The sequence below is a fragment of the Syngnathus leptorhynchus genome, chromosome 9 (assembly GCF_054491065.1).
Source record: "Syngnathus leptorhynchus isolate UIUO chromosome 9, UIUO_Slep, whole genome shotgun sequence".
Lineage (NCBI taxonomy): Eukaryota > Metazoa > Chordata > Actinopteri > Syngnathiformes > Syngnathidae > Syngnathus > Syngnathus leptorhynchus.
Genome location: NC_141203.1, coordinates 5,447,221 through 5,576,726, shown reverse-complemented (window position 1 = coordinate 5,576,726; position 129,506 = coordinate 5,447,221). Strand labels below are relative to the sequence as shown.

At 40.6% G+C, this 129,506-nt stretch overlaps 6 protein-coding genes and 1 long non-coding RNA gene across 14 annotated transcripts in view; 5 read left to right on the top strand and 2 right to left on the bottom strand.

The window, feature by feature from the left end:
• The window catches only part of LOC147050778 (uncharacterized), a 22,613-nt gene extending 2,155 nt beyond the window's left edge, over window positions 1-20,458 (top strand). The window contains exons 2-3 of the long non-coding RNA XR_015067279.1: window positions 3,290-3,343; window positions 3,700-20,458. This is a non-coding gene — a long non-coding RNA (uncharacterized LOC147050778). The remainder of the gene's footprint in view (window positions 1-3,289; window positions 3,344-3,699) is intronic.
• An 18,914-nt stretch (window positions 20,459-39,372) lies between these two features.
• Window positions 39,373-61,714, bottom strand: kdm6a (lysine (K)-specific demethylase 6A). 2 transcript variants are annotated; one of them, XM_085919982.1, is made up of 30 exons: window positions 61,159-61,704; window positions 60,930-60,993; window positions 59,341-59,449; window positions 59,186-59,235; window positions 58,920-58,978; window positions 56,885-57,005; window positions 52,775-52,829; window positions 52,341-52,375; window positions 50,626-50,719; window positions 48,810-48,936; window positions 48,563-48,661; window positions 48,172-48,391; window positions 47,795-47,935; window positions 47,045-47,137; window positions 46,863-46,940; window positions 46,415-46,522; window positions 45,959-46,342; window positions 44,972-45,804; window positions 44,558-44,687; window positions 44,342-44,447; window positions 43,293-43,498; window positions 43,114-43,166; window positions 42,968-43,036; window positions 42,438-42,586; window positions 42,249-42,363; window positions 41,976-42,163; window positions 41,753-41,894; window positions 40,980-41,106; window positions 40,729-40,899; window positions 39,373-40,300 (listed from the first exon to the last, which is right to left on the bottom strand). In XM_085919982.1, exons 1-30 carry the CDS (start codon window positions 61,341-61,343, stop codon window positions 40,274-40,276), a joined length of 4,338 nt encoding a protein of 1,445 aa, XP_085776108.1. In that variant the 5' UTR covers window positions 61,344-61,704; the 3' UTR covers window positions 39,373-40,273. The 2 variants fall into 2 exon arrangements, 1 of the variants encoding a protein (XP_085776108.1); XR_015067245.1 differs by lacking the exons at window positions 39,373-40,300; window positions 40,729-40,899 and having other exon boundaries at window positions 41,638-41,894; window positions 61,159-61,714.
• On the top strand, window positions 60,919-65,433 carry fundc1 (FUN14 domain containing 1). 2 transcript variants are annotated; one of them, XM_085919984.1, is made up of 6 exons: window positions 60,919-60,937; window positions 62,383-62,444; window positions 62,884-63,037; window positions 63,800-63,875; window positions 64,010-64,138; window positions 64,750-65,433. In XM_085919984.1, exons 2-6 carry the CDS (start codon window positions 62,426-62,428, stop codon window positions 64,825-64,827), a joined length of 456 nt encoding a protein of 151 aa, XP_085776110.1. In that variant the 5' UTR covers window positions 60,919-60,937; window positions 62,383-62,425; the 3' UTR covers window positions 64,828-65,433. The 2 variants fall into 2 exon arrangements, with proteins under 2 accessions (XP_085776110.1, XP_085776109.1); XM_085919983.1 differs by lacking the exon at window positions 60,919-60,937 and adding an exon at window positions 61,963-62,259.
• Window positions 65,434-65,700: 267 nt separating this feature from the next.
• efhc2 (EF-hand domain (C-terminal) containing 2) lies at window positions 65,701-76,017 on the top strand. 2 transcript variants are annotated; one of them, XM_085920751.1, is made up of 15 exons: window positions 65,701-65,742; window positions 66,811-66,999; window positions 67,078-67,228; window positions 67,401-67,624; window positions 67,736-67,987; window positions 68,860-68,967; window positions 69,073-69,211; window positions 70,394-70,559; window positions 71,012-71,154; window positions 71,244-71,440; window positions 71,519-71,652; window positions 72,293-72,487; window positions 74,542-74,634; window positions 74,738-74,837; window positions 75,267-76,017. In XM_085920751.1, the coding sequence occupies exons 1-15, from the start codon at window positions 65,701-65,703 to the stop codon at window positions 75,387-75,389; spliced, it is 2,256 nt and encodes a 751-aa protein (XP_085776877.1). In that variant the 3' UTR covers window positions 75,390-76,017. The 2 variants fall into 2 exon arrangements, with proteins under 2 accessions (XP_085776877.1, XP_085776876.1); XM_085920750.1 differs by having other exon boundaries at window positions 68,851-68,967.
• A 4,101-nt stretch (window positions 76,018-80,118) lies between these two features.
• Window positions 80,119-94,833, top strand: ndp (norrin cystine knot growth factor NDP). Its single transcript, XM_085920760.1, has 3 exons — window positions 80,119-80,267; window positions 90,461-90,911; window positions 93,982-94,833. Exons 2-3 carry the CDS (start codon window positions 90,702-90,704, stop codon window positions 94,204-94,206), a joined length of 435 nt encoding a protein of 144 aa, XP_085776886.1. The 5' UTR covers window positions 80,119-80,267; window positions 90,461-90,701; the 3' UTR covers window positions 94,207-94,833.
• Window positions 94,834-96,339: 1,506 nt separating this feature from the next.
• Window positions 96,340-112,484, top strand: maoa (monoamine oxidase a). 2 transcript variants are annotated; one of them, XR_015067291.1, is made up of 16 exons: window positions 96,340-96,448; window positions 101,870-101,964; window positions 102,237-102,374; window positions 105,972-106,076; window positions 106,165-106,256; window positions 106,391-106,532; window positions 106,611-106,760; window positions 106,878-107,037; window positions 107,123-107,219; window positions 107,678-107,731; window positions 107,796-107,853; window positions 108,003-108,100; window positions 108,173-108,284; window positions 109,022-109,084; window positions 109,167-110,390; window positions 110,507-112,484. XR_015067291.1 is itself a non-coding variant. In XM_085920896.1 (15 exons), exons 1-15 carry the CDS (start codon window positions 96,340-96,342, stop codon window positions 109,320-109,322), a joined length of 1,629 nt encoding a protein of 542 aa, XP_085777022.1. In that variant the 3' UTR covers window positions 109,323-112,484. The 2 variants fall into 2 exon arrangements, 1 of the variants encoding a protein (XP_085777022.1); XM_085920896.1 differs by having other exon boundaries at window positions 109,167-112,484.
• A 9,366-nt stretch (window positions 112,485-121,850) lies between these two features.
• Window positions 121,851-125,993, bottom strand: LOC147050772 (uncharacterized). Of its 4 annotated transcripts, XM_085921115.1 has the most exons (8): window positions 125,747-125,987; window positions 124,094-124,206; window positions 123,971-124,024; window positions 123,760-123,894; window positions 123,387-123,478; window positions 123,266-123,292; window positions 123,065-123,182; window positions 121,851-122,771 (listed from the first exon to the last, which is right to left on the bottom strand). In XM_085921115.1, the coding sequence occupies exons 1-5, from the start codon at window positions 125,755-125,757 to the stop codon at window positions 123,408-123,410; spliced, it is 384 nt and encodes a 127-aa protein (XP_085777241.1). In that variant the 5' UTR covers window positions 125,758-125,987; the 3' UTR covers window positions 121,851-122,771; window positions 123,065-123,182; window positions 123,266-123,292; window positions 123,387-123,407. The 4 variants fall into 4 exon arrangements, with proteins under 4 accessions (XP_085777241.1, XP_085777240.1, XP_085777237.1 ...); XM_085921114.1 differs by having other exon boundaries at window positions 123,387-123,894; XM_085921111.1 differs by having other exon boundaries at window positions 123,065-123,292; window positions 123,387-123,894; window positions 125,873-125,993.
• Window positions 125,994-129,506: the final 3,513 nt, after the last annotated feature.

The window sequence follows — 129,506 nt, the reverse complement described above, 5'->3', positions numbered from 1 at the left end:
TTACTTGTTTTATATGGTTGCATGTCATCCTGTTTCTCCTGTCATCTATGTTTTCTATCAATGATAATCTTATATGAGCTCTATTGGTATTTTATTTTTATCAAATATCATTTCTTGTGCTTTTATTGTTTTGTACTAATTGAAATATGATTATATCTATGCTTGCATTTGTTTGGATCATGCTATCCCATCTGTCTCTCTATTTCTCGTCACTACGTCTGACATGATCCTTTTTTTGCTAATATTCATATCATCTATGATTTGATTTTGTATTTGAATCCATGCTCCATTTGTTCTTTTAAGTCTTTACGTGTGCAGATCTGCATCCAAATACAGATTTGATTCTTTTTTTTTTAAAAAGGCTCATTCATAACACATGGGTTCTATTTTTCTCCTTTTCTTTTGTGACATCCAATCAATATCTGATTTTGTTCTGATTTCTCAAATCCTCCCGTCTTCTTTATATCTAGTTTGTCACTTATGTCCGTCTTTTACCTAAATGTAATATCTGATTGCCTTTCCATCCTGTCATCCAATGTATGCAATTCCCGTAAGGGTTTTTGGCTTAATCACCATTTCTCTGCTTTGGTTTTTTGTTCCCTATCATCCTCATTGTTTTGTTTTACATCATCATATGTGACTTTCTTTTGTTTGATGTTGAGTTTTTAACTATTATTTGTTCTCCTTTACCACTCCATCTACTGTATCTCTTTTCAGATAGTCTATTCTTTGCTGTAAAACTTAAATGACATCTTCTTTTCTGTGCATTCATTTCCTTTTCTCTTACTATTTCATTTGATTTATTAATGTGAAACTTTGATGGGGTCTGAATGACGCCTTTTTTCAGCTTGATGAGATGTCAAATGTGTTTTCCAGCAAATTAGATTCAATCTTCTTTGAGTGACGGGAAACAAAGCAGCTATGTGGTTTTCTTATAAAAAGAAAATCATCACATTGATGAGCTGACAAAGGATTTCAATTAGTCAGTGTAAGACTGAGAATAGTACATTGAGAATATGTTGCTGGGGCTGTTGAGAAAAATACCCTAAACCTTCCCTGCACTAATTTCCAGACAAGTGTGAGCTACTTGAAAATGAATTCAGAGAATTCCACATCCTGTAGCGATAGCGTCGTCGGCTTTCTCCGCCGCTTTTTGTCTTGTACCAGGCGCCCGACGATATGCGTGCAAACGTTGGCGATTCAGAGTGAGAATGACAAGGGGCTTGAAAGGGAAAAGTCACGACTTTTTGGTGAGGCATGACGGTAAAGCCCCACAGCAAGTGTATTTCCCCTTTGACGCCATCACTGCAGGCGACTATGATTTTTCACTTTCACTTTGAATGAATTACATACACAGATGATGGTGTAACTTGCGCCAAGCATCATCGATAAACAGTTAGTGAGCCAAAATATTTTAAATGTAGACATTTGCGACCTTTTTGGGGGAAAAAAATCAACTTAGTGTTAACGAAAATATCAGCTCATGTGATAGTAAGCATTTTGTCTGTATCTGATGACAATCTGCACTAACTGCCAATTTGACCTTTTACAAACAAATTAAATTCTGTGTTCTCATTTATGTACAAGCAAGTCACAGCTTTGCATAGCGCTACATTTATGCCACGCATTTCTCGTCGCCGCTAGAAATGACAGTCAAACAAACCGCTTCGGAACAAGGCATTGTATATTGTCTGAAAATGAAAAAAAAAAAACACATCAAAATAAATATATTGAAGGAGCCTTTCATAGGAGTCCAATGAAAAGTTTTGAGTTTTGAATGGCTTGTTTTGTCAAAACAACCAGTAAATGCATTTTTCATCTGCCCTTGAAAACACATTGCGCTTCAGACCACACATTGCCCAGTTCGCCTGTTTTAAGATATCACTTTGAATGTTTGATTGATCATTTATGATATAATAAGCGATCCTCAGAATAATAAAATCATATCTCTGTTTCTAAGTCCACCTCTTGAGGAATTGTGAAATACGGAGACAGTTAAACAATTTCGACCCAATATTGCAAATTACTGCTGCAGGATGGAAAACAATTTTGCAAGTTCAAATGTTCCGAGCAGAGATCTGGAGATTTTTTTTTTTTTTCCCTTCTTGCATGTCTTCACCCAGATGTCATAAAGTGTGCGTTAATGTGTGAGGAATGAGATTCACCTGCTATGCCGACAGAGCGATGACGAAAGGAATTTTGCAAATGTCTCATGGACTTTGGAATGCTACCGGACCGACCAGACACTTTGACAACTTATTTATATACAGGGAAAGGTGTGGGACAAAGTTGTTCTAATGTGACGTATCGTCAGAGCTCCGGATGCAATATTCCAGCATCAAATATAACATTTTCCACAAAACACGAAACTACACCTTGTTACATTTTGATAAAGAAACAAAAGGAAGTTAGTTTTCTCTTATTTTTGTAGAGATTTTGTTTTAATGTATCGATTATTGGGCAATTGCTCTATTGTGATTTCAATTTCTGCTGATAGTTATATATAAATATATATATACGTATGTATATATATATATATATATATATATATATATATATATATATATATATATATATATATATATATATATATATATATATATATATATAGTGTTTTGGGAGTGCACCAAATCTAGCTGTGTTACAATATAATACGTTGTTTATGTTTTGTTTTGGAAGCGCGGCAAGGGGGTGCACCAAATTTGTCGCTGAAGGAGGTGCGCGGCTCACAGGAAAATGTTTTGGGAAGGGCTGTGATATACAGTATGGCTGGCTTTGTGACTTTTTTTTCTTTTTTTCATTTTGATGGAGAGGGCTGCACCTGCTCTGTTATGATGTAAAATGAGGTGCATGGCTTAATCATGGGCTTTGTTCTGATGGGTTTTTTTTTTATGTTTTTTTTTTCAAAGCTTGGGTGAGTGCTCGAGTGCCCCTCTTTAACACTGTTCAGATATTTCTTTGGATTAAAAAGAAAACGCTGTGATCAAGTACATATTATCGGCGCACCCGTAGGGGCTTTGTCTGGTTGTAGCATGTTTTATTACTTTTTTTGAGAAAGGAGAGGTGTATTCCAAATGGAATTAAACATTTAGGAAAGGTTGCAATAAATTGAGCGATCATGTAATGCGACCATCTTCAGCTTTGCTTTTGCGGGCAAGAATGGTGGTGCGCCAACGCTGTCGGGATCTTGCATGTGTGTGCGTTGAAAAAGCCTGCAGTATGTAATGACCCTTATAAGCTTTGTTGTGACTTTTTCTTGTATGTGTGTGTATGTTTTTGCGCTTCACAGATCCTGCAGTGCTGCATTTGCTGAAGGTGTCTGAGCAAAGGCCAAAGACCACAGGTACCCCCACCTTTTTATCACATCAGGGGTGCACAGCTTAGCCATTTTAACATAGATATAAATCATATAGATTTGACTTGCTTCAATTCTCAGTCCAAATGGAAAGTGTTCTTTTTTTAGTTGTTTTCATGTTTCAGCTGATTTATGTTGAAAAGGAGTGTACAAAATTAATTAATTTCCAACCCGTGTAACTTGGACTGGCTTAGTAGCGGACAGACTCGGCGGGTCAGGACCTCGCACGGCGTTGGATGGAGAACGAGTGTTCCTGGAGCCCGCAGAGTGGGAGCGGGCTCGCTAAACGCTCGCCCACGCGCAAATGTGAGATATTCTAATGAGCAATCTGGCCCCTTTCACAGTGCTGCCATCCCACAACGTGTGACAACCAGCCAATCATAAGGATCTCACCGCCTCAGTGTCAGGACAGGGTGGGAATGACGTGCTCCTCCTCCACCTGTTCTTTGCGAATGACCCTCACAGCCTCCCGTCCTGCTGGTAAGTGCCACACAAATTATATGAATTTATTATTCTGTGATTTTGAAAGTTTGTGAGAGTTAATTTAAAAGCATGGTTGAAGTTGTATTCACTGGTTGTTCTGTGTTATTATATGGTTGTGTTGGTTGGTATTTGCAAAAATCAGTGAAACCGATGATCAGTTTGACAATGTCAGATTGTGTAATATTTCCCATACATAAAATAGACCATATAGGAAGTAAATATAGAAGCTAATTAATCCTGATTTGTAATACTAAAATACAAAAATTTCATTGACTACAGCCCTTCTGAAAATATTTGCCCATTTCTTTTTGCTTGACTGCTTTGACTCTATTCTAACATGTTGGGCTGCTCAACCTAAATATGGCAAGAACATTCACAAGCATTTTGTTCAATGCTTCATCAGAATTGGACATTATGATTGTTATGAATAGAATTTTGGATGTGGCTCACCAAATTGTATGCTTAATGTAGTGCTCCATAAGCATAGGACAGTATTTCCTTCTCGTGTGTGTGAGCCAAATGTAACAGTAGCCAGAGTACACATGCAGTCAGTGTAGCGCCCACACACTCCCACGTTTCCCCTCCATGATCCCTTCACATGTGCGCACATGACATCATTAAAGAGGTGCTTTAAAAATCAGCATGGGTACCGCATGTGGGCTGGAAGTGTGTGTTAATGTGTGCGTGGGTGCATGAAAAAAAAAAAAAAGGCTCCAGAGTTGCGGGTCCGTGCTGGCTGTGTGTGCATGTGTGCGCGCCTCGCCCCAGGCTCTCTTCTGGTCCCGGGCCGGGCTGCCTCCCACGCTGGGGTACGGCCGGGGTTGAGCAGAGGAGGAGGAAGAGGAGGAGGCGCGCGGTTGTAGAGGTGGTGCTGGTGTTGTTGTTGTTGAGTGGGCCGGCGCTTGTGAGTCAGCCCCCCCCCAAAATGAGAGAATGCCGCTGGATAGCTATTTGATGCAAGTGCTGTAAGCATTGGTGGAGAGGAAAATAACTCTTTTCTCTGTCTGTCTGACCATCAAACTATCAACATTCTTGAGCAAGATTGTAGAAAGTGCCTTAATTCGGGCGTATCATGAATTTATTAACATTAAAATCTTGGAAATGGCCTTCGATGTAGTGGGGTGCTATTTTTTTCTGTGTAGTTCTTTATGTATTGTGTGAGCAGACATTTGCAGTCCATTCACAGCTTGTTTTTTAGACAGATGAGCCTTCTGGTGGAACCACTCGTTCTTTTTCTCACCATTAATTACTCCTCGTTGGGGACAGTCTAATCTGGCGTGAACAGCATGCTCACATGCTGCATTTGAGCACATATTTCTATGCAAAGTCGTAAGCAATCAGGAATGACATCATGGGGACGAACTGTGCCGGGTCGATGAGACGATTTCACACGCGGTTCCTCGTCCTGCTCTCCCTCAGATGTGACTTTCATGTGAGTTGGAAACAACTATTTCAACAACTGTTGAAACGGGGGGGCTTGTTTTTTTATTGAACAGCAGTGATTTGAAAGTTATTGTGATGAGGATGAATTTGTGGGTGGCCATGATAGGAATTGCAGAATTTACGCTTTGATGCCAACGTATTCAGTAGCCTTCTTTAGCAAGCTACTTCTGAGGGTCGCAGACAAGTAATGCATAGCTCATTTGTTTCAAGAAGCCATTAATTCCGTCATTCAACTGATCACTTCACTTATCTATGAAATTTGATTCAAATCCTAGGCTATCATTCAGCACATAAAAGTATGGTGTTGCAAAATAAAAATACAGGCATATTGTATTGCCCAATCACATCTTATTTTGTTCAAAAACTAAATTCAAATTTACTCTGCTATAAATTTAGTTAATCCAGTGTTTTAAATTTAACAAGGCAAATCTGAGGTTCGAATTAGTAGAAAGGAGGACATCCAGGAGTCAAAAAAATCATTTTTATTGTTTCATGCGTGGCTACAAAGTCAGATTGTGAGGAGCACCCAAAAGAAAGAACACTTTCATCGAAAACATGTGTGTAATTGCTCTTTGTTTTGTTTTTTCTCGACACAAGGGTTTTACATTTCTGTGTATTTCAATCAAGTGTTCTCAGAAATGGAAGTCGGGCACAGGGCCAGGGCAACCCTGTGAGCTCAGCGGCGGGCGTCCGTGGCAGCTTCCTGGGTTGCGCCAGTCGTGAAGATAATGGAAGGTGGTTCTCGGGAAAGTCGCAGGGAGTCCACCAGTCTGGGGTGTGGATGTCGGCGCCGAGGGGAGCGGTTCGAGAGGGAGTACTGAGGAAGTGGTGGATGACAGCATGAGCGTGCAGGGGTAGGGTCAGGTGGAAGTGAGCGCAGGAAACGCCCTTAGAAGCGCTCACGCCTAGCGTCATGACATCCGCTCTCCACCAGGGGAGCCGGAGAGCGACGCAGCGGTCCTCGGAGACCACACATTCCTGGCGGCGTGACCCCTCACCGCCTTGGCAGCGCTCGCCGCTCTCGTGTCCTGCGAGGCAGCACAGTCGCTCATTCACTCACTGGAGATGTTTTCCCTCTCGCACCTCTGAAGGGAAGAGGAAGAGGAAAGGGGGAGGACGGAGGAGGCGGGGGTTGTGCCGCGATGACGAAGTGGAGCGTCCTCGCTTTAGACGAGTCACATTGCCATCATACCGCAACTGACAGTGTGAACATTGTGTATTGCATTAAAAGCCTTTGTAGTTTTCAGACTCAATACAGACTGACTTAGCTAAATGGTCTCATATCAAATCTTATTTCCTTCAAAGTTTTTTTTTTCTTTTCCAGAAATTAATTGGTTATTAATAGTTGTTGTTGATTTTGAAGCAGATGGAGGAATTTTTGTTCTTAATGACCTTCTGGCACTTGAGCATATCATTAGCATTCTCCTGGTAGACTACTTTTGTTGAACACAGCAGTGTCCAAACTCTTTCCTCTGATGGCCCCGTACAGAAAAATTGAAGGATTCAATTACGACTTTATTTTTTTTTTTTGTTAACTTTTTTGCATTTTTTTTTTTTTTTTACTACCTTAAAACCAAATCCATCAATCAATTACATATTATTTGGACAGTATTATATTTTGAAAAACTAAACCTGGGGGGGTCCACCCGGATAGATGCAGCCCTGCACAGAGCTGATCTTCACATTCCGGGTGTGGCAACCCCTCGACTTTTTTGTCACCTTCTGCTTTCATACTGCCCCAACATAAGTTTTTTTAATAGACTGCAGGCTGTCAAAAGTTATTTTTGGTACATGTCAAGGCCTCTGAAAGGCCATAGTTGAAACACCCACCTCTGGTTTGCCCTAATAACATCAACTAATGATGCGGAACTGTGAATTTGGCATGAACAAAATATGCCTGTAATAAACCCAGTAATATCAAGTAATGGTACAGTTCCATGATTTTTCTATTGTCAATAGTATCATATGAGTATTGCAATATTATGAGTAATCCTCCCAGGTCTTGGTGCAGCTTGTCAGATTTTCTCTGAAAATGATATTGATGTTCCAAAAAAGACGCCTGCGGAAAGTAACAAATATTTTGTTAAGTTTTGATTACTTTAACAATAAGAATTTCATTCAATGTGGTTTGATGATGTGATGCTGCTTCAGGGGGTGTTCACATGTTCCTAGTCCAACAATTTATCCAACATGACTCACACTAAAGAAATGTAACCTTTTCACCCCGTTTATCACCTGTCCTAAAAATGTGAGGGTGGGAACCATTCAAACATGCCTGTGAAGTGATGGAATGAGATGTCAATAGAATTTACGGGTTCAAATATCATACTAATTAACCATGCGCAAAGATGTATGAGGACCGCAGTCTGCAAACATAACTGAACAAAACTGGTGTGTGTGTGTGTTAACAAAGATCTCAACAACAAAAAAAACTAAATAATTATAGAAATCGTTACCTTTAGTCAGATTTGAGATTAGATTTACAGGCTAGAATATCTGAGAAAAAGACTATAATTGCAACACGTAGCAAACTAGCATTTGAAATCAGAACGCATCACATGCTTCCATTTTCAATCAGTTCGTCATATTAAAAATAAAAGTTTTTTTTTTAACTGGAGTACTGGAATGGGGGTTCTTGAACGTTTGATGTTTTCATAATTTTCTGAAGGCTTCGTATGCGGGTATTGGTGACAGATTGGCAGGTGATTGGTGGAGAACCGGGAAAAATGAATGCTCTTCATTAACGTGACAAGTTTGCGGGTTGCTGGGCAGAGGCAGGTTAGGTGAGAGCCAGATTTAAAAAAATAGACCCGTGCAGGAAACTTTGTTGGCCAATAATATCTGGGCCCCAAATGATCCCTGGACCAGACGTTTGATACTGCTAGTTTTGTGTGGCATAAAATACAAGTGTGTGTATGTGGTAACATTATTCCTGAAATCATGGAAAATTCTTATGTCACCAAAGCACATCACGGATGAAAGTGCAGTGTTTTACAGTACCTGCTTCTGCAGGGTTATTAGCGGCCCCCCCACAAACGCACACACACACACACAAGCCTGATGGGGGAGTCAGGGTCAGACAGACAGCAATGGAGCTAGCGCAAGTCCAGTGGGCACAGATAAGACATGCAGTCATGCCTCGCCAGCGTGACCATGACATCACAGTTGGATTGAGTGCTTGCGACAAACATACTGGCCTAATATAGTCAGTGTGGTTCCTTCGGGCATGATGCCACTTATGAAGTTAACACCACAGTAACCTGAATAGCACTCAGCAGAATACTGACCACCACCAAGGTGGGACAATATATTTAAAAAAAAATTAATGGAGATAGCCCTGCAAATATAGGTGGCAATAATGTGCAAACTGGTTTCTAGCTGCCAAACAAATAAAGACTCTGTGGGATAGATGGATATTCCATAGTGATCAATAAAAAGCTATTTCTATACCTCAAAATTTGCAGCAAAATAATGATTCAAAAAGAAAAGTTTTGTTGTTGATAATAGGGATCTACGTTTGGCATTTTCTGTGAAATATTTGAATGATCAATTTTAAAACTATCGCAGAATAAGTCATGGCTTTCTCAAATGCAGTTGATCAGCTTTGTGTTCACGGAAACAAGCCCATGGTTCACACTAAGTGCGTGTAATATAATAATTCAGATTGGAAGTCAGGCATGAGAAAAGGACAAGACAGCAAGACTGAGCTCGAAAATAATTTCTTAACAGCTCGCTTCCCAAACATCCCAAATATTTTTACGTCGTCTTTGTTATCTGTTGCATCCCACCCACCCCTCCTTTACTTTTCCTCTGTTGTTTGAATTCTTTGACCTTATCTGCGTAAGTCTTGTTTATCTGCGGCCGTGTCACCAGCACCTCTGTCGGCCATTAAACTGCTACCCGAGCACACCGCGACAGATTTCCCAGGCTGCTCGGCTGCCCGGGTTCACACCTTTTTGTCCACAGGAATCTCAGGAATCCCCAGCTTCCTTTCCATTGTGTGTGTGTGTGTGTGTGTGTGTGTGTGTGTGTGTGTGTGTGTGTGTGTGTGTGTGTGTGTGTGTGTGTGTGTGTGTGTGTGTGTTTGCGCATGTGCCTATGTGCATGTCTGTGTGTGGCAACATGAAGGAGGGGCCCCCGCCTGTTGAAATGCACATCTCCGCCATTGTATCCACCCTGAGAAAGCGAGCAGGGAGCTCTCACAATAGGCTGAGTCACAATCTAAAATGGCAAAACTGCTCATTTATGCTAGCACAATCAAAAACGTTTCTTGCAACCAACCGTAGCGTGAACGTAAGCGTCACTTTTAATGGTGAAGTCCAAAGAATTCCAGGTGATTCATATTTCCCAGCTTTCCACACTGAGAGTGGCTTGTACCACAAATATTATTTCCGCGTTATTAGATGTAAATTATATAGATGTAAATAACAAAAAATTGACGAGCATTTCCTTCATAATTAGTCCTTAATATGTGATACCAGCAGTGATGTGAAAAATGACAGGCAAATTTAAAACAGACCATTTTTTCCCTTGAGATATTGTTTGGGTGGTTAATAATATAATTTCTAATATTTATTCTATTTAGAATAATTTAAAATAATATCATTTATCTACCTTTTAAATATGGCATTCTGGAAAAAAAAACTACTAAAAAGGTCTACAGTTTTTGAGTGAGGTACTGCAATAGTATTTTACTCCTTGTGCCCATAATCATACATAAATCAGGTATCCTTGAAATTAGATGAGAATCCGTTAAGTTCATTTGCATCCTACATCACGGAACATGCAATGTGACTATTGCGTAGATTGTGATGGAAGTGGTGGGAATTGTTCAATTTGCTGAAACAAAGTTAAGCAAGTCTAAAAACACGTGACTTTACACTGTGAATTAGAGGGTGGTGACATTTGGTGCCGAACCAGCAAAATTCTCTTGAGAAAATCAATTAGAAAATCAATTGAGGAAAATCAATTCACATTTGTACATTTCAATACATACAGGATTATTGGCATCATTTTTGCCTGCATATTTGAAAAGGAACGATGCCGCAACAGAAGCTACAAGGATAGCAGACCTGTTGATGTTTCACAAACACAGATGCTATGCTGACAACAGCAAATTTAGCACCACAAAAATACTTGCTCTTTGCATAATAAATAAAAAGCAGGTGTGCTTTAAAAGAAATAGTCTAACTGCTGTTTTGTGCAAAATCCTTCGAACTACTGGTGACAGAATGCTGAATAATAAGGGACCGAAGAGGGCGTTTATGTGACTCCTGATGTTTTTTGGCAGCTCCGGAGTCATTTGAGCCACTGCGGCGGTCCTGACTCATCTCCCGTTCGAGCGCTGCCTGCTGCCACAGCTCAACAGCGCCTGTCGGCTCCGACGCCGAGCAACATGCAAACACAAACCCGTTCATTCATCGGATCGACACGCGACAGGCCGTGATTCACGCACACCCACTCGCTCCATCGTCACATCGAGCCACACCGCGCCGGAGGCTTTTTGCCAAAAATCCGATCACTGTCGAGTCCCGGCCACAGAGTCTTTGAAGTCCACACGGCACCCCGCATTGTCACCCTTTGTGCTTACCTCTCATAACTCGAAACCAAAACAGCCTATCTGTATATAAAATCCTCTGCATAACGTCCATTATCATTTAAAATACTTTTTATCTCTCTCTATCCCACATTTCTTGCTAGATGGAGGTATTGAAGGCAATATTATACTGAATTCATGACAACTGCACTAAATTATGTCAATTTAGAGAGGAAATTTTAAACATGTACAACCTTTTCTTTGCTGCTCTGGTTTTACCTCCTCCTCCCAAAAAAAGAATATATTCTAATTTAAAAGGGAAAAATGTATACAACATTTCAATGAATTGATACCGTCTTTAAAAAGTACTAAATGGAGGTTTACACTCCCAAAAACTTTATTTCACACCTCCAGTGCCATAGCAATGAAGACATCTAGACCAAAATAAAAACCTTTCTGAAAATAATCAAACCTAGACTACATTCTGGACACTCTATTGCGCAGGTGTCAAACACAAGGCCCGGAAGCCAGATACGGCCCGCCACATCATTTTATGTGGCCTGCGAAGACAAATTGTGCATCAAATTCGTGTCATTACTAGAATTGCAAATTGTCTTCACTTTTAATAATATCTTTTTTTTTAATATTTGACCAGTTTTTACTCATCTGATTTGAAAACGAGTTATTTGTCACTTTGTTTTGTAGCTTTTACTGTATATAATATGAGGTGCTCTTACATTTATTTGGGTTGACAGTCATAATGGCACTCCGAAAAAAAGCTATGACTACAATGCGGCCCGTAAAAAAATTGAGTTTGACACCCCTGCTCTAATGGTACATTAAATGGGACCTGTTAAAAAAAAAATCTTCTCATTCAGAAAACTCCACCCTTGCACATAGTTAGACCACAATTCACACGATGGGTTGAGCTGGGAATGAAAATAGTCCTCTAGGTCTAGACCAACCCATGACTTTCTTCAGACCAAGCCAAAACAAGGTTTATCCCAACCCGAGTCTAAATTGCACCAAATTTCTTCTGTTCTTTGTAGTGTGGTCATCACATAGCTGAAGATGACATTCGTCCGTGCACTCAAAAGACTGAGTGTTAGTCAGGCGAGTGTTATTGTGAGATAGTGGTTCTTGTGAGAATGGGCTGAGAACATTACATCACAGAGTTGTTGTGGGTGCCAATTGTGATTAAAAATTAATGGTGCTACAAATTAGGTCGGGACCTCCACAGCCACATGACCTCAATGTAGCCAGGGTGGGAAACAAGTATAATTTGACTTTAATGACTCTGTCACTCGGAAGAGGTGTAAACATTCAGATGGAACTCATAGCTCAGGACCTGTTCTTAAGGCGGGAAAATAACTCTGGCTATTTGGGTCACATGTCCTGGGAAGTGAGTCAGGGAGTGTATTTAAGAGTTATGAATGAAACCGACAAAGGCCATGTGTGTGTGTGTGTGTGGCAATGTGTGTGTAACATGGGTGCAGCAGCGCAGCCTTTGATGAGTCAGTCACACGGCCTCCTGTGAGTAAGCGACCAGCTATGTCATTCCTGGAGGTTTGAAACTCCCACCCTCCGCCCTCAACCCCCAAGAGCCAGCGAGTGGGTGGAGAAGGGCGGGTAAGGGTGTGGTGAGGGGTCTGCACTGTTCGATAGGTGTGGTTGGCAACGATGGCGTGTGTGGGGTTAGAATGGCAGGAAGTAGGCAAAGGCTGGCAGAGGATGGGGGTGGGGGACACACACCAGAGGCGAGGACCAGGGTTGTCCTCGGGTCAACACATGGCAGGGACCTCCACCCGTGCCGTTGGCTACTTCCTATTCTTTTAATGATGTAATCACTACTTTTATCTCGTATCAAGTAAGAAGAATGGCTTGGAGAGCAGCTGGTCAGCACGATCTGTTTGTTTGGGAACATGATATGAAACAAATTAAACACCCAACACAATTGTATCTTTGTGGAGGCATACGGCATTAACCCAAGAAGAATGTACTAAATTTGAGCCAATTCTAGTTTTACATCAGAAGAGTGGACAGAAGTCAGTGTAGGTTTATTTAACATCTGGCAGTGAGACGATATGCTGTATACGATATTATATTGTATATTGGTGAGTTTCAACAACAGCACCAATATTTTGTAGCATTTTTTGAAGCAAAATTGTTTGAATAAATACTTCATATACAAGCATCACATTGTATTCATGCGCTGGATCGTAAACATTTGGACTGTGGAAAACATTGTGGTCCTGCACATCCATGCATTTGTGATATTTTATTAATCCACGTGACAAAATTCAGCATCAGTGAAGGTGTATAATTCGGTGCCGCTCAAAATGGATCATTTGGCCTTTCAACTAAAGGTTGTTGTAGTGACTGAAGACCCCAGCCTCTTATATAGCCCTCCACCCTTCAGGTCCATTTCCACAGGCGTCCCAACTCTTTTGCCGGGGGTTTCCTGACAATATACACACACACACACAATCCCCCCCTCCCTTCTCCTTCCTTCGTCTTCCCTCCTCTCTTTTTTTTCTCAATGGATGTCCTCTCTCTAACCTCAATTGAGAGCCGTGTAACAGGACACTCCCCTTGGCCTGCCCCCCTCCTTTTTTTCTTTTTTTCATTTGAAGAGCCATGCTATAAAGAGAGTGCCGGAGCACTGATCCAGAGTGTGTGTGTGTGTGTGTGTGTGTGTGTGTGTGTGTGTTTGTGTCTGCATGTGTGTGCATGTGCGAGAGAGTGTGTGTTGGGGGGCCGAGTGAGGGAGATAGAGAGGAAACATGTGATAGCGCGACTTTGGCTCATGGAGTTTTAACGGCTGCGATGTCTCCAGAGCGCTGGGAAAGCACCTTTAGCCCAGAGGGACACACACACACACACACACACAGCATACACACACACTCACACACAAACACAATATCTGCGTGTATATATGTATGTATATATGTATATATATATATATATATATATATATACATATATACATACATATATACACGCAGATATTATGTATATATATATTTACACACACACACACACAAACACACACATATACACACCCATGTGTGTATGTGTTTATGTGTGTGTCACTGTGAGCCTGTTACTGATTACACTTAGAAGAATGCAACTGCGGGAATAAAAGGCAGACAAGTGAGGTTTTTTTTTTTTTTTGGAAAGCGAGAGTGTGTGATTTGTCCATGCGAGGATGTGGGTGAGAACTTGTTACCCAATCGCGTCTTTCCTCTCTCTCTCTTTTTCTCTCTCCTCCTCCTCCTCCTCCTCCTCCTCCTCTCTCGGCCATTGATGGACCAGGCAAAAGTTTAAAGAGTGACGCCGGAATCCCACTCGGAGGCAGAGGAGCACGGGACAGCGCCGGGACAGTATAAAACGGAGGACACATGGAGGAGATGACTGGGAGAGTAGGAGTGACTGAGGGTCCCCCCTTCATTCCAAAAGTACCCAAGAAGAAGAAGCTCGGGTAAGTAAAAAAAAAAAAAAAAGAGAGAGGAGGGGGTTAAGAACTTCCCAGGGAGGAGAGTGCATGCTGCTGTTGATGGCTATCATATGTTCTAAGTTAAGCTTTACCAATGAGAGCCGGTTTTTTCCAAACTGAGGGTTGGGTGGTCAGAAATGGTTCGCTTTTTGATTCTTGTCAGTCATATGACCTGTCATGGCTGACATTGAGCGTGAGAGCTGATTCTGACTTTCACAGATGGAGGTGCCGCTTCCTCTCTTGGTCATGCTGAACAGCCCCCACCCCGCACCCTCCCCTCTCTCATTCTTCTCTTCATTTGACACACATAGCGTTCATTCTGCTTGGCGGCAGTGGCGGTATGAATGAAGCGGCTGAAGTAGGAGGCGGGAGGGAGGAGGGGTTGTCATATCGCGCAGCTCCCACTCTTATGAATGGACTCCGCACATGATTGGCTGTACCAAGTTTTGACGTGTTTGTGTTTGGGCTTTTATGTGAGGGGCAGCGGGGGGCTTAGTCACCATCTGACCACCACTGTGTCTATTTATGTGAGCGCGTGCTCTCTGATGTTGTTCTTGCAAGAGTCTCACTCGCCGTGACTTTGACAACTGCGATTAATCATGTATTTTTGAGCTCCCTCTAACTTTCAACTTTTAAATATCTGAGTCGGGATGTTGATATGCCATTAATTCCGGTTGTCAGTGGAATTACTACCTACTGAATTGCACAAATTGGATTGTTATGTGCGATGTGTTTTCGATAGGGTTGAACGTCAATGGAAATTAGCGGTGAGATGTTTCACAGGAATCTCGATGAGATTAGCGTGGAATCTGTCCCCCATTCCCTCCACCAACAACTCCGCTCCCTCCTTCCGTGCCTTATCAACACTGCCTTATGGAATGAACCCTGCCCTGTCCCACTTGGCAGGAAGCAGGCCCGACGCCTTCCTGTAACCACACATTCAGGGAGGAGGGGAGAGGAAAATATCAATTAATACATTTGGATTATTTGGTACATACAAAAATGATTTTACAGTAGGAAAATGAGAAGGGTGACAAGTGGTGCGGGATTTTATTTATACATTTTAAAGAAGTCAACCCCAACATTTTCTTTTTAATATGTTTTTATCCATCTCAAGGTGTGACGATTTTGTTACTTGATGTCGGCCGAAAATGACATCACAGTTGCCAGATCTAAGGTCTCAATCACTAAACCTTTATTGATTGTGACCTGACATTTGTGATGTTATTTTCATTCGACATCAAGTAACAAAATGGTCACCCCCTGAAATGGATAAAAAAATAAAGGTGGATTTTTCCTGTATGTAATTCATAATCCACAAACGAAACATTGTTTTGATTAGTTGGGTTGCACAGAAAATATTTTTACAAAGAAATTTTGGGAGTTGACTTCCCCTTTAGCAAAACGCTTCAAATTCAGTGGTACATCTGTTCTAGATCAGGAGTTGTAATATATGGGCCATATACGGCATGCCACAAAATTCTTTCAACAAATAAAACCACAAAAATTCCCAAAACATGCATGAATATATGGTTACATCATATTGTATTTTATACTTTTTTTATGGTCCACTGAGGACTTCAGTGCAGAACATTTCCTAAAAATAAATGATAAAATATTCATGAAAAAAAAACCTAAATAACAAATACTGATCACTTTGCGTTTTGACTATTTATTAATATAGATAATAGTATAGTATACAATAATGTTTATTTCATATTATGTCCCTTTTTTTCTTGAACATAATGCATTTGGGGAAATAGTAAAGGCATACTGGTGGAACAAATAGGTGGCACACAACATCGCGGAGTGACCAAACATGAGTCTATTTAAAATCTAATCTCATATTTATTACTTTAATGCTGTGCGGGAAACTCACGAGTATCCACTCTTTAATTTATCCGGGATACGGTTTACACACCTCTGTAGGTGCTGATGTTTTGGTTAGCAACCGTGTTTAAATGCAAATATAAGACTTAAGGGCAAATATTTGATGCCTAGCACATTTGAGATCATCCACAAATAATAGGGCTAAATTGAAAAGTTTTTAGTTGATTTTTTTTTGCCCCCCCCCCAAAAACATCTTTGTTTATGTTTTAATGGCTTCTTTGTTTTAACTACAGCGTTGTTAAACATACGCGCTTTACTATGTTGACTTTGTTGAGTCATTGCATTTCAACAATCAAGCCATAATTTACCTGTGGCAACCTTTCATTTGACCCACATTTATGCTCTCATTGACAAATGCACACACACACACACACACACACAACGTGCTCATTGAAGGCTGTCACGAAGGTCATGTCTTCCTGACATGCCAAAAATGTTTTTTTTTCCGAAGTGGAGTTATGCAAGTAAAAGTGTGCTCAGCAGCAGAACAATGTCAACTATATGAGCGCTCATTCCTTCCTTCGTTACTTTCCCTCACTTCGCTGGCCGCGTGACGCCTCGCTTGTTTATACAGCAACAAAGCAGCGCCACTGTTCTCAGGCTGGAGTTAAGAGCTCAGAGGCAACGTCACATTACACTTTGTGTGTGTGTGTGTGTGTGTGTGTGTGTGTGTGTGTGTGTGTGTGTACGTGCATGTGTGTGTGTGAGTGAGCGTGCGTGTATACATACAAGCACACACACCTGGCCCGGTTCCTCCTATGCTCATATATGGGCATAGCTTCCCCTACCTGGGCCCCACTCTGAATTCCAATAAGTGGTGCGTTCAAGTGTGTGTGTGTGTGTCCATGGCGGATGCACGTCATGGAAAAGTAGGATGAATGGGCGGACTGTTCTTAAGGTGTTCCTTTTGTTTTCTGAAGGTAATCAGTGAACAGCGTGACTCAGCCAGGTTGATTATTCAAAGTGGAAGCACGTCAGCCGGGATAGTGCACTCACCTTGATAGCATACAAGCTGACCGGAGCGTCGCAACAAAACTGTGATGCCTGCTGATCAGGTTCACATTGGAATCAGAAAATGCAATCAGACAATTCCATTTCACTAGCAGTAGTGGGATTGTATACCCCAATGGAATCACATGACAAAAAAAACATTGTCTCGTTTGACCTAAGTAGCGTAAAATGCAGCTTGAGATGCAAATGAAAATCGACGAATCTGAATCTGACAAAATTTTCGGTACAGACAAACACTTCGATTATTTTATCGCAACATATAATCCAATTTAATACGGTTAACCGGAAAAAGCTCATGACAAGAGAGCAATAATTATATATAGGTTCCTATCGCACCTATGTTTTGAATTTACCACCATCCCGTACCTATGTGCTGGGGATGACATGAGTGCCATTGGTCAATCAAAACTACACAACAAGCTCATGAGGCCCGTGCTGTACTTTGGTTGAACAAAAGACACAATATGAAAAATGATGATGCAGGGTTATTCTCCTTTCTCCCAAACAGTTAACCAGGGATGAGCGAGCATAATTCAATGCTGGTATTGGGTAATGTCATGGTAATGATTTTCTCTAGTCCCATTAATATTCTAAAAGATTGCTTCCTGAGATTATTTTTTACATTTTATATCAAAGTTGTAGACTTTTCGGATGACAGGAAATTAAAATTTTCGTCCCTCAGATTTGAACATGATCTTTATGTTGTGTTTTAAACGGATTCATGAGTATCATTATCGCCATTTCATAAAGATCATTTATGGAAAAAAAAGGCAGTGACTGTTGTGTCACAATTTGTTGAATTAAAGTTACTGATGTGCACATTGATTTTTGTATTGTGGTACTCGCACAATTCTTCCATTTTTTTCTGTTTTAGTTGAGACGGCCACCTGCAAAAGACTAACCAGCGGTAAAAGATAATAACCAATAATGGCTCAGCTTCAGATAACTGCTGAGCTGTGATTGGTTGTGACCTGAGACCTGGTACCTGTGATGACATTTTTATGTTAAGGACAGCTCAAATAAGATGATCAAGCTGTCTTGGCTCATCGAACACGTTTATGTTGACATAGCTGACCAAAGGTTCACATGCTCGACTGAGACTTTCACGTTGTGTTTGTGTCGAACGAGACCTCAACAAAAGTCTCCATGTAAACTTACTGACTGTCCATGGTGCATTTATCAGTGTGGTGTTAGCATTCCGGGTGGAGGCAGGTCAGGCATTGGCAGCCAGGTAATGGCGCTTCAAACAGAGCGTGCATTATGGCATTATAGCCTCCACGCTGCCCTGTGTTGGGCCTAATGAAGCAGATTTATGGCTGCCACTGCCCACTGCTGGTCTGAGCGTAAAATACTGTGACCCCCCCAAAAGGTGATGAGGGACACAGGACTTTCTTGTGACTGCAGATCGGTCCATCGCTCGTCTCAGCTCCGGCCTTCCCTTGACTTCTTTTCACATTTGCCAGGCCTTAGGAAGCATAAAGCAGCTTAAGGAAGACGTTTGCTTTTCTTTGCTCAATGTGCCAGCTCCTTCCCATCAATCCAGCCCCCTGGAAGGGCACGGAGAGGGGTGTCTGTACGCCGGGGTACGAGGAAGGGGCTCCCTCTGGAGACTCCTCTTGGCTCTGGGCTGATGTGAGACTCTCAAGACCTCACTCGGACCATTTCGGGTTCAGTTTTACAGCGAGGCATTTCAAGCGAGAAAGAAGGAAAACAGACTTCACCAGCCTGTGTGGCACGACCATCTGCTTGATCCACTATTTTAGGATAGCGAAAACCTTTGGACGGGGAACAGAAAAGGACTCTGTAATCCTTCTTCCACCAGTCGGCTTCTCATAAACCTGAATATCGAATTGCTGATATATCTGATTGGCTGCTGGCCTAGGGGCAATCCTTGAGAGCACTTTGTAGAATTGACTCTCAGTTGAACCAACATTAACGCTGACATGTCATTGTGGCACACAAGGATACTTTTTCATTTTGAAGTAGCACCTGTTCTGTTGAGTGTCTTGGCGTATATCCTATGGCTTTGCAAATTGTGAGTGCATCATGTGTAGAAAATATTATCCAGCATTATGAACACACATATTTTGTCGTGACTATCTCATCCGGATTCCACGCTTAAAACTCATGTTTTACAGTCAGCCACTTTAGGTTTCGACAAAAACATCAATCCTGCTTTGATGAGGTAAAAATGTCTTCTAAGACAACCAGAACAGTCCAGTTGCAGCCAATCCAGTGCCCTGGGAATAAAACAACCTGGATGAATGGGAATTTTTCATATTAATAGTTGGACACATTTTGTTAACCTGCAGATTTATGTCTACTACTTCACCTTTGATGATCCAAACAATTTGGTGGATACCCACAGTTTTTCATTGTCAGTGCATACCTCCAATTTTGTCTACAGCAAGGATCTAAGTATATATTATTTGCAAATTTGGTATGAAATTGCTTGTTATTTGATAGGATCAGGAAAACAGTTCAGGAAAACATTTCAGTCATGCGTTTAGCATTTAATAGTATAAATAGTAGTACACATAGTATTATTGTAATGCAACCATAGTGTCTCCCAATTGTCAGTACCTCCCATTAGATTAAACAGTGACATGGTTTGGAGATGAAGTGTACCACATGCAGTAGAGAGAAAGGGAATGCATCCACACCCAGCTCACACATCCTACACACCCACCCACGTACACTTGCCTACACACACACAGACACAAACACACACACAAACTAATACCAACCAATGTCGCTTGCAACAAAAATGCAACGTACGTTTGCACACACACATTCTTGTCCAGTGGTCACCCCCTACTTTGAGGCTGAGGCAGGGTAATGATTCACTTCCTCTTTGCTTCCCCCACAATGTGCTCTCGCGTGTCTTTTTGTACGTGCTCGTGTGTGTGTGTGTGTGTGTGTGTGTGTGTGTGTGTGTGTGTGTGTGTGTGTGTGTGTGTGTGTGTGTGTGTGTGTGTGTGTGTGTGTGTGTATTTGCAGCAGTTGCAGTTGTCACTTTGTGAATATGTGTGTCTGCGTGTGTGCAAATGTGGATGTGGTCCGGCCCAGTCATCTTCCAGGCAGCTCAGAGGAAACCCACATCAACTGCCATTCACCACACTCTAGGAATAGATTTGCCCAGTGCAGGCAGGAATGGAATGGCACGCCTGGCCCGCCCCTCTCCAGTGTGCAACTTGCAGTGCATCTTTTTTTTTTTTTTTGACCATCTCTGTATCTTATTGATGTTGCCAAATTAATATATATTTTATTATAATTATATTGTATTTAAATTTTATATATATTACATATATATATATATATATATATATATATATATATATATATATATATACACAAACACACACACACAGTTATGTGTATTTGCATTTCAGCTAAAAAGAAAAAAAAACAATATTATATAAGTATTTGGAAATACGTTTGTATTAGTTTCCCTCCGGCGAACCTCGACCTTAGGTCGCTATCACTACTCCACTCGGCACTTCCTTTGGAAAAAAACGGAACTGTTTCATGTGCCGGCATGGCAGTGGTGTCAGCATCACCAAAGCATGGAAAGAAAAGTCCAAGATAAGACGTAGCGAAGAGATTAGAACCTTTATCTCTCTCATTCCTGAGAGCAAACTCAGCCTTGACGATCTGGTTGAGTTAATATCACACCTGAACCTGCAATGTTGACAATATCTTTAACACAACAACTTTGTAAAGCATTCCACATTTTTTGTTGTTGTTGAAAAAAATGACTAAAGGGGCCCGGGGGGGGGGTGTATAACTGTATTTGTTAATATAATGGGAGGAAAAGCAAACACTTTATAGTCTTTATAACCCTGAAATGGGAGAATGGTTTTACAGCAGCGATTATTACTATTATTAAACCTTTATTTAAGCAGGTAAATGACCATTTGAGACAAAACATCTCCTTTACGACTTGGCCAAGAAGGAAAGTGAATAGAGAAGTAAATAGCAATAGCACAACCACAGAAGCATAATATCAAATATTTATATCAACTGTCAGCAAGAATAGATACACTTGTGCAGATAAAGGAAAATTGAGATTCATGCTTTTCATTTGACATTGATGACTTTTGATGTTAATAAAAGAAACAGACAAGCACTAAGCCCAGTTGTATCCAATTCAGTATTCTTGTCCCACTCCAGTTCTTTGAGGCCGCCGATGCTCATTATAATGCCACAAACTACTGATGGACATGTGGTCGTGTTGGTCATGTTGGAAATAATGGAATTGTCGTCAGGTTTTTGTCATTTCGTCTTTCAGTAGAAATAGTTTTGGCGCAATGCTGCTCATAAATGCCTATTGATGTTGCTTGGCCAATCCTGATTTGCGTATGAGCACGAGGCTAGCTGCCCATTTCCCAATTGGGCGATTGGCAATAATTGAATTCGTCCGTAAACACTCCCACAGCGATGCCACCCTCCCTCTCGTAGACCCGCTGACCTGTGCTTGCTTGTCTGCAAAATTAACAACTTCGGCTCTTACCCATTTTCATGTCGTTATGTTGGTCACAAAAATGAAACCCATTGTGGCTAGACGTTTTGCCTCTAAAATATCAGGTGCTAACTGTTTTTCTTTTTTTTTGTCTTTTGTTTCAGGTCAACACGGTCAAGCTTTTCCCAGACGTTAAGAGAAACGTTTGTTGAACACAAAAAGTCTTTAAGAGAGGTGAGTATTCACCTGCGTCGTCCTCATGTCTGTGGAGAAAATTTTTTTTGTTGCTTTTGGAGTGCAAATAAAACTATTTATTATCCATTTCATATAATAATTAAAACTACATTATTATTATTATTTATCATTATTATTTCTAGTCTATTCTTTTATTATCCTGTATGTTTTGGACTAGTTCTCAGTGCTGCCCAGCACTTTGTGGCACAAAGTGCTTCACTGATCTCTAAATTCATCCTCACTTTAGAATTATCCTAATTATTCAAAAAGTAACTAAAGAAACAGCGATATCCAAGTGGCCACTGTTAAATGCGTTAGCTTGGCGTCTTATGACATTCAATTGTAAGCTTTGAAAGCTTCTTCGGATATTCCTACACTTGTGTGGCGCAAAAAGTGCAGCGTGACAATGACAACGTGACTGAGAGAGAGCCTCAATGGCTGGAATGTGTCATTTGGGGAAAAGCCCGGCACATTTCTACTTAATAAAAGCAACATTGGAATCAAGTGACTGTCAGCTATTTGATCAACGTGGCGGTCACAAGCTCTCAGGTATGCGACGTCGGGCTCCTCACCTACGTGTACGTGGGCTATTTTATTAAGAGCGGCTCAGTGCTTCCATTATGTGTCGTAGCTGGAGCCGGCATGGCCTCGGGGCTAATGGGAAAGAATGACAGGAATCTGCGACTGATAATGCCATGCTTGGAGATGTTCGTCAGCGGATAATCTCCCATATCCTTCCCCGCCCTCGGGCTGCGCTCCATGACTTGTATTAAAGGGATGTTCCGTGCTCTTCCCCTGCAGATGGACTCGGACCCGGATCCCCTGGCGCACGGCGGCCGTCATTTGCTCAGTAGGCAGTGTAGATCCTGTGTAGCAATCAGCAGCTACATCTGGCTACTGGGTCTCTGGCGGACCAGCCTACTTCCCGCTACATTCCACGCCCATTGGTCGATCTGCGCCTTCCGAGCCTCCCCATTGGATAGCTGGTGGTAAGGGTGGGGGGGGGGGGGGGGTGCTCCATCCTGTGACCCCCGCAGACAGGATGTTCTCTGTCACAACTCCACAAGGGGCCCTTGTCAAGGCTTTTGTCCGTTTGCACCGTCCTTCTTTAAAGGCTTCCTGTTTGGCCTCCAGAAGCTCATCGATTTGCTTTGTCCTGAACCTGGCATACAATGTAGATTTCTGTGTGCTACTATTCTACAGCTACATTGTCTGCTGGGTTTCTGGCTAGCATTATAATCGGCAACCCCATTCGTCAACGCCAATAAGATCGCAAATGTGCAGAAGGTAAGCTAGTTATGATGTTACAAAATAGAAACATTCTTCCAATAAAAAGAAACCATTGAAAATGATTTGTGGCTGTGAGTTTCATTTGTTCAAGTGAATGTTTTTCTTAGGCATGAGCCTCATGTGATTCATTGAGCATTAATTCTTTTGTTTGTGTGGACTTCATAAATTGGACTGCAGCTTGATTTATGCTTGATCCATCCGCGTGGCTCCACCGAATTACATCATTTCAGCAACCAGTTCTCTCCATGTGGCGTCCACATTACCCACATTTTGCACGACGGTGCACCTTCATAAATTTAACAAACACGGATGATCCGCGTGGAAAAACATGGCAGAAGTTTAAAAGCTGTTTCCTGCTTCATTGTTTTCAATTATTTTGTTAAATCTCCCGTACTTTCCAGACTATAAGACACATCTAAATATAAGATGCACCAGATAAAACTAGGGGAAAATCCTGTTTAGTTCATATATAAACTGCATCGGGCTATAAACCACAAATGCTTTGAATGAAATCTCATTTCCAATACCTGTATTACCAAAAGAATCCCGTTACATTATAAAAATGACAAGAAATCCATGGATAAGCCGCACGGGACTGTAAACCGCATGGTTCAAAGTGTCTGCTTATGGTCCGGAAATTACGGTACATGGACTGGTCATCCCAAACTGTTGATAGTTTATTGAAATAACAGAAATGTTGTCGACTTCAATTTTGGTAAAATGTTCGTATGCCGAAGATGCTCTTCACTGCCTTTTATAGTCTAAAAAAAAACGAGTAAACGTCTGGCGATTGGTATAATAATAATAATAATAATAATATAATATCCATCCATTCTCTGTACCGTTATTCCCCATGAGGGTCGCGAGCGTGCTGGAGCCTATGCCAGCAATCATCGGGCAGTATGCGGGGGACACCCTGAACTGGTTGACAGCCAATCGCAGGCCACACAGAGACAAACAACGATCTGCACTCGCACTAACGGGCAATTTGGAGTGCTCAATTTTATGTGGCCCACAAAGACAAATTGTGCATCAAATTTGTGTGTCATTACTAGAATTCCAAATTGTCTTCACTTTTAATAATATATTTTTTTTATATATATATTTGACCAGTTTTTACTCATCTGATTTGAAAACGAGTTATTTGTCAGTTTGTTTTGTAGCTTTTACTGTATATAATATGAGGTGTTCATACATTTATTTGGGTTGACAGTCATAATGGCCCTCAAAGTCCCTCCGCTATGACTACAATGCGGCCCGCAAAAAAAAAGAGTTTGACACCTCTGCTCTAAAGTCTTCTGAGGGTCAAGTCAAGTAGCGTATGACAATAGGTGATGCATGGACCAAATGTTTCTTCTTCTTCTTCTTCTTCTTCTTCTTCTTCTTCTTCTTATTATTATTATTATTATTATTATTATTATTATTATTATTATTGTTGTTGTTGTTGTTATTATTGTTGTTGTTGTACAGTGTTATTAAACTACTCTCATAAAAACAAGAAGAGACTATTCAGTATCTTGAAGTAGTTTCATGCATACGCTTTCAGTCTCAGTGAGTTCTCTGCATTTTTCCATTTTGAGCAGGAATGAGGGATTTCAAATTGCGTGTATTTTTCTATTCAGGAAAGTTTCAAACAAATGCATCCCCAAAACATTAATAATACTGTAATGATATTTTAGCACTGACATAGCATTGATAAATCTGTTTAACGAGTGTCTACATACGACATAGTGATTTATTAACCTTTAGCGAAGCAAACAATTCCAATTTAGGATAGCTGTAACACAAATCATACCAAACCATTGGGCTCTTTGAGGTTTCATGTAGATTTTCTGAAATGAATGGTTGATGCACGTATGACCGTCACGCCACAGGGTGCTCAGCCCTGATCGTAAAATGGATTCACATGCCAGACAAAGATGACAGAGGGAATAGAAAAAAGTGTGGCAAGGAAGGAGCACAAAGGCGGGTGGTTGTCTGTCTGGAGGTTGCCAAAATGCTCTCACGTTGACTCCTTAATAGCACCGCAGCAATGTCTTTCCTGCACACGCATATGCACTCACATATTAAAAATCACTGGTATTTATTGGATAGATGTATTTACAGTATATACTTCCTGACATAAAACTCATGGAAGTTGTCCTTTTCTCCTTAAAAACACAAATACTTCACTTCCATTCCAATATAAACTGGTGTTTGCTTCATTATATTACACTGATGCTTTCAGACGACTGTGGGTGTAACTCTAAACCCGCACCGACAACAAAATAAACACAAAACAACAAGCTGACAACGTGTGCCGTTGGTCACAAAGCAATAAAATCCAGCGAAAGAAGAACAGGATGAAAATGAGTCAATTCAGAGGGGAGTAGTGTTAGTGATGTGCCACGAACAAAATATAGATTTTTGCGAAAAAGACAAGGAAACAAAATAAGGATAACAATTTTGAGACATAGACGCTTGGAGGGCTGCTTTTTACAAAATGGAGAAATAAATTATTAGGAGGAAAAAAAAGGTTAGAGAGCTTTATAAACCCTTCATATCCCAAAAGAGAGCCAACCTGTAAAATGCTGTTTCAAAAAGACGTTCAGATCATTGAAAAAAAAACATTTTATTTGAATATTGGTGCGGGAATCAGATGTTTATCACGATGCAGTGACTAAGAAAGAACGAATCAAGAGCTGCTGGGTTCGAATCTTGGTACGGGCCCTTGTTTTTAGACTTAATGTGTTCTCTCTGGCTTCTTCTCACATTCCAAAAAATATGCATGTTAGGTTCCACAAATGTGTAATTTTCCATTGTGAATTAATGGTTGTCAAAATGAGCCTGGATGTCCACCACCTCGCTCGGGAAGTCAGCTGGCTTCGGCTCCAGCTCACCCACCGACCTGATCAGAGGTTTGTTTTGGAAAGAAACTTCTACTGATGGGAAGGCTTGTGAAAATGATCTTCTTGCATAATAAACATGTGTGCTGTATATACAACTAAACATGCTCGGATTTAAGACATGCGCAAATGAGGTAACGCTGTCTTTGGTCCAATTTTGGTATAACTAGTCTGCATGCAGAAAATTACGATAGCTGTAATGATGAGGTGATATCATTTCTCAGCGGACCTTTGTGTAGAATTTCTTAATTCTCATGAACAGCTTGAAAAACTGTTACAGTAACAGCAAATTGGTTGCCTGCCCTGAGATTGAAACACATTGTGTGACTTCATTGGTTGAGATTCATTTCTCCACAAATTGTTGTTCAACCTACAAATGGGTACAGCTTTTGGGGTGTGTGGCTGCAGATTCCTTTGTCCAGTCAACCTTGTGAGCCCTCAAAGCGTCCGCAAGAATGTCAAAAATGTTGACATTTTTGCGAAACGTCCTGAGAGAGGAGCGTTGAGAGGAGCTGATTTTGTTATTGTTGCAATCAGCCGCGACCAATGCGGGAGTACCGCCGAGAACGTTAAATAAAAGTGACAAGAAAACTAGGCAATGATGTGACAAAAATAACATTAACCTCTCACATGCGGTAATAAACTCTCACACACAAAACTCTCACAACCAATAAAACTCGCACCCAAAAAAATTGAACAAAAAACTCTCACACCAAAACTTTTCCTAGAACCCTCGCACTCACCACAAACTCTCACCAGAAATACATACCCCAAAAAATCATCAAAAGCCTCTCACATTTGCACAAAAAAATTATTCAAAAATCCTCTCACACACAACCGAAAAATAATCACACACACAAATAATGATGCATATGTTCCTCTCACATACCTATCACACTGACACACAAAAAATTAGACTCACACTTCAAGTAAACATTTAATCTTAGTGTTCTATCTTTTAGTCAGGTTTTGCACATACCAAAAACAGCCACCATATACACCATATCAAAAATATCCCACACTGACCAAACAAAAAACTAAAACTAAAACTTTTCTCACAAATGTGTCAATCATCTCTAATTTTTACAAAAAAATCTAACAAGAAAATAAATCACACATATTCACATAAAACCAGGCAAAAATCACAGGCACCAAAAATGTCTCACTCTCACAACAAGAATTTTCTCCCAATATACAATCTAATATACGAAAAACTTCTCATCCGCATCAAAAACTCTTACACACCCAAAAACCTCTCACACAAACCCCCAAAACGTTCACGAAAACCTACCCACGTCTTTCACTTGCCCCACTATTGTCTTTTAATATGATAATGTTGCTGATGATGATGATGATTAAAATGGTCGGTAAAGGCTTTAAGGTGGGTCGTTTGTCTTTGTGACTCACTTGTGACGTGTGGTTCTGTTTGGAGGCCATTTTGTTTCAGATGTACGCTGCCGTCAAGGCCACGCGCTAAAGCAACACAAGCATGTTGCCGCTGATGTTTGTACATTCAAGGTCTTTTGACAAAAGGTCACTTTTGCATTGAAGTTGTTGCTATGGTTACGTGGAGTTTGTTTTCTATCAAAGGACACTTACTGAAATTGTTGCTATGGTTACGTGGCGTTTGTTTTCTATCATCTACCATTTTATATCCATGATGGATTATTTCTAAACAAATAATAATATATGGAGACTGTATTATTCTGTATAAAATGGATACAAAAGTAGACCTGACATTTGTAATATGAAGAAAACCAAAAATATAATCAGTGTGATTTCCTAAATCTAAACTATTAAATATATTTACAGATTTTTTTTTTGAATAAATTTTCCTTGTTTATGGAGTGCCAATTCATGGTTTAGAAGTCAAGCCACTTCCTCCCCCTATTCTTAAAATTATTCAAAGGGAGAAAAAAAGGTGTGTGTGATAGAAATAATAAACATGGATGACCACATCCCTATCGAAACAATCGACCCGTTCACTTAGTGAGTGTGCTACGTTGATGACGCACAAACGTTGCGGTGATTATTTAAACATCACTTGGCGTGCTAAATTCCAGATCATGGGTTTGTGCGTGCGCGTGGGCGTTTATCTGCTCTACTTCCACCCAATCTCACCAGCGTGGGCAAATGCGTGGCAAGGAAGGCAGGTCACGGCACACCTCATACCTAACACGCTGATTCACCATACAGGTGTCCGATGACTTCGAGCCAAGACAACAAAAGTGTAGCCTGAAAATGAAGCCATATTTCAGCCTGATTAGGACTTTAAACTCTTGGTTGGTTGCATTCCTCGTTCTTTCTCGGCAATTGGCAGTGGTGGTGTGTAGGAATTATTTATATTGATCAGGGATGTGTACAATATTGGTGCCATGCTGATTTAGTGGTTAGCACATCTGCCTCACAGTTCTGAGGTTGTGTTTTGAATCCAGGCTCCAGTCTTCTTGTGTGAAGTGTGCACGTTCTCTCTGTCAATTAAACCAGCTTGACATAATTATATCGGCTAAGATTTGAATGTTTTTCTCGACTAATGCTAAAAGTAGCAATGTCATGTCGTCATGTGTGCTACGATTAAACATCAGCACCGTGTGAGACCGCCCAGGTGATCTGTGGGTATTTCTGTGGAGGTTAAGCGTCACTGCTTTATGTCAGCCCCCTCAAAGCTTCCCTGCGGGAATGCGACCCCCCGACCGTTGAGGTCGACGCAGCGCTCCTCGGATTGCGGGAAAGTGCTGATGCCGCAGTGAGAGAGAGCGAAAGAAAGAGAATCAGGCTGCACGTCAGCTGTCAATGTTAGACAGATGGACAGACAGCCATGACCTCATGTCATGGGACATGTGACACCATCAGGTCGTCATGGGGACGCATTGCATTGAATGCACAATGGAAATGGAAAGCACATGATATTTTACAGTGTGTGTGGGGGAGGCTTCTGTGCAATTGCATGTAACATTGTCTTCATAAACACCTGTGAGCTGCTATGACAAAACAAATCACTGGATGATAGCAATGATAAAACTCAATTTAAATTTAGCTGAATTTAAGTCATTTAATGGGGTGAAGTGACATTTATTGAGTTATATTATATTATATTATATTATATTATATTATATTATATTATATTATATCATATATCATATATCATATATCATATATCATATATCATATATCATATATCATATAATATATCATATATTATATCATATCATAGTATATCATATCATATCATATATCATATTTGTAAAATATTTTGTCAACATTAGAACATTTCTAATAAATATTATATCGACCCAACAGTGCACTTTCACGAGCTGCTCCGCTCTCTGTTTTCCCGTAGATTTTCGCCCACAAACATCCCCCACTGTTAGACAAGTTGAACTTTCAACAAACTGTCAATTACTGTCATGAATATCTTGACTAATTTTGGCAATTGAACTGACTATTGTGCATATGACTTACAAAATGAATGCTTTGGAGAGATCAATGTCTGGACTTAGAATCTCATACTAATACGTTTATATCAGGAAGATCTATTTATTTGGAAAATGTGCTAAATGTTGGCTCATTGTGCTAAGTGTAGGTTGCTTCTACATAACCGTTTGCAAAGATGGACTGAGACACTTGAGATATATACGAAGAGATTTGCAGTTTAATGAAATCAATGAGAAATACCTTTTTGTTGGGAACAATTGCAGAGTGGTTTGGGGATTGCCCATGTTATTTGAGAATGTCATTTCTGTTACACAAAATGACACAAATCAATGGAGAAAACTGTAGTTCAATAAAATTGTGAAAAAGGAGAGTTGGGATTTTGTGAAAAGTAAACACAGGGACTTTTTTCTCAGGGCCAAAGGGAGACTTGACAATACATAGGTGACCTGAGAAAATTGAAATATATATTAAATACTATTTATGAGTACATTTTGGAATATCTAATAAAATGTTAGAGGGGCTTAACTGGGACTGCACAGATTTCTAAACGGGCTAAATAATAGTCATAAGTTCAAGAAAATCTGTCATAAGTATGAGAAAGATTTCCTATTGGAATAAATTGTGATTTGGCAAAACGTTTATTGGGCGGGGGGGTTATTTTATATTCAGAATTTTTTTGCTGTGTTGCCTTACTTTCAGAGCATATTGCTAGCATACAAATCACATATTAGTTTTTTCTTTGAAAGAATACAATTTTATTTGCACTCTGAGACTTTTTGGGAGAGTTGGAAACTTTATGACTTTCATTTACAATTTTATTCCTTTTTTCCTTTTATGTGTGCCGCAAATATTGCATAGCGTTGGGCAACTAAATATTAATCAGTCAGCAAAAGTATGGACCATTACAAGGTGGCTTCTTAGAAAGCTAATTATCAAACATGTCCAATAAGACAAAGAAGAAAACATTTCAATTCAAGAGTGTTTTGGAGAACGTGTGAGACTTCCTCTTTCATTTCCTGTACATAATGTTTGGTTGTGGTCATTCGGTCATTCACGCTTTGAGGGCTAAAGCATTCACTTTCATGATGCCGCCATTACATCAATTCAACCAAATGCTTTTCTTTGGTGGATCCTCGGCTTCCAAACGAGGAGTGTGACCTCGTCTTTGTATGTGTGTGTGTGTGTGAGAGTGTGTCTTTGGTTTGGAATTTGTTGCTTAGCAACAGTGTGCGTGTTACAACACACACAGAGCCCAAAAACAGTGATCTGCACCAAAACTAAAACAGTGATCTGTTTGTGTGTGCGTGAGTGCGTGTGCGTGCGTGTCAACTAATAAGCTGAGCACAGTTTTTCCACTGTTGTACATTTGCTTTACTTACATGGGGAAACCTGTCACACATACGCACATATACACATCGGTACAGAAAAACACACAAATATACACACAGTGTAAATTCTTCATTCATAGAGGACAGCACTTCCTGATGTTGCATAAGCGCTAAAAAGATGAAGAAGCTGAATGGAAAGTGGTGATAAGCAGTTGGCTGTTGTGTCACAGGTACACAGCCAGCGACCATGAAAGTTCCACAAGTGTTAAAACGGGCAAAACACATCCTGTTAGCACACCAGCCCCCATTCTGTGGGTTGCGTCATCATTGGTGAGCGGTCGGGTCGGGTCCAGAATGGATTTCGATCAGAAGGATGCACATTTACAACCTCGTCATAAATTTGAAATATTTATTCTCAACAGTCAATTTTCAACATTTCACAATTGGCTATATTGTTTCATATTGCATATATGCATTTTCAAAAAAAAAAAACTTGCATGTACGAAACTCTCCAAACAACTGTGGTGCACCTTTTGCATTTATGAATTGGGATGCATTTGGAGATTCAAGCATCAGCATCTCCAACAGGACTGTTTTGTAACAATGGTGCAGATTGATGCTTGTGAGTGTATCGATATTATGGAATCGATACTCCCATCACAACTTGCACATTGAAGTCCCAGTTAGCAAATGCACGCCAGCCCAAGCGTTTGCCCAAGACTGATTTTACGGTTACACCGCTACCGCTACAGACGAGCGAGCTTCTTTCCCCTCCGCTGTTAAAGCCCAGGAGTAAGCGTTTCCCACTTCCTGTACTGCGCTGAATCAGCCACCAAGAATGTACGAGCACTGACTCACACTTCCTCCTGGACGTGACAGCGCTTCCTCTCGCCTGCCAACTGATTTAGCCCCTCTCTCTCATTCTCTCTTGCCTTCTCTCTCTCCCGTCTCCCTTTCACTCCCCCGCCTGACTTCCTTCCTCAAACAGTTCACGAGGCGACCCAAAGTGGAACAAGTGACTCCCGCTTGTTTGCTGACGGGCCGAAGACCGACGATGCGGAGCGCCGTGGTTAACGGGGGGAATCAGTCACCCGTCGCGGTCATCGAGCGACTGAGTCATTTGAATTTAATTTGTGCCGACTATATTTAGCTTCCGTCTGACCTGATGATCATTCATAGGGCGGCAACAGATGGCTCTCTGTTGCATCGCACGGGCAAACAACTGACACGCCGTGGACGTCCACCGGTTGAACTTGAGTGCGGCCTTCATTGGAAAGCACACAAACAGAACACTTGAATAGTTCATGTACAATGAGGGCATTGATACATAAATTGCGATGCCATAAGGTTCATTTACCTGGAAACATGGGCTGAATTCTAAATTGAAAGCCTTTAAAACTGTTTTTAATGTTCACGAAAACTGGTTCAGCGGAAACTGACGTGTCATACGTTGGATTCACAGAAAATATGAAATAGTCTTTTTATGCTTACTAAAACATTGATGTCTGTTAGGTACACTGAACTCTAAATTATTTTCATAAACAAATTGTCTTCATTGTTCAAGCGCCTTCAATGAATTTAATATACTTGACCGGCCGCTGTCAAATGATGGCAAAATGTACTGACCTCTGTGCTAGCCATACTTTATATTGATGTTGACAAAAACATGTATGGTGGATTCATTGAAGATACAAATTTATTTGTGATGTTAAAAACATATCAGGGTCAATGAATAAGCTTCATTGTCCGACGGCTGAAAATGTACTTTAGTTTCCTTGAAAATTATAAATGGTATTTTTTTTTTTTCAAACAAAAACATAACGGTTATTGAAAACGTTGTATTTCATGCTTATGAAAACACGGTTCATCACCCTTACAATTGTCATTTATGAAATGTGTTGAGTACTAGATCACACAAACCTGTATGATCGGTTCATTGACGACTCATTTGAAGTTCACAAAAAACCATTAGGTCACGGAAGACTTCTTGATTATGTAACACATATACTGATAAAAACCCCCCAAAAAATCTCCCGTCTCAAATGAAAAGTGGACCATGTTCCGGACAAGCTTTTTTTTGTGTGAGGTCAGTGGAAAGTTTACTTTGTGACAAAGGTGTGCTGGTGTGCTGATTATGCAAACAGAGGACACACACACGCACGCACACACAGACTTACACTTGATACACGCATGCACCTGACTCCTATGTGACGTCACATGTGTCAGGTGCCTTTGTAAATATGAGCTCAACAGGATTCATGCCGTTGTATATGAGTATGTGTAATATTTACACAAAACAGTGTAGTTGTTAGAGAGTGCATCACGGGTAGCTCCTGATGATGTCACGCCACTGTGAGCGAGGAAAATGTTGTGCAACACGTGCGTCAGAGAGGACAACAACAGGTCAGCGGCGAGGGTCTGGCTGAATTGACCAAACAACATCTGTCAGAGGTAGATGACAGACCACGCAGGCAGGGAAGGGAGGGGGGGTATTTGTTTTCATTACTCTACAGACAGTATTTTGCTCCATATTTTGATGATCTTATACTGTATTCGCAAAGCACTAACATGCATAGTAGTCTTGAGTGGCCCACTGTGCAAAACCATCTGACAAGTCTTAGACAATATTTTAAGTACATATACCGTATTTCTGCACTATAAGGCGCACCTAAAAACCTCCAATTTTTTCAAAAGCCAACAGTGTGGCTTAAAATCTGGTGCGCCTTATATATGGACCAATATTGAGCCGCTACAGCAGGCGTGTCCAAAGTCCGGCCCGTGGGCCAAATGTATATATCTTATATATGGACAAAGTTTTGAAATGGGCCATTCATTGAAGGTGCGTCTTATAATCCGGTGCGCCTTACATATGGACAAAGTTTTAAAATGGGCCAGTCATTGAAGGTGCACCTTATAATCCGGTGCGCCTCATAGTGCGGAAAATACGGTACATGGATGGGTGTGGAGAATGTACACATTTCCAGCAATGCCAGTTCAGATAGTTTATTAATCAGTTTTAGAGTTATTTGCTTAGTTGTTGATTAAAGGTTTTAAACTTTTGGAGTGTTTTTCCAGCGCAAGACACTAAGGTTGACGAGACACATTGAAAGATGTCTTAGGTCTGAGTTTGGATATCTAAAAAGGGGTGATTGATGAAAACATGAAAGTGAAATACAAATGTGAAAATGTAACTGTTATGGTTGGTTGAGGAGCATCCTGTATTGTGACCTCCACCACGCCCATGATTAGGTTATGTTCAGTGAGTCGTTGGAGTCCCGGAGTTTCCCTGGCAGTCCAGCCACTGTGGCACCTGCCCGACACGTTTCCGTTACTAACTCTTGTCAACAATATTTTTTTTCCCCAATTTAAATATATTTGTGAGTCACGTCCTAGTCATCATCTTCATATCCCTCACAATGACCTTTCCCCTACTTTCGTGCTGCTACTGCCGGTGCCACGTGTTCTCAACTACATAGACATGTTGGCAAAAAAAAAAAAAAAAGCCGCAATGGGCTCATTTCACCACTGGTTCAAATGAGCAACATGAGGCTGATGAATGAGTGAATGAGTCATAAACACTTTTCGGACATGCAACATGGTGGCCATTTGGAAACGTATATTTGTTAGTCGTGAGTGCACAGTATGTCACTGCCACCATGTGGCTCACCTCCAGGAAGCTGTCACCTCCTCATGCATTCATGTCAACGAGCTGTACTGTGTTTGGAGTGTGACATGAATGTACAGCAAAACCACATTCAATTGTATACACATCCACCAATCTATCCAATCCATTCATCAATTAATTTTCAGTTCAGGATTGTTGGGAGCTGAATCTCATCCTAGCTGACTTGGAACAAAAGGCAGACTATTCCATGGCACATATTGTGATAGACATCTATTCATACTTTTATTCACATGTTGGAAGTCAGACAAGAGAAGCGCTACGCCATCTGTGCGACCTGCACACAATCTAATGATATCTGTTCGAGTAGAAGGTATGTGTGAAGAAATATACATTTATGATCTTCCAAACGCATACCAAAACACACACATGTATAAATGTAAGCAGATGATGCATTAATTTTCACCCCATCATAAAATTAAAATGCACAAGAAGCTGGCAAAATCCTTAGAACAGCTGAGTTCAATTGACCAGACATTTTCTTTACATTTCTATCTCATGCACTGATTCACTCGCTAAGAGCCAAGCCGAGCGATCAATAATCACCAGCACCATTTTGCATAATGCCAATCTATAGCTCTATCGTTCATATTCAAGAAGTACAATGACGACCTACGTGCTCACAAAAGGTTGCTTTTTACGTTGATTTGTTCTCGCATGTATTCAGAGTGTTTTGAGCAAGGTTGATGTATGTGTGCTGTTTTTTTTTATAAAACCTTGACTGGTATCATAAACAAGAACTGCTCGGCCATGTAGACTGTGTGGTAAAATGTAAAAGTAATAAGCAACAATAATAAGTGTGAGTAATCTTTTTAGATATTTAGGGGAATACTTAGAGAGGATGGGTTTATTTTTGAATTATTGACTAAACGACTGTTTACAGATTTGTCTTCCCATATAAAAGCAGCTTGCTCTTATGCAAAGGACGCGGATGTAATTGCTATGCAGCGTTGTGTTTTTAGAGGTGCTGTGGAGGTGGAAGATGCAAAATCAGTCAAAATACCAAATCAAATTAAAAACTGTGTGAAAAGCAGGGGAAAAAAGATCAATGATAAACGTGACAAAAAACTGAATGCATCTCGAGGCAGACAACCTGATTGGCTTTGCCTGCGGGACGAGCAGGTATTTTAATGATTAACACAGGTGAAAGAACATAAAGCAATAGAAGTAGAAAAAAAATAACAACAAGGGAGCTCGATTGCAAACAGACACTCACAAATACCACACTCTATGAAAACATTTCCTTCTGCACATTTTCATCACATGACTCACGTTTCCTCAACTAAAGAATGCATCAATTTAACTTTTGTTGAGATAGATATAAAAATATTTTCCCGACATGTGCATATAAGGCTTAAAAAAAATGTCAGAAATCCAAGTGATGGGTTCAGTCAATGATGTGCTAATCAATTCTTACACATGCAAATTAACCATACAATAAAAAAAAAAAAAATTCTTTTGACATTTTTTTAACATTAGTAATAACTTGAGTTTTATTGTCGCTCTCTTCAGAGCAATTATTTTCTGGACATATTGATACTGACAAACTCGAGCGTGTGTTTGTGCGTGTCCTGCCATACGTGTGTGCATGCAAGAAGATCACAAGATATTCATCAAGTTAACTCCATGCTTCCTGTGACTCACAGCTCCAACAGCTCTTGGACTCATCCGTAAGGAATTTGGGGGACTTTTACCAATGTCCGTGCTTTATTGGCACGCACACACACACACACACACACACATACACACACAACGGGGGTGACTGAGAGGGACACTTTGAAGACATGTTGGCAGTCAGGACAGTGACACATGCTGCTGCTTGGCTTCATCAAATCCCCTCAGACAGCTCAGTGAACAACTAAAAGACTCCAGACGTGTCTTTTTTTTTTTTTTTGTATTCTGTGGTACCAACGTTAGTTGAAAACAAGAGAAGTGTGCCGATATTCATAGAATTGAGTGTAGTGCAGGAAAGGGGCCCAGTTGCTCGTGACAACATGACCAATACAGTGAAGCCTTGTTAATTGTGGGGGATACATTTGGTACAATGTTACAAAGCTGCTCCCGATTTGGTTCCGATTTAGAACATATGCGGCATTGGCATATTTATTTGTGTTCTCCATCCATCCTTTTTCTATATCGCGGTTCAACAAACGCCTTAATTGCCACTTCTGAAATATATGAAATATGTGCCCGACTATGTTTGCCTTTCAAGGACAAAAATGATTTGGTGTGTTAAAGTTGAACTTGTAATGAGTTGGACAATAACAGTATCAGTAAGATGATCAGCAAAATCAGCAAAAAGTCAAATATTGAGTAGGTGCTATATGATTAAAAAGATAAAACCTGAGGGCTGAGTTCAAAAATTCAACTAAATTATGGAGTGACCACGCAGTCCTAATAATGATCACAAGTATGCCCTTTCAAAGAATGAGTCAGTAAATGTAACAAGTGGTGGATCCAGATGCACATACCTCTGCGCTCCATCACTTCCACTACTGCGACTGCGGTTTATTTGACAGAAAAAAAATAAAATGAGAATCAGTTGGCGGCGTTTGACTGAAAGAAAATGAGAGCTTTGTATTTCCTTTTCCAAAATCAAACTGCCTATGTTTTTTTTGGGTGAGGGTCAGATCCTGCCTGACTCATACACGTGGAGAGTGAAAAGAAATAGAAAAAACAGCACATGAGTCAAATGAGTGACTAAGACGAGTGGAATACTCACACACCTTTGGATGGATGTGTGTACATCTCCTTAATAACTACAGTGACATCTACTGGTTCCACAGTACACCATGTGGCCTCTGTGTTATCATTTGTGGCATGTTTACATTGGTGGTCATGACTTCGTGCTTCCTGTGGTACACACATGGTCATCACCTGTCCTGGCATACCTTTCTAATCTGTTCCGTTTCCTGTTAGAAAACATTTGACTGAATGTTTATTGTTATTGTAATCATGTGAGTGGGTGAGCATCTTTCCCCAAAAGACGTATTTTACAGTTTCACATGTTGCAATTGGTTTTGTTCGGGGTTTGAGTTCACAATATTTACCTTACAAGATTTTAAAAAAAGAGGATATTTGACTTCAAAGCTTTTTTTAGGGTCTGCATTTCTTTTGTTTCCTTCAGAAATGAAGTAAAACACGGCCCTTCAACATATATGTGTGATTCCAGATATATTTATTAATATATTTGTAAGCATATATGAGTTAAATTTTATTCGCATTTGCTTACAGGCTGCATACGGACCTGGCTGCTCATCCTTGGTCTAAATCCTCAAGCTTCTAGACTTGATCTCATTCTTCTCTCTAGTCTCATGTTAATGGAGGGAAAGTGCTGAAAAGAAAAATTTGGAACATTCAAAAGGGATCATATATTAATGTCAAGGTGGTTGTCAGTCTGTCAGCTCACCTGTTAGCAGGCGTGCTAATAAATTAACTGTCAAGTGGGGGGTAGACGGCTGCCTGGCATCCCACGCTTTCTACGCCCCAGCACAATGAACGCAGGAACAATGCACGTCCACAAAAATCACACTTCAAGTTTCGAGAGAAAGGAAAGAAAGTGTGGGATTTAGCGCTCAATACTCCAGTGAAGAAATTATAATAAATCAGTCAATCATTCAAAAAATTATGCATGCATATTTGCACTCAGGTGCTTGCTCGTACAAATGGCTTGTCGAACATAAAACAAGTGAAACCTCATTTGCACTTTTCTTCTTGGATGAAAATGGTGTCGTGATTACAACAATGTAAAACTGTCTTACGTATTAAGTCATTGTTCATTTGCTTCAGCGCAAGTCTAAACTATGGGATCAAAACATTTATGTACCGTATTTTCCGCACTATAAGGAGCACCTAAAAACCTCCAAATTTCTCAAAAGCCGACAGTGCGCCTTATAATCAGGTGCGGCTTATATATGGACCAATATTGAGATGGTGTTTTGTATAGGTGATTTTGTGAATACACTCTAGACAGATGCTCAACCAATCAGTGTCAAAGAAGAATTAAAATTGGAATCCCAAGTTTCTTAATGTTTTAGTTTTCTTTTGTCTCATTCATGTAATTTATATTGCATGATATATATGTAGAAAATATTCTCTATGTTCCCCTTTTCCAAACCGTCACTTGTATGACTTCCCCATTTCATCTCCTGGAAATTAGGACGTTATAAATTTTATATTGCCCTTTGGAGCAATGAAAACACACTGCCCGGACAGTCCCTTTTTACAAGGCCAAGATTAATACAAACAAAATAAAATTAAAATCAAACAAGACATGAGAAAATTGCAATCTTTTCCCTCCCGTTTTATTATTTTCACAGCATGCTCGTGTGGTCCCGATGGAATCGGGGCAACTACATGCACCTCCAGAAGTATTTCTTCATCCTTTCATATGGAGGGTATGACTGTGCCAAATTCTGAAGAATTTCAAGAATGACGTACTACACGTGCTCAATGAGATGCTCTTAGAGAACAAATTTCACTGTTTGCATCAACCAGAGTAATTGTGACTTAGGGTTACATTTTGCAGCCAATTTTGTCCTGCTGGGCTTTGCTTTCATTTCATTGTTGGTTCTGATAACATGATAGAGACCAACCTTTTGAGTAGCACTCAGAGATATATCTTATAATAGAAAATTTGTAATTGCATTCTTTTTGATGAAACAGTCGGCCACACGCTGTGGTATTTTTGCAGAGGAGACCAAATAATAGCATGAAAACACTAAAGAGAAATTTAATATATTGAAGTTGGGCACGCTTAAGAGTTGCAGTGTAAATATCCAGTTGGCTTCATTTCTTGCTACGGTAAGCGGCTTTATTAGTGGATTCTGGAAGTCAATTGTATAGGAAATAAATAGACAACTATTCACACTCACATTCAAACCAATATAGAAAATTGCAAGCACATCTGTCAAACTCATTCAAACCCAGAACATCCACTATTTAATAGACAATTCATTTATTGACGCATAAAACATCCTTCAAACAACAAAGCCAATTGAAGATCAGGTCTCTGCACGATGCTTAGTAAGCATTTTTATTTCTATACAAAACATAGGAGGTCTGCTCAAAAATCACAAAGCTCCTTTAAATGTAATGGCAGGTATTCTGGAGAGCAAATTGAAAAAGGGAAAAAATAAAACAGCATTCCATCAACAAATATTTCCAAGCAATAAATATGCATTTATAAATAGTGTACATTTACATAAAAAACAAAAAAACCCTATGTGCAACCCTTTTTCTCTGTGACGTGGCCTTGTGTCTACAAATGATTTATCAACATTGTTCCAGCAAAATTATATATAAAAAAAGGGAAATGTCGCCAAGACTTCATCACTCAACTGTTCACATTACAAACATGTTCATTTATTTATACTAACATATAAAAAAAAAACAGCTAGGTGATGGCCACCGGAACACAAAAAAAACACAAAAAAAAGAATTGAGAACAAAAGAGTCAGTAGTCGGGTGATTTGAAACCATATAATATGTACAACTCTTAGATTTCATGTTGGGAGTCCAGCAGTGGAACAGTCTTTAGGAGGAGCTGCCTTCCCCCCTCCAGTCCACTGGGGGGGAGGCGAGTTGCATAGACGCGCAGCTTACGCACAGCTAGCTGCCTTGGGAAAACGCTACAGAGCGAGCTTTAAGAGGACTGACGGCTTACTTCCTAAATGAGATTGACGACGACAATGAAAAGATGCATGGAGAGTCCGTTGTGGATAGAAAAAAACGTCCATCAGCGTCAAGACGAGGAAGGCAATGGACTCGCCTGTGAGGAGAAAATGACAAATTATTATCAGTTAAATGCTTGATGGCGTGTACAGAGGGAAAAAAAAAGAACAAAACAAAATGGTGGCTTTGTAAATGATGTAGTTTAGGGGCTTTGAAACCTTTAAAGGGGAGAAGTACATGCGTTATGCGGCATTCAAGAACACATGGAAGCGTTAGCGTCAACTGATCGATAAAACGATTTCAGACTTGAAATATGATTCCAGCCCCAAATAAATAAATACATGGGTGTGTTGCGGTCAAGTTCCTTGCCGCATTACTTCATAAAAAACGCCAATTAGATGACAAGTGATGTCCTGACCCTCCTGGGCTTGCGTTCTAGACGAGGTTGGAGGTCCTGAGGAATGGTCCACTGTAACTGCACGACCCCCAAAAAGTGTCATGTATTGCTCTGTCAGACGCACTTACCAGAGTGAAGTTGTCATAGACCTGCATGAGCTCTTCAACCTTGTACTGCTCCAGCACCACAAAGTTGTCCAGGTTGGGGCTCCCCCTGCGGGCACAGTCCTGACAGTGCACCACATAGGTCTTCCTGCTGTTGCTCTCACTGGTCACAAAGAGCAGGTCGTACACCTCCACCTGGACGAGGATACGCCGGAATGAGCGAAGCAGACCTCACAGGTGGAGGATGAGATACAAACATGGCCCATGTCGTTTACCTCACAAATACTGCAGTAGTGCGCAGGCTCATTCTGGGTGCGGCCGTGCCACACTAACTCCTTCCCACCAGCCAACAAAAGCTCTCGCTGCATCTGACACTGCTTCAGAGTCCGCAGCAAGCAATACCTACAATGGACACATTGGCTCAGATTACAAAAATCTAAATTATTGTGTAAAGTGTGTGCATCCATGCACGTGCATCATCGGAGGAAAGATTGTGAAGCTATCAAAATGTCCTACATGTCTGCAAAATTGGTCAGACATAGTCTAATCATCGAAATCAGGCATGGGGTCCAAAAACTACCACCTTCAGATTTGGTCCAGCCCCCTGAACAATACCAGTGAATTATGAGAATATTACAAACATAGAACGTGTCGGTCTGTTCCAACCATCTGTAGGTTTTTTTTTTTTCTGTGAAGAACCCACAGAAGGTTATTATATATGTCCCTATTTTCCTTTTTTCCAGTAAAGAGCTATTTATTTATTCCATAAATACGTCTGGCACGGATACATCGATGGCAAACAAAGGTTTGATGATTCAAAGTGTTCCACCTGTCTGCAGGTAAACCTCCCTTGCATGACTGTGCTGATACGAGACAGCACAATAGCTCAAACAACAAAATTGAAGCACCTGAGAATTTAAGCACTATTCAAACCTTGTAACGACTGAAAGATTTCCAAGCACCATAGGAGACCGCAGGCAGTCATGTAAATATCACCTTGGGCTATAAGGCAAAGGAAAGGTTTTTGAAAAGAGAGGCAAGATCTCACTTGATCATCTCAAAGAGCTTGTGGTCGGACACTTTGATGTTGCGGGCCAGGTTCCAGGAGAGGTGGATCATGGGAACAATGGACTTGACACTCTGCAGTTTATTCCACTCGTAGCGCTCTACGGCCAGCTTGTACTGATGGGCTGGAAATGTCAACAGATCAAACACCTCATGATCATATCATAATTGGCAATGAGCAAGCAGTCTTCTGAGCATGTTCCCACCTGTGAGGGGTCCCACGTTCCACGCAATGTTGTTGCACCAGCCAATAGCCTGAACCCAGTGGATGGTGCCCGTGTTGAGCCACACCAGGTCCCCGGGGCGTTGAATAAAGCGGTACACGGGCACGTTGGTGGCATATAGGTCTTCCAGGTTTGGCCACCAGGAGCCCATCAGAAAGTTGATGTTGTTCCTGTCAGAGAAGCCCCCCAAAAGTCAGCATCAAGACTGTAAATCAAACATCATGCATGCAGTAAGTTACATAGCCTCCAACGCACTTTTCACAGAAGCTATTGATGACGCCCCAGTAGGGTTCCGGCACAGCAAACCACTCGCAGTCACCAGGGCCGATGTTGATGTTTACCGAACAGAAGTTATTGTTCTCTTGGTGACCTAAACAATTACACAAGTGGTTATTACTCGTGAACGTGACCAGAGATTACAAGTGAGGATAGGGCTGTGTTTACCTGGTGTCCTGCTCCCAGGAACCTTCATGTAGAGCTGCACCGTGTTCATGCCCAGGATGGTGTGTCCCACATGGCTGAGCAGATTGCCCGCTGATACCACCCGTGAGAAGGCTGGCAGCTTTGTCAGCTCCTGGAGTTGCTGCTTCCATCTGGAAGGGAGGGGAACATTACAGAGAGCATGAAACATCTTGAAATAACCACCATGTATCACATTGGACATCTTTGGGATCTTCGCACTGATGAACACTCCCAACACGCAAGTGAAAGAAAGCCCACTATTAATGTTGAATAGATGTCAACAGATTTTGTTGTTGTTGTGTATATGGACAACTTAGGTCTTCAATAATGGACTGGAGTTACTTATACCCACAATCTGAATGTGATCCTCAAGTCAAATTCATTTATAGAACGGCAAATAAAATTGTTAGCTGTTCTTACATAGATTTAAAATAGATTCTATGTATTCCAGAGGCAATAAATGACATTTAACATCTTCATTTTCTTGGTGTAATGTATGCAATGGTACACACTTTTTTTCATCCGAGAGGTCTATGTTGGTGCCAAACTTGATGTGCTTGAAAGGACATTTCCTCCGCCGACTGAAACAAGAGCATCAAAATTAGGAAGAGGAACGTAAAAATTGTTAATTCCATTCATGCAGACAAGGAAAAGTCACCTGTCAGATGAGGCTGCCTCTACTTCCATCTCCTTTTTCTTCTCATTCTCCTCCTATTTCAGAAATACTGTGAATATCAGCTTAAATTTTATGATAAGTATGTGTATCTCAACAAATGGCCATTCCACATTCAGGAAGTGAAAATGGAAGACAATTTGGATATCCCAGTTACTACTGACCCGTAGCGACTCCTGGAAAGACGAGGCCTGGTACTGGGCGTACTTGATGATTGTGGTGTGTGAGCGGCTGCTCTCACAGCGCCACATCTTGCGGCTGCCGCTGGGGTCCCAGTTCTCGTCGGTAGGCTGAGCCAGTTGGGTACGCACTTCCACCAGATGGTCGGGATTGGCCTCCACTAGCGTCTTGGTGGAGAAAAGGCCCAAGTCTGCGCAGAGCAGGAACATGGCGATGCAATCAAGCATGGATATCTATCTGCATTTTTGAGTCTTTAAACATGGAGTTTGGCATACGACTGATGCTGCTTTTGTACATTGTACTATTTTTTTGTGCGCGTGTCATACACTGATTTGAGCATATTAATGAAGAGGTGGGATGTGTCAATCATACTGACAGTCTGATAAATTAAAAGAGGGGTGCATAACCTAGTTTGTCAAGCCAACAAAGACAACAACTAGCCTTAGAAACAAACCAGAGCTGCCAAAATAGAGATATTCCCTTTCTGAACAATTTAATTTCAAATTCTGTACTAAAATCAAGGCATTGCATTTGCACAAATTAATATGAATGCTTCAAAGATTAAATCAATCACAAAAGTAATTAAGATATTTACACAGCACGATATACACAGACTCAAATGCACTGTTAATTTTTAACAGGGTGAGTAAAATGTAAGCTGTTTCCTGATCACTGAGCTGAGACAATTATTTTTGGAGCAAAAGGTTTCCATCACAACTTCAGTATTCATCATCATTGGATTACGTAAAGTATTTTTTCAGAGTTGAGACAGTACATTACTTGTGTGTATTATATAGTACCAAGTTTGGGTCCTGTGGAGGAGTTTATAAGAATTTGATTTAAAAAAAAATACATCAAGGGCAGCATGATTACATTTTTCTCTCGATTATCTGTCGTGCAGTAATATTTGATTCCTGCAGGTGGCACAGTTGTGTCAAATAACCAACAGACCATTTGAGGCAGCAGTGTCCATGGAATACGATAAATGTTTTAATTTCAATCAATCAAAGAGGGACATTAAGTGGTTTCTTACCTAGTTTAAGGGCTCCTGCCAAGCCCCTGATGACTGTCACAGGGTTAGAAGCGTTGGTGCAGAACTGATGGAGAGGAGGGTAGAAAGCGTCCCTCTTGTTTTCCAACTGTCAGGAAAGAAGCACAAGGATTAGCCACCGCTTAAGACGGCTTCCAGGGAGGTTCATGAGGAACCGTTTTGCATCATGCATGCTGTATGTGAGGGACCTCGACTCACATAAATACTGGGCGTCGGTGGGTTGAGCTTGTCCTTTGGCAGGGTAGGGGAGGGGGTGCTTGGGGGGCGTGGCGGCGGGCACTTGTCCAGGATGATGCTGCTTGTCGACAGACCGTTCTTGCCCAGGTTTCTGAGGCATGGTAAGTCAAATGATTAGCTCAAATAAGAAGTTGGCATGTGAAAGCAACTACAAACAGCCCGAATGTAAGAGATATTATTTGGTCATCTTGGTAAAGCCACTGCTATAGACATCTAAGCTCCATTTTAACCTGAGCTGGCAATGAATGAGTTGATTATGCATTTACTGAAGTCATTTTGGCAGTCAAGAAATGATAAGCAGAAAAGTAGGCTGACCACTTATTAACGCTCACGTCTAATTTTGTAACCAGAGTGGGAAAATAGGAACCATCGTACCTGCACGCTTTGAGCACCTCACTGGAGCTCGGGTAGATGGACACAGAAGACCAGGGAGCCAGGGCAACAGGGGCCAAGTGTCTGTGCGGAACCCTTTCTGGAGTCTCCACCTTTTGTGGGCTGTGAGAGTCCTCCTTCCCATTCACTGTGGGCCCCTGACTGTCGGTCTGGTTGTTAAGGCAGGAGAGGCTATCGGGGGATTGCACAGCGGTCGTAGTGGTGGTGGACATTGGCGAGGATGCTAAGGAGTTCTCCGACGCAGCATTGGCAGCATCCGCGTGGACATTGTTGATTTTCGCTGAGAAAGGCCCTCCGTGGTTATTACAGTTATTATTATCATCATTCGTGGTGGTGGTGGCGGCGGTGGTGGCTTTTCCCTTTTGCAAGCCTGAGAGTGAAGGATTGTCTATAATGGGCGCACTGGGGGCTGGAGAGCCAGGTCTGTCTGTTACCCGCAGCTGGATGTGATTAGTCAATCCCTGCGTAGGAGTGGCGCCGGGACTCGGGGTGATCCCTGCAGCAGTGGTGGTTTCTGGACCTAACGTCAGAGAGGTGACTGCTCCCGTGTTACCCCCAGAAGGCGCATTGTCTTTGGTGTGGAGCCCTGAGGTAGTGGTGGAGTGGGAAGGCGAGGACAAGTGGTTGGGGGTGGACCTGGGAGAGGTGGGGGATAAGGAGGAGGCAGAGGATGAGGCAGTGCAGGGCCCAGAAGAATGTCCCACCTGATTGAGAATAGCCGAGGAAGAGAATGAGGTCTGAGGGGAGGAGGAGGAAGAGAAAGGGGGTTCTCCATTGGGACCTGCCGAATGTGAACCTGGACCTTTGTGAAGCCCCTAGACAAAGAAGAAAAACAATGAATCAAGAGAAAATTCTCTCTCTTTTGAGTTCTAAAAATATGAAGTGGGTTGCACAACTTTTTATGAAGTTTATCTTTTTGAATTTCTGAATTGTCGCTGCATTGAGAACATATTGGTGGTTTGTCAGTACCTGAGTGTTAGCGCTGCGATTTGGGCTCCTCCATGTCTCGTCTGAATGAGCGGGACTAGCGCTGCTGGTGCTGGGGTGACTGACGGCTGTGCAGTTGTGAGGTAGAGAGTTCTGCTGCGCGTAAGGCACGTTTCCGTTGCTTGTGCTGCCACCTCCCGACACCATCGCGTGGTCCCCGCCAGGAGACTGGGTGTCGAGTGGCCCAGATGATGGACTTGAGCATGACCCGTTGGCCGTAGGCTGGACGACACACGGTGGTCTGATGGCTGCCTGATTCAGGGGGGAGGAGCAGGGGGGGCCTTCGCGGCAGTTGGGGGACTTGGCCTGAGGACCGTTGGAAAGGCTGGGCTGCAGTTGGGCACCCGCCATTGACTGCTGCCTCACCTGACATGGCAAGAAAGACTGAGAAATTCGGTCTACTTTTTTGTAGACTATTGTAAAGGTCAAAATGTGTACCTGCTGTTGATGCTGCTGCATGAGTGAAAACTGGTTCTCCAGCTGATCCAGCATCTGCACCTGGAGGGGCTTGAGGATGGCTCTGTTGGTTCGCAAGTGTTCCAGAAGCTGCAAAGAAAACCGGAAGATGAAATCAAATATAATTTGTTGTAAACGTGCAATGTGCTTGGTCTGACACTAGGGGGCCCTTCATCAACATTTAAGGAGAGAATAGAGGTCCGGGTCAGGAAATTGTCTTGCAGTCAAACAAAATGTATAGTCTGCATTATCTTCCAGTCTTAAACAGTTTGCCGTCACAAATGATTCAACAAAACAACATTTACAGCATAGCAATCAATCCATCCATGCATTTTCACAGTACAACGAAGGTAACGACTGGAAAAGCCTAATGCCACCAGGCTACTGAACACCATTGCGAGTCATTGTACAATGACTTCACATTTCCCACCTGAAGCTTCTGCGGCGTAAGGTACCAGCTATGAACCGGCTGTTGATTGGCGCTGTTTGGACACAAGTCCGCAACACTCTGCACACAACCAAGAAAGAAGAAAAAAAGGGTGGGAGATCAGTATTTTCACTCAAATTGCAATGTGTGTGGGCTGGGCACAAATATACAGCTCTTGGCATTACTTTGGCTGGGCTGGCAGTGCGTTTCTTTTTGGCAGGACTGGCCTGTAGGTCGCTGTGATTGCTGGTGCTTTGGGCTAGCTCCCCCTTACAAGCCTACAAAATCCAGCAGAGAAACAGCTTGTGATGACAACCATCTGCGTTTTGGCAGGCAAAAACAAACAAAACAAAAACCAAACGATGCAAAAAGACCACTGAAGTCATTTTCGAAAGAGAATGGGAGAGAAAATAGACATGGGTCCTCTGCATACACCCACTACATTTACATGCTTCCAAATAAAGAATGTATGACAACACTCTGATTAAAATACCGCTTGGTTTCACGCCTTAAATCTTAATCAGAGTCTTCATGGTGTGATTGTGGAATAATGCAACAATCATATTGCATCAATGTGCAAGCATGCAGGCTGGGTTGCAAGGTATATTACTTCAAATTATGCAAAGAAATGTTTCTTAATAATACGATGAGATTCCATGAGCAATATCATGCCTTGCATAGTATTTTCAATGCAAGATTGGTACATCTTTACATGAAGTGCAGTGGACCATAATATGACGCTTGTCACGCTCCGTATCATTTTGTACCTGAAAAACCCCATTAAAGATCAACACCTCACTGTCCCCTCTGCATCTGCACCTCTGCATTTATATATAGGTTTTTATGTCCATGCCAAGATTCAAAGTAGCCTATTAGAGCCACTCATTTTGATTCTCTCTGTGGCTGAAGTCTCTAGTAGGAGCTGGTTCTCTCACCTGCTGTGCCTGTGCAGCGTTCAAGGCCCCCTGCCTGGACGTGAGCTCAGCAGGGATGGGCAGGCTCCACGCCTCCTCAATACTAGGGAGCATTTTACTCTTATTCTGCAGACTACCTGGCTGTAGGTTACACAACTGAGCCTAGGAGAAATTGTGCCAAGACACGTTTTAGTACGGAACCAACAAGACAACACAAATTGGGGGAGAACGCATCACAAATGTTTCATGTCATGAAGGTGTTTGATCATTACCATAGCACCAAATTATGAAATAATTCATATCTCAGTGATCAGATATGAAAATGATTTCAACAGGCAATGAGTCAACAACATCTAACAGGATTGACAGCGTACATTTACTAAAGGAATACAGTCTACCTGCAGCAGCTTGATGCGTTGAGCAAGCGCGGCAGTGTTGACACAGGCCTTGCTTCGCGTGGCATTGACGTAGCACTTGATGGCGTCGTGCGGCTGTCCGCAGCTCTCATAAAGTGTGCCCAAGTCCATCCAGGCAGCAGCGTGGTTGTGGTCCAGTTGTACGGCGCAGATGTAGGCCTGCAGCGCGTCCATAGGCTGGTTTTGCTGCTGGTAGAGCACCCTGAAGCAAACACCAAAATGGTGACTCCTTTGCCATGCTTTTATTCATGTTTGATTCACCCCATCAATAATTGTGCAAGGTTTAAAAAGAGGGAAATGGAACTTCTTAATTTTCTGTCACCCGTGCGATAATTCTGCATCAAGGATTGAGCGTTTCTTTTTCTATCCTTACCCTATGGAGCACCAAGTGTCAGCGCTGGCCTCTGACTTATCGATGGATTGACGATAGGAGATGAATGCATCCTGCACTTTGCCAATACTAGAGTAGCACCTGAAAGATGAAATGCAGGAAGAAAGATGAGTGACAATCAATCAATCTTTTTATTTGCCAAGTTTGATAAATACGTTGAATAAGCTGAATAAAATGAAAGCGCACATAAAAGGTTGGGTCATTTTTAAGCTTTTTTTCTTATCCTCACCTGCCAAGATAGTACCAGGACTGGCCAGAGTTTGGGTCTGCTTCTAAAGATTTCTGCAGACACTGGATGGCATAGCTGTCCTTGGTGCCTTTATCCCCAAGCTGCTCCACCGTGTGATGCATCCAGCCTACGGGAGACAAAACAATACACCTCTAAACCTCTTTTTTAGCAAACATTGTTCAGGTTGAGCACCAGCAAATCCCAAGCAGGTTGCATCGGTTATTAAAAATGCAGCATATTCCTCACAGTGCTATAAAAAAAAAAAAAAAAACAGCATTGACAAGAAAAAGTGATCCTTTCATCTTTTAACTACACTACAGGTACCAGAGTGCTCTTCTTGTAAACAGACCATTGCCCCCTCATAATTGCTAGTTGACACACCTGTGGCACGCTACACTTATCGTCATGACAACCCAAGCTGGCTAGACTGGTTAATGTGTTTTACTACTGGGGGTGGAGAGTCTGTTGCCCGTCTATGGTACAACTGGGAGAAGATCTTAGTATGCTACGTATGGCCATCAATATGAAAGACTAGGGCCAGGCTTTAACGGCTACATAAAGCTTTTTCAGTTGCTATGACATTCCTTATTATTTCCTGTGGGTGTACTCGGCTTTAGTGCTGTCAAATTACTGTTACTGTTCCATGTAGGAAAATAAAAATTATACATCATAAAATGATGGAAACATCACTTAAGCAGCCTTTTGGAAAGGTTTGATTAAAATACATTGTTATTTTAATTGACAATATTTTGTGAAATACCCACATCAGAGACAAATGATTTATCTGAGCATCTTAACAGAACCTAGCAAAAAAGGACTGCTGTGACTGTTCTTTCAAATGTCAACAAGGCATCGCTGAATCACATAATTAAATGATAGCAGTGCCAGCGTCTGATGTGTCTAATAAAATCGTGAAATGCTTTCAACAACAAGACAGGACTGGAAGCGTGAAAGACACAAACGTTAACGGCAATGAGGAATTCCATAACACAAGCTTTGCTTCTCAGTGATACTTCTGCAGTTGGATTTAGTGCAATGTATTGGATGTATTATTTTAATAATCGATTAATCTGTTAATTATTTTGTCAATTGATTTATGAATCGGATTAAGAGAGGTCAATTGATTTTTGGGGAATTTACAATCAACTAAAGAGAGAAGCGGCAATTAGTTTACCTGATACTACCATGAGAATTATATAATTTTGGCGGTGGTTTTCCAGCTCAATGATGCAACTGTCCACATAGAATATTACTATTACGTATGTTTACACTTGATTTGTCTCCAGAGCTGTCGAATTTATTCTTCTTACTTTTTGTTGTGCAAGATAACACATGGAGAACACTATTGACGCAAAGGGGCAGTGAGATGCAGCCGGGACCGGCAGGTAAGGCAACGAGAGCGTGTGTGTGTGTGTGTGTGTGTGTGTGTGTGTGTGTGTGTGTGTCCTTGACATGCATGGAAAACTATTTGACATACTCAGTTTCAGTCACATATTCTGTCTTTTCAGTCAGTGATTAGGTTTGTTGTTTATAAAGAAAACATTTTTTTTAATAATATTCTCCCGTTAGGTCAATCAGACAATTTCAAAATATATGATTGTGTTTTTGAAAATATCTAAAACTGTACATTTAAAAGAAAAGTAAAATGTTGCAAGTCACATAAGTGCCGGAGATTTAAGCCATGTTAGAAATGTTTGTGTTTTGTTTTGGACCAATATTCATCAAAATAAAATACAGATAAAAAAAAACTACCAAAGTGTCACTTTGAGTGCCATCCACATGAATGAAGTAGTTCCGAAGATCCAGTGACACTCACCAAGCTGTTGCAGTGTGGTCGCCTTCACCTGAGCAGGAAGATTGTCCGTCTGCAATAGACTTTCATAAGCTTCTTTCGCTGCTCGATATTTCTTCTGCAGGAAAACAGACAAGAGACAAGACGTCGATCCAGTCAAGACAGGATGGTGTGTTTTATGACATGAGGCGCGCAGACAAAAGAGCTCCTCACACTTGTAATGACTGTCTGGACAAACACAAACTTGGGAGGGGGAGGGTCATAGAGTAAGAGGAAAGGCCAGACTCAACACGTCTGGACCATTAAAGTGTGTGATTCTGTCGGGTGGCCACTAAATCACCACTGCAGTTATGTGTCTATATGAAATGTGAGAAGCTGTTTGTTTTGACTCTGTGACCTGATTAACCTGCTGGCGTCTGAAATAAAATCAAAAAAATACCACGGAGACGGTGCATCGGCTTATTAACCCAAGTAGGCTAAAGACAAAGATGATCCATCTGACATTCACCCCTCTGAAGTGAGCAAAGGTCATCTTATATGAGCACAGGTGTCAAAACTCAAGGCCTACTGGCCACATCCAGCAAACCACATCAGAAGAAATGAGTTTTGGCTGAGGTCTTTTTGCACCCTTTCTTTCTTGAACAAAGTGCGTGTCGCTCGAACTCTAAGATTCCATCGTGCTGAAAATAAATACAAATTTAAGGAATACTAAACTATGAAAATCATGCAATGTGTTTGAATTGTGGTTCAAAAACTCATGAAACAGGCCAGGGCAAAACTGACAGTACCCCTAGATTGATTGAAACTAATTTGATATTAAATAATTGGCGGCCCTATTCACTCACGTGGTGGCCATGGGGCCACCGCTAACACAGGCACACACAGTAATATAAACTACGTAGAGGGCACTAATTGTTGTGGTCTGTGTCATGAGCTATACAAGTATAAACCTGTCAACCTATCAATAATCACTTTCAGAACAATTTGTAACCTTTTGTCAAGAACATTACATGTCATGAGCTATACAAGTATAAACCTGTCAACCTATCAATAATCACTTTCAGAACAATTTGTAACCTTTTGTCAAGAACATTATTGCTGGACCCTATTACAGCAATTTATTTTGTAACTTTCACTCCCAAAGACAGAAGGACAAGGAATTCACAAATAGCTAATCGGGATTTAAAAGGTGATTGAGCGATCTCGTGCACAGTATAATAGCTAATATGATGCTAATCTACAGCCAATTACCCATTCCACATTATCTCAATGCCAAGAAGAGCAAAGGCAGAAAGCCAAGAACACATCTTAATTTCAATTGCAATTTTCTGAACCAGAATACAACTAATTATAGTCAATTAACTATTTAATTAACTAGTGATATACTGTACAATAAAGACTTAAAAAATGTTGGTAGAGTCAACCCTCACCATCACTAGAACGCCAGCAGAAGCTGTGAAAAAAGATACCAGCTGACTCTGGGAGCAGTGAGGACTGCTTTTGGGGGAGGAGGGAGCCTGAGTCTTATAAAATATGCATTCACATGTTGTGTGGGACAGTCCGAGTATGTAGTTGTGTTGCAAATGCAAAACCAAACATTTTTTGACATTTCTGACGCAGCCTTAATTAGAGAACATAGGCTAATTTAAAAAAACATTCATTTCCCAGTGACCTGACACTAATAGCATGCAGAGATAATTTACGTATATTTAAAAAAATGAAGAGTTTGTGCCATTTACCTGGATCTCATACAAATGAGCAATGTGGAACTGAACTGTGGGGGGGAGGGGGGGGGGAAGAAGCAGAAGAAATGAATTAATATTTTCTTGTTAAAAATCAATATTACATGTTCAGCCCATAGTCATCGCAGTGGGTACAAAATGCATCCAGCATGGAGGACAGATGGGAGGAGGGCAGCGGGACAGTGGTGTGTGTGTGTGTCTCTGTGTGTGTGTGTGTGCGTGCATGTGATGTGAAAAGGCAGTCAGCATGTGCAGTGTGCATTCTAGATCTCGCAGCTCTCTTCTGCTCGTCTCCAAGGCAACGCCATTTTTAGGGAGGAAACGGCAGCAGAGTACAGAATAAATTCCCTACTTCCTCGTGTTTTCTACATGCTATGTAGGTAGAGGGACAAGACATTTCAATAAATAGTGGTGAGCAGTCGGCGACTTACTTTCAGCCTTGGACAAAGTGCAGAGGTTTGAGTCGATCAAAGCCAGCTGAAAATGCTGCAGAAAGGGGGAGGGGGGAGAGAACATTTCAATTTCAGTTAACCTCTTGTAAGGATATAAACTGCAGTGTGACAATACCATGTTAAAACTGGACAAGTATCAAAATAAAGAATTGAATCCACACCACTTTTTGGCACCATGGAGCTAGATTACCAGCCATGGCAGAACGATATATTGGGTGTCTCACTGCAAATATTCGAATGCACTGACAGTATGTTTTGAAGAATACCACAACAGCACACGTGAACCACACCAACCTTTAATTGGCGGATCAACTGCAGCAGTATGATATCTTAACGGCTACTGAAATGTGTTGCTTGGTGACTGGACAATTGCATTCCTTCATTTCCATATAAACAGTTTAAGGGCACCAAAATAACTGACCTAAGCTGAACCAAGTTTTTGGCAGACTACTTTTGGGTTACCAACCACAGACGTTTTCTGATTGGTTGATACTGATCGACAACATTATCTGGACAAGTGGATAAATGACCCCAACATTTGGCACTGTCCTTTTAGGGTACCGACTACTTGACATTTTCATGTTACCAAAATTAAAACTCCAGTGATGCCATACTGAAATACTGCTAAACAAAATTCCCCCATTTTCAGCTTTGGATTTACCGTAAATTTCGGACTATAAGCCGTGACTTTTTTCTCAAATTTTGAACCCTGCGGCTTATAGTCCGGTGCGGCTTATCTATGGATTTTTTTCTGTGATTTTTGTGATGACTTGATCACTTTTATAGACTCGTAAAATGGCTGTGTACCGGACCGCTGTTGTGCGGCACCGCTTTGCTGGGCGGAGGGATATGTGACACGGTCACTGGGGAGAAAAGTGGTGTGTTGATTGCATGTCCATCCGCCAGGCAAATAGTGCCATATAATTCACACAAGGAAGAGACAGAACGAGATCAAGACGGACATTACTGAAAGGAAGCGTTTAGAAAGACATGTTAAAGTACGTTATTAAAACTTTAAAAAGGCTTTCTGTGTACTGTCTTTCTTTGTAAATAACGTGCGCACGTGGGGCCAATAGTCCGGTGCGTCTTATAGTCCGAAAATTACGGTAAATAAAAAATTCTGCTACAATGATGCAGTACATAACAACTCAGCCTCCTTCCGGGTGACATCAACAAATGCCATTCTGGTTGAACGGACCTAACGTCTCATGCCATGAACATCAACGAACATCCAATTCTATTAAAATGTACACCTGCTAGTCTCTTTACATACGGATCTCTTCTTCATTGTATCTTGCTGCACACCAGCAGCCAGGAGCAATCAACTGCACACTGGGTGTGTGATATCTTGTAATTTCAGTCATGTCTCACGCGGCCATGAGCACGCATGAATGCAATCAAAGTAGAGGTGGACGAGGAAGTCAAAACCTTCCCTTGTATGTTCTATGCACCCCCACTAGTCTAAACACGGTAGTTTCATGAAAATTGTGTTTGTGGAATATGAATTCAGCAGCAAAATGTTAGACTAGTGAGGGAGCATAAAACATATTGCTCTGATGATTGGGCCAGACTTCCTATTTAATGTAAAAATATATGAAAAAGATAATGCAACAAATCCAATTATATTTTTTTCTGACCAGGCACCTGGGAACACCTGTTTAAAACTAACAGAAAATCAGCCAGTTTGGTTCCAGTGGCTGTTCTCAAACGCCTCCTTGAGTGTCCACCCCGCCATAATCTATTAAAATCAAGTATACAGGAGAGAGGGGCGAATTTTGCCCATAAAGTGGGTAGGTGGAAAATGGTGCAGATGTACATAGCCATGAAAAATCCACCCGGCCACAGGGTACAAGAACCCCTTCATCACTGCTCACAGCTTTCATCGTTTTTGGAATTGCATGACGGCCTGTGTGAAACGCTCTCGGGGGCCATATATGACCCACATGCCGTAGGCTGCCCACCTACGTTCAAGCATGGTGCTGTATCTGGGTCAGCTGGAGACATGAGAATAGCTCACAGTGGGCTTGGTGTCGACATTCAAGGTTCACATTTACACTCGGAATGGAAGTCGTTGAAATACCAAGCGGTATCTTCACAGTAAGGCCCTACGATGTTTCAAGAGGCAGTGACAGCCACATAGACAATCGACTGTCGGAATGAATGAGGGCCGGCGGCGCCAAGCACATGCGCACACAGATGCATGCACACGCCAGCTTGAAATAAATGGTCTCCTAAGAGACTCGGAATATCATTTGTCACAAATCAGACATGCACAAAAGTGTTACCTATGTTACGGCGGCTCGTCAGCCTCTACCTGGAAGCCCTCACGCATCGTCCTGCGGCTCCCTCCCGTCCTCACCTTCCCCCTTCTTCACACTTAGGCTGATAATGCGGCACTGACTGTTAGCTTGACATTCCACCTCCCTCCTCATATCTGTTGCCTTCCTCTCTCTCACTCTCTCGTTTGCTCACTGCTGCCTTACTTCTCTCTGCCCCCTCCGGCTCCTCCTCTTCTCGTCTACTCTGGTGTCAGTGATTACTATTCAGATGGCTGCAGTGGTCCGTGCAGCAAGAGAAAGAGATGGCACAATATTACCTCAAAGGAGCTACACCAGCTCCAAGTGTTTCCTCTTTTTTTTTTGGTTTAAAAAAAATTACTCTTTAAACAGCATTGGTTTTCAAAGAATAAATGAAGGAACTCATGCATCCCATTCTTTACATTAACTGTCACAACTACAAATGTAAACCCAACACATACTGCACAAAAGACAAAGCTGTGAGATCAAAATCTGAATTACATTATCCTTCCAAAAAAATTATAATCTTGCACAATTTGGAGGTAGCTGCTCCAGTCGAAATGTTCCTTTTATGGTTCATTATTGGCAGAATCCATCATAGAACTGCGACCCAAGGCAAAACCCGTGAAAGCTTTTATCTCTTTTGGTTTGGTTAACTCCTGCTTGCTGGGACCTCTGGCATGTTTTTGAACAGCGAGCTGCCTTCGTTAGATAGCTAGCTCCAGTGGAAATTAGATCTGGTGATGTTCCCCGAGTTCACTATTGAAAGCGTTAACGTCCCCCCCAACTTTGGAGGTTCTGGGGAAGTGGACCAGTCGCACAGTCTGTGTATGTGCGTGCGCGTGATGTGAAGCTGTGTGATGGCAATGAGCCATCATTCAAGCGGAAGGGCTGCATCCAAAGCTGAGCGACGATACGTAGCACGTGCCAACATGCTTCGTTCGATAAAGTGCTGCCAAGGCGTTTGCACAGAAACATTGTTATGCACCATTTCACCATCTTAATATATTGATTAGGTTTAGACAGCAAAAAGGCAACAGTTCTGTGCCTGTGTGTGTTCCCTCTAATTTTCATTTACAGAAACAGGTCATATGCATCTATCAGACCTAGATGTCATCATGCGCTCAGCGGGCTGTTTGGGTGAGAGATTGACTGTTTGATTTGGCCGTGAATCTCAACTAACAGCATCGACTTTATTTTTGACATTAATTTAATGTCGTGTGAAACATGAAGCATAAACGTCCATTTGCGGTGATAGTAATAGCCACGTAGACGGTTCATTTAATGACGTGACGTCCTTTTTATTGACGTCTCCATGAAACGAGACTGAAAATTCTTGCCTCATTTCTCCCAAAATACTCTATTTCTACCTCCTTCCAAATTGCTCCTGTGGATATGAGATAAGAAAAAGATCTGTCCGTGTCGGTTACAAGCTGGACCACATTTACAGTAGTTCCGTAAACACTACATTGCGAATGACTGTTACTTTTCTTCTGCATATGCAATTACTTTAAGAACATATTAAGTTCACACACTAGATGGACTTAGCGTGTTTTAAACACGTAAACGCTTACCCACAAACAGAAAAGGGCTGCCGGGATTAGTCCGATGGTCTTTGTTTATTTGACAGGTGTAACGATATTGGACAAAGGCCATCATTTCATCATATAACCAGATATGTAGATTGTTTAAAGACAACAAAAACATTCAAGTGCAAATATTCTCAATTATTGCAAGTTATTTGAAGCAAGGATCGCAGAAAGTATGTATACATTTAAGAGCGCAGCCGTACCTTTAAGCTGGACTCGTGGTCTGTGTTGACTTTAAACATGAGTCCAAGTCGCAGGTGAATCTCTTTAGCTCGAGAGAAACCGGGATCAATGTAGAGCACCTCCTGAAACGCCTTGATTGCCCTGCAAAAGATGATGCATGTTGATTATGAACATTGAAAAATCTATCATGATCACATTTAGGGCTGTCACCATTAAATACATTTAGAATTTCACTTTGAATATTTCTTTTACTATCTATTCAATTGATTATTCAAATAAAATTGTATTTGCATTACAATGTATTTCAGAAAAAATCCCCAATTTAGTTTATTTGGTATTACTTCGTGATTAAAAAAACAACAGCTAAGCAATATCACACAGGAAGTATTGATGGTTGTTGTTTTCCAAAGTAAAAGTATATATTTGCAAATGTCTTATTTTGATGAAAGACAAGATAAATCTCATGCGGAAAAGATGACCCAAGACAGGTCCGCCGAAAAACAGCTTGAGATTTTGGCATGGCCGATCAACTTGATTGATTTCAAGGTCATTGAAAGCCTTTGGGCCATCATCAAGCAGAAATTTTGCGGCAGAAAGCCAACTATGCTGGCCCAACTCAAGCCAAATCACTTCTGAGTTTTTCAGTGGGGTGAATTTTAGAGCTGATGTAATTTTTATTAGCAGGCCTATTACATAAGTGCCAATGTTTAGCCCAATCAAGGGCCTCTTCAAAATGATCCAATGCAACTTGTCATACCAAGCGTCATTATGTAGAAAAAAAAGCTTCCAAATAAACCTCTTCCCTTTTGTGGCTGGAATAACAACGGCACGTTAGCTTGAAACCCCTTCTCAGTGAGCTCTCATACACACACATACATACACGAACACACACACACACTTCGAACTCATTGCTCCCATTCCCTCTACCGGACCCCTCCCACTCCTCCATCGCTATGCTTCGCTATCGCCCTCTCCTCCCACACTGGCAGAGCCTGAAGAGAATGCTGGGAAAGCTCAGTGGTGTCACCAAGTGTGAGACAAGACTGCAGCTAAAAGAAGAACCTGGGTTACGATCACATTGGAAGCTATTAAGCTATACAGCTTTCTGAGATTGGACAATCAGTGCAAATGGTATGAATTTCCTAATTCCAAAATGTGACAGTTTACCTCTAAAACTGTGACATAACCCACTCACATTCACACAAACCAAGCATGCAAATAGCAACGTTGCTGCTTTCACCGTCAGCAATTATTGCGTTAACATGCTGTTCATAAACATTCATTCCTCACCACATGATAAGTAAAGATGCCCTGATGGTTTTTTGCTGTTGTTTTTTTGCATGTGAGCATGAGTCCAAGTCACTTGGCTTTGAGTATCTGCCAATATAGAATCCCTAATCGTTACCCCTCTTCTATTCAACAAAGCCCAATATATCAAAACCCTCTGCAATATTTTAAATGTGCATTTATTCTTTACTTAGTCTTTTTAATTAAATCCATTAAATATGTATTCTAAATAAAAATAAACATTTTACCTAAAAATTATTTTCTTTGTTTTTTTGGGGTTTTTTTTGCCATGGGCATCTGAATTTTGTAATACTTATGTACTTATATGTTCCCTTGAATATGTAAAATCATTTTTTTCTTTTCCTGGTGAAAGGAGGGGGTATTATTTTATTTTGGCCTATTTGTACAGTGAAAAGCAGAAAGATAACATTTTCTTCCAATAGATGTCAAAAGGCAAAATCAGCATTTTTTTAACCAACTGTAGCCATTCATCCAAGAGAATAAGTGATGGTTCCATGCAAATACAGAACATCGGCCTTGTGCGCAATTGTACACACAGATTTCACATTTAAAAAGGACATTGCTAATCTGAAAAAAAATAAAATAAATCATTGCAGTAATTTTGTGCTAGTCTTTCAGGCCTTTCAGACAAAATTTTCAGGGCCATCAGGCCACCGTTAATGTCAGACCCTGCCAATGTGTTGCCCACTAGGATGCAAGGTTAGTTCACATTCTCATAGACAAAAAGAAATAAAAAATAGTACTCACCACTGAAATGCATTGTAATGGAAGTAGACCAAGCCGAGCCCGTATAAAAAGGCAGCATTCTGGGGGAAATGCAAGAAAAACGTTATTTCACATCTGCAGTGTCGTTGATGATTAAACTCCTCAGCCGATAGATACAGTGCTCTAGACTAACTTGCACTGGTTGCACTGCTACACCAAGCTCTGTAGTTGAACTAAAATGGCCATCAGGAGAGAGAAAAAATAACTCACACATTGTCGTCAACTACTTAGTTGTTCTGTAAACTCACCTTCCAGTAGTCCGGCTGTAAAGTGAAGTACCGCTGGTATGCAGATAATGCTGAGAATAAGGAGATGGAATTAAGTTCAGAACGGTCAATGGAAATACAAGCAGGTTGTCCAAAATACAGACAATATTTGAAAATATTATACAAACAACTTCAACCTTTTGGATAGTCCTCCAACAAGAGGTGGAAATGGCCGAGTTGACAGAAAATGTCAGAATCTACTTTCCCTTCTGCTTTCAGGATGAGGTTGTTATAGCAGCTAAGAGCCTGGATAGGAGAAAAAAGCAATATTTGTGTTAGTGAACCGAACAATGATTCATAACTCTGACAAAGTGTGATCAAGAAATTAAAAAATAACTCAGAAATAAACACATTTAAAAAGGAATGTTAGCGTACATTGAACACGAAACGTGAATTTATTTCTGTTCATAGCTCCTGTCTTTCCTCCCTAACGCAGTTCTAACCAGACTTTTATGAAAGGTCTACTGAATAACAAAGCTCTTATTTGGGGTCGTTTCTGATACAATTACAGACGATTTCCTTGTTAGAAACACACAAATAAAAAAAATTATTGTGGTGGAACAGATTAATGGCATTTGCATACATTTTAATGAGTAAAATAATTCGAGCAGAGCACAAACATAACAATCGAGAGGCAATATCAGCACGCCATATCACTCGTCACTCACCAACGAGAAGCCCACAAACCACATGTTGAAAGCCATACTCAAGGCAAAAGGAAGCTCTGCCTGCATGCATATTTTGGTTTTATGGCTACATTAAATTGCCCACATGTCGTTCAAACTCTATGCTGATATTTTGTGCAGCCATCTATCATTTTTGTTACAAAAGTATCATCATGATCTCATTTTCAAGCTAACGTGATTAGCCCGGCTAGCGAAGCGAGTTAGCCTGGAACGTTCGCCAAGTATTTTCATCCCATCGCCGCCATTTTGCGTGCAATCATACCACCGTTATTTTTTGAAATATGCAGAATATTGCATTAGTTATGTTTCTAAGTTTGTGTTAAGGAGGCAGAAATGCGCTACACTGTACACGGCGGACCGGTAGCGGCTACACGCTAGCATTAGTGGGCTGACGCACCTAGACGAGCGTTATTGTATGAACTCAGAACTGTCAACTTGTCGCGTAGCTATTATTTGATTTATTATTTGACTTTGTAATTTCCAGGCACACTTATTTACATTTGATGGCTTTTTCTTGCACGCTTTCTGGGCTTTGCAGTCAAGTAGCAAGCGTTGGTTGACTTCTAATCTACAACGAACAAGATTTGGGCTGTGGATCTTGCGTTTAACTAGCATGTGTTTGTCTCTTTTTATTGAAATATATGTTGCGAGATAAACACGTATTGCTTTGGATGCCACGTTCAATGAAACTTAAGTATTTCTGAAGGTTGATATTGTGCATCGTTTGCTAGCTTGGGACTGTGGCGCGATTAAACGTGGCGTTAACGAAGCACACGGCTTTTTAAGGAGATTGCGTTGTGTTAAAGTTGTGTAGGACCACTCATAATTACGAAAACGTGAATATGGTGTTCTAAATGGTGACTTATAGGTCAAATCGGGCAGATTCACGTCTATGGACGTCGCTGCTAACAACATTAGCCGCATTAGCAACGAGTGGCGTTGAGAGGTCGCTGCCACTTTATCTCGGGAGGGGATGTGCACTAGTAACGAGAGGAAATAATGGAAAGAGGCGACTGTGATGTTACACTGAGGTGGCATACCTTTAACAGTAAGGCCTTCGTTCTGGCGCCATCTTCTTGAAGCCTATGAAATCCAAACAGTGAACTGCAAGTAGAGGACACAACACAGGCGGTTCCGTGTTACTAGAGGGGGGCATTCGTGTTGTGTTGTTACAAACTGCGTAAAGCAACACGCTTTAGGAACGAAGCGGAATTTCCCCCAACAAAAAAAACAAAAAAAGACGTTAACACCACACTTGGTCTATCTAACCTGTCCATTCCGAGTAGGCGCTCTTTTTCTTGCGTCGTAAGCGTCGGAAAGTCCTCCTCGGTTTCACTCGCTTTTGCCGACGCCATTTTCTCCTCGTCATTAGCAGTGGCGCTCAGGCTCCGCGCAGCAGCCGAAGAGGAGGCGGTGGTGGCGGCAGGGACGAGCGACACTCCGCACGATTTCATGGTGGACAAGTTGAATAAACAACGGGGAGCCGAGCCCGGCTGGCGAGACGACACGAGCAACGGAGGAGTTGCACACCTTGTTCGCTGCAACTCGCGTGGGGCGTAGCGTATTTTTCTTTCCAAATCCTCAAGGAAACGAGCCCTTCAAGTTAGCTTCCACCCGCTTCATTTTAACAGCGTGATTCCCGGCGCCGATGTGTGCATGGTGTGGATGCAACGTTGGCTTTTTTACGACTGGGTGTAATTTGATAATATCATAAACTTCCCCAACCATCGGCTCAAAGTTGTTGTAATTGTGTCACACTGGCAAACGCACGCCGCCGCTGTCGACACGCCTTCCGCGCGCCTCGTCCAATCAGCTGCGGGCCTGTACCAACACGTGACTGTCCCCGCTTGACGTTTGGCGAGCACGCGTACGAACGCGCGCGTGTTGGCAAGAAAAGGTTCGGCCTTCGGGCCCCTCAAATTCTTGCGATTGGTTCCACCCACAGTATTGTCATTACGTAATCCTAAATTTTAGTGTCTAATTGGTCAGAATAGCTGCCGTTCAAAAGGGGCGAAAAAAGGGGAAGTTGGGTTCCGACGTAGCAACCATTTTGTAGTTTTTGCGATTGGCGGACAGATAAGCGGTGACGTAATTAACAGCGTTATTAGAATGGTCTGAAACGCCAATCGCCAAACGCCATTTTATGTGAAAGTCATATGATATGATCAATTAAATATTGCATGACACATGCAATAATTGTTGCATGAACTGAATCACTCAAATCTGTCGCAAAATAACCCCAAATCCTACATTAACCACAATTCACCTGGATGTGATGTGACGTCAAATTTGACTGCTTCACTCAAACTGGGACTTGTGGTCGTGGCTTTTTGGAATTTGAGCTGTTTTTTCTTTTGTGATATGGCAGTTGTAAGTAATGGTTAAACCAACAGCAGAAGTGCACTTCTATTTTTGGAAGCTTAGTGATATTGTGTTCAAAGTTAATATAGTTTGGACATAAGCAGCCCCCTTTCTCCCTTTGAATGTCAAAAGTACTCCAAGTGACAACGGACGTGAAGGCAACTGAGGATCCAAAATGGCGAAGTACAACAAGGGTAAGCAAGTCGTTAAGCTATTTTCTCGTCTTTTGACACATGTACATGCACATAAAATGCTTCGGGTGCAAAGTTTATAACTGTGTGAGTGGTGGTTATCTGATTATCTTGCATCCTGTAAAAAGCAACAGTCTTTGGAGTACGATTACCTAATGTTGGCTAACTTTTTAGCCGTATATCATGAGGATGCTATGCAATGGTTTTTACTCCAGGACTTTTCGTTTAACGTTAACAATGTTGTGAGGGGAAAAAACAACATATTAGGTTATTTTTTATTGTCTTAATGTTTGACAATTAAGTGGAAACGTCAGTGCGTGCTGTTAAGTCACGCCACAAAGATTCAAGGTAAAATAACAACCCTTGACTATTGTGTCGTGCGAGTGAACGCCAGTTTCTGTGGTGCTGACTCATGTTTTGTACACCTTCTTCATGTTTGTAGATCTGGAAGAGCAGCTCGCCGATAAGGTCGTCGATCTGACCGAGTACGCCAAACGTCAGCGATGGTGGAACCGTCTGTTTGGCAACACGTCCGGACCGGTAGCAGAGAAATACTCAGTGGCCACACAGATAGCTATAGGAGGAGTCAGTGGATGGTAATTAATACATTTGATTTATTTTATATGTATTATTGCTACACGTGCTTTAGTAGATCAACCCTGCATATTTGATAGGCTGTACATGTACAAATTTAAAGGGACTTTATCTACATCCATCCATTTTCTATACCGCCTCTCCTCATTTGGGTTGCGGGTGAGCAGGAGCCTGTCCCATCGGTCTGACTTTTGGGTGAGAGGCACACCCTAGTCTAATCGCTTGGACTTCAAGATGGTTATTGTTGACAAAAAAGATCAAGGCAAAGAGGTCAACCACATATTTTGCCTTAGACACATAAGCACTCTTATTCAACACTAACGGTACAGCCGAAGAATTATGAAACAATACGTTCTCTAATATACTATAGTGTTCTGTACTGTACTTTACATTGTTTAATGGTTTGGTCCCTGTAGTTAATATAACAACACTGACCCCCAAATGAGGTGAATTGTTTTGGGAGATACATAGTACTCCCCACAACCAGTTGCCAGTTCTAATTGTGTCCAAGTCATTCGTAATTGGCTAGCATTCAATTTCATGTCAGTCACAAAGTCCTTGGGTTGATCATAGGTAGATTTAGTGATGATCTTAAATCTTGACTAACGAGGAAATTGGTGATAAAACATCATAGGATAATTGCTCAGGATAAGGTTTTATCAGATAATCTGGCCTTCACTGACATTGATCAGACTCAAACTAGCCCCGATTGATATGCATGGAACCCCACTCAACCTTAAGAAATCCCCTGTGCTTCCTGTCAGGTGTGCAGGCTATCTTTTCCAGAAGGTTGGCAAGGTTGCTGCCACCGCTGTGGGCGGAGGACTTTTGTTGTTACAGGTATTCATGTTTTTTTTGTCCATATACCAAGCGCACCAATATGAAACAACTGAATAGACCACGTTATTCACACTACTTGAAGCATACTTTCTGAGAACCACCCATACGTGTTTTCTTCCTTGTCTGCCCTCTAGATAGCTAACAATAGTGGCTACATCCAAGTGGATTGGAAGAGAGTTGAAAAGGATGTCAATAAAGCAAAGAAGCAGATCAAGAAGAACACTGACACAGCAGGTCCCGAGCTGAATACGTTAGTTGAGAAGGTGAGGAGAAAAACATCGACTTTTTATCACATCTTAGTCATTAATGTGGTTCACTTGCTAAACTGATGGAGCAATCTTTCAACCAATCATATTCAAGCTCAGTTTGAGGTTTGTATTACATAACAGTGTTACAGCAGGACACGTCAACAGTAATTTTTCAACACACGTCAAATTACTGTCTACATTTCCTATTCAGGGAGAAAATGGTTGTCACTGTTAGGATCACATTGCTTAAAGGGGAACAAAGTCTCACTTCACCTCTCCACGTATACCACCAGGCTTTTAATGAGATGTAATTACACATTTTCATTTTGATATGTATTGTTTTTGGGGATCATTATTTATGGAAAATTTAATTTAAACAATTTGGCAAAAGTACAGTTATGCCTATGTATGTACTTGTATAAAAATGTACAAATAAAGGCCGCCTCTGTGCCTGATAATTTCCCTCCTCTGTTATATGAGGCGATTGCAAGGTTAATCTAGGCTAAGATAGATGTTATTTGAGATTGACAATCAAGCTTGGTCAATATAATTCATGATGGGTTAGTGTGGTGCCTAGGCTCGTATTCAATATAAAATACTCAAAACTCAAGACAACTGTCTCTTAGTCCACAGCGTTTGTGAAGAAGAACATTGTGGTCACAAGCGGCTTCGTCGGAGGCTTCCTGCTCGGTCTGGCGTCCTAGGCTAACCGGACGAATGACTCCGAAATGTTTCCATCCATTCGGGAAAGGGATAAGTTGTTGCTCGGTAGATGGTCAATGCCATGACGCCATGCTTCCAGTAATCCTGTAGCTGTCTTTTCTGTATAGAGTGCACGCCTTTTCCTCTCTATGTAAAGACACTGTACCTCCACTTCAAGAAGCATTATCGTTAGGGGTGAATACACTCCGATCTCATACCAGGCCAAATGTTTGCACTTCTATTACAGCAGGGTTGTCCAAACTTCATGTGAGCCATTAAAAAAAAAAAAAAAATCCCTGTGGCCTCACTTTGGACACTCCTGTAATACATATATTAAAGGGGGAAACCTATAATAATGTTGCCACATTTTATTTATTGTTACCACCAGCGAAAAGTATCACATTGTGACAGTGCTTTGTGGCAATCAAAAGTCATATTTCAAGAGAATTTTCATGCTGATTGGTTTGGAATTATTTTGGCCCTGCATTTTCTGTTTTGGTTTGGAAATATTTTTTAAATGCTATTTAAATGAGCAATAAGTTAATGCTAAATGTATCTCAGAGTGCTCATAAATGTATGTTTGAACAAATAAATACATTTGAACATTAGTTTATGGTCTGTTTGTGAGTTATTATAGTTCAGCTGAAACTTTGGATACAAGCGTAAGTATATTTTGACATGATTTGAACTAATGTTTCTTTTGATGCCCTATGAATTATTGTAATTTTGATTAAAATTGACAAACGCAGACAAGTCCTCCTTGTCTGTGCTTGCTATTGGAAACCCATATGGGTAACCATGGTTACCGTCAACACTGGCTAATTTGGCTGCGGACTGCTGGAAGCACGTTTTGTTACATTACGCGTTTTTCCGCAATGGCGTTACCTTTCCTTCCTGGAAATTCTCCAAATATACACGTAAGTACCGTGACGATTATGTACTACGTATATTTTATGTTGTCAAACTTGTTTACGTAATTTACATGCCTTCGGGGACGGGGGTGAAAGAAACGCGGTCAAAACTACGTCGAATCCTGCCTAACTTGGAAGGGGGGCGGAAAGCAGGATTGTTATAAATTAACTTTCCTATGTCTAAAGAGTCTTAACTCCAACAACCTGAATGATTCTCAATCTTTTTAAAGAATGTTCAGCTCAAAAGAAAATAATTGACCTCCCCAACAGGCCTTTAATGAGCGCGGTAGATTGGCTTTTTATTCCTAAAGTAAAAGAGCCAATTAACATTATAAACCAATATTTGAATATTAACACAACTTCGAAATTTTTTTAGGAGTCCTACATTCCTAAATGAATGTTGGAAAACGAATAAAAAATTGTAAATGTACTGTTCTGAATTAAAATAAAAGTTTGTAATGCAGTTTGAATATTTAATTCAGTGATTCTTTCATGTACCACTTTTCTAACCGATGTGCAGTATAATGAATTAGAAAATTCATTGTAACTTTCTAGGTTGTAAAACAGGGTCAAAAGCTTTTGACAAACTTTCCCTTTCATTTGCGACAAAATGTTTCACTCGAAAAAAAAAACATTCAAAACTTCATATGTCTGAACTATTTGCTCAAATTGCTGACTTAATGAAATGATAGTGATATTCACAAGTGGTGTTTAATCCATGTATTGACCAATACATTTCTGAATTTAAAACATTCACATTTTGACATCATGAGACCAAGATGACATTACCTGATCAAGTTTACTTCATTGCGAGACTTTAAACATGATGTTCTCATGTTCTCAACGGTGAGCGGGCACCAAACTTAGAGTATCGCAGAATGTCATCAGGAGATTGCAACAGAGGTACGGATTGACTGGGGGAGTTACAGAAAGGTGTGGAATGTGATGTCCTTGGAAATATATTGATCAATAAAATAAGACTGTCCACAAATCTTTCTGCTCGGTATCTACTTTATCCCAATATGGTATAATTCATCCGTTGTCATACCTTGCATTCTTTTCTTTGCATTCCAGTTGCTGAAGGAGAAATTCCACAAATCCCAACATTTTGACTACTCCAGTGGGGAGCCTTTGCTGGCCGGAATAGAGAAGCCAGGCATAGGAGGCGAGTTGTTGCCGGGACAGCGGATCAAACCAAAATCTTCTGTCTATCCCACAGCGGCGACCGGTGGTTTGCCGTCATGGGTTGCCTTTGACAAACAGGTATGGGCACCTTCATTTACATCACAAATTCAATGTAAAGTACGTATTGATAAAATTCCAATCATCCCTACTGTGCAGGTGCTGTGTTTTGAGGCGTACTTCCAGGAAGCGGTACCAGAGGCTCCCGATGAGGGGGAACGAATCCGGAGGTGTAAAATCTACTTCTACCTGGAAGATGATACAATACAAGTGGTTGAGCCAGAGTACAAAAACAGCGGAATTCCTCAAGGTGAACAAATTCTGCTTACATGTCAAAGGGAACATTGGAGCATAGTTTGGTCTTCAGTTATTTGTTTTACTTCCACGCTCCCCAAAAAAACGTACAAGTTTTTTTATTTTTTTTATTTACAGTGTGTCTCTAATGATACGTATTTGACTCATGAGTGCTTTCATGTTGGAAGGGACTCTGATTCGTCGCCAACGCATCCCACTGCCACCACCCAGGCAGGAGCAGTTCTACAACGTTTTCCACTTTAACCTCAACCAGCAAGTGGTGCTGTTTGCTCACACGTTCACCGTCACCAACTGTGACCAGTTCACAAGGAACTTTCTCACTAAATGTGGGGTGATACTCAATGACCCCGTTGCTGTGCCCGAAGACCCATACCGTAACCACCGGGAAAAGGTTACACCCTTTACAATTATTATACTTATCATTATTGTTATTTTTGGGGGGGAATTGTGGTTGATTCAGTACAATGCAGGATGTATGTAAAAGTTGAAACTGTTTCCCCAGATGGAGAAAAGCATGAGTCCATTGCGGCCGTACGAGAGGCGAGACACTCTTAAACAGTTCTTGGACCACGACCGCAAAGTCCTGCGCTTCTTCTGCTTCTGGGACGACACTCGTGCCATGTACGGAGATCTCCGAGAGCTTGTGTTGCACTACTTCCTGGCCGATGACACAATAGAGATTAGGGAAGTCATCCCGCCGAATTCCGGTAGGGTCACGGCGTCAAAATTCCTCCGTCGCAGCAAGCTTCCAAAGGTGAGGTGCTTGATATAATGATTAACACACACGCACGTACGTATATGTATATTTTATTTAGCAATTAGAACTGCATCATTTTTGTTGCATAATGTTCCATTTCATTTTCTATGGTCATCACAATTTTCAAGGTGGGTAAGATTATGTCTGGTGTAAATTCTGTTCCTCTTTTATTATTTTTAATCATTATATTATTTATATTCAGCAGCCAGGCCATAGATACATGTGCTCCTTCCCTATTTCATAAACATTGACCTGTAGCTGGTTTAGTATAGTCTACCACTACTATTGAAATCTCTCCATGGATGCAGCCACCACTAGGCTTGAAATCACTTAGTTGTTGTTGTAACTTTGATTGAAATCACTTAATTGGATAAACGGTAACAAAATAAACATGAGCGCATTCATAGAAGAGCAATAACCGCAAAGGAAACCACTCACAACATTCATCCTTGTGGTTGGCTGACCTCATCCCATCATTCTAGACCTCATTTGCTCTGACAGCCCCATTCCCTTCCGGCATTTTGTTTCCACCAGCCGAGTGCCTAATTCAACTTGAAAGACAGCCAGGCCTCTGTCATGCGTGTGCGCGTTCACTCTGCTAACTTTGTTTGCACCGGCGCCTGTTATTAAATGTCAACAATCCAAAGGTTGATTAGAATCTGCCATCCAAATTCACCCAGATCACCTCTAATTGGAAGAAAGTATGCAAAACCAGCCAATACACATATTTTACATTGGGAAAAAATTCACAGCCATCTCGCGAAAAAAAGCGTTTCATTCTTCTGCCTCTCAATATTGTACTGTATATGTCGCTGGCGGAGGTGTCATGGTGTCAAAAGTTTGATTATTATCATCTCCAGTCTTCACAGCATGCTTCGAATCAGTTGAATCTACCCGGAGAGGTGACCAATCGTACTGTGCTGAATGTGTTGGCCTCTACCAGAGAAGGAGACCGCTTCATATTGGACAGCCTCAAAGTACGGTACATCATCATCATTCCGATTGGTTTTATGCTTATAGACAAAGTAAATCACATGAGCAATAATAATATATGCTCAGCTAATGTTTACATACTCCTACAGACAGGAGCCATCCAGGAGGAGTTTTATAAAGAATGTGATTTGACTGTGGGTGGCGAGTTGAACGTGTGGGGCAGGAAAGTGATTATCGCCGACTGTGATCACTTCACTAAACAATACTACCGCAGCAAGTATGCTATAGGTAACTGAAAGCAGCACTCTTAATTTTTTTATTTTTTTTTATTCTTGACTCTTTTTTTTTTTTGCTCCTTCCTTTTTGTAATGTACATGTTTAACCACTCGAGGTCAGTAAGCTTTCACATATGCATGTCACTCGTTCTACACTCAACCCTTTTCATTAATGAGCGTTGCACATATTGTTATAAAAGTTTTATATTGTGGCTACCTTGAGTTATTCTGGTACTATTTCTACATACTGATCAATGGCAGACTAGAGACAGAAATGTTATGTTCTATATTTTTACACCATGGGATCCTACTTGAGTATTTAAAAAATATTATATATTATTATGTCTCGTTTTTCCCCTTTTTTTTTTTTTTAAATGGTTTTTTTTTCTTTAAGGAGTAATTTAACTGATGAATGACTTCATTAGAGGAGACATTAACTAGTTTTGAGCAATTTCTTTTCAACCAAAGAATAAGTGATTTTATTTGCTCATGTTTTTGCATCGATGTTGTTCATGTTGGTGATGTGCAAGGTTTTAATGATGCATTTATTTTTTTGAATTATTTTTTTTACTGTATGAGATTTTTTTTGTGGTGTGTGTATCTATAAAGTAAATGGACTATTAAGGCATGTTATGCAGTTGTAGCAAATTCCTGCTTCATTGAGTTCTGTGTAAAAGACAGACAAATGCCTCATCTTCTGTTAGGGCTACGATGTGGCAGTATTTTGGGATCTTTGTATAAAAGAGACTTCATACTGTCTTGGAAGGAGGGTGTAGCAAGAAAAGTGGTAAAAGAAAAGGGCCACTGTCAGACAGAGACACTAGCTAGTACCTCCTTTTCTGTGTTTTTCTCGGCTGCTATCATTGAGGGCATTGGGAGGGGCACAACAGGCAAGCTGCCCTCCAGCATGAGTAACCCAAGCCGGGTTAGGATGAGTCTGCTACCCTGGGCAGAATGTTGGGGCTCTGCTGCATTAGTCACAGTCATAAAGCAGGCAGAGTGATGCATGGTGATGGAAGTTGCTGTCTGACTCTTAGAAGTCAAAGGTCGTTGCGGGGTTAACGTCCGCCCGAGATGCCGTGCACCCTCACGGATGGATTACCTCGGACCCTCTGATCATTTGGCGCTTCTCCCAGGGTTTGTCTTCTTTTAAGTGTTTTCTCCTTCTCCACCCCCTCCCCATTCCACCTCCCAGAGGACTTCAACCCAGTGCTGTACAAAGCTCCTGTAGCCCCCAAGCCCCCCAGGCTTGTACCTCCTTATAATGGCTTTGGCTCCGAAGAGGACTCACTAAGCTCCTGCCAGCGCCTGCTGCCCAAACCCCCACAGAAAGATCTCAGAAAATTCTTGGAATATGACAGGTTGGGTCACATTACACATCATAATATTTGTTTTTTCCAACACAGCACACTTTGACAACCATATATCAGCCATTTTTAGTTGTCTGTGATTTGGTGGACCTCTCTGGACACATATTTTGCCAGTGTTGACACAGACTAATGTTCAAGTGTCACATTTGTTTTTGTTGTTGTTTTTACACAAATTATATATTGATAACCTATTAATGTTTGAGCAGATGGTTGGTTCGGTTGAAGCGGTTCCTGCTCACTAGCAATGTGTTGTTATTTATTTGTCTCATTTACTGTTTTTTGCCCAGTCAACTGGAATAGACTACAACTACCTTCAATCCTGAACAAGATGGGCACTATTGAAAACATTTACAAAACATATGCATGTTAGCTTAATTGCAAACTCTAAATTGTCTGGGTAGTTAAATATGAGTGCAATGATGGGTCTTCTTATTTGTTTACAGATGTGGCCTTGAAAGTAATGTGCTCAAGTACTATGCCAAGATGGTAACCACCAGTCAGGTGGATATCGACAGGGAGTTCATCATCTCCTTCTACCTGAGTAACGACTCAATCAGCGTGTTTGAGCGCTCCCAGAAGAACTCAGGTTCGAATCGTGAGCCCGAACATGAACTACAAACTGACAACGGTTTGAGACTGTAGCTTCAGAACGCTCTCTCTTTTCTGGATCTTCAGGTCTGCTGGGCGGCATGTTTCTGGCACGGGGTCGCGTCAAAAAGCCAGGCCAGGAGGTGTTTAAAAGCGAGCCCTCTGAATACTTCACCGCCCAAGATTTGTACATAGGGGCGAGCCTCTGCCTTAACAACAGGCTATTCCAGCTCCTGGATGCGGACGAGTACACCCTCAACTACTTGGAGCAACATGCTGAGCAGGTTTCGAAGAAAGTATTATGTTGAATAATGGACGTACGGTCAATTTATTAATGCCATATTGTGTGTAATTGTCTTAAGTTTCCCAAAGCCAATATTGGCAACATCCTGGCTAAACTACGGTCAATTCCGGAGGAGAAGCAGCGTGAAATCAAGAACTTTCTGAACCTTAACGATCCTACCAACAGTGGATTTGTCAACTTTGAGTCATTCAGGTATTATCTTAAAAAGATCTCTTTTACGCTGTTTGCAAAAGCTGCCATTTTTCTGTCTTTTGTCTGGGTACTGCATCAAGTGGGCTAAATGATGTTTTGAAAGGATGAATCAGTAATTATCATGTGCAGTGCTCAAACCACCGTCACTAAAATAAGACCTGGCACCAAATTTCTGTTCCAGGTAATTGCAAAAAAAAACGTTTGATGGGCCTTTCAAAAAACAAAAATTATAAATAAATTTACATGGACAAGAATGAAGAACAATGTTCATGTTAAGTAGCATTAGATGCTAAAAAGTGTCTAATTGTAAATAAAGTGATATACATTAAAAAAGAGAATATCACATTATTTTAGGTGAATAATGTATTTTTAGAAAAGTAATTAATCAAGGCCAGAGAATTTTTTTTTTGTAAAATCACAAGAATAAATGGTCTTTTTTTTTTATTAAAAAGAAAATTCTGACACATTTCAAACATTTGGACTGTAGTGTATTTCATTGTCACGTTTAAACAGTAAAAGTTTAAACACAAATGGGTCATCCTGTTCTTAACTGTTAATATTAAGATAATGTCTCATTACATTTTCCATACAGTGAAAAAATTAGAAGTTGACTATTTTTCTGTGTTTGACTAAATCACAGGGGCCTGCTGATGGCAACGGAGTGCGGGCTGAGCGAGCATGAGGTTTTAGTGCTTGCTCGATCTTTCTCGGAGCACCAGCAACCTGAAGTTGACATTGGCCTGATGCTGGCTGTGGCCCAGGACGTCCTCAAGAAGAAAGACTTTGATCAAATCCCTGACATGACCCAAGCGTTTGAACTCCAGGACCTCAGCAAGTAGGGTGATACTCATATTTTGAGAATATTAAACCATATCATATTATTCTAATAGCACAGCAAAAATATTTGAACTAATTACATTTATATAAAATACATCATACTCACCGAAGATGCTGATATATTCAAATAATTCCACATACATCTCAAAATTGGCCAGAACAAGTTTTGCCTAAACCAACCAATCAGAAGACAGGAAAATGCAGATGTCAGTCGGTCCCTGGCTGTTCAATCCGATTGATTAAATTGTCATGGCAACACAGGTTGTAGCCTAAATGTAGGTCAATGTTTCTAATGGTGTTGACAGTCCACCGCTGGTATGTTGAAGATAAGCAAAACATGCCATTTTGCCTCAATTACTTCAAGACACGATGAAGCAACAATCCATTCCGCAAAATTCGTAACCATTAATTGACGTGGAGCTCTCCTTTCAACTACTGCATCATCGTTAAGATGTTTTCGTGCTGTCACACATGCCAATTCGTACACTCCCCTCGATTCTCATGGCTGTATCTCATCGCAGACTCACCCAGGTATTTAAAAGCCTGGGATGCGTCGGTAACGCGTCAGCTTCTTGGCTGGCGTCTGAGAACAGAGCACGCAGGCGCTGATTTGCGAGTCCTCGGTGAGCACCCAAGCATCTCAGTCTGAAATCGCCTAGTGTGAATGAGGCATAAAATACACAGATAACGGATTAACGAGCAAAAACGAACACATGCGTACACACACGTAGGCGTCACACCAGGCATCCATCGTGCAGTGGCCCCCAGATCTCCGAGCAAGCATTAGTTCCAGCTTTGGGAGTGGAGCATTGGAACCAGATGGACCCTAAAGACAAGAAATGGCATGTAGTGTGGAAGAACACACACGCACACACATGCAATCTCTATGTCACCTTCCTCATTTTCTTTCCTCCCTTTTAGCGCACTAAATCACTAGATGTAAAAAAAAGTGAACATTTGAAATTACATGAACAAAACTGTAAACTTACGAAATAACATTTAAAATGTTTTTGATAAACATTGTAAACTACAAGACAAAAAGTTGTCAGGAAATTTTTTAATATTACTAGAAGTTATATTTTCAGGGGAATTATTTTATATTTAGAATAGATTTATTATCCAAGAACTATTTTTAATATTACTTTTCTAGGAAATTGTCCAAACGATAAAATTCTTTCAAATACATTCTTAAGTTATAAAAATAAAGTTGGATTTTTTTTTCGATTTAAAAAAAAATCACAGTTTACAAAGAAAATGTTTAACTACAACCAAAACAAAAGGAACAAGAACAATGCCAAGGTCAAGCAGCCGTGTTTGTTCATACTGTGTGTGTGTTGAGACCCTGGCGGGTGTTGATTGTTCTTCATGGCTCTAATGAAATGGCACGACAGGAATGGGAATCCGGATTTTGTGGCATCACAGAGTGTGAAACAACTGGCAATCCAGGACAATCCCCTCTACGCCACATCCACCATGTTATACAAGTTACTGTAGGCATTTTTTCGAAGGTCACGATTTTTTGCTTCTATATCAATAGTGAGATCCTCCGAGTGCCCACCCACTATGAAAGTTAATCTTTTGTTTATTGCCTCATTCTTATACGTATGTCTGAAAGCGACCCATTCTGAATTTGACTTCATCTTCATGGGAACTTACTTTTCACTTGAGACTCGAGGCTGCTTGAGAACAAGTACGTTCCAGCCTCATTGAAGCACTTTGGATTTGCCCCCAGTCGTCATGGTAACAAAGGCCGTGCTCAGTAGTGGCCCAACAGGAGAGGGGGACAGAGTGAGCGGAGCAGTGTCTTATATTCATGAGACAGAACCATCCACTCTGCTCAATATATCGGAATCTCGGCGAAGTGAAAATAGTCTTGCTCTAATCTTAATCCTTGGGGTATTCTGACAAAACAAAAGATCACAGTCATATTGTTAGAACACTAGGGAACTATTTTGAATTTCAAGAAAAACGTCTCATTTGAGTTACTTGAAGTTGTTACGAAACATAAAATTATATACGTAGATATTGATTCCTCTGTAAATCTATCTTCAGAACAGGACGCGCGTCCATCAAAGAGGCAATGACCATCTGCAGAACCTTCCAGCTCCCCGTCTCCGACAACCTGCTTACATGTCTACTCCACAAGTATGACCTGTTTATATTAAGGCGGGATCGATTTCATACAGTTCTCGAATCTCCTTTGTACTTTATGATTCGGATGCTCGTGTGTGTGCGTGTTCGTGTCAAGGTTTGCAGACGGGGACCAGATAGACTACCACGCCTTCCTGGCTGGCATCAACTGGCTGGAGCATCCTGCCGCCCCGGTGATGCCTGACGACATCCTGAAAGTAAGGCAAAACTTAGGATGAGACATTCTCGATCTAATACAATCAGTGTAGTAATGAGATTTGTTCTCATTCATTTATTCATATTTGTTTTGATGCACGTCATAGGTGAAGATTTGTGGTCGTAAATATTGAACAGATTCAATGTTTAAGCTTGTTGGGCTTAACTTGTTTTGGATCCTACTATTGTTGAAACAAACCCATTGTTCAAATCCAATCGCCTCAGACAAAAGGATAATCTGATAAGACATGAAATAGTCAGGCATTTGGTGTCCTTCCTTGGTGGGGAATGAGAAAATTGTCTTTTATGTGTCTTGTCGACCTGTCCAAAGAAGAAACAGCTCAATGGACGATAAAAAAAATACAGACAGTTGTTTTTTTGTGTAACTTTTCTTCTTTTACTACACACGTTTTTTTCCCTGTCTTCCCCAGTTTGACGTCAATCTGCGGCGTGATGCCAGCAGAGTGAGAAACATCAATTACTCCTCCCTGGTGCAAAATGTGTTCCCCGGCGTCTTCAATACGGTCGACCCGGAAAGTGCGGCATCGGCGTAGACGAGTGCACTAAATAACACAGGCACCCAAACGTGACGTGGGACTGTGGGGAATTAACATCCGATCTGTGCGCTTTTGACATCACACTTATGCTTTTGAAAAGTGTGTTGACTTTAAGACAGAAGCACATTTTAGGTCAAGAAAATTGGCTACCACGGAGGATCCCAGCTGTCAGATCACAGCTGTGGAAACAGCTACAGGTACATCATGAGATGCTAAGGTTTAGTCCAATTGTCATGAGACAGATTTTATGTGATTTTTGTAATGTCTCTAGTGGTTCTCAAACTCTGTGAACAATAGCATTGAGAGTCTACAATGGCCTATTGGCCAAGAAAATATACTGTATTTTTTTTAGAATACTTATAAGTTGAATTTGTGACCAAGCTTGTAACTCAATTTATACATAACAAAATTCCATTTTAACCCTACATTTTCCTCAAGAATGGGTAACTTCCCGTGGCATTTAAAAGTACAGAATACACAAGAATGTTTAAAAGGAAAGTCGACCCCAGAATTTTCTTTGTAATAATGTGTGCCGTGCAACTCGAAACACAGTGTTCTGATTAATGTTTCATTTGTGGAATATGAATTATAAACAGGAAAAATCCACCTGTTTCTTTATTCATATCAAGGGGCAGCCATTTTTCCACTTCCTGTCAATTAAAAATGACATCATAGTTGCCAGGTCTCAAGTCATAACTAATTATTGCTCAACAGTTTTTTTAAGCTGAGCCATGATTGGTTGTGACCTGGAAACTTTGATAACATTGTCAGTCAACAGCAAGTGGCAAAATGGTCAATTTTGCTTCTTAACTCATATTTCACAAACGCAATATTAATCAGAATGAGATGTTTAGACTAGTGGGGGGCACATACAACATATTGCTGTAAAGAACATTTTTGGTTCGACTTAATAAGCTTTAGAAAAGTGTATGTTTTTGCGGGGATTCTTGGAAATATCTCTCCACTGTCAGAGGTCCGTGGACCCAAAATATTTGAGATCGCCATCTTTTAACATTGGAGTGGAAACTGAAGGTGATCATTTTTGATCCACTTTATCATTCATTATGGATTATAGTTGGTTTGGCAATCACATTAGTAGTCGCCTAGTATTTTTTGCTTGAATTGTTAATCCATTTTTGCAAATGTGTATGAAAATTCTAAATGGGAATAGAAATCATCATTAATAAAGTTCAAATGATTACCAAGGCAACTCATGAGTGTTATGACTTGTTTAGCTGTTAAACAAAGTGTTAGCTGTTAACCAAATTTGTTCTTCCCAGCAAAAACAGAGGGGGAACCAAGATCTTGATGTGACCATGCCAACAGCAAAACCTTGCAAGAAATCACCACTCCCCACCCTAAAAAATGTTGTGTAATTCCAGTAAATCATCTTGAAGGACATTTTGATTGCAGGAGGATCACAGTTTGAAAACCTCTGTGGACAAACGTAAAAATAGCAAGTCACGAGAACATGACAAAATGCAACATTGCAATGTAACAACGCGTTCTACTGAATCATTTTTACAATTATTACACCAGATCAGCGATATGTTTTTAATCCCTAAAATGGCACTCTCGCACGCATCGCAGTTTGGGAAATTTTGAGATTAAGTGTGTCCCTTGAAGGTGGTTTGACTTCTGGCTGCAGGCTTCTTCCTGCGGGCCCACCTTCTTCCCGCTACATATGGGATTCACATTTGGCTGACTTGAGCGTTTCGTTAATGTGATATTATGATGCATTGTCTTGATCCATTTACTTGCCGACCGTGTGTTTGCTTGTGTGTCAGTGAGTTATGATGTTTTCATGTGATAATGTCAGCAGCAGCTAGGTCTGATGACGCCTGGAAGTGTCATTAGAACCCAAACTCTACAGGAGGCTATTGCTGCTTTTGGTGGTGGGGGCGCTGGGGCTATCTTCTCATAGCTGTAAATTGCCTCCCACTACCATCCAGCTTATGTGGAAGGCATGAGAAGGTGAGAAATTTGAGGGTCACTCGAGGTCATTCAGGTAATTGTGCATCTTAAACTTTTGACCTGCTAAGCCGCTCTTATTTGGCCCTGAGAATTTGAAGCTTGCATACCAGAAGATGCTCACGTGTGTGTGTGCACTTCCATCTCAACAAACAATTTTGTAGACGATTTTAATTACCTGCACGGATCGTAGTTTCTTTTGTGTGAGTGTGTGTGTCATCACTTTTGTTTTCAGGATTCTTGAAAGCATTCCTTTTTATAATTTAAGTCACCAACACCCCACATTCAACAATGGTACAGTCCCATCGATTTGCATTTGTCGCAAACTAACATATGGACGCTATCACAACTTTCAGCGTGTGTGAAAAATTCACCTTCACTACATTTGTTTCATGATGATGTGACTTAGGAGTCTGGCTGTGCCTTCTTCCGCCTTCTCTCATCTTCTGGATTCCCTCCGACGCACCGACAGGATGCCAAACATTGTCAGCACAAGTCTAATTTTGGAAGGCAAAATGCAGACAGAAGATATAATAGTTGAGTTGGCCTACAGCGCAGTTAAGTATCATTCATTATGAACATTTATCATCTTTTGTCTCGTTTTTAATTCTTCTTCTTGAGGGCGTCTCTCATCAGATGGAGCCTTTTGAGGATAACTGATGAGGTCATTACATCTGGCTGTCCTGTGGGCATCATTCTGTTATGCACAATTTCATATACACTCAGCGTACACCTCATTAGGTAGTAGACAGTAACCCCTTGCTATTTCACGGTTTAGGCTTTGCAGGAAAGGTTACTTGCTAATTTTAATACATATTTTTTTGGATTTGTTAATTACCTCCACTGTACCGAGGCATCTATCGAAATGTATTCTTCCAAAGTGCTTTTTTTTTTTGTTATTTACCGCACAGCGTCATGGAATTCTGTTCACTGGAGTTTTGTATCTTTACTGGTGCACAAGTAAACTGACGATGAAATGAGTTACAGTCTTTCTATTTACGCAGGTGTTTGTGTGTAGAACGCTTTAAAAGCATGTGGGAGTGTAATTTTGGGAATAGAAGAACGCATTTTGGGGGGACATGCGGGATAGGTTCATCTGCCGGATGTACGGATTTTTTCTTCATACTGCAGATATTACCCAACTCAAAAGACTGGAAATTACCTGCACCGACCAATGAGGTCCAATTCGAGGTCAAAAACAAATTATAGTTGTAGGAGCAGTAGTAGTAGTTGGAGTAGTAGTAGTAGATAAGAAATAATTCAACGTAAATATAAATAAATACAAAGTATTTGTTATAAATGAAAAAGAGGCGAAACACACAATACCTTTTTCATAAAACTACAAGAAACTCTTACCCAAGCAAGACTTGGGACTTAAAGGTCCCCCGACCTTTAAGAAAATTGAGGCACCGTTTCTGTTGGTCATTTTTTATGGGTTACAACTGTTATATGAATTGCATTGGACTGTACTAGTGCATGTGCAATGGTAATAAATTTGGTTTTGAAATCCATTCCATAAATTTGATTCCATCCATCCATCCATCCATCTATCCGTCCATCCGTCCATCCGTCCATCCATCCATCCATCCATCCATCCATCCATCCATCCATCCATCCATCCATCCATCCATCCACTAGGGGGCGTATGTACATGATAGCTACAGATTGCCCCTTTAAGTAGCATTAACCATCCAGCATCCATCCATGTTTTGGAATTTTATGACTCAATCTCCCTAATAATAGATTTATTTCAATGGATATATATATTGCTACAATTGAGCTTTATTGTCTTAGCTATTTATACTCAGTTTTTACATTCACCACTCTAGTAGTCAGCCACTGCTAGTTAACCACTCTGCTCACCTAGGCACAGACATTTCACTGTCTTTGTGATTGTCCCATTGTTATATAGTATGTAGCACTTTCTTACAGCTGCAGCTGTTGTACAATGCGCCATATATATAAGTTGGATTGTATCGTATCGTATTGTATCGTATTTAAATCAATCAATTCATTTTAAATTGTGAGAGGTTTTGCAGATAAATCTGCAGTCAGTAAAATGCAAATGAGTTTTAGTTATTTAATATTCATAGTAGATTTTTACATACATTTTACAGTACATGCAGAGAATGCCCGGAGAGATACAATATAATCTAGGAGCATTTTATATGAAAATCTAATTTTGGAATACAGATACTGATCTCATTAGATTTTGCAGGTGGACTCAGTGTTTTGTCTGGTGAGCATAATTGTTCACACATGCTCCTAAAATGAAATATCCAAGAGAAGTTGACCGCCCCCAGGATGTAGTTTTACGACTAGTTTCCAAGTTTTCGTATAAACCCCCAGGTGGAGATCTTAGAAATACTAACTGGAGTTACAAGTCCAGGAGATCCCATCAATGAGGCATTGAAATTCCCGCTTCTCCTGCAACGCTTCACCCATCCCAGCTGCTGGAGTTGACAACTACGAAGGAGCAGTTGTTTCTAAATAAACAAAACATTTTTTATAACGCTGACCAAGCAAAAGGTGACTTTTGGTCTATCTTTCCCCTGATGGTTACCATTTGCCACCACAGGACGCTTGTCACAATGCATCAGCTGCTGTGTTAGAGGAGAGAGAGTGAGATTGAAAGAGAGAGAGAATGAGAGAGACATGTGATTGGCGGTGTCATGATGCACATGTGGCGAGCCAGGCTGTCAGGCAGGAGCAGCATCCTCCTCGACTGACGCTGTTGCCTTCTTTCGGGAATGACCCGTGAGAGGCGGAGAGAGGGAACGAGGAGGTGAGAGAGTGTGGGAGAGGGAGACAAGCAGAGGCACACGAGTCGAGAGGAGCTGAGAGGGGGAACAGAGTTCGACAATTCCGCTCTTGCATGGTCGGGATACTCGGATTCCTCTGAAGGTAAGATTGTCATCCGTAAGACTTCTGAGGAAAAAGTACATCTTTTTATCGGATAGAATGCAAAAAATGGTTTGCATGACAAGCATGTATATCTTCAGAGGTTTTTATTTCAGCTAAAATGTGAAGAAAATAATAATAATATGGGTTATTTGGGGTGGTGGGATGGGTTGGGGAAGTGTAGGGTGGTTGGATGTTTTTCCAGTTTTAACAACTGTAGCTCAAATAAAGATTGGTTTTATTGGCAGATTTTCTCGAACCTTAGAGAGCCTTGTATAAAGGCATTTTTTGCCAAAAGCAAAAGCATGAATTGTTTTAATATCAAATTTGTATTCAGATCTTGCTTTTTATTACACAGATCAACAAATCTTATGATTTGTAATCATGTTTTAAATTTGTTTTTGTTTCACAACAATTATATATGTAATGTAATAATATATTTATTAATATTCATGAATTAAGGTTAGGTTCATCAACCAGTGGAAAACAGTGTTTCTCTAAAGCCATAGCTATAAATTATGGCTATAAAATCCATATTCCACAAGTTTAATAGGTCAAACAAAAAGAAAAAAAAGATAGTATATAAAAAATCTGATATGCTAGTAAAGAAATAAAGATTTGTTTTGAAATATGGATCATAAATATGTTTAGGAACACGTACTGTAAAGTCATCTCTGATTTGCATTTGATGAGTGTCACTGTCTGGCAATGAAGTAGAATACGTAGATGGTTTGCCTGAACAAAATTTTGGAGAGTGCTCAGATAGTGGATGGATGGATATTTTTCATTGGACAGTAACACGATAGATGGTTTGCATGAACCAATCAACAACAACAAAAAAAAAGGAAGGTACAAACTTCTATAGCTATTGTCACTATCAAAATATGTATCTGACAAGTTTTCTTTTGGGTCTATATCAAAACCACAAAATGAACATCATGTTCTGTTTGTTTTGTGGGGGAGTGCCTTGGTTTTAAGGGTCTACAATTTTTTTCTTCATAAAAAAAAAAAAAAAATGGAGATACATGGTTTTCATTAAACAACACTGGCACGTATTGCCTAAACCTAACAACAATCCGTCGCTCAAGGTAAAGTATATATTCCCACATTTGTTTTTTTTTTCCCTCATCAAAATCAGTAACATGAAAAAAAACCTAATTTGTAATGTTTAAAAAGATTGAGTTACATGTTTATGAAAGTCTTTGGTTTTGTGTAGTGTGTGCAAACCTGGCAGCCAACCAGCATGCTACGATGCAAGCAAGTATTGTGCCGAGCAAGAACTTGAGATTTGCTTATCACTTGCACATAAATGAGACTTATTCCCTCCTCTGACCCTTTTACAAGAACTTTGGAGATACCGATAAGCATGTGGTGGTAGCAAAGTGCGAGTGGTTGCAATTTGGTGGAAGTGGCGTTAGGGTTAGGGTTAGGGTTTTGATCATGATGAATGTGTTTACCTTGGCCAAGCTGAACCGTCTTAATCAAGCATTAAGAAGATGTAAGTAAAAGTGCAGGTTGCGGAGTTGGCTTGGAATGTGAAGTTAAGAGCGACGGGAATGACCTTGGGGGTGCAAGTCTTGCAGGTGTGTGAGTTTACGTGCCTCACGTCGTTCTTTGACTTTTGCTAACGGACCACCGACAATGCAGAAGGAGATGAAAAAGTGAATTGGCAAGCTTGTCTCTGAGAAAAATGATTGTAGATCAAATCTGGAGATGGTTTCGCCTTGCTTTACCTCTCTGAGCTGCTTTAAACCTACACTCCTGCCCGGTGCCTCAGGTCAGCTGAGCAGCTGCTTCTGGAGGTACCAAAGTGTAAATAGAAGCTCAGAGATGAAAGGACTCTTTCTGCCGCTGGTCCCAAACGATGGAATGACCTCACTCACACTACACATGAGACAAGCCCCTTCATTGCCCATTTTTAAAACTTGCCTCAAAACCGACTTTTATTCTTTGGCATTAAACATAGTATCTGACTTGATCCCTTGGTTTAGAGTTATTTATTTGAACTGTTTTTGACTTTTGTTAATATTTCTACCATATTGCTTTTGAATTATGTTATGTTCAATTGTCTTCTGTTTAATTTTTCATTTTTATTGCCAAGTCAAATGCTGGATTATTTACACCCAGCGCTTTGGGTTGAGTATTTTAACCATCATTTTGGGTGTCAATTTTGATCCAACAAGGGGTAAAAACTATATAAAACATCTATACTGATGAATTAAAACTACCCATAAATGGGTTACCAGGTTAACAGTCCAGCTGTGGTTAATAATAATACTCCTTTTACTACCAACGGTTTGGCACAGTTAATAAATACCTTTCCTCAAGCAGCCCACCCTTTTGAACCCTGTGTCCAGAATGGGCAGCATTGGCCACTGAGCGATCCAGCCACCGCCAACAAGAATGTTACAAAACTTCAACATTCATCAGTATACAACAAAAGTATCAAAAATCAAAACCGGCTCCAAACTTTCAGCCTTAATCCAATCAATAAAAAATAATAAACTCAACCTTCGATTAAAGTAACTCAATCTGCTAAAAATCCACATCTACCCATTGAGTGGGTTAGGAAAACAAAACCGGCATTTTTTTAAGACTAAATAATATACTGCAAATATTTTTTTTAAACCTCCACCCTCCCTAGCCTAGCTAATCAGAGGGAGAAAATAAGGAATTGTTGGAAAAGGTACAATAGCAACAAGCAATCAATTGTAAAGTTGAGCTACTAAAAATAAAATCAACCCACAAAAGGAGAACAGACAATCAAAACTTGTATTTTTTGTCTGTGTACCATTTTTTTGTCTGTGGACGATGAAGTGAGCCCTGATCTGGTTTCATGCCCTGAATTTAGCCTGCAGCTTGGTATGTGCTATTAGTTGTCTTTTTCTAAATACTTCTTTGTGATCTGGATGAGAAAAACTGAGATGTCTTTAGAATTCAAGATTAAAAGACGACATCTCATGAGGCACACTTGGATAGTGGTACAATTTGATGGACACCTGAAGAGAATCTATTCATTTTTAATGGTAGGAACCTAGAAATACAATTCTCAAGGCAGCATCTTGTTTTGAATTTTTTACAAATGACACCTTTGAAACTGCTGGGTTAAAAATTGGACCGATCCAGGAAGTTTGGGTTGGGCAACTTTATGTAAATAAATAAATAAATAAATAAATAAATAAATAAGTTTCACAGTCCTCTGTGAATTTTTATTTGATTACCTTTTGAGGTTTTTGATATGGGCAAACCCTCAAAATGCCGACTTATTTGGCCTGTATAGAACGAAAGCAGTTCATCGACAAATAATGACATACAGTGGATATGTGTCAGGTTTGGAGCTGGCATCGATTCAGGGGGAAAAAAAAAAGTGTAATGTTAACAGACGCTCTACTCGCAGGGATGCCTGTTGTTTGTCTTAACAGGACTTGGGGGGGTTATATTTAGTGAGGAGCTTAGCTTTTAGGAGGTTAGCATGTGGGGAGGGCCACTGTGTGGAGGTGTGTGTGTGTGTGTGTGTGCATACGTAGGTGTGTGTGCATGTGCGTGTTGGGAGCTGGCGTCAGCGGACAGTTGAAGAGCTTGGCACTCCACATGCCAAACCATGTGCGCGTGTGTGTTTGTGTGTGTGTGTGTAGGACAGGTCTATGGGTTTGGACAACCCCCTTCTCCCTCCATCCCCCTTGCCTCATTCCAGTCAGGAATCTGCCCTTTAGTTTATTAAAAGCTGGTGAAACAATAGAGGGAGGTGAGGTCGGGAGGAGGAGGGGGGCGAACAAGAACATCATGACGTAAATGGAGGCATGGGGAACGATTCATATGGTCGGGTGATGGTGTCCTTGGGGAAGACGAGGAGAGAGAGAAAGGTAGTCTTTAAGTGGATAAAATGGGAATGATTAGCTGTTGACACTCCTATCTTCAGTCATTTTGTGTTGGAAGCAATTCTTCGACAAGTATTAATCCGAGGCACCAGGCACTTACTGATATCTAATTATGATGATGGAGGGATGGACGCCGTGTTGTATTTAAAAAAAAAAAAATTCTGCCTGGACTGCTTTACTGCTTCAGTCATGGCTTTGACAATAATTTGGAAAGGACCTTTATGCTAAAGAAGCTTTATGTTTTAGTATTGTGAGATGATATATTTGGGAACGTTTTGCACAAAACGTGTTAGGGAGATCTGAATCCTTGACTGAACTATTTAGGAACAGTGCAGTGCAAATATATTGGATCAAAATCTGATGTAGTAAATCACAAGTGCCCAAAGGTAAAAGCACTGTAATTGCCAACATCATTTCTGTGTGTCTGTAAGGTTTATAAACCAGTATCAGAATCTGGAATTGCATATTAACGTTCACTGCTATTTGGAACAGTTCATTAATGCTTTCATCGAGAAATCATTATGATGCTTCGCTGTAGGTATGTATACCTTTGTTTTATCGAACTATAATATTTTTCCTCACATTTTGTCATGATACCAATTCTCCGTGGAAAAAGATGTCTCACAAAATTTATTCATATGGGTTGTAGGTCACATTACTGGAAAATAAGTGATTTACTATAGTGGTATGATTTTTTTTAACTTGCATTCCTCAACATTGAAGTTTTAGTCGTTAAAGGTTGATGCTTTTATACTCTGAGACAGCTCCAGTGAGCCTCCAACAATTTGCCCATAATGTCAAAAATAAAATGAAAAGAATCCGCCTTTAAGTACTTCATAATGTGTACTCTTCTTTATGACAGGTGGTCTAATACATTTGTTTCACACTGACTGTGCGGTCAATTTGGAGTCTCAGTTCTTGATCTGTGTGATGTTGCGACAGACGAGACTATTAATAGTGCAGATGATTGATAGGACACAAGATGAATTAGTTGTCTCTGCTCCGTCCAAAGGCTAAAAAAAGTCTTAATAAAGAGGCGCAAGTGAAACACTGACATTATGTGTCTAAATGGGACACCATGACGTCCCACTCTATACACACACACACACACATACACCACACTGTTGAGGCCATATGTCGTGTGCAAAGGAAGTTTGCAGTGAGCGCATGGATTCGTTCCACACAGCAGGGCGCACGTATAAATATCCACAGCCCACTTAACTTATGGCTTTTGTGTTGTCACATTTGCAAAGCTGCACATGTCAAAAAGTAAGTTGTGTTTGCTCCGGGGGCCTCCACATTGCTGGGATGCTGACTGGATGGCATGTGGGGTGGGCGTGGTAAGTCGGACCTTCGAGGGGATCCGCAGTTTATCGCGCGTGTCGACCGGCCGGCAGCTGAGTACACTGAGTGCTCGACCGAGGATAGTATTCATGCTCGGATTTTTATTATTATATTATGGACTTTCATGGTACATGGAGAATCATCAAAGAGACTATTCATCCATCTGTCTCGTATGCTAAATTCCAACTCAAACTCCCTGGCTTGCATTTTTAAAATTACAAGGCCTGGTGTTTGCCAAAAATGGCAAACTTACTATTCACTTTCGGCCATTGGTTTTTGTGCATCCTTTTATGATAGACACTCGCCAAATGGTGCAACTTGGGTAGGGCTACTCTCTTTGCATCGCCTGGTGCTCTGGCCCTAAAAATATACATACAAAATGATTGATATTAAGCTTTTGGGAATAATCATCACAACCAATCACGGCTCACTAGTTTTCTGAAGCTGAGTCTTGACTGGTTGTGTGTGACCTAAGACCTGGCAACTGTGATGTCATTTTCAGGTGATAGCAAGTGGCAAAATAGCCGGCATCTGAGATGGTTAGTAAGTGAATTTTGCTTCTTAAGTCATGTTCCACAAACACAATATTAATCAGAATCCTTGTTTAGACTAGTGGGGGCACATACAAGGTATATTTAAATTGAATTGACATTAATATTGTAAATTTTACAATATATTTATGCAAGAGAGAAAAGCTTGTGTATAGAAATAAAAACAGAAAGGCAAATGCATAAAGGCAAAAGCAAATCAAGTTACATTCCAGTAGTTGTTATTAGCACCCGTCTGTGTCGGTGTGTGGCGTCTTTCCCACCGCAGCCTTCCCGTAGAGACGTCATCATATCTGCTTGCTTTTGGTTTGAAACAACTTCTCATAACTCGGTAAGCCCTAAAGCTTCCCAAGCGCAGGGATACAAGAACGGATCGTCTTGCGGCTTTGTGGTCTGGCTCTCCTGCTTCTTCTTAATATTGCAGAGACAGGAGACCACCCTTTGGCCAAGTTTTATTGAAAAGAAAATGAAGCAGGATTGGAAAATGCAAATTTTCAGTTTGACTTACGATCAGGATGTGACAGTTACATATGTTTCATGTTGTCTAACGAGGCCATTCGCCTACGGCCCTCTGGCTTTTGGTTGCAAATTAGTTCTGGAGTACCAGGAATTTCACGCAAGTAACTTTAAAAAGCAAACAGAGAATGTCTTCAATGGTCGGCTCGTTTCACGGAATCATTCATGTTGTATTTTGTTTCAAAGAAAAGTCGCAAAAAATGCAGAATGCTTGGAGAGCTGAGAAATAAAAATCAGCCTGGTACACTTTGAAAAATGTGGACCTCCCCAACCAAATAAAACCATGTCGTGAGTTACACTGAATTCCTGACAGTTCACTCAGAAATCTTGTGGTCCAACATCTAAATGCTCCAGTCACTGGTAAACAAACATAACTGACCATGCAGATGTATTTATTTATTTATTTATTTATTTATTATGGTACTAGAAGAACCGTGAAATCCAATAGTTAGCTTAGCGAGATGTCATATTCCCTGCAACGTGTGCTTATGTGTGTAAGTACATATTATGACTCAAAAGAAATAAACGTTCACTAGTCTACTAATCGTGAAAACAATTGCTGACTTGACGACTACTATTATTTGCTATTACTATTATTACTTTATGTACTGCGGAAGGAACTAACCCTAACCCTATTGATGAAACAAAAATATCAGATTTCACAGGCAGAGTAAAGAGGCAATGATTGAGACAATTATTGAGATGGTTTGAATGTACAGTATTACAGCCATGATAAAACACTTTGATTAGCGACTACGGTTTGTAAATTTCACATTATTTTGTTTTATTTTTTTAATTGATTAAACACTTGTTGATTAAAACTCCACTCAGATTAAATACAACAGTCAACAAACAAGAAGTGGTCAGCGGGTGTTCGTCCAGCACCAGAGTACCGTTTGGTTTCCAGTTCTCTCTGCTCGTAATGAAGCTGTCATCTTAATGAGAACTTAAAGGCCATAGGGCAGAACTGCTATGTACACAGGGTCGGCAGTAGGGGTTAATTGAAGCTCAGTAGGAAATGTCCATACCTTCCCTCCTGTGGCTAAAGGCTCATTTACGTTTCAAAAATAGAAGCATATGTTTTAAATATTGTTGTTTTGAACAAAGTCAGTTTAGCCTTAATAAAATGCTTTTTTTCATTTTCTTTGGTGGCTGGTTGTGGTAAGAGAATAGGTTACTGAAAAGTAACTCATGGTAAATTGAGTTTTTAGGGTTCTGACCACTATAGATCATAAGATCATGTTTCACTTCCGAGTTTGTTCTCGTTCCTGTTACTTAATGAGACTGTACTGACCAAATTTGGACAACATGCCTCTCGCACGAACAAACTAGCCGCTATATCGGCAAGGCTCTGGAGCATAAATGAGACTTTGGCCTTTGTTCGACAATAGAAGTAGTTAACAAAATATTTTTCTTAAATCAACAGAAGCTTCATTATTTAAATTTTTCTTATATATTTCTATTTATATATTATTTTTTTATTTTTTATTAGCTAATGTCCTATGTTTCTTTATGGCCGTAACTAGTACATGGAAAACTTCACATAAAACAATGATTACTGACAATAAAGCTACCTGAATGACCCTTGAGTTCGATACAAAAAAAAAAACGCTTGCAAAGCTAACGACGAGAGCAGAGTTTTCACGTAGGGTTTCATGTAGAGGTGACAGCGCTGATGGTGCTGATTGGTGTTGGCTGTAATCTATCGTGGAGCTCATGTTCAAATATCTCAGCAAGCGCTCATATGAACAGACCGCACACCTATTCTGTTTTCCCCTCAAGCGGATGGCGTTTGAATTGAAAGATTTGGGCAACGAGGTGTTATTGTGGTTTTATGAGAACCCGCTCGAAGGGGAAAATCAATGAATTAACAGCAGGGAGCGTTCATTAAAAAAAAAAAAGGGGAATGATATGCTTTGCCATTCAGGTGCCAAACACTAAAATTCTTCCACTCCGGATAACATGATACGTTAAGTACATTTGCACAGGCAAACGAAGCACACATAAACTTGATTATTTACCACTAGCGTTTTTTTAAAAAGTCCCTTAAGAGCAACAACCTCTGTGAGTTGGACTGTGGAGAACAACATGATGACAAGCAAATGCCCTGATATGGAAATGATTACGACATAGGAAGGTACATTATCCGATCATACCAAGGGCTGTTAGGGTGAAAGAAGAGGAGGCCAGGGGGAGCATATACTACAAGAAATAAGAACTATATTTTTAAAGGAAAAAAAATATCCTATTTGGGAGGTGCATTTTTAATCAAGGATAGTCTCCTATCTGTATATCAGTTCATTATTTTTTAAAAAGCATTCTCGTAGGTTTAATTCATCTTTCCTGGAAAGATGACGCCTATAAGACCTGCAAAGTGGATTCCTTTTAGAAAACAGCAAAACACCATTTAGGAAGTGCTTTTTGGAAATTTACAGAAGACACACCTCCTCATTAAAATACGTATTTGACATACATGAAATACAGTATATGTCAGTGGTAGTAAACTACGGGATTCAGATTGACCTTGCCACAGACTAATTCCATTTCTATTTCTCTCCTATGCAAAACATAAATTCAAACTAATCACATGTATCAACATATAGCTTACAAACCTAAACCTTAAACCTCAGTCATTATATGCTCCCCTTTAAGACCCATGACCCGAGACATACATGAAGCCCACGTCTTAATTCACAACACATTGCCTATTAGCACAGCGGCCTCAGCTGAACTAACTGCAGCTCTTAACGCTATTGTCTAGAGGACAGTAAAACTTTGATTTTGGAAAAAGACCCTTCATAAATACATGTGAAAATATGTTGCCTGACTTGGTGGAGGTTTGTTGCGGTCGTGAGAGGTCTTGTTGGGAGAGCCATTTGTTTTAATGAAAAACTCTTTCCCGCGGAGAGGAAAGGGCCTGGCTCTAGGCTGTTTGCGCATGGCTTAGGTTTCTCCGCCATAATAAAAAAAGCACGGACGTCAACGTCAAGGGGGGGCGTCCGCCGATGGAGACAACAGGTTTCACGATGCGTCGCAAAGTTCATGCATAGTGCGGTGGTCACCAAAGAAACTAAAAACGTATTGTTGAGTAGCTGTTTGGTAATCTTGGCTGTCATGTACAAAGTCAATGTTGTCATTGAACATGACTGCTCCAAGTTAAAAGTACCTTTAAGTCCAACACTGAATGGGGAGTTGAAATGGACCCACAAATCTACAAGCATGACTGGTACAATCAAAGATGTAACAGAGGTGGGACAGTGGCTATGTGAAAAGGGGAAGTGGGTGTGAAGTGTCACTGTCACTGTCTGACAACTATTTTATGTCACACAAGACACTGACATTGGAGTCATTGAATTATGTGTGGGCTGCTCTCTCACTGTGTTACTATAACAGTTCACTGGGTTCTGTGTAAATAGGTCGGGTAGATATACATGCTTGACCTATCGTTAGTTGTTCTTTTTTGGTTACTAGTTCCTTTTTTGTCCTCTTTAACATGCGGATCCCACAAAATTGATCGGGCACTTTCACACGGCAACACAGCTTCCTGCAATCAGATAAATAGAGGATGTAAGTGTGTCTGGTGTGATCAAGTATATACTAGTAGTTGTCAGGAAAAAAATCAAGGGGGCAGTAGAAGTGAATGCAATCGCACTATTCTGGTATTCACCATTTATAGAGAAGGCGACATATTTTCACAATGATTTGGTTCACTCTATCCAAATCGGTGCAGTTAGAGAATAGTGATCCAGAAAAAAGATCGAGAAAAAAAATCACGGATTGATCAAGGGGCTACTGACAATAATACCTTTCAGTTGTCATTCCGTCTGGCAAAGTTTTCATTGAGCCATACTTCAATTTTTAGGTGATTAATGGTGTACTTTAACTAATTTGTGTCTTTTTTTCCAAACAGACTGTGTTGGATCGGCACGATTGAGGATGGATAGACCCAACAAAGCCAACCCTCTTCCAAGTTTGGCTCTACGGTGCACTGGATTGGAAGATCCATTGTTCAAGTAGTAAGCAGCGAGTTAGATCGAGACATCATCATTTATGACGCCCTGAAGTCCTACTTGCGCAGAAAACTTGCCAGGGACAAACAGAACAGTGTCGGAACACCTTGTACGGACCTCGAGCCTGAGGGTGGTCTGACCATGAAACCTTCAATCCCTGTGGTCCCGCCCTCTGGCCTTCTGCTGGTCCTTATGTGCTGCCCCCTGCTGGGCTTAGTGCAATCCGCCAGCAGCAACAAGGTCAGCGACAATGGACGCACCTCGCTCTTGAGCGAGTCGGACCCGCAGCGCTGCATGAGGCATCACTTTGTTGAGACAATCAGCCACCCCATTTATAAGTGCAACTCAAAGGTAAGACTGAAAGAATGAAGTTAAGAACTCCACTTGTAAGTTGAGATCCTTCACGGTGGTCACTTGCGGAGATCATGTTTTCTAGGATTTTGTTTTTATGCTTAATCAGGGGTTGAACACAGGGGTAGATCCGATCAAAACTCATTGGCAAGGATTTGTCTTGCGCCTTCCCACATACAACTCCAAATGCAATAAAAAGGCTGAAACACAACCTTCACGTAGACAGAGCAACACCTAGACAGTCTGGAAAGTAGATTGCAGCTGACAACCAAGGGTATAATAAGCGGTTACTTACTCACCTCACAGCACAAAGGTCTCAAGTTTGATCCCATGCTTGCGTAAGTTCTTTTTTGGGGTACTCTGGCTTCCTCCCACAGTCCAGGGATACACATTGAAGACTCTAAAGCTCCGTTTACCGCCTTTGAATTGAAACACAAATTGTGTCATATTTTGTGTAAAAAACTATAAATTGATTTCAAAGCTCTTGAAGACACCAATGTTACTAATTGTTCAATGTTTTCACTTTTCGGAATCAGACAACATATGTTAGTATGACATACCCTTGATAATTAAATGTAGATTTCTCATGAATTTGAGTTCCATACAGTATTATTCCTGTAAGTAGATTTCCAACCAAGTACACACAGCATAAATACTTTGTTAAATATGCTGTATTTGTGTTGTGTGTCATAATTGATGAAATCAAATAACTGATGATGATCACCTTAATTTGAATACATGGGAGGGAAGAGTCAGCACAACATCTTCTCCAGTTTAACAGGTGAAAAATTGGGTGCAGCAAAAACAATTGAGGCCCAATAACAAATCAGACTGAGGACCTTTTGTCGTCCATAAGTCGTCATTTTTCTTCTCTTTTATTTAAATGCCAGCGCAGTTGTTGGTCATGCGTGAGCGATCAGGCGTCGGGTCTTTTTTTAAGATTGTTGTCTCTGAGTGTGTTGAGCAGGTGGCCCAAAACAGAGCTCAGCTGAGGCCCGGCAGCACACTCACAGCAGGAGTCGGCCATTTTCTATAATGGAAGTCTAATAATTGGCTAGGAGGCGAATCTTTTGCACAATCCACCTGCACGCTCACTGCTCATTTTTTTTTGTTTGTCCATGTGTGTATTTGGCCATGTATGTGTCATCTGTGGCTAGTTTTGTTGTATAAACTATATCAAATAATCACCATAAATAAATGTACTCATATAGTTTGCTATCAGCATAATTATCTTGAAATGAAAGGTCAATTCAAATCAATACATACATTGTGCAATGACATTACTTGTTAGTTTGCTCACAGTATTGTTTCATGATCATATATGCAGCAGGTTGTATGGTTGGACAGACAAATATAATACATGACCAAAGTCACCTTTTTTTTTTCTGTTCTCCATATACTTTCTCTGTTTTATGTCGCAGTATAGCAGGTTAATTAAGGCTAGGCAGCTTTACTTTTGTAGCAAAGTAACTCAATGTGTTTCACATAATTAAAAGTCAAACATTTATTATTCACAAACAAAAGAACAAAGGACATTTAAAAGCAAAGGAAAGAAATAAAGTAGCTTTTGAAAATTACTAAAAGAATGTGCAGTACACAAACAAGATTTTGGAAAATTTTGTTTTAATGCTTTATGCTAAGGGGATTTCTTTTTATTTTAATCTGGGTCTGAAGGTTTTTACACGACGGACTGACTTCACTTCTGCTTGCAATTGATTCCATTTACATGCAGTAAAGCAGCTAAATGCTTGCCTTGAACTAGGGTTAGGGTTAGGGTTAGGGTTAGGGTTAGGGTTAGGGTTAGGGTTAGGGTTAGGGTTAGGGTTAGGGCTAGGGTTAGGGCTAGGGTTAACTCCATTAATTGAGTACAGACCTCAGAACCTGACAAGGTTTAGATTCATTCTATAAGCACTTCTTTTATATACTCAGGACTCAAACCAAAATTAGAATTCATAACTATCAAGTATGAATCCCAAAGACAATTGATGAACTTTTACTGAATGAAGTTTAGTTTTCCTGCTGTTTTAGTAGTGGAATGACACACACGGCAGTGTCACACAAGACAAATATTGTTGCCATTTGAAAGCCCGAGCCTCAGTCCGGAAAAGACAAACGGTCTTAAAGTGGCGACAACACGCCTGCACCGTGTCTGTGTGTCCATGCGTGTGTGTCCCAGACAGGCTTGTGGCAAAGTGGGGACACGAGTGGCGACACAGCAGCTGACAGACAAACATGACACAGGAGTCTGTTTAGAGAGGCGACAGGAATGCAGCAAGCCACAAAGCACAATGTCGGTCTGATGGACAAGGCAGTTTCAGTAATGGGCCGTGTGCGCTGCTTTGCATCACATGACTTGACAGAGTCGCACACGACACAGAGACAACGCCATCGTATATTAGCCGCGCACACGTGTCCGAGTGTGACCCCGAGCTCCCCGGGTCAACTTGTCACTATTTGAGTTTGGAGGTGCAAAACCACAGCTAGGAGATTCTTATTTGTTATTCCAAGAAGCCTCTTCTTTTTCTCATGCTCGTGAGCTGCATTCGAATTGGCTGGGAAATGTTGAAATCAGCTCGAAATTACAGCAAAACAAAAAAAACATAGCTGACAAGCATGATAAGAAAGTATTTGTTTTGACTTTGAGCAACCTTGAAAAAAGTACAGTCAAAATATGTTCTTTCTAAGGATTGAGCAGCGTAAGTAAGCTCCTTAACTTGAAAGAAGCCAAATTTTACAGAACCTAAAATAAAGCAAAACCAAAATGTTAATATTGATAACAATAGTAACAGTATACCAGAAATCATGATTTGGTGCGTACTAGATTAAAAAAAAAAAAAAAAAAAAAAAAAAAAGAATTACAGCATGCTGTGAATTTTCCATTTAATATATATTTTTTTTAAATCCAATGCTGTGGTATACTCAGCATTTGAAACTCAAACATTGTTCTAAATATTGTAGAACATTTTATCCCTATTAAACGCTGCCATTAATATTTCCCATTATTGATCAAATTTCCCACTTTCAATTTTTCTGAACAGCACAATTAACATCTTTTCTTCTCTGCTCCCAGATGGTGCTCCTGGCACGCTGCGAGGGCCACTGCGGCCCAACGACCCGCTCCGACCCGCTCATCTCCTTCAGCTCGGTGCTCAAGCAGCCCTTCAAAAGCACTTGCTCCTGCTGCCGCCCGCATACATCCAAACTCAAGGCTGTGCGTCTGCGCTGCGCCGGTGGAACTCGCATCACCGCCACGTATCGGTACATTCTGGCCTGCAACTGTGAGGAGTGCAGCTGAGCTGAGCCAAACTGGTTGAGGGGAGGATTGTACCCTCTCTCTCTCCCGGACTCTAAATGACTCCCGTATCAACCGACTTTTTGAGGCCACCTAGAACTTGAACTGAATCCAATGTTCTCCATTACTCTGCATGACAACAAAACAACTTTGCTTAAAAAAGAAACTCAACAAAAATAAATCGTTGCACCATTCGAGGCTCGAGCCTTCATGGAGCACCGCAATTGTTCCACCAACCCTTACTCCCGTACATTTTGACCCATTCCCCTCACAGGCTTTCATCTTATGGTATAAACCACAACAGGCACTGGCAGGCAAAGACGTCAGGTGAACTATAAAAAGAAGTAATAAAAAGTGCGAAAGAAAAAAAAGGTCATGTCTGTATCACGGTGGCAGTTTTGGACTCTTCAAGGACTGTTTGAGGTGCTTGTTAAATGTCGTCTATTTGAATCTAATGTTCCTATAATATCATGCTGGATTTATGCAAGCGTTCTGTATTCTGTCACTTGGTAGAAACTTGACACTTTCCTCGTGGAGTTCCTGCTAATCTGTTTCAAAGAATATGGAATATCTATCCTTGTCCCATTTGTGGTTTTCTCCTTCCATAAAACATTAAAACAACATTTTGGCAATGACAGAATTGTGGTCATTATTAATTTCATGCAAACTTCAATTTCTTTAACTACTAAAGTGTTTTTAAAACAAATTAGACGTTCAAATTCAAAAGTAATACATTGAGTTGGCTGACCTGAACCACTGAATGAATTAAAATCAAGGTACAAGGTATAATAAAATATAGCACTTTTACATAATTATTTTATGTCTGCCAAAATTATTTACACCATCTGTTATTTCTAAGTGAATAGATCTCATCAAAATATTCATATCTAAAATGAAAAAATAGATACATAATATAATAATAAATAGATTGTTGAATATGTTTGGGATGCTATCAAACCGTTGGACCAGTGAAATATTTTGTATTATAACAGAATTTTAATTTTCTATTTAATTGCCTATCAATTATGACACAATGTTTTTTTATAAAATGAAATGGTTGTTACATAGTTCTGTGAGGTCATTTCAGGCTTCTTGCTGCCCTCTGCTGGATGTATATTGCAGACATGCGCGCGCAGTCACGCACACACACAGGCACACACACATAAACACACACTTTTTTTGTAGCCCCCAAGAACCCTGAACAACATGGATGGATGGATGGATGGATGGATGGATGGATGGATGGATGGATGGATGGATGGATGACTGGATGACTGGATGACTGGATGACTGGATGACTGGATGCAGGATGGGTGCATGCTTCTTTACAAGCTTGGGAAACCTAACTTGTCAAGGTAGCTATAACTAACTAACTAACTAACTAACTAACTAACTAACTAACTAACTAACTAACTAACTAACTAACTAACTAACTAACTGAATTCACAGACATCAATGCAGTTAGCACTTATAAACATTCATTGAATGTTATGACACTTCATGTGCACATTTTGTTAGTTTTCTTGTTAGCTTGACAATTGTAAGAATACACAGTTTTAGTTGTTTGGTATGTGTGTTATACTCACATATGAAAGCATGTGACGGCATTACAATTAATCCGTAAACTACTAACTTACAAGTAAATCCCTTTAGCCTTCAAACGCTGACGTCAATTGGAAGTTATAATCATCTTTAAACTGTAGTAGTGAGGATTGTGATTTCATCATTTAATATCACTTTAATGTGTGACTTTGCACATTGAAGTGTGTGGAAACAGCCACACCTTGCGCTCGATTGCTAAGTACATCCCTGGTTGAAAATAAAACTTTATTCAGTCTTTTCTCAATTGTATTATTTTGTTCTAAATAAAATATTCTTTTATATCAAATGATTTGGCAGAAATGTAAAGTTTAAAGGCTATATATTATTATTATTATTATTATTATTAATATTATTATGGGATTATAATGGCATTTTTTAATGTTTGATATTATTTACTGGTTAATTATAAGGCATATTTTGTATTGATTTATTTGGAGTGAGGGGGTCAAAAGCATTTTACAACCATGCTGGGCGGAGTCTTTCCAGGGGTGGTGCACGCCCAGCTCCCGCCCACCGTGTCTGTTTATAATACAGATGCGCCCCTGCCATCAGCGAGGCAGCAGAAGGCAGGACGACGCATCGAGCAGAATGACGGCTCCCGGCAACACCTACGACGTGGTGGTGGTCGGCGGAGGAATATCTGGTGAGGAACGCGTCACTTTGACAGTTGTTTCTGTTTCAGATACAAATTGTTTTCCAAAGTCAATTGGCTTGTGCTGTGGAAGGGGACAACTGTTGCACCGATGCTTTGCAGACTGTGCCTCTTATCAAAACGCATGCAAATGTCATTTTATGCACCATAAGGTTAGATTATGTATTTGATGAGCCGCAGTAGTTGCAGAAGAACGGCGCCTATTGAGTAAGAGCTAATCATCCACACACAGCAGACTTTGCATTACATAAGAGCAAGAGAAAAAGGGGTGGATGGGTGTTGGGGTCTCGATCCTTTGGCTTGCTTGCCTGCCCGCCCGCCTGCCTGCCTGCCTGCATGCTTGCTTGCTTGCTTAATTAGACAGACTTGTCATTGTTTTGCTGGAGGACATTTTGCAGAAAAAAAATGGCAGCAGTGTGCAAAATCTTTCGTTTGTGACAGCAGTGTGAAGTGCTGACTAGTTCATGTGACAAGATAATATGAAAATGTTAATAACATCAACTCTTTTTAGTTGTATTTATATTTATTTATGATACCGATTTATATTACCGTAGCATGTTTCATTATTTTATTATTTTCTATTTATTATTTCATACCACTGTACTATTTTAAGTATTTTTTCATTTGTATTAAATTCATTATTATTTTATTGTTTTACTTTTAGTATTTTATATAACTGGACAGCACGAAAAGTAAGGATTTTTTGGTAGATTGTTTCTTTCGAATAGTAGGCTTATTATCTTATTATTTTCTATACTTTGTAATTGTAATTATTTCATATCACTGTGATATTTTTAGGAATTTTAAAAAGTACATTATGTTTTTTTATATTACACTTAGTATTCTTTTGTCGAAATGGATACATCTCTGCGAATGCCTTATAGCCTATTTTACTTTTTACAGTTTATTCCTTAAATTTATCAGTGGCCTCAGTAACGTGGAAGAACCATACACTTGCTTTAAATGATAACAAAATAATACTTGGTTTTATTGGACGCTGTAAAGGTTTTAATTTAAAAAAATCTATATTATTATTTAGAAGTAGTGCTATGAGAATGATTATAGTTGTTGAAATTTACTATACAATGTCTAGAACCCAAAACCCAACTTTATAAGCCAAGACCAGTATCATAAATACTGAAAGATGATGATAAAGTCTAAAGGTTGTAATTTTGGCTCTTTTATTGGTAGATTGTATGCAATATGGTTTGATGAACTGTAAACGGTGAAACGAATGCAACCTGCTTTTGGAGTCATGCAGGCTATTTAGTGATTCTCCAGACGATTCTTCATAATGACAGGATGACAAAACAGCAGTCTGCTCAATTTATTAAACGGGGCTAGACATTGCTCAGTGCAGCAGAAGACTATTGATCCATACTTCTATTGTCCCCTGTATGCCAATTGACACCTGTGCCTCATTCCTTCTGATTCAAAGTAAAGACAGAGCCTGTATTTCCAATATTATGATGATGAATTGCAACATCTGAAGGAATTTCCATGAATGGTTCCTTTAGATTTTTATGAATTGGTGAGTTAGAATCAGATTAAACAGTAATGAACCATATTTCCCCAATTTTGTCATGTCTCAAATTCAGATTCCACATTAGCATGCGTGCTGTTGTGTCTCCGTTTTTAGTCATCATTATTTGTAGTACAAAGTGGTACAAATACAAAATACTTCATCATAATGAACGCTAGCAAAATCTTTCCTATATAATACATATTTGATCACAATTAATTGCTAGTATTGCTTGATCAGTATCAATAATACTGGTATTGATATTTTATTTAGTCCGCCCATCACTAGTCTTCAACACAGATGAAGCAAAGCTTTGTTTCATGGGTTGTTTTCAACATTGCCATTCTGCGTGCACAGATGCCGGAAACGTGTTCTACAGAACTTCTTGATTGCTTTTGACAATGGGCAGCAATTGGAAAGCATAGGTTGAAAGCACTCAAACTGTTCTGCTTGGTTTTGTCTTTTTTTTTTAGCACAGCGTTTGGAGAGACTGATGATTTGTGCCTTCAGTTTGCGATTATGGGAGATGCATTCTTTGTGTTGTCAGTTCCTCTTGGCCGACGCCCTCTTTGGGAGTCAGACGGAGACATTTAGGTCAGCGTCGCTTCAAATTCCAGTCAAGTGTACATACACAACAAACAGAGGAGAAACAAGGCAATTCAATAAGGCGAGCGTCAACCTCCTTGTGTGCCAGATTAGGCCCTTGTAACAACCTCATTTGTTTACACGTATAAAACCCATCATTGTCAGCTCAATGCCCATTTCCCTTCACACTTGAAATGCAATTGTCCTTTTGCTGCTGTGCGCCTATGGCCAGAGGTCCCTCGGGGGTTGGGATGACTTTTACGAGGCGACGTTAAAGACCAGTGACAGCTACTTATCACAGTCAGAAGGAGGGGAAGGAAGAAGCAGAGGGAAGGAACTTCATGTTCCTGCTTTGTGTCAGAAGGAAATCAAAGCTAAGAATGTAGGCCGGAAGCAGAGTGTCTGGAGGGATATGCAATTGCAAAGAGGGTGTAGGCAGGGGCCTTTCTATAGACAAGGTTCTGTAGTGCCGGGCAGGAAGATGAATAAGACAGATCTCACAATAAAAGAACAGATTCAAGTGGGGAGTTAACCAAGGATAGCCTTATAGATGAGAGGATATCAATAATGGAAAACTATTCCAAATCCAACTGAACCACAAAGAATCACAATGCAGGTCATTGTTCTCATCTTTTATTGGTTTGAAGAATGTAAAATGGGAAGAAGGTTTGGCAAATGGATTATAGTTAAATGGATAAACAGGAAGCATAAACGTTGGGATCAAAACGTCAATTATCAAAATGATTCTGCGAATATTTGTGATTTTTTTTTACCTTGAATCAATACAATGTTGGAGGCACTCACTAAAGCTTAATATATCTAAATAAGGAAAATGATTACATCCATAAAGTCCAAAATATTGAGGCTGTCAGTTTGATACTTTGAGAGCATTTGTTGATATGTGCATGTGAATTCTGATGATGATCGATAACGGTTTCCTGACAATCAAATTTGCACCTCCTCAGTGTAGAACCCAAACTCACTTTCTGATTGTTTCATCTTTCTCTTCATAACTGCCACCTTTGTGTGCCCCGTGCATGAGTGTACTCAAACTACACAGCCAATCCGAAAGATGAAAGCTTTTAATATCATTTCTGCCTTTCGTCTTGATGCACTTATTTTGTGCCGTTTGAGGCTTGGCATCCTAGTTGCTCTCAGTGTTTTCTTTTGTGTGTATCAGAAAAGGATAATACGAGGTTTGTAATCTAATCAAACAAGCTTTCTTATCAAAGGAAAATCCAAATAAGAGGCTACTTTTTCTTTGTTCGCCTGATGGCTGCGGGCATAAACAAGTGATGCACAGATGCTCTTTGTTACCCAAGACAGACAATGACCTTTCCCAGCCTGGCACAGGTAATAGCATCACTTTAATAGCCTTGTGAATTTGCGAGGGCTACTGAGACCATCCGTGACTAAAGCACAGACAGTCTGAGTGTTTGTTTAAAAAGGGGCCGCTAGTTGCTTTAATGCAACCTAAACTATGTTTAAAGTCATATAAGTCTTTCCAGACTCAGTGTAGCTTTATGGGATTTGGAGACAAAAGGATGGATGAAAGTGAATTCAGGCTTAAAGAAGGATTTTCTCACTGAAGAACAAAGTAATCAGAATGCATTTTTGTTCCTTAAGTTTTTATCTGAATGCTCTCAAAGGTAATGATTTATGTACGTTTCCAGGACCAAATTGTCGAGAAAAAGTAGCAAGGCTGGTGAGAACCAAAGTTTTCCAGCGAGATATAGGGCCGCACATAGTACGGCAGGTTAGCACATCACTATTAATATTAATAAATATAAAACACGAATACATACATCATTTGTTTTCATTCTCACACAAGTTTAAAAAGAAGTCAATTAATGGAAAACCAAACCAATAAATCAGTCTAAAGTTAAATGACCAAGCTGAATTGTGTGTGTCGTACAGTACAAAAATCGATAATAAAACTGTTTAGCTGAACTTAGCTAGTGATGGCACATAAATGTGGATGCTGCAGTTTTATTTTATGAGTGAAGAGTTATGTGAGTCTGCTCACTTCAGGTAACGTCTGATCTCGCTTTCTTATAACAGCACTTTTTGGGGTTACATTTACAAAATACTTTTTCCTCAACTGTATTTGAGTTTATGAACGCTGATGTTTAATTTAGTAAATTAGTGGTTTATTCCTACAAATTCTCATTAATTCCTATTCAAGTTTCCATGTTTGAAAATATTTGTAAATCCTGCACACGGGTACAGACTCACGATATGGTTTTTGTACATTTGTATTTGTGAGTTTTCTGTTTTAAGAAACACAATTCCAAGTTCACATGAACTAGCAACAACACTGATGTTGGTATGCACTCAAAATCAAAACAAATAATGTCCTCATCTGACATTCTCCAGTACCACCCAACCAGACACTGTGTGTGTGCGTGTGTCTGTGTGTGTGTTTTCCCACGCCAAAGTTCTTTATGACTGAGGTCAGAGTGAGAAAGGCTGCCACAGAGTGTGAAAACCACATGATGGCTTGCTGTCTGACTTGTGATATGTTTTCCAAGTAGTTGTCGCTATGGTTACCACAGGTCCACACATTTGAAGTTGGAATATAAGTCAGTTAATCCTACTCCTTTTAATCATATTGTGAGAGAAACGACAGAGATGAATGGTCAGAACAAGAAAGGACCGGAAGGGCAAAAGTACAGGAAATGAGCCGACTGGTTGGACATAAGGGCAAAAGGGTGAGGACAACAAGCCTGGAGAAGCTTGTAAGAGGAAACAAGAGTCTAAAACAACAGAAAATATTATAACGAAATGACAAATTTTCACAAAGTTTGAATACGTAGATCCATGTAGCTACTCAAGATTGAACAGGGATCGAGTTTGTATACACTCATTCAAACGTTTGTAGACCGTTTCCTGATTGCTGGGGACAATCAATCACTAGCCATTTGAAATTGTGGTTTAACAGAAATTAAATAAATTAATTCACTCTTAACAATCGCGAATACAATTTTAGAACACCACATTTGTGTTAATTTGCTCTCATCCATAGAAGGGATGAATTTAGACAATAGAAAATTCTGTTCACCAACACCAACAACTAAAACAATTAAAAAATTAGAATCAAAACATACACTAGTTAGGGGTTGTCTAGAATGACAGAAGACAATGGGACCATGGGTACCATTTTTTTATTATGGGGCAAGACTGACAACTTCATTGTGAGTCAAATAAACCCAATTTGTCTAGATAATCTCCTCCTTCACGCTTTGCTCTTGGTTGGGGTAAAAGCAGACCTTGTTGTTGCTGATTACGTCTTGTCCCTTTCCCAGGGTTGAGTGCAGCCAAGCTGTTGCTGGAGAGCGGACTGAGCCCTGTGGTCCTGGAGGCCCGTGACAGAGTTGGTGGTCGAACGTTCACTGCGCGGGTAAGAACCACAGCTCCTGAGATTATATCAGCCTATAGACTTTGTTGCTAACATGAAACACGGGTTACTGCTACCAAAAACCATAACGTTGTTAACGAAACTTAATAAATCAATTTAGAATCTTCTTATTTGGAATTTGCTTAAATTTTCAGCATAACATTTCCCAAGTATATGCTGACTATGAAAGGGCTAGTTAGCCCAAAAAATGGCCTTCTTTAAGGTCTATAAGTCACTGTCATTCATAAATGTATTCATATTATGTTTTATTTTAGAATAAGGAGACCAAATGGGTGGACCTGGGCGGGGCTTATATCGGTCCGACGCAGAATCGTATCCTCCGATTGGCTAAGCAGTACGGTGTCAAGACATACAAAGTCAACGAGCAAGAGAAGTTGGCGCATTATGTTGAAGTGAGTGTTCAAATATTCTCTTTACATGGTTTGGGGGGACAACAGTGCATTGGTAGTGGTTCACGTTGCTGGATGGATGGATGGATGGATGGATGGATGGATGGATGGATGGATGGATGGATGGATGGATGGATGGATGGATGGATGGATGGATGGATGGATGGATGGATGGATGGATGGATGGACGGACGGACGGACGGATCCACACGATATGGACATCTGATCTGTTCCCTTAGAACCTTGAGGAAGTAACCTAAAAGTACTTTCTAAAAGATCTTACACAAGCACCAAACAAACACTCCATCTACTCCCATCCCATGTGTACTATTCTCCAGTATACTAGTGATGCTGATTTTTGCCTGCGGGCTAAAATGCTGTTTTTTTTTTTCTCAATTGTGTCTGAAAGGATTGCTGAAAGCACTCAAATAAGAGAGATGCCATCTTTCTTTGCTTCTCCTCCATATCTTGTTAGCATTGGGCGCTGCGCTGTCTTAACGCTGTTTTCTTCCTCCACATGATTCGATTTCATGCTGCTGCCATGTTTCTACCTCTGCTCGAAATCACATGACTGACTCCAAGTGTGTTTGTCTCGGCTGGTTATAGGCTATGTTGTTCAGGTCAGTGAATCATAATGTCAAAGAAAGACTTTGAAGCTCCGGCCACCAACCGAACTAAATTATTATTATTAGCATCAACATGCTATTGACACGATCCACTGTGCAAGTGCGTCTCCCCTAACAACTATCGGAGTTGGATCCATTTGTAGCTGCCTGGCTGGTTTCCATGACAGTGGGCCCCATCAGATGCTCAGCGCTATTTCACACAGTATAGTGTTGTGCATGTGTGCAAGAATTGAATTTAGGTTGTTCTGCATGTAAATATTACTTGTGTTGGTTAAAGACATAATAGTTGCATTCTTAATTTTATAGCATTTGTGAATATATCGTGACAGGCAAGGCTTCCTACTGAAAGTAGCTTGGTAATAATATTTGCACAAATAGCAGGTGTGCTGTTCTTTTAAGAAGGAAAAAATTAATATGTTAAATCATAATTAGAATAATAAATAGAATTGTTATTGTTTTAACAAGTAGACTTTGGCCTGCAGCCCTTCAGTCGGTTTGTTCTGAGAGACATTACCATATCTTTTTAAGGCTGTTCTTAAAGAGACAGTAGCATACTTTGCGTGACCTGGGACGCAATCGCTGCCCTCAGAGGTGGAGTTTGAAGTCAGTGGACTAATAGCACGTGTGCACAGCAATTGTGTAATCAGGGGCTAGCTTTGCTAGCGTGGCCGCATTGCTAATCAGCTTTTCCATGGCAGATTGTAATCCAAAAGGCCAGCTCTTGCTTTCCTTATCAGCAGGCTTCTGAGCCTTGCAGCTGTCAACACTGCAATCTTTCATGTCACTCATTGGCTAGCAGACTTTTTATTAGGCATTTTATCATCTTATTATATTTATACAGTGGGTTTTATCACTCAGTCTCCATTGCACCATCGTTATAAACATCTGACAATTAAGTGCTAGGCTGCTCTTTATTGCCATGTCATTTGTGCGTCTTAATTTCTTCTTTATAAAGTATTCCCACAAAGCGCAGCTAACTGTAATGTCCTTTATTTAAAAGTGTTCTGCAGTGTTACTTGAATTCAAAACAAAAAAAAAGAAACTATTCAATTACATCTATCAAAATGGACGGACATAAATTCCGATTATATGTCTGACTGTAATAGAATGTTAAATTGGCTGTCATTGCACATAACAAAATATCCGCTTTAATATTGCGGGGGAAATTTTGATAGGTGCTGCTATTTTGGTTATCAACGTAAATTGAGATCAATTGATCATGCTGAAAAAAAAAATCATATTATTCTGCTTTTGACTGTTTTGTTTGACCTAAAATCAAGACGTTTACAGTATTTAAGAGAAGTGTTTATTTGGCTAAGTGCAAGATGCAACTGTTGAATAATTGTGCCACAGCTTTATGAGCGCATGACTGTTCTTTGGGAAAATACAGTGTTGATCATTTCCATCAGTCAACTCCCTGCCTTCCTCCTTCTCCCAACCGTGTTTTGCTGGAGTTATTCGGTTTACTGACCTATGCAATCAAATGAGAGCTTGTTAGTATTAAAATAGCAATGTTATTATGATTATTCTTTGTGTAAAAAAAAAAAAAAAAAGCACGCTTGAGCTGTTCCTAATATTTTGGTTAATTTAGCACCACCTACAGGGGATGCAGCCGTTGGATCTGTGTTGTCTTTCCGTCCAAGCGAAAGGCGATTGGCTGCCCTCTGATGTAGAAGCAGATGCTTGTGTGCATACTCTCCCCCTCCTCCTCCTCACACGCTCGCCTTTCCTGTGTGTTCGCTTCACCGCCGTTGCCATGGAAACACTCATGAACTGTTTATGGAAACAGACATTTCTGAACACTGTACCAAATCAATGTTTTCATATGCGACATATTTGTGTGGCGCAAATTTACTATCCTGAGGTGGCATAAGAAAAAAGGCTTTCTATTTTCACTTGGAACAAAAGTTAAACATGAACACATTGAGTGTAATAACCTTTCCTTCATTGAACTTTCGCCACATGACACTAACATGAGTGTTGAGAAACAGGTCAAAAGTCCAACCTTGACAATAGCACAATTGTCATAAAAGTCATAAAATATGACACAATACGTATATTGCTAAAGAAAGGCATGTATATTTTATTGGAATACTATGTCATAAATATTACTCCAAAAAACAAGGTTGAACATGACCCGGATTTTCCTCTTCCTCTCGCTGACTCAAAAGGTTTTAACAGCAGGTTTTTGTGTTAAATGTACATTGTATGATTCCGAGTATAACTATGATTATACCTTGATTTACGAGTGTGCTTTAGAGTTCCACCACGAAATATCGACAGCATATCTCACAATATCCAGCTACCAAAAACCCACATTGATTTACTTACAATCAAAGACAATATCAGACATTGCAGTTTACGTGGAGATGAAAAGGTTATTGTGTGAAGGCAGAAAGTAACATTTTATTTGATATTTAAAATATAAATGTATAATTCTTTTATTCTTTCACCACGTCTCATGCAAAGATAAGTGTTTATGGCAGTCATGCCCTTCAAACTTTCAGTGTCATTGTTTGCACAATGTGTGTGAGTATGTGCATGGGCATGCGACCCAGACAGTCAAAAATAAAATTGTGTTATTTGCAATTTGTTTATTGGTAAAGTTCAATCAAGTTTAAACTGAATAACCTCAACCTTAAGTACATTATGCACACCTTACTCAAACAGATGCATGCCCTCTGGGTAGCATGCATAAATAATCATCTTAGTTCATGTTCATTTCAAATGTCAGAATGGCACGATAAGCCTGTTTGCTTATTATGTTGATAACTAATATAACTACGGCTTACGTGTGCTGATGACCTTTTGGCCAGGTCCCGGTTTGTAAAAGATATTTCAATCTCACTGGGTCTTTACCAGGTTAGGGAAAGTGTTATCGCTCCTTTTCCTAATTTAAGACTTCAATGTGGAAAGGTTACATAAAATCGTATTAGAATGAATCCAAAACTAAACTATTCGTTTTATCTATAAGGGAAAGACTTACACCTTCAAAGGCTTCTACCCACCCACATGGAATCCTCTCATCCACTTGGACTTCAACAATCTGTTCCGGACTTTTGACGCAATGGGCAAGGAGGTAAACGCTGGACCCACTTGCAACACCTCTCAATACTCTTCTATTCCACATTAAATTCTGGTCAATTGGTTTCTCTCTTTGCTTCCAGATTCCTCGAGAAGCCCCCTGGAAAGCCCCCCATGCTGAAGAATGGGATCACATGAGCATGCAGCAGCTCATAGAGAAAATCTGTTGGACCAGGTAACATCTGTTGGTTACATTTGGAATTCAAGTCTAAATATAATTCCAGCGTATAGAAGGTTTTGGCAAAGTTAAAATTCAAATGAAAACATACAACAATCATAAAAGTATGAGTTAACACTTTGTGTTTGAAGCGTCACCCGTCGATTCGCCACCCTGTTTGTTAACGTGAACGTCACCTCCGAACCCCACGAGGTGTCAGCTCTCTGGTTTCTGTGGTACATCAAGCAGGCGGGAGGAACCATGAGGATCTTCTCCACCACCAATGGTGGACAGGTATGAAACTTAACCAATATATATATACTTATAGCTTTATAAGAATACCACGATATAATTGCTCTTCATCCTCTGCAGGAGAGGAAGTTTTTGGGCGGGTCAGGTCAGATCAGCGAGTGCATGGCCAGAGAACTGGGCGATCGGGTCAAGCTGCAATCTCCGGTCTACAGGATTGACCAGAGTGGCGACATGGTGCTAGTGGAGACGACAGACAAACAGACTTACATGGTAACAAACTTTTTTCTCGATGGAAACAAAGTATCTCAGAGAAACCTGAATTACAAATACACTAACTTTCTGTTGCGCAGTCTAGTAATCCACTGGCTGTTTTTCCAATCTCCTCAGGCCAAGTATGTGATTGTGGCCACCCCTCCTGTCCTCAACCTGAAGATGCACTTCAACCCCGAGCTGCCCCCAATGAGGAATCAACTCATCAGTCGTGTCCCCATGGGCTCGGTCATCAAGTGCATGGTGTACTACAAAGAGAACTTCTGGAGAAAAAAGGGTGATTAAAATATGTGAGAGTCAGCTCTTTATTTGCTTTGTGTGGTTTGTTTTTCAGCAATTTTGGGTGGGGTTGTCTTCTTCAGGTTTTTGTGGCAGCATGGTGATTGAGGAGGAGGGAGCGCCCATTGGACTGACGCTGGATGACACGAAACCTGATGGCAGCGTGCCGGCCATTATGGGGTGAATCAACAGTAAAATTTTATCCGAGATGGTTTTATCTGTCCTTAAATGCATTTTAGATGCTGATTTTAAAAAATCTCTACATTTCTGTTTTTAGGTTTTACCCATAAAAGCTTGCGCAACACAGATTCTATTTTTAGTTTATTCAACCTTTATTTAAGCAGGTTGGTCAGTTGAGAACCAGTGATAAGAGCAAAACAATGAAAGCAACATCGTGTCAAACATAATACAAAATTAAAGCAATGCAATACACAGGAATGAGTAAACGCAAGTGTAATCTTGAGCAATGGTTTGTATTTTACAATAGGTTGTAATTTAGAACTATGACATTTCCAAAAAAGGATTCACCTATTTTCGAACCTAACCATTAGTTCAAAATATTACAAAGTAGAGTCCCAATTTACATTTTATATTATTGTTATTCATTTTAAAATAATGTATTTTGTTTCCTTTGACAGATTTATCTTGGCTCGCAAATGCAGAAGATTCTGTGGGCTCACCAAAGAAGAGAGGTAAAAGATCAACACAAACCACTTTCACTTATTTCCCTGCCAAAAAATTATGTCTTGTGTTTAGGTTCAAAATGATCTGTGAGAGCTTCTCCAAAGTTCTGGGCACTGAGGAAGCTCTACATGTAAGTTCAGACAAACACATGGAAGATCATTTAAAGCTCAAGTTTCAAACTCTGGTCCTTGAGGGCCACCATCCTGCACGTAGATGTTTCCCTCTTCACCACCCACTATTTGGAATCAAAATAAATCCGCCCATCAATGTGTGCCCCAGGCGATCCACTACGAGGAGAAGAACTGGTGTGAAGAGGAGTATTCGGGAGGATGCTACACGGCCTATTTCCCCCCGGGCATCCTCACCCAGTTTGGAAGGTAAATAGAGAGAATAAATAAGATGTGTCGATGCTGAACTATGGTCAAAGCTTCCCCGTGTCTTCCTTGCAGGGTGCTTCGAGAGCCGGTGGGCAGATTGTACTTTGCAGGAACTGAGACCGCCACTGAGTGGAGTGGCTATATGGAGGGTGCTGTCCAGGCTGGAGAGAGAGCAGCCAGGGAGGTCAGAACATACACAATGTGTTAGGAAATTGAAATTTCCACATATTCATTGACAATGCATGCGATCCTAAGTGTAAAAACTGATGCATCTTGATTTGGGAGTTTGGGAAATTTAGTAAGCAGCTTTCCTTTGACACCCCCCACCCAGAGTAGCTGACAATTTAGTGGCTAAAAGAAGGTTAAACTTTATGCCTATGCCTACTAATATTTCATTGCTAAATGTATTATTTGGTTTGTTTAAAAAGTGACTCATCAAAACCACAGGGCTCTTTTCTAGGGCCCATATTGTTTTTCCAAATAACGTCTTTGCACATGATATTATAATCCAAAAATTCAATTAGATAGCATATGGCTTCAAAGGATCTCCTTTTTTTCTGTTTTACGCTGAGCACCTGGTACCATGCTAACATCGTTAGCATCATGAGATACCCTCGATATAACAAGATTGGCTGGCACTCCCTCACGGTCACCAGGGATCAGCTCGGCTTTGTTTTACAGATTGGAAAACTTCCACCCTACTTTAATTCACTTTGATGTTGGAATACTGAAGCCTAAAAGTCACTTGTGAATGCATCCATGTCTCATGTGTCCCTTACACATCCCGTAAAAGACCCCATTTCAAGTTTAATGCTGGAAGAGAGTGCTGTTTGTATTTTGAATGAACACTTGATTGCAGATTTATCACCCCAATACAAATATGACATAAATGCACAATGACCCCAATTTAATGTGCTGCAGATTTTGTGCACAATGGGAAAAATCCACCGCAGCCAGATCTGGCAGACAGAACCTGAATCAGAGGTGAGAAGTCTTCTGGAACTTTGACTACAGTTACTTAAGTGACACATGTGACTGAAGCCCCGCCTCTTCTCCATCACAACAGGATGTGCCAGCACTCCCATTCGTCACCACCTTCTGGGAAAGGAATTTGCCTTCTGTCGGCGGCCTGGTCAAGTTCATGGGGCTCTCGGCCTTTTTTTCTGTGGCCACGGTGGCTGGCATAGTTGCCTACAAGAAGGGCCTCATCCCTCGGTGTTAAATACCAGTGCTGCCCACTTGTGTACTTAATAACTGAGCATGACTTTCCTCGTGGAAAAATGGGTGCTGACTGTTGATTTGTAGCTACTTTTTTTTTTTAAAACTATTCATATGCCAACCTGAATTAATAAGTTATCATGTTAACCTTGATCCTGCTACACACATCACTTCTTTATTCCTCCATGCCATTGTAAATTATGTGACTTTTTTATTTCTTTTCACAAATCCTGCTCAAATGTGTGAATCTGAGCTTTTGGTGCTCCCTGTGAGCGTTTGTATTGTGTGTGTGTGTGTGTGTGTGTGTGTGTGTGTGTGTGTGTGTGTGTGTGTGTGTGTGTGTGTGTGTGTGTGTGTGTGTGTGTGTGTGTGTGTGTGTGTGTGTGTGTGTGCGTGCGTGTGTCTAATTACCGTATTGGCCCGAATATAAGACGACGTTATTTTCATTGGAATAAAACTGAAAAACGAGTGGTCGTCTTGCATTCGGGGTCTACTCAAAGGCTTTTTTCAAACTTTAGTCTTGAAAAAGAGGGGGACATCTTATAATCGGGGTCGTCTTATATTCGGGCAAATACGGTACATCTGTGGGTACTAATTTGTATTGTGATGAAAGAGCACCTAGGCCATTGCAGATGGTCATACATGGGGTATTCCAGAAAGTAGGTTTCGTGAAAACTCTGAGTATGTTAAGCCTGAAATCAGAAAATCTCCAGGTTTCTAGTTCTGGGGAAGTGCACAATTATTCCCAAGTAAAATGTGCCACACCTATCGGAATTATATTCTTATATTTTGTTTTTAGCTGCTGTCAAGTTTGTTTTACTCCTTTGGTATTGCAATGCTTACCCAACCAAACCTGTATTCTACTGGGACATCACTAACACATTCTGCTTTGAAATAGTTTATTTTATTTTGAAAACCAAATGTCGTCACATGTGCCCATCACACTTTCTACTGAAAATCTTAGAAAGGAAATTGAAAACAAAAGAGCAGTCATAGCTTCAAAGCCATAATTTAAAGGATGTTAAGTGCACGGATGGATTTTTCTTCTCCATAGTTACCATGATGACTCAAGGTATCAGTGCTCTATTGATGGCTTTTTTTCTAGCCGTCTACGCGCTTACCTCAAAGTTAACCTAGTTAGAGTTAATCTACCTAATTCATATTAGCTGTTCTGGAATTGTTCCTCAGAGTTTCTCTCATCTCAAGGTGTCAACCTCAAGCTCACGATTAGACTCAGAGTTTGCTGAACTATCTGAATGGAATACCCCCCCCCCCCCCCCCAGGTAAGCAGTTGTCATTTTATTCTAATTGTCAAAACATAATAATGAAAACGATGCACTTTTATTCATCCATTTTCAATAGGGATTCTTATCTTTAAGGTCACAAATCAGTTATCCTAGCTGAGTTGGGTGACCTTTGGTCGGCGGTCAATCGTGAGGCACCTATAGACAAGCAATCATTCAGACTTACAATTTCGAGTCCCCAATTAAGCTCAAATGTGTGTGTTTGGAATGTGTGATGGAGCCACAAAAATGATATTCGAACATACCTAACCACTATTGCACTTTGTTACCCAGCCCAAAAGAACATCTACAACAAAAACTACTTTTTGCTCCCACCCCTAATGACTGGCCAATCAAAGAACAGGATTAGCATGCAAAAAAAACCAGTATGTCCCATACATTGATCTTCAACATGGAATAATAATCAATGGCGATAAAAAAAGATGTGAATGTGGATTTCTCGCAGGGATTTATTGACATAAGATAAATATAGTATAATAGTATTTTAGTAAAATGCAGTAAGTGCTTACGGTTGTGTTTTAATCGATGTCATCCAAGCGTTTGAATGTACAATATTTCCTTAACACGAATTGCGCAAATTGTAACTCATCACTTACTATTTCTCTAGCTTAAGTGATATATTTTTTATGCTCTGCATAAGGCGCTTATTATTGTGTCGCTTTAATGTTAAAAAATTAATCGACTTTTTAATCACAAATGTATGTAGCTTATGGATCAATATGACCGTTTTTTTAATCATCATAAATCCAAATTATGAACAAAGGGTAGTCGTCACTTTAATAAATAGTAATTGTTGAAAAAAGGGTGGTAGTCACTTTAATAAACAGTAATTGTTGGGAAAAAAATCTACTAATTGTTATATTAAACAATTAATGTGTTTGTGTGGACACGTGTGGAAGAGTGTGTGTGTGTGGAAAGATTTGTGACGTTCTTGTCTCAAAGACCAATTGTTTGTGCATCGTCAGTGAAGTTGTTTGTTGTGCCTTTATTGAAAAATTCCCGTGTTTTATTAATGTTATTGTTTGGATTCTCTTAAGTGCCTGTGTGACTGTAAATTCCATATGCCCTTTCCCATACTGCAGGTCAAAGGTCTGAGATGAAGTCAAATAAAAGGCAGGAGCTGCTTTAATTATGTAACACTCCCTTAAAGGGGTCATTCTAAGGAAGATTTGGTCATTTGGGGTGTTTTTTTCTTTTCAACGTTTAAAACACTACTACCATGAAAACGCATTCCAACATAGAATTCAGTGGAGGGTTTAGAAAAATGACATCTTTCGCACTGCTTAGAAAAGATCGTATTTATATCTACTGGTACTTTTTCTTTTGCCAACTTGTAAAGTGTGACTGTCAATCATAGCCACAGGTTGCAAAAAATTCAGACCACACCATACCATTGTGTGAAATGTTACAAAAAACGCAATGTGAAATCTGTTTTTGCAACGTCAATCTTGTATTACCTCAATTTTAATAACTAAAAATCTCTCCTGACCTAATGATCAGACTGTTCATCCCCAGTAGCCTTATTCGAAAAATCTAAATCTGTGAATAATTTATTTCTCTGAATTCTTTTCTCTGAAAGAGTTAAGTGTTGGTGTCGTGAATGTCTAATCGCAACACTGCAGGCGTCCACTGATGGATTGAGAGTGCTCACAAATGCATCTCATTGTGTTTTTGCAATCTCACAAAGTCCGCTAAACAAACTACTGCATACTTTAATCTTGGCCTTTTTTTTTTTTTTCCTGTCTGTCACATTTTCTCCATTAATTCCCTAAAAATTCCCTTTTAGATGTATGTATTTGATTGCTGGAAAGAAAGTGGTGATATTTACACGAAGAAAAAAGGGAAATAAATATTTTACTCCTTTTCTGTCCAATGCATTTGTTCTTGAAATTTAAGAGTGACTCACTTTAACGTCAATATTCATGTATTTTTCACAATTAAATAAAAGTAAAACAATTGGAATAAATACAAATAACATGAATAGAATTATGTACGTGCTGCAGCTCATATTTATAAAAAGCATTTCATACATTAAGTCATTTGCTAATTTAATTGAATTATTCTTAATTGTTTTATTCCGTATGCTAAAAATTCCAAACCTTGGCAAAGGTGAAACTAAATACCAAACAATCAAATGAAAAATAGTCAGTTGGGCGGAAATTTGGCGGAAGAGATTGTTGTGCCATGTGAATAAAGACGTTTTTTATCCTGCTCTGTAAACAACATCTGTGGACTGCTTGCAAATGGTTACTTTCTAGGTGCTGTCATCACTTTGACCGCTAGAGCGCGCTAGAGTGATGTCCAATTAAAAATGGTAGACGCCAAATTGAATTGATTACCTATTGAACTAATATTAGTGTTTCAAAACCTTGCTAATGCTCTAAATTTGAGAAGAGAAATTAAACTTAATCTCTCCAGTATTGCAAATCATTCACATCCAGTACGACATTTATTATGAATATTCACATTATCATGTTACATTTGATTGCGTGGCATTTGTAGAATACTGATGGAAGTATTCATATTATCCTGAAAATAGGCCCATGGCCCTAATAAGGTCAAACCCGACAAAAAGGTGGCTGGATGGATTATTCTTCAAAAATGCATACAAATGCATCCATAGGAACCTCCCACCAACTACAGCTTTTATTAATATTAACCCACAGGTACATTAAGATACGTATATTCTTCTTCATCCACATTCCTGTAAATTCTCACAAGAAATGCAAAATCTAACCATCAGTGGTGGTAATGAGTGTGCAGCAGCTTTTTAAATGCGGAGCCATGTTAAATGGTGTTGTATCTGCATAAGCTTTGCTACTTGACATCTGGCACCTTAATTGCACTGATCACTGCCATCTTAACGCACAACGCCGCCGGCTCGTCCGATCACAGATTGACATGGCGCACTTAGTCAGTGCTGCTGCTTTCTAATGCGTTGTGACACGTCAGACTTGCCTGCTTTCATGTACACGTACACAAAAAGTACCTTTACACACACGCACACACACACTGGCCTCTCGTTATTAGACTGCAACCCACTTCTGGCCTCCGTACACTTTGCTGTGATATGAAATGTGACACTGTCAATTTGCCTCCCAATCCATCACAATGGGAATTGGATTCAGAGATGGCAACATGGTTGGTGGAGTGTGGGAGGTGGACTGAGAAAAGTCAGCCGCTACCACCCAAGCACAACTGTACCAGCCAAGTGAAATGTGCTGGAAAATGTTGCAAAATATTTCTCCATCCATCCATCTATCCATCCATCCATCCATCCATCCATCCACCCACATCCAGCCTTTGAGGAATACAACCGGACACGTCTCCCCTAATTCATAAGAGCTACGCAAGTTAGAAACGTACATGTCAAAAATGTTGCAATTGTCCCAGGTCTCCCCTACACATTGTGGTTAACTTGTTTTTCCACACTCGCATGACTGCTAATAATTTTTAAAATGCCTTGATGATGGCAAATTAACTCTGGAATGCCATTATTTATATGGGGACCACTTATTGGGAAATATAAACAAATGCAAGCTTGACCAGCATGCAGGAAACCAGTTTTCTTACACTCTCCAATGCATTAAGAAAGTGAGGTCAGACAGAGGTAAGATGTTGAAAGGTTAAAGTAGCTTGAAAGCATCAAGGCGTAACCACAGAAGTCGTTTGCTCAACTTCCCTTGTAGCAATAAGCCCGCCACCCATTGGAGGTAAAACACTTAGATTATAGCGTCGATGACCCGGCACCTTTAGTGGCCCTGAAATGACACATGAACAACTACTGCAATTTCACATTTCTCCTGTGAGGCGAGAAAAAGCAAAGAAACCCCAAATCAGGTCAATTTATGATAGCAATTGAGGTAGGCTATCCAAAAATGCAGTATTTCCTTATGGTGATTTTGATTCACTCTACTAGAAATGGGCAAGGCCTTTTGCTCGTTTTTTTCCAAATAGGCTTGATCCCAATGAGCATAAGAAATATCACTATTCATCAATCAATTTTCTGTCGTGCTTGCCTTTGTGAGGGTTCCTAGCTGACTTTGGGCGAGAGGCGCAGTACAACACTGGACTGGTCACCAGTCGGTCACAAGACACATGCACAATATAAACTATTCACATTCGCACCTAAAGTTGACTATACATAATGATACGATACTAAAAAGAGAAAGGAAAGAGACTGTCTCCCGCTGCAGACTTCTCCATCACTGTTGTGGAGTGATAAATAACGGAAGTAAATATATAGGAAAGCCAGCCAAGTCTGCAGTGGGAAGTAATGTAGGTGGGAGAAACGGAGTTGAGAGGCTTTGCAAGTCTTTAATCCCCGAGTGAGCGCAATACGTCAGAAAGTCAAGCCCTAGAACTCAAAATACTCCGCTGACCATCTCGCCAGGTAAATGGTTCTGTGCAGGGAAGCAGGAAATGAGTGCAGGTAAGTAAGATAACCTGCAGTCTCTGTCTTGTTCAATCCCGCTGGGCCAAAATGTGCTCCATTTGAGAATCGCAAGCCAGATCTTATCATTATCTATGTAAAGGCAATGTAGTTGATACCATTCTTAAATTGGATGTCTTTTGATTGTGTTGATGTCATGGTGAGAAGATATGCAGGAGTGTCTCGTGAAGTGGAATCTCCCATGTCAAATACCGTATTTTCTGGACTATAAATCACGTTTGTTTGTTTTTTTCATAGTTTGGCCGGGGGTGCGACTTATACTGTGGAGCAACTTGTGTGTGAAATTATCATCACATTATTATATAATTTCACATGTTATTTTTACACTAAACCGCAAGAGGGCGCTCCAGGCCTGTGTTGGTAATTGTGTTGATGAGTCTGACGTAAGCGACGTAGAAGAGGAAGAGGACGCATCTTCTACCTCCGGTGTTAGCGGAGTTGTTTAAAAGTGACACAGAGGATGAAGATTTCATTGGATTTAGTGATTTGGAGTGACACGGATGGTTAGCATGTTATTTTTGCTATAGTTATCCGAATAACTCTTAATATGTTATGTTGACATACCAGGCATGTTCTCAGTATGTTGTTTACGTGTCATGTAACGTTAGCATACCGTACAATTATTCAGCCTGTTGTTGCCTTTATTCTATTTTTATTTTAAATCCGCTTGCAAGATGACATGTCTGTTCTTGGTGTTGGATTTTATCAAGTAAATTTCCCCCCCAAAAATGCGACTTATGTCTTTTCACTTCTTTATTACGCATTTTATGGCTGATGTGACTTATACTCCAGAGCGATTTATAGTCCGGAAAATACGGTACTTCAAGGTTTGGAGCAATTTTGGAGTGTAACCACAAATGTTCTGGAAATGTATGCCATGGATGTTGTACGGTTTTCTGAGCATCTGCTTTCAAAAAGACGACCAATCGGCTGGCAAAGTGTACTGGAAGCCTCTGGACATTGTTGATGCAAAGGGGGCAGCCTCAGGACTTGTCATCCCCCTCTTACCCATTCATGGATGGCAGTCCCACGCTCATATCTCAGCTCTGACCCCATTTGCACGCTCCAGTGGCCAGCAGAGCCCGGGAGTTGATGCTTTGTTGGGAATGGGACCTCAATGCTGCTCAGGTGATTCCACATAGAGGACATAAGGGATTTTCAGAATTGAAAGAGACAAGCGCAACTTTTTGTCGTTCCATGCCATGATTTCAAAGTACTTTTCTGGAACCTACGATTGGCCGGTGACCAGTCTGGAGGGTTCACTCCGCCTCTCCTCCAAATGTCTGGGATCGGTTCCAAAGCACCCATGACCCTCATGAAGACAAGTGCAATGGAAAATAAATGCATGGATGGATAGTCCAGTGCCTCATCTGTTCCTAAGGGGGCAACCGTGAATCACGTTATGTTCACTAGGACGGTCCAAACATTTTGTGCTCTAAGGCAAAAAATTCATTCTGTCCACTTGTTCTCTGTCAAGTGGACTGTTGGAACATTATTTAATCGGAAATTTGCCGGCCACAGCTGCATAGGAGATGGCTTGATTGTCAAAAATTCGAATCTTCTTTCTGAGAGGAAAAATCTGAGAGGCCAGAGAGGTCACAACAAAGGATGACGAGAGAGAGTGACTCAGAGTTGGAGATAAGAAAGATAAAGGGAGAGTTGTGTTTGGGTTTAACACCATCTAATCTCCCACGGGGACTACGAATTCTTAACAAGGATCCAGGGAGAATGGGGTACTCGGTCCGTATCGTTGCTCACGTGTCAATATGTTGTTTTTGTGTTGACTGATGAAAGACAAGAAGTATTCGATGCTAAGTACAACACCCCTCACAAGGGTCTAATTATTTTCCTTCAACCTGATGCTGTAGCTAATTTCATATATTCCTTATGGCTTTCCCAGAAAATATCCACAATGATCCCTCAGTAATTTTTTTCTGTATACATAAAGACAGTGGTAGAAATATAATTTGTAACTTTTGGAGGACACCTTAGAAATGGCCCAAATAACAAACAGTGGTTTCAAAGCAACATACCGTGGCTTTTGAGACTTTTTTTTTTTCTGTTGGCTTTGACTTCGGTTATGGTATCAGTGGACGTCACCTGGTGAGTTGGCGCCTAAATTGAACCTCCAGGATTGTGGCCATTCACACCAATGACTTTCCTCTGGGGGATATGGTCGGCTAAAATGCAAGAAAGCCTGCGCGCTGAGTCCAATATGGTGTGTGTTTACGTTTGCTTGCATGTTTTCTTAGGAGGCACTTTCTTCCAGGCGGTCCTAAGAGATAAAGCCCACTGAGATGCTCTTATGGTAGCACACACATAACTGAAATCCAATCCGTGCTTACTGCCTTTTGAAATTCCAACTTGGAATATTTGAGTGTGGTGAATCGCCTGAGTTGCTCTCTTTCCATCAGTGGCTTGAATCATGCCCCCCCCCCCCATCACACACACACACTTCCCCACCAGTTTATTTTTCAGTCCTCTGACTGGTCAGCCTGCAAAAAAAATATCTTATGGTGTTGTTTAAATAACAGGACTCTTCAAGAAATCCCATAAGATATTGGATCTCTTTGAATGTGCTATTATAGTCATTGATTGACATTTCATTTTGCAGGACCTCACTTGATTATACAAGTATCCACTCACTGGACACTTTATTAGGTACAGATGCACATTCAAACAAGGCTCAATGCATTCAATAGTGCAGACCTACTAGACAAATGTAGATATATAAAAGGATCGAATTTATGCACACTTAGATCCCATTTTCACTCAGGTGATGTCAGGACTGTAAAATACAATATGACAGAACGTGTTCAGTATCAACAAATAACCAACCTTGAGACACGTTAGAAGATGGATGAAGTCATTGAGGGGAGTTTGATATGATGTTTTCTCGGGGGTGCTGGGCACAGGAGACATGCGCCTGTGGCCCTGAGGCTTAGCTCATGGCAGATGAAGGTGATGAGCGATGCGATGAGCTCATCTTAAGCAGACCTCTCTCCAGAGGGAACATTCTGACGAGAGCGCAGCTAAGGCAGTTGAGCTCTCGCCGGATTAAAATATTCCATCTCGTGCCGGCCGACTACTGTTGGGTTTATAGAAATGTCAGCGCCAGCGAGAATCCTCCCTCGTGTTAATCACCGTGTGCTCTTGCTCAAACATACTCAAGTCATCGGTTCACGTTGCTGACGAAAGAAACCGTGGATTCTAAACGATTTACTGTAAACTGTTATCCGATTCCAAATGATCGGTATTACCAATGAATCAAATTCAAGTCCACATCGCAGTGTAGTGATATATTTTCAAGTCGTAAAAGCTGATTGTGCAAATGACTTCATTGCTTGTGTTTGTTAGGAAGATGACTTTGAAAAAATAATCACAATATTAAATCACAATTGCTATATTGAGTGGGGAAAAATGCAGTTCAGTAGCAAATACGGGAGGCAAGAAAAATGGAAGGATCGAGGGCTAGTTTGAAGCTAGTCTGCTTTATTTTATTAAACATGCTGAAATGAATCAAGTAAAAAAATACATTTTATTTATTGTCAAGTTAAATTGGTAAATTGTGACATAAGACTTCTCTGTTCAAAGTTAGATGGCAAATTGTTCAGGAATTTTCAAAATTTTGAGAGGGCCAACAGCCCTATATCAAATTAGACTAGAGTCACCTCTGAATTGAACTTGATCAATTGTCATTTAGGGTATATGCCGCAGGCTGCTGAAAAATGAATGGTGGGTCCCAAATTGGCCCCTGCACCATTGCTTGGACACCACTGATACAATGTGTTTAACATAGGGAGAGCTGTTCCTAGTTAAATATTTTGCTTTATGACAGTGGCAATAGAACTGAATGTGAAGCCATAGTTGAGGGCTTTACGAGACGTTTGAGGGGTATGATTGGATGTTTGGCGCATTATTCAAAGAGCTGCATTTATCTATAAGCTGTCATTTTGAGAAACTACCGCGGTTACAACAAATAAGGTTGCATTCTGATACTCTTCATTTCAGAAACATACCTTTTTGTGAAGAAACAAAACAAAGCAAAAATAAATCTTGTTTTCTCCTTATTTTTTCATCTCTACCACGAATTCCAAGACTTCATTCAATTTCCTTAGTTACCTGTCGGCGCTGAAGGGCAGATGAAATGGTGCATAAGATTCAAAAAGATGTTTTTCATAACAGCATTTGCACATTTCGAGCGTTCTTCATTTGCACTTTCATGTGCAGAACACCGTCAAGGTCACAGCACCTCTCTTGTGCGAACTGACTCATGCTCGAGTTGAAAGTCATTTGCTCACAAGCCAAGAACATGATGAAACGACAGCAAAAGAGAAACACTCCTCTCCCAAATTAACTTCATGACTTGAGGTGAGAAATCACTGAATGACATAATATTTGTCACAATATGTTCCCAACAATGCAGATAGCTTCGCAAACAATATATTTGACGAAAATACAGCGTAATAAATTATCTAGTTTAAAATGTACCTTGTTCGAGATGATTTTATTTCTTGCAACTACTTGATGAAATAAAATGCATTCAATTCAACAAAAACCTTTGTTCAGTGTAGTTTTCGCTGCACGAGGTGTGGGTTTTCCAAATAGTACCAAGGAAAAATTGCAAAGAAGCACATTTTAAAAACAAATCCCAGGTATCTTAATAACATGTTTGTGACATACTTTTGTCAAACTAAGAAAAATTACAGCGCTGTACTGCACTAAGCAATGTCGAGTATGGCTTTCATCATTACCATGACGACCTGGGCAGAGCGAGGCGGTTGAACGTCGCGGGTGAATTGGCCTTTACTTGTTGAGAGCCTAGCGGGTTACCACTGTATCTCAATGCATACATTTTATTTGAAAGGAGAAGAAAATGAACCCCAGCATCAAAGTGAAACTACAACATACGAGGTTAGTAGAAAAGTGTAATACTGCAGAGTCCAGGGCACGCTAACATTTGCATGTATGTCCATTTTTGCCTTTTCTAACACATGCATCCATCTATTTTCTGTACCACGGAAGGAAGGAAGGAAGGAAGGAAGGAAGGAAGGAAGGAAGGAAGGAAGGAAGGAAGGAAGGAAGGAAGGAAGGAAGGAAGGAAGGAAGGAAGGAAGGAAGGAAGGAAAGAAAGAAAGAAAGAAAGAAAGAAAGAAAGAAAGAAAGAAAGAAAGAAAGAAAGAAAGAAAGAAAGAAAGAAAGAAAGAAAGAAAGAAAGAAAGAAAGAAAGAAAGAAAGAAAGAAAGAAAGAAAGAAAGGAAGGAGTTGCTTTAAAGCAAAACATAGCAATTACCATTCATCTCATAGCCAGTTGCTCTCCATGTGCCTGATAAGAACCCTGCAGACACCTCCTGGGCTGCAGTCAGCCAGACAGATTAACTCCCCTTTCCCAAACTCAAAACTGTGCGTGCGTGTGCGTGTGTGTGTGTGTGTGTGTGTGTGTGTGTGTGTGTGTGTGTGTGTGTGTGTGTGTGTGTGTGTGTGTGTGTGTGTGCGTGCGCGCGTGCATGCCCCGCTAACCAAATGATTCATCTATTCTGTCTGTAAAGTCCATTGATCAAATTCATGTTAACAGGCATTGATTTCTGCTTTGTTAGCAGCACCAGAAGAGCCACTAGTTGATGATCACTCTATGTTTTTGCTGACCAGGCCCTTGGAGATGCAGAAAGGGGCAGATTTCCCCTTACGTATCACGTTTATGAATTCTTTTTTACATTTTACTCATTCAGTTGTGGTCTATATAAAGTGGAACAGCCATGCTTTTGTATGAATTCCTCGTTTTGATAGCATGGCAGGTCCCTCTTTTTTATATTTGTTCTGAGAAATTGAAGAATTATCTAGCTCCTTGAATCAAGAACTGGGCATGTCATGATTTTGTTTCAAGACTCTTTGTCAACCTTTGGTCATCCCTACTGTTATGGGGGTGAGTGCACATGTTAACAAAACGGGAGAAACTGAGTGTGCGTGCGAGACTTCTTCTCAAAATGACTGCAGGGTGAAGAATAACAGGTCCCCCTCACTTGTTTTTTTGCTGAGAAAGAGATGATGAATTCCACACGCAATACTTATCATCCAGTCTCTTGGGGTGGGATGGTTGACTCTCCACATGAAAAATGGAACAACTTCTGCTCTAAACTCTGCCACCGGGCTAATTGTAGGTCGTATTCTAAAACCTAAATGGGCCAAGGATATCATTAAGCATCATCAAGACGCATGTGCCTCTATGATCTGCATCGGTTAGCTCCCTGTGACAGAAAAAAAGCGCCTTGCATGTTATTGTATTTTACAGATGAGACCCATCACTCAATGCAACATCGAATGCACTATTTTTAAACATGAAATGGGATTTCTGTGAGTAGACAGAGTACACACAAGCACACGTACACACACGCACATACATGCGTCCGGTCTTTTTTAGACAGCATGGGAGGAAATCGTAGTCATTTGCGTGCACTCAATTATTCCAGGAACGCGGCCATCTATTTCCCGGTATGAGCGTCAAACATTTGTGACCGAACAGCATGGAAACAAGCGATGCAAATATTTGGCACCAGCACATTGCTGAAACTGCCCTCAAATAGCTGATTGGGAATCGGTAACGTGTTTCGCCCAGGCAATTCTGACCCATGCCCACTTAGTTAGATGACTTAAAGGAGTTACTACAATAGATTTTGGGTTTTTCTTCTTCTTGCTACCATAAGTACATGACTCTTTAGAATTGTTTGTTATAATCAGTGAACTTTTCAACGAGTTAACAGGTAACATCAAGTCAAAGTCAAAAAGTCAAAGTCCGCTTTATTGTCAATTTCTTCACGTCAAGGCACACAAAGAGATGTCAAATGTCTCTTTTACTTTATTTGTATTTATTTGGACAAATAAACAGGTTAAAATAACAGGTGGAAGGCAGTATGGTAAATTAGACTAATAATAACGCAATTAAACAGAATAATATCTTCATCTCTTCATCTTCATCTTCTTCCGCTTATCCAGGGTCGGGTCGCGGGGACAGCAGCTTTAGGAGGGACTCCCAGACCTCCCTCTCCCCAGCCACTTCCTCCAGCTCATCCCGGGGGATCGCAAGGCGTTCCCAGGCCAGCCGAGAGACGTAGTCTTTCCAGCGCGTCCTGGGTCGTCCCCGGGGTCTCCTACCGGTGGGACATGCCCGTAACACCTCCCCGGGGAGGCGTCCAGGAGGCATCCTGATGAGATGCCCGAGCCACCTCATCTGGCTCCTCTCAACGTGGAGGAGCAGCGGCTCTACTCCGAGTCTCCTCCGGATGACCGAGCTTCTCACCCTATCTCTAAGGGAGAACCCGGACATCCTGCGGAGGAAACTCATTTCAGCCGCTTGTATCCTGGACCTCGTTCTTTCGGTCACGACCCATAGCTCGTGACCATAGGTGAGGGTAGGAGCGTAGATCGACCAAACAATTGTCGTTTTCCCTCGCCCGGACGCGGGTCACCGGGGCCCCTCTCTGGAGCCAGGCCTGGAGGTGGGGCTCGAAGGCGAGCGCCTGGTGGCCGGGCCTTCGCTCATGGGGTCCGGCCGGGCATAGCCCGAAAAGAAGACGTGGGTCCCCCTTCCAATGGGCTCACCACCTATAGGAGGGGCCAAAGGGGTCGGGTGCATAGTGAGCTGGGCGGCGGCCAAAGGCGGGGACCTTGGCGGTCCGATCCCCGGCTGCAGAGGCTGGCTCTAGGTACATGGAAACAGAATAATAATGCATGGTAAATAACACATGGAGTCATTGGCGCCCAACCACAGAGAGGGGCCAGTCTCCAGAGCCTTGCAGTAACCTTTGGATATAAGGACAATATAGAGCAAGGGTTCAATGCATCCTTCAGAAAGACACTTGACAAAATTCAAAATTTAGATGGGCGGACGTTTGGCCAAATTCCCTTGGAGGTCACGTCACTGACTACAGGATTTAATTTGTACCAGTATAATAAATTCATGGCCGCCTGATCGTGCGAGTCGGTGATGCTGACCAGGTTCCCTGCAAAGCGTCGGCAGTCGTCTTGTGCCTCCTGCCAGGAGTTGGGCGGACGGTTCATCAGGTAGCAGAAGTCGTTGGAGGGATTGTCCAGCCACATTTGTCAGTCCAGCCTGCGAGCGAGACGATGCTTGAGAACAAGGAGTCGAGTGTGACAGCAGACAGCATGTTGACCACAGCAGTGCTGGACGCCCACCTGGGTGTTGAGGCCCTTGGCGCTTGGCTGCAGGGGGAGCAAATATGAGCATGACAAAGGGAGCGATATTAACATGCCGGAGGAAGAGCGTGTTCAAAAGGAGCGTTGAGGATTTTCTGACCTTTTTTGCAGAAGAATGGCCTCAGGGAGTCCTCGGTGTCGTCATAGAGCTTTCCTGAAGATGCCACCCGTTTACAGTGGAGGAAAGGCCTGCTGTAAGTCCACATTGTGCACACGTTTGCAAGAAAATGACCATGATGCGTTTAGTAACACAATAATCAATTTTACTCGTTGACATTTGCTTCTCTGAGGAGAACCCAAAAATATTCGTTTGGCATTTTGTGGGCTTGAATCTGGAAAAACACCCTGCCTCTATGACTATATTGTTATTTTGGATTTTGCGGCACAGATCATTGGAAGGGAGATTTTATGCAAACTCTGGAAAGACAATTGGAAGGCTGGTTCCTTTGACACCTCCAAAGTGTCCTCCTCACCCTCCGAGTGGGCGTCAGCCAGGTGACCACCCATCATACCGCAGAAATGCTCAGCTTCATCACAAGATTTTAACATTTCCTCATAACTATAGCAGTAATCGTCAAACAGGAAGTTGCCATGGTCGCAATTGGAAGCTGAGGACACAAAGAAAAAATTTTAGGAGAAAAGCATGACAGATGATGAAGGTAGAAAAAAGAGACCCAAACTCACTTGTCAATGCTTTGAACACGTAACCGTCGTAACACATCTGTCCAACCAGGCAGCCTGCACACAAAGACGTAATTGCACTTTTTTTCTTTTGAGAGCAACGTGACGACACAGATGCAGGCTTACGCAGCGGCCGTTTGTAAATGTAGGCCAAGGAAGAACCGCAGGAGCCAGTGGGCCACTTGCCAGGCTGACTCCAAGCCTTTTGGTTGACGTAGGCGCAGGACTCAACGTTGGTGCTGTCGAGAGAAGCAAGACAAAGCAAAAAAGTCAGTTCCAGAACAGGCATGTTCTCCTTACAATTAAAGCATGCAAAGTTGGGATTTAACCTTCCAGTATGATTTAAGGCCCAGTTGGTGTGTATACGTGTCTGGCCATTGGACCAGGTCAGCTCCTGGTGCCAACTTTCATAGTGACACGAGATGTTGTTGCATATCTAGGGAAAAAACCCAATGCTAGTTGTCGCAACAGAGTCCAAAGCTGTTTGTTTCGACAAAATGCGCATGGCGCTGCTTTGGGAACTTGTGACCACTAGAGGTCCCTATTTAAACAAGGTTAACAACAGAACGTCACATCTACCTGTTACACAAACACGCCCACAGGTATAATATTTGTATGTTCAATATTTATACAATATTTTCTGTATGTTATACTATTAATGTCTTATTTACGTTTGAAACTATTACATAATGTTCTTATAATAACATATGCACTTAAATGGTTTCATATACATTTATTGACACGCAAAATATGTAGATGAGTGGGCGACCCGACATTGCTGATTTCACTTATCAAGGGGGGATTTTGGAACCAATTATCCGCGATAAACGAGGGATTATTGTATACCGTCTGTGCAGTTTTTTGTTTTGAGGGGACACTCAGAAGTAGTCGTTAGTATTAATTCAATTTAGAACCATCACTGCACACATGTAAACTGAAACATGTCACTTTACTTTCTAACCTTTAATAACTTAGTATAATTCTGTATCTTAACACAAATAGATACTTACAACCTTACGTGGGCCTAGACACAACCAGTTACGTGTGGTCTTCATGCATTTCATTGACAGTAAACTCAAATCTAATTGATGTTCATCACACACTTTACCACTCGAGGCCAAAGCACAATGCAACTCGATGCAATTCTAACATTGTAACAATTAGACCTTATCTCAAGAAGCCAGCAGTCCTTATATAAAATGAAAAAGAACAAAGCCAAGCCTGGCTGGGTGGACTGAAAGGAGTTTCATGGTGAAGGGCTTTTAAACTGCAGGCTCAATCAGGTAAACCAAAGCCCGACCCCCTATTGGATTAAAAATTCAAATACGGCCTGCGATTCATTCGGAGAAATGAAAACACACTGAAATCAGTCTTTTAATAGTCCTAAATTTTGGAAAAAAAATAAAAGAGGGAATTCTGTGAAAACGTCTTTGCCAACAAATATTGATGATGCAAATAGACCACTTATGATAAAAACATGTTTTAGCTGTGTATGTATTTTTTGGTGATGGATAACATTGAGGACAAACATGAAGATGTGATTACTACTTTGATTTCAACCGCCAGAATAATTACTTTCTATATGTTACGTTTGATACCACAAAGTACACAGCAAAAAAATGATTTTTTTTTTGTCTGAGTGTGGGAGTAATCAAGATTCTTCAAAGTTCAAAGTCTTCCGAATTTGTGACTCAGTATTTCATCATGTCGACAGTGGTATTGTTTTAGCGATGAACTCTTCACTCTTTTTTTAAATAAACTAAAGATCAAATTGCTTACCTGAACCGCATGTCCCATAAAAGCCTATCATGAACATAGACCAATTGAGTCCCATCCACATGCTTGACCTAAATTGCTTCACTGAGGGTCGCATCAATTGCATCAGGAGAAGAAAAAAAAAGTCACCTCAGTGAGAGTCGCGACTGGAGAAAAAACGATGAAGGACGGTCAGTACGCCTGCGACAAACCCGAGGCCAGCTACATGCCTCACACACGTCACAGTCGATACAAGGGGGTCGTCACAAAGTATACAGGTTTTGAGTTCTTTGTTTCTTCGTAAATGTTCTTATTCAAGGGGGTTGTCACAAAGCATGCTTTAAGTTCTTTGTTTCTTTGTAAAATGCTCTTATTTGTATACTCAAAACAATAGCAAAAACCAATCAACAAATTTTCCAGAAAATAAAAAAAACAATTAAATCCGAGTGTGAAAGTGGGGAATTAAATGACATGTAATTCAATTTATGATCAAGTAAAGACGAGAATGTAGGAACTTTTAAATCTATGTAAATATCATGTGTTATCTGAAAACAGCTTGAGTATAAGTCATGAGAAAAAGGAGTTTCTCTCAGTCACAATGTATGGCTGCTCAAAAAAAATGCAACAAGAGGGAGAAAGTTTATAATACCTAATAATACAAGACCGGGCAGAAAATTGGTCAATCAATCAATCAATCAATCAATCAATCTTTTATTGGCCAAGTTTCAGCATGCCAAACAAGTTTTTTTTTTTAGTTAGTCAATATGGCTCAGTTTGTTTAATGTAATTGGTCAGTTGCTGGGTTGGTTATGTTACTTCCTGCGAGACACTAGCCCCTCTAACATCAAGATGCAGCACACACACACGCACACTCGCACACACACACACCCAGGGCAGATTGGCCCACTGGCTGAGTTGAAAATGGTGTGCCGGATAGAGATAAGATTTTCTCTGATGCCCTGATTGTTGTGATCCCTAAGCCAAATGGGCTTCTATTGGGGAGTGCGTTGAAAGGGGGTGTTTGGACACGTATGATTCTGTGGAAAGATCAAGAGGGGGTCGGCATCCTAAAAACACACTTTATCGAGTGGTATTCCAGTATAGGACATTTCACCATGACTGTGCTTCCAGGTGGAAAAAGTCTGACATTTCTCGAATGGCACTATGAGTGAATTGTTTCAAAGGAAGTGCCAACCATAATTTCAACACATGTATTTTTTTTCTTATAAAGTGGTGGAATTTTAGACAGAGCTAATATGATCATTAAGGGTTTGGCTAATTTATTGAGGAAATAGCAAAAGAAATGATTTGGTCTTGGTACAAATGGAAGGCCTAAAGGCTATCATACTAGCATAATTTGTAAATGAGCCCAGCCAAGCAATGGGTGTTATTCCGATGACTGATTCTGTTTGCCTTACAACCTGTTAGGGTTTGATAGATGGCAAATTTCCCTGTTATCTGACTAAGAAGGCAATGATGATTGCTTCAGCTTGACTCTTCTGCTGCAGAGATTAATGGCGGGCAGATGAGCTCATTTGATCATCAAATAGTGGGCTGTAGTCCTACCAGCAGACTATCCATTATATTTTGCTCAATTACTCAAAGACAACCCAACCCTAATATTTTATACATACCTGTGAAAAAATGCCTTCCACAAAACAAATGATAGAGGCTTGCTCTTTAGTCATCTAGTCATTCTAGAGAATTTGATGTACTGTTGTTACAGTTCAGTTGTGTTAAATGTTTAGAAAAAGAAAATGAGAAATTAGTCATTTTGACATTTTCTTATGTAATTTATATGTAACTTTACACGCAACACAATTTAATTAAATTGTTATTGTGCACAGTTTACAGTGGCTAACAAAAATATTAATTGTATCTTTTAGTTCAAATAAATGATGAACCTATGGGCCTACTATATGTAACTGTACTTCAGTGTTGCTCATCGTAGTGCTACTTAGAGAGACAATTATTTTGGGGTTGATATAAACATCCACCATCCAAAATTATACCGGCAGTTGTGTTTTACAATATATTAATACCAACCATAGCTCCTATGAGGCATGTATAAATATACGATATAGAATAATCTTTTTTACTCCATGAATAAAATAAGAAGTTCATTGTCTTGTGTTTACAAACTGTTCAATTATTCAATCCACATTAATTAGGCAATCATCTGGCAATGCATTGAACCCACTGAAGACCATAAAATATGAAACTACCACGTATAAAATATGCCTGTGTTAGCAGCTCAATCAATTAAAATGGCTTACTTTTGTTAGAAATCATCTTTCCCTTATCGCTTGAATTCACATTGAAACATATTTAGAGAGACTGACTATAGACTGACTTTGAAGTTAAATGTTGCTGTGCAACTTTCTTGGTTAAGGTCCAAATACAGTGGAGCCACGGTTTTCAAACGTCCCGGTTCTCGAACAAAAAATTCGAGATTTTTTTTTGCTTCGGATGTCGGACAAAATTTGGTTTTCGAACCTCGCGAGATGAGCCGAGAGGACCCGCATGCTAACTGACTCTTATTACTGTGAGGCGGGCGTGCTACCCAGTGCGCCACCGAGCCACCCAGTAAAGCCATCCGAAAACACAAAGACGCTCCTAAAGCAATGCGACAGAGCGCCCGGCCAGCGCGCTGCGAGCGGTTGCGCGATCAGACCAAATTAAGCTCCCTGCGCACTGAGGTCCACTTAAATTTTGGAAAGTCCATTAGGACTTAAATTTTAGCGACCGCTTTGTCACAATAATGCGACCAGCGTGGTGCAGTTGCGCGGTCGGTGGCGCGCTACGGTTGCGCGTTCTGCGGTGCTTTGCAGTTGCGCGATCGGACAAAATTAAACTTCCTGTGCACTGAGGTCCACTTAAATTTTGGAAAATACATCAGGACTTTAAAAATATGTTCTAAATTTCAGCAGCTGCTCTGTCACAATAATGCGACCAGCACGGTGCAGTTGCGCCGTCAGTGACGCACTACGGTTGCGCGTTCGCCGGTGCGTTGCAGTTTCGCGATCGGACAAAATTAAACTTCCTGTGCACCGAGGTCCACTTAAATTTTGGAAAGTACAACAGGACTGTAAAAATATTTTCTAAATTTCAGCGGCTGCTCTGTCACAATCATGCGACCAGCTCGGGGCAGTTGCGCCGTCGGTGACGCACTACGGTTGCGCGTTCGGCGGTGCGTTGCAGTTTCGCGATCGGACACAATTAAACTTCCTGTGCACTGAGGTCCACTTAAATTGTGGAAAGTACATCAGGACTTTAAATATATTTTCTAAATTTCAGCGGCTGCTCTGTCACAATAATGCGACCAGCGCGTTGCAGTTGCGCGGTCGGCGGCGCGCTACGGTTGCGCGTTCGGTGGTGCCCTGCAGTTGCGCGATCGGACAAAAATGCGCAAATGAAAATATGACGCGTTTTTTTTTTTTTTTGTTTGGAACAGATTTAAAAAAAATCCATCATTAGTAATGGGAAAACATAAATTCGAACAATTCACTTCTTGAACAGCCTTCTGGAACGGATTGTGTTCAAAAACTGAGGCTCCACTTTAAATGGTTCATTCATAAAACCAGTTGTACCACTTGCTCAACTGTCACCTCAGCAACTAAGGGCGCCATGGCATACTAGTGTGCCATGAAAGATCATCAGGGTGCTGCATGAAGTTGTGCAATCTCCATTCATCTGAAAATTACATGTTTTTAAAATAATATGTTTTAGTTTTTTTATATATATATATGCCAGTCACATATAGAGGCAACTATTAAACTCTTTC

Coding starts and splice junctions, on each gene's coding strand:
- kdm6a (XM_085919982.1), bottom strand. CDS start 61,343: ATGAAATCGTGCGGAGTGTCGCTCGTCCCTGCCGCCACCACCGCCTCC. Junction 47,138..47,794: donor ACGCTGCACAGGCACAGCAG/GTGAGAGAACCA, acceptor TGGATTTTGTAG/GCTTGTAAGGGGGAGCTAGC. Junction 44,448..44,557: donor CACCGACGCCCAGTATTTAT/GTGAGTCGAGGT, acceptor CTTTCCTGACAG/TTGGAAAACAAGAGGGACGC.
- fundc1 (XM_085919984.1), top strand. Junction 63,876..64,009: donor GAGGACTTTTGTTGTTACAG/GTATTCATGTTT, acceptor TCTGCCCTCTAG/ATAGCTAACAATAGTGGCTA. Junction 64,139..64,749: donor TGAATACGTTAGTTGAGAAG/GTGAGGAGAAAA, acceptor ACTGTCTCTTAG/TCCACAGCGTTTGTGAAGAA.
- efhc2 (XM_085920750.1), top strand. CDS start 65,701: ATGGCGTTACCTTTCCTTCCTGGAAATTCTCCAAATATACAC. Junction 67,229..67,400: donor AAACAGCGGAATTCCTCAAG/GTGAACAAATTC, acceptor TCATGTTGGAAG/GGACTCTGATTCGTCGCCAA. Junction 71,155..71,243: donor GCGCTCCCAGAAGAACTCAG/GTTCGAATCGTG, acceptor CTGGATCTTCAG/GTCTGCTGGGCGGCATGTTT.
- ndp (XM_085920760.1), top strand. CDS start 90,702: ATGAAACCTTCAATCCCTGTGGTCCCGCCCTCTGGCCTTCTGCTGGTC. Junction 90,912..93,981: donor TTTATAAGTGCAACTCAAAG/GTAAGACTGAAA, acceptor CTCTGCTCCCAG/ATGGTGCTCCTGGCACGCTG.
- maoa (XM_085920896.1), top strand. CDS start 96,340: ATGCGCCCCTGCCATCAGCGAGGCAGCAGAAGGCAGGACGACGCATCG. Junction 96,449..101,869: donor GGTCGGCGGAGGAATATCTG/GTGAGGAACGCG, acceptor TCCCTTTCCCAG/GGTTGAGTGCAGCCAAGCTG. Junction 106,257..106,390: donor GAGAAAATCTGTTGGACCAG/GTAACATCTGTT, acceptor TTGTGTTTGAAG/CGTCACCCGTCGATTCGCCA.
- LOC147050772 (XM_085921111.1), bottom strand. CDS start 123,492: ATGTGGACTTACAGCAGGCCTTTCCTCCACTGTAAACGGGTGGCATCT. Junction 123,293..123,386: donor GCCATTCTTCTGCAAAAAAG/GTCAGAAAATCC, acceptor CTCCCCCTGCAG/CCAAGCGCCAAGGGCCTCAA. Junction 122,772..123,064: donor GACGCTTTGCAGGGAACCTG/GTCAGCATCACC, acceptor CCATGTACCTAG/AGCCAGCCTCTGCAGCCGGG.